The following is a 144,179-nucleotide window of genomic DNA, read 5'->3' on the forward strand; positions in this document are numbered from 1 at the left end:
ACAAAACACACGGGACTTGGGTAAAAACTTCCTAAGATCCTGTATCTCAATTGAAGGACGGCACCTTTAACAACGCAGCGCTCCCCCAGCCCTGCACTGGAGCATCAGTGTAGGTTATGAGTTCAAAATCCCTCCTCCACTTCCCTCCCCTGCCCCCACACATAAATCCCCCCACTCCTTGCTCCCCCCTTAAAAGGTTAAAGCTCAACATCTTGAGCTAGCTTTATTTAAACTACGGAAGGCAATAAAAGTCACCAGGCACCAAGGCTATAACAAAGTGAACTGTGTTAAGCAAAACAAGATTCAATGGAAAACTCCGCTGAGATTGGGGTCACACGGAAAGGTTCCACCTATCCTCCTCTTACACCAAAGGGACATCAAACGCTCAGCTACCACACCAACTCTGGTGTGTGTGTGCGGGGGTGGGGGGCGCTTGGTGGGGGGGGGGTTGTGGGGGAGAGAGAGGGGGAAACAAGACCTTTATTATATACAACGCCATTTCCAGGTCTGAAATTTCCATCCCAGTCTGAGCCTGTGAAACACTTTTTTTTCCTTAAAATATAAGCTGTAAAAACCCTCCAGTCTTTGGAAGCTTCATAATTTACAACAGCAGCAAATGGCACTTACACGGTGCCTCTCACGTCAGGAGGACATCCCAAGATGCTGGACAGTCAAGGGTGTGGACCCGAGCTGAGAGTTGGGATCAGGAGGGGTGGAGGGCAGGGAGGGTGGGTGGGGTGTAGGAGGGTGACTGAAGACGCGGGCAAAGGGAAGGGTCTTGAAAGGGCCTTGAAGGAGGCGAGAGAGGGGGCAAGGCAGAAGGACTGTGGGATGGAATTACAAAGGGTGGGGCCAGAGAGCCTGAAGGCCTAACCACTGAGCGGAGGGAGCAGACAGGTTGATATGGAATTAGCGGGTCACAGAGGTAGGGAGGATCGAGGCCGTGGAGGGCTTTGAAAGCGAGGACGAGGATTATGAAATTTAAGACTGGATTGAGGACTTTTCCACAAATTCTGCACCAATTTCAAGATTTAATTTAATTGCCGATTAGTGGATTGAGTGACCAAATTATTATGATTATTTTTATTTTGTGAAGGGATTGTTACCCCCAGACAAGCGATCCACCAATTGACTACCAACCGGATTCCTATTAACTGCAAGATAAACGGAGGTATGTGGAGTAAGGCAACTTGCCCAACAATTTTGCCCTGCCCAGGAATCAAACCCAGGTCTCTCACTTGCGAGGTGAGGGCTCTAACCAACTAAGCTACAGGACTACACTTTAGTGCAGTAAAATCAGGAGGAGTGACAAATACCTGATGTGCTACTGAATGTTGCTATTGTCCGATCCTTTGGACGAGATGTTAAACTGAGGTCCCGTCTGCCTGTTCAGGTGGATGTTAAAGATCCCGCGATGCTTTCAAAAAGCGAAGGGAGTTTCTGTCTCTCGTTGTCCTGGCCAACAATCCCCAAAGATAAAATCACTCATTCACTTCACGGCTGTTTGTGGGGTCGGTTCCTGTGCACAAATTGGCTTCCACTTTGGCCTACAAAACACACAGTCACCGCACTTTACAGCAAAATCCTGGTGAAGCCCTTTGAGACAGACGTCCTCTCTCACGTGAAAGGCGCTGTCTCAAATGCGAACATTGTTATCACAACAACAATAACATCAGAATGACATTTATACAGCGGCTTTCACGTCGGAAACATGTCCGAAGTCGCTGGACAAGTTAAGGGTTTGTACCTGCGCTGGGGTTTGGAATCGAGCATATTATAATAATATTAATAATAATAATCCTGGGATTTGATACAGCGCCTTATCACGTCTTCGAGGCATTTCAAAGCACTTCGCAGGATACAATGGACCTCACTCTGCGAACCAAAACACAGCAACCAATTGGGCACAGCAGCATCCACAAACAGTCGTGGATTGATAATACTAATTGATTAATAATATTAGTATTTACCCTTCCATGCGTCTGTGTTTTTTAGGTCTGAAAGGGTACAAGAGTGTGGGAGGGGAGTGTGACCGGACTTCAAAAGAGTTTCCTGGTAGGTACACAGGCAGTTACACTGTGCACTTTATTATGGCAGAGCCATGGTGTACAGTGCCTGGGTTTGTGTTCGATGCTGATCTTTGAGGTATTTTTGCAGATGGTCTTAACGATAAAAGGAGATGCCATCAAATGCTTTCCTGTTCCACGCTGGTCCCAGCTTTCCAAGCCATCTGATGTGAATTGAATCGGAAGTGGAACCAAACAGGGGGGAAGCAGCGAAGTCACGATAATAATTAATCCTCGCATTTGATGTAACGCCTTATCACGTGGTTGAGACGTTTCAAAGCCTTTTGCAGGATATACTGCAAAGGGAATTGATTGTATATTCTGTGGGTGAAATGTGGCACTCATTTGCGCACAGCAGTGTCCCCACAAACAGCCGTGGATTGAGTGATCAGTTTTTATTTGAGGGATTGTCGGCCAGGACACTGGGCGAGTGGGGGGGGGGATTGTCGGAAGTGCTATCCTTCGGATAAGATGTGAAACCCAGGTCCCGTCTGCCTGTTCAGGTGGAACTTAAAGATCCCGGGTCGCTATTTGAAAAGGAAAGGGAGTTTCTCTCTGCGGGTGTCCTGACCGACAATCCCCCAAATAAAATTGGTCACTCAATCCACGGCTGTTTGTGACTGTCCTCCTTGGGGGAGTAGGTACGCAGTGTCTCCTTGGAGCTGAACTGGCTCATGTTTGGCCTCGGAATATGAGAATCAAGCCAGCTCTCTGTGGCGGTCTCGGTAGTTGGATTCCTGGAAGGGCCGATCAGTCAGTGGGTCGGGGAATCCTCCCACTCAGCTCCTGGTAACCCTGCAGCCAAAGCCCTAACAGGTAGGGTGGTCCTAGCTGGACAAGCAGCGGGAAAGCTTGTCAGACAGAGATATCAATGGCCAAGCTCTGCAGTTTTAACTAGTTAGACTCCAGCAACAACAACAACAACAAGATTTCATTTATAGAGCGCCTTTCACATGGGGAGGATGTCCCAAGGCGCTGGATAGTTGGTTCAGGACCCAAGCAGGGGGGAAATGGTCAGGGTGAGGGGAGGGAAGGGAGGGAAGGGAAGGGCAGCAGTTACCCCAACACACACTCTGGGGTCTCCAAGGCTTGGTTCTCGCCAACCAACTCGCCATCGCTCCAGTGAGAGAGAGAGAGAGAGAGAGAGAGAGAGAGAGAGAGAGATTCCATTCCAGTTGAGGGGAATTTCCAAGTGTACATATGTGGAATTCTCAATCTGGTTTGGATACTCTTAACTGATGGGTTTCAGCATGTGCCAGACACTCGGCTGACCCCCCAAAAAAACCTACAGCTCTTTTAAGGACATCTTATTGTTCCGTCTCTGCAGCTTTCTGGGACAGAGCGCTGTACATCTTTCCAGCTCTCTAGCTGTGTGAGGAAACTCTTCCTCGTCTAACCCCAGGCTAATTACAGCCCCGGCACCTGCTCCCTGGGTGAGATCAGCTAAGTGCAGTGCTGGGCCTGACTGCCGGAAGGTTGTGAGTTGGAGTCCCAGCCTCTGCTGAGTTTATTACAGTTTAACAGCTGCAGCACTTAGCGACCTCACATCTGCCCGAGGTACAATTACAAATCTTCTCCTCAAGTCCTCCACAAGCTGTACAGTGCTCTAATCAGGCCACACCTTGATTACTGTCCCGTGGCACTAACCACTACTCTCGGGGAGTCCTGTAGCTCAGTGGTTAGAGCACTCGCCTCGCAAGCGAGAGGACCTGGGTTTGGTTCCGGACAGGGTGAGACCTTAAGCAAGTTTCCTTACTCCGCACACCTCTGTTTACCAGGGGTAAGTAGGAACCTGGTTGCTAGTCGATTGGCAGATCGCTTTTCGATAATCCCTCAAAGAAAATATGGTCACTCAATCCACAACTGTTTGTGGGACGCTGCTGTGTGCAATTGGCTGCCGTTTTATATATATCATATAAAAAGGTCATCTGAGGCTAATAAAATGGAGCTCTATCAACATGTATGTGCTTTGGCATTGAGCTATCGTATGGACTATGTGAGCGCATGAACTACAACCATCTCATCAGTGACCCCATCACTCGGATGCTCAGTGTGCTGCATGACGGGCTTAGGGAGTTGGTTGAGGGACCTGGTATTATGCGAGATTGGAAGCGATCAGATACCGCCCATCTATCCTGTCCCAAGGCTCCAACAACACTCTCATTCCTTAACACCCTCAGCCATTCCTAGCCAAGAATCTATCCACATCCCTCTTCCCGGTTAATTGACGGTTGCTGACTCTGGTAATAAAATATTCTATACAGCGGATTTTCTATTCCCTGCTGTAACCTGCTCTTAATAATAATAATCCCCCCCTTCTCTTTTACACCCGTCCCCCCTCTCCGCGCCCCCTAATAAACATTAATCACTGACTCCCAAGCCTGCTTTAGTAACAGTTTTAAATTACTTCCACAATGGAATGTGTCGATTATAATCATAAAATAATAATAATAGTAATAAACCTGGCATCTGGTACAGTGCTTTTCACATTGGGAGGACGTCTCAAAGCGCTTCATAGGAATTTACTGAAAAGTGGAGTGACTGTGTGTTTTGTAGGCAAACTCGGCAACCAATTTGCACACAAACAGCCATGGAGTGAATGAACGATGTTTATTTTGGGGGGAGGATTGTCGGGCAGACACCTGGAGAGAAACTCCCTTCTTCTCATTTAGAACAATGCAGCGAGAGATTTAACATCCATATAATATAATAATAATAATCCTTGCATTTCATACAATGCCTTATCATGTCGTTGATTGTGCACAGCAGCGTCCCCACAAACAGTCAAGAATTGAGTGGCTGCATTTTTTTAAGGGATGATTACCCCCAGAAAGCGATCCGCCAATTGACTAACCGGGTTCCTACTTTCTGCTAGTAAACAGAGATTTGCCTGAGGTTTCACCCTATCCGGGAATCGAACCCGGGTCCCTCTCGCTTGCGAGGCCTCTAACCACTATACTGTAGGACTCCACGGGTTTGAGCTCACAGTAGGGAAGGTTGGAGGTTTGAGCTTCTGACCCAGAGTGATGATGACTGAGCTAGACCGACGTGAAATCATAACCTCTTTGCATCATGTGTCACACGGGTTCTACTCGATGGAAACCATCCAAGCTGTGTGTGGGGCTGTGGGAGAGAGACGAGCGGGAATGGTGGTGAGAGAGGAGAACGGAGGAAGGCAATCTGTGAAGAGTGCTCCACTAAACCCAGACTGTGTTTTTCCCCCCAGCAAAGAAAAGAGGAACTTGGGAGGAAATTACTTGCAGCATCAATGAAATGGAAACATGCCACGTGAGGTAGTCATGGGATGTCTGGAGCAAGATGTTTATGATGCCCGCGCAGGGGATGGTGGCGGGGGGCCTTTGGGGGAAGGGTCGGTAGAAATTGTGAGACAACAACAAGAGGCCCATTAGAGCAAAGCAGATACAAACCTGATCATTGAGATCAGACTGGGGGCAAGGGGTCATCCTACTCAGCTCCTATTAACCCTGCAAACCAAAGCCCTAATGCGTAGGATAGTTCTACCTGGATAAGCAGCGGAAAAGCTTGCCAGACAGTGCTATCAATAGTAAAAATAATAATAATAATAGTAATCCTTGCATTTGACACAACACCTCATCATATCGTTTAGACGTCTCAAAGTGCTTCACAGAATATACTGAAAAGCGGAGTGACTGAGTCTTCTTTTTGGTGAAACGCGACAACCGATTGCGCACAGTAGTGTCACACAAACAGTGACCAAATCTGTTGAGGAATTAATACCTCCATCAAGCGATCTGACAATGACAATATGCAGTTTCCACAACTGTTCTAACCAATGACAGCAATAGGAAATAATAGAGAGGGTTTTGTTATTTGGCTGTTCTTTAGGTTAACGCCACATAAGGATTTGGAAAACCCCCAACAATAAGTACTTATATTTGTAGAGCTCTTTTCATGTACAATAAACGTCTTGAAGCACTTTAGAACATAAATTGGATTATTCTACGTTGGGTGTTAAAAATGCTGCGTTTTAGGGAGATCAATGTCTGTCACTCTCAAAATAAAATGTGGCCTTAGCTATGATTGACAATAAAAATTCCTGTATTTGGTACCATGCCTTTCACGTCAGGAGAACGTCTCAAGTGCTTCTCTTGATTTCAGTGTGAAGCGTAGTGACTGTGGAGGTGAATGAGGCAGCCAATTTGCACACAGCGATGTCCCACCAACAGACCTGAAGTGAGTGACCAATTTTATCAAGGGGATTGTTGGCCAGGATACCAGGGGATAGAGAGAGAGAGACCCTTCTCTTCGATTAGCGCCGCGGAATCTTTAACGTCCACCTGAACAGACTTCCACTGAGTACTGTGACTTGGACCAAATCGTCTAAGCTGACGCTCCAGTGCACCTCTGGGGGGTGTCACATTGTCAGAGGTGATTGATGTCCTTCGGATGAGACGTTAAACCGAGGTCCCTGCTGTACCGGTTCAGGTGGATGTTACAGATCCCGCGGGGCTACTGGGAAAGAGAAGGGAGCCTCTCTCTCCCGGTGTCCTGGACAACAATCCCCCGAATAAAAAAATTGTTACTCATTCCATGGCTGTTTGTGAGGATGTTGCTGTGCGCAAATTAGCCGCCCCGTTTTGCCTACAAAAACACCGTCACTCCACTATGTCCTCTTTGAAACATCCTCCTGACATGAACTGCGCTGTATCAAATGTAAGGACTATTATTATTATTATTATTATTATCCTCCCTCCTCCCCCACCAAACACCAACATCAAAACCACCGCTTGCAGGACCCGGAATTCCTTCCGAAGAATTCCAGTCAAGAAATGTTGCCAAAGTAGCTGTTGCCCAGCCTGGAGGAGAGGTAGACAGTGAGAACATTAAGCTTTTCTGTACAGTATTTCGTTTTGCTTCTGAAAGCTCCAGAGAGTATCGAGCCGAACGACTGTACTTTATTCCAGGTTAGAGCATCAGATGGAACTCATTTACCAGCTGGGTCAGGGCCAAGGAGACAGCGAAACCCGGTTTAGATGCAAGAAAAAATATCTGCGGCTACCAGTTACTGATACTTCTGTAGCTGGCTGGCGTTCAAGAGACCAAGGGTTATTATTTCTCGACTTGTCGGAACATTTACCGACCTTGGCACCGTGCGCCTGGAATGTTTCTGTGTGCTGCGTTCTCTCAGTAGTGCAGCTCAGATATTTCGACCTGACCATCTCGATCATCCTCCCCAAACCCTCCCCTTCCCCCCTCCCATCATCAGCGTGCATTTACAACAAGAGTATTTAATTGCAGCCTTCATGTGAGTGCTGTAGTTCAGTGGTTAGAGCACTCGTTTCGTAAGCGAGAGGATCCAGGTTTGATTCCCGGGCGGGGGCGAAACCTTAGGCAAGTTTCCTTACTCCACACGCCTCTGTTTACCGAGCAGTAAGTAGGAACCCAGTTGTTAGTCGATTGGTAGATCCCTCCAAAAAAAATTATTCACTCAATCCACCCCTGTTTGTGGGACATCACTGTCCTTGTGTGGAGCATAAACACCGGCACGGACTGGTCGGGCTAAATGGTCTGTTTCTGTGCTGTACCATCTGTGTAAACCTACTTAAGAATCTGCAATTTCTGTAATAATAATCATAATAATAATAATCCTTGCATTTGATATAGCGCCTTATATCTTCGAGACGTCACAGAGCACTTCACAGGATAAATTGAATTGATTGTGTATTTTGTGGGCGAAACGTAATGTAATGAAATTAGAAAACTGTAATGAAAAGGGAGTGGGTTCTATTATTTATTATATCTGTGCATATCATTGATAACTTATCATTTCAAATTGTATGGGAATAGTCCTGCCGACGTTTCGCCCACAAAATGCACACAGTGATATCGCTTTACAGTGAACCCTTTGTAACGTCTCGAAGACATGGGGAAGGGTTTAAACTAATTTTGAGGGGGGAAGGGAATCAGGCTGTAGCATTAAAGAGGACAAACAAGTTTCATAGAGGCTGGGAGAGACGAAGACCAATGTAATAAGGAGTAATCCAGAAAAAGGAGGGGATTAGACGGGGGAGAAATGCAGAGCAGACTAAGTCGGTCTTGGAGAGCATGTGTGTAAATGTACGGAGTGTGACAAATAAGATTGGTGATCTGCGGCTCAAGTTGCCACATGGGGTTATGATATAGTGGCAATAACGCAGACTTGGCTCAAACAAGGGCAGGGATGGGAGCTGAATATTCCTGGCTACAATGATTTCAGGAGGAATAGGGAAGGGAATAAAGGAGGGGAGGGGGGCTGGCAATATTGATTAAAGACACGGTTATGGCCCTGGAAAGGGACAATGGCTAAATGGTCCAAAAACAGAATTTATTTGGTTACAGTTAAGGAGCAGAAAAGGAGCTGTTACGCTGTATACTATAGACCACCAAATAGTGGGAAGAACAGAAATGAGCAAATCTGCAGCAGATTTCAGAAAGATGCAAAACCAATAGAGTAGTGATAACGGGGACTTCAATTATCCTGACATAGACTGGCAAAATAACAGCGTAAAGGGCAACAACAACATTAAGAGCGAAGCAGATAATTACTTGGGGAGGACAAGTTTGCAGGGCTATGGGAAGAGTGGGGGAGAGGGGTTGATCAGGGCTATGGGGAGAGAGTGGGGGAGTGGGGTTGATCAGGGCTGTGGGGAGAGCGGGGAGTGGGGTTGATCAGGGCTATGGGGAGAGAGCGGGGGAGTGGGGTTGATCAGGGCTACGGGGAGAGCGCGGGGGAGTGGGGTTGATTTGGAAAAGTACTTTTCAAAGAGCCGACACAGACACGATGGGCCGAATGGCCTCCTTCTGTGCTGTATAATTCTATGATTCAAATGCGAGAATTATTGAGAAAATACACGTCTGGTTGATGGGAAGTTTTGAAAAAAAACGTCTGATTATCCCTGGAATCCAATCGCTGTGCTCCAGAACACCAAACCTAAACGGCTGTGAATTCCACGTGTATTGTACATGGAAAATTATCCCTTGTCTGAAATGGAATGCATGCACTCTCTCTCCCTCCCTCTCTCTCTCTTCCTGGAAAGAACATTCAATGCTCACCTAAATTCCACGAAGTATTTGGCGCAGATTGGCAAGAGCCCAGGCTTAGGGGAATCGGGGGCGGTGGGTGGGTGGGGGGAGAGGGGGAGCATCATAGAGGTTGCATTGGTGTGTTTGTGTGCGTATAAGGAACACTGCAGACACAAACAGATAAAAGCACACAGCTTTCCATTGAGAGCACTGTCTGGCAAGCTTCCCCTTCGCTTGTCAAGCTAAGACTTCCCAATCCGTTAGGGCTTTGGCAGCGGGTAAAAGCCTAGCCTGCGGTGCCTCGTCTGCCCATGCAAGTCCTGCCGTCGAGCCAAGCATGGCTGGCTTGCCATCAGCAGCAGCTAGACTAGGAGCAAGGTTTTATTCTCAGAAAAGGAATGGATGGGCGTGGATTTAAGAGAGAGAGAAACCTCAATACAGTAGTGCGCATTGTTAGATTAATAATTCTTGTATTTGAACCATGCCTTACCATGTTTCCAAGACCTCTCAAAGTGCTTCAGTGGATATATTGTGAAGTGCAGTGAGTGTGTAATTTGTGGAAGAAACGCAGCAGCCAAATTGCATACTGCAGCGTCTCACATATTATCATTATTTTTATTTTTTTTGAGAATTATTACTTCCGGAAAAGCGATCCTCCAATCAACTAACAACTGGGTTCCTACCTACTTAGAAGCGTGTGGAGTAAGGAAACTTGCCTAAGGTTTCGTCCTGCCCAGGAATCGAACCCAGGTCCTCTCGCTTGCGAGGCAAGGACTCTAATCACTGAGCTAAGGACTCCACGAGAAAGTTGTTGAGTAAATTATGCACATATATTATAGATAACCTTGCTGCCAGAGACAGGGAAACAAACACTCTCAAAATCAAATAAGCTGAAGTCATTCACTACAGCACTTGTCCTCTCCCGCCCTCCCATCCACTCCCCCTCCCGCTGCTTAATCCTTACAGTGCCTTTGGGGATTACAAGGGGTTTAAGGAACAATTTGGGAAATGTTTGTTAATGGAGGGCAATGGGTGGGAGTTGGGAGGGGGGGTGGAAGAGACCCTGGAGATTGCCTTTGTGAGAGCGTAGCAAAACAGCTGCTTTTTTTATAATGAACGCTGATTCCAGGGGCTTATTAACGAACCTCTGCTCCCCGATGGCTACCTATCCCCGAGAGGATTGACTTCAAGATCCTCACCCTCGTATTCAAGTCCCTGCACTCCTCTGCACCCCCCGACCTCTCTGACCTCCTCTCTCCTCGAAACAGTACCCGTTGCCTCCGTTCTTCCGGGTCTGGGCTCCTCCTCGTACCCCGAGTCCTCCGCTCCACCCTCGGCCCCGTGCCTTCAGCCACTATGCCCCGAGGATCTGGAACTGCCTTCCTGCCTTCCCTTCTCCTCGCTCCTTCTCTTCCCATTTTCAGGTCTCTGCTGAAGACCTTTCTTTTCAACCGCACCTTTGGTCACCTTCCCCCCCTTACCCCCTCCCCCTCCTTCCCCCCTCCCCCTGGCTCGGCCCCGGGATCCGAAACTGTAAAGCTCTGAGATGCCATCCGGCGTGGAGAGCGCTATATAAATCCAAGTTGTTGTTGTTATTGTATTAGTGGATCGCACTAAAAAAATCCCTTCAAAAAAAATGTGGTCACTCAATCTCCAACAACAACAACATTCCATTTATAAAGCGCCTTTCACGTCAGGAGCTCCGGCTGTTTGTGGGACACTGTTGGGTGCAATTGGCTGCTGCGATTTGCCCACAAAATATAAAGTCACTACACTTTAAAATCATTCTGTGAGATGTTTCAACGAAGTGATAAGGTGCTATGTCAAATGCAAGGATTCGTATCATTATAAATCATATGAAGCGCTTTGAGATGTCCTCCGGTTGTGAAAGGCCCCGTATCAAATGCAAGGATTATTACTGTGCTTTTATTATAAACGCACAGTTATTACACTTCTCAGCAATCCCTTCTCTGAAGCACTTTGGGACATTTCGACGAGATGAGGATTAACATTAACATTATTATCATTATAGTAATAAAATAATAATTATGGTAAATAAGTCCAGACGCTGGCGATTGTAATTGTCCAACAAACCCAAGACTGAGGGGCAATCGAGCTGCCAGGTGCTATTAACTAATTTGTTCTTTGTTGGTTCCCCAGAGGTAAAATAATGGCTATAATTACAACAACGAATCCTGACTTGGCCCAAGTCTTTCCTGGACTCATTACCTTCCCTTTAATAAGTGACAATTAAACCCAGCCAGTCATGCAAGGTCATGAGTTGTCATTCCCCCCTTCCTATTAGCACTTGGGATAATATTGCCTGAGTGCATCAGAGGTGACCTTCCATCACCCACATTTAAACATGATTCCCGCTCCCACCTCTCTCTCTTCCCCCATTTCCCTCTCTGCCCCCCTTTCCCTCCCCCAAGCTCTCCCTCTCCCCCTACTGCTCCCCTCATCACCTCCGTCCTTCTCTCGATTGAAATTAGCTGCAATGTGAGTGATAAACAGCAAGGAGAAATAAAACAGATGTCTCTCTGCCTATTGGGACCCACGTCTTGTTGCTGCTTTCCACAAAAAGAAAGAGAGTGAGAATGCAAAAGAGAGAGAAAGAGAGAGAGAGAGAGAGCAAGAGAGAAAGTGAGAGCGAGAGGGAGAGGGAGAAGAAGAGAGCAACAGAGAGAGGACGAGAAAGAGTTAGAGCAAGAGAGAAAGCATGAGAGCACGAGTGAGTGAGTGAGTGAGGGAAGGAAGGAAGGAAGGAAGGAAGGAAGGAAGGAAGGAAGGAAGGAAGGAAGGAAGGAAGGAAGGAAGGAAGGAAGGAAGGAAGGAAGGAAGGAAGGAAGGAAAGAAAGAAAGAAAGAAAGAAAGAAAGAAAGAAAGAAAGAAAGAAAGAAAGAAAGAAAGAAAGAAAGAAAGAAAGAAAGAAAGAAAGAAAGAAAGAAAGAAAGGGGCTACAAGAGAGAAAGCGATAATGAGAGAGAGAGAGAGAAAGGGAGAGCAAAAGACTCCATCGCGCTATTTGAAAAAAGAGAAGAGTTTCTCTCTCCCAACAATCTGCCGAGATAAAAATCGGTGGTTCACTTCGCGGCTGTTTGTGGGTCACTGCTATACACAATTGGCTGCCGCGTTTCGGCCGTAAAATATACAGTCACTCCACTACACAATATATTCTGTGAAGCGCTTTGAGCCGTGATAAGGCGCTGCATCAAATGCAAGGATTATTATTATCAATGTGGAACTTTGACGTTAAGCCAAGGTCCCCACCTGCTGCAAATCAGGTTTATCCAAAGGGTGGCCACACAAATCCTAGTTCTTAATTAAGAAATCATGTTAAAAAACAGTGCAAACTTGACCCAATAATTGGTAAAACTGGTAACATTCTCTGTTTCTAGTAGTAAGTAGTCAATTAGAAGATCACTTATTATTATCGTATTCAGTTTGAACTCAGTGCCCAGGTGAATTAACGGAGGGAACTGAATAGGGACTTCTGCAGGACCATAGTCTGTTGCAACTAGTATCAAGGATTGAGTGAACATAAGAACATAATAATTGCTGGGCAAAAGAAGACCAAGGTCCATCCAGTTCGCCTTCCATCATCCTGGCAGTCGCTTGTCCCAAACTCTATACTGTCTCCCCCAGGTATTATTTCTTAACAGAAATCTATCTCGTTTTTGATTCTGAAAGCATCAACACTTTCTGCTTCCACTGTCTGTCTCCCCGGGGAGTCCTGGTCCATACGTTTACGACTCGCTCACTGAAGTAGTGTTTCCGCAGATTTGTTCTGAATTCACTCCCCATTCAATCGCAGGACATGTGCTCTGGTTTTACACCTCTGGACAAAATAAGGCAGTTTGTCCTGATCTCCATTATCCAGTCCCTTTAGAATCTTAATCCTATCGTAACCTCAACCTTCTCTTCTCCAGTGTGAAGAAGCCCCGTTTACCTAATCGTTCCTCATTATCCAGTCGCCCCACCCCTCCCCTATCATTTTGTTTGCCCTCTGAATCCTCTGAAACCTCCTTTTTGTACTGTGGTGACCAGAACCGCACACAGTATTCCAAGTGCGGTCACACCAGCGATGTACAAATCACTGTGAATTCACCTGTAATGACAGTGCTTCCATTGAAAACGATGGGCAAAAGGTTGTGGGTTCAAGCCCCCCCCCCCCCCCCTCCACACACACTGGGACTTTGAGCTCATAGTTAAGGCTTTCATTCCAGCGCAGTGCTGGAGGGGGGGTTGGGGGGGGGTTTGGGGGGAAACGCTGCAATATTGGAGATGATGTGCTCTCTTGAGAAGGGAGTTTCTCTCTCCCAGTGTCCTGGCTGACAATCCCCCGGATAAACTTGACCATCCTCTCCAACGCCATTTTAGGGACGTTGCTGTGCACAAAATTGGCCGCTTGCATTTGGCTACAAAACCTCAAACATCGGTTATAATGAGGGTCGCAACTTGGACCCTATTCCGACACGAGGGCGCTCTCCAGCCGATGTCCACATCATTGGATCGCGGTCGACATCACATCCTGCTTCGCTGCGAGTGCTGAGCAAACAGGAAGTGACGTCGGCGACGCTGATGACCCAGAAGTCGGCCATTTTGTTTCAGTGCAGGAAGTGACCTCCCGGCCGGATGGATGTGCACTCGCACTATAAAACCAGCCGTCATACCTCACTAGAGATTCAATGGGTTCCAACCACCGCGTTATAACAAGGCTCCACTGTACTAACTACAGCCAAATGGGGCTGTAATTTAACGGAGAGAACGCACGGCTGCTCGTCAATTTATTGTGGTTTGAATGGGGTGTTTGTCTAATTCTCCGCACCACATCTGGTTACAGCTGTGAGCTTCTTTCTCCCAAAGTTGCTTCAACAAAAATAAATGCAGCTCTGTCTACATACCTGAGGCCCTTTGAATAGCTCTTTGTTTCTCTTCCCTGTAACAGGAACAGATGTGGCTCCTTTGTGTCGGCCGGACCCGGTTCATATCGCTCTCTCTCTCTCTCTCTCTCTCTCTCTCTCTCGCCTCTGGGTCAAAAGGTTGTGGGTTCAAGCCCCACCACGTTGGGACTTTGAGCTCACAGTCCAGGCAATGTAGATCGTGGCTGATCCATTTCTTCACCTTTTCTCCATACCCCTTAGTAATAATAATAATATTCCTTGCATTTGATATAGTGCTTTATCATGTCATTGAGACGTCTCAAAGCGCTTCACAGAATATACTGTAAATTGCTTGTTTATTTTGCTAATAATAGTAATAATAGTAATAATCATCATCCTTACTTTTGATACAGCGCTGTGCACACCCCTCGGGAGGGCGTCTCAAAGCGTTTCACAGGATTTACAGGAAAGTGTAGTGACTGTGTGTTTTGTGGGCAAACGTGGCAGCCAAGTTGCGCAAAGCAGCGTCCCCACAAATAACCATGGAGTGAGTAACAGATTTTTTAGGGGATTGTTGTCCAGGTCACCAGGGGAGAGAGAGAAACTCCCTTCTCTTGCCCAATAGCCCCGCGGGGTCTTTAACATCCACAGGTACAGACGGGACCTCGGTTTAACATCTCATTCAAAGGACAGCACCTCCCACAATACAACCCCCCAGCGCTGCCCTGGACCCTCAGCCTGGACTCTGCGGGTTTGAATCCCAAAGTCGGGAAATAGGACGAGTCAATAATAATAACGATCATTGCATTTGATATAGCGCTTCATCATGTCGTTGAAACGTCTCAAAGCGCTTCACAAGATACACTGTCAAGTGGAGTGATGGTGATGGGTTTCTATGTGTGTCAGACACTTGGCTGATAACGGTGATGAGTTTCCACATGTGTCAGACACCCGGCTGACTGAATAAAAACAGTTATATTCCTCAGGAGTCCCAGAGCTTGTTTATTTTGGCAGTGGAAACCATGGTGACGTAGTATCCAGACTTCTTTGATTATGAAAGGATTTGATAAGGTGAATGTTAATAGCTTGTTTCCACTTGTGGTAAACCCGAAACCAGAGGGTATAAATATAAATTAGCCAATCGCGATCTAATAGAGAGTTAGGAGCAACTTCTTTACACAACATGTGGAACTCAGAAACTCTGGTTGAAGCTGAAAGCGTCAAAGTATTTAAGTAAAACATATAATCCTTGTAATAAACATTTGATATAGTGCCTTCGTACGTCGAACCATCTCAAAGCGCTTCACAGAAGATACTGTAAAGTGAATTGACTGGGTATTTTGTGGACGAAACGCGGCAGCCAATTGCGCACAGCAGCGTCACACAAACAGTCCCACAAGCCTTCCTTTTTGGAGGGATTTTTCCCCCCAGGAAAGCGATCCGCCAATTGACTAACAACCAGCTTCCTACTTACTGCTGGTAAGCAGAGGCGTGTGGAGTAAGGAAACTTGCCCAACGTTTTACTCTGCCCAGGAATCGAACACAAGTCCTCTCGCTTGTGAGGCGAATGCTCCAACCACTATACCACAGGACTCCGTGTCCTGGTGCAAACGTCAGGGAGAGAGGAGAGGGGAATAGGAGGGTTAGTTAGGAGCTCGTGTAGAGTATAAACACCGACTCAGACTAATTGGACCGAACTTCCTGTTTCTGTGTCATATTAAATCTGTTTAATTCTGGATGGACAAATAAATGAGAAACTTTTACATGAACGATGAGTCAGCCTGGCTCAGTCGGTAGCACTCGCACCTCTTCAAACCCCACATTGGGAGTTGGAACTCACATAGTTTGGGCTGACTCTCCAGTGCAGCGTTAGGAAAACACCTCATTGCTGTTTTCTGGATGAGATGTTAACCGAGGTCCGGCCTGTGCCTGTTTTTCAGCACAATTCGAAAAGTGCTGGGGTGCATTGTCAGAGGTGCCGTCCTTCAAACGAGACTTTAAGCTTTGTCTGCAAAGCACAACAACAGCAACAACAAATGACATTTACACGGCGCCTTTCACGTCGGGAGGATGTCCCAAGGCGCTGGACAGTCAGGGATTTGCATTTGAGCTGCGGGCTGGAGTCAAGAGAGGTTTAGAGCCAGGGGAGTGGTGGTGGGAAGATGCTCAAAGAATATCATAATATCATTTATTATATAATTATCATATTAAATTAAAGAATGGCAAAGAGGGGGGCCTTGAGATGTGCCTTGAAGGAGGTAAGTTGAAGGGGGTGCGGAATGGAGTTCCAGAGGGTGGGGCAGAAAGGCTGAAGACCCGACCACTGATGTGCTGCCAAGCAGAGAGAGACGACAGGTTGGTTGGGCTTTAGGAGAGCGAGGGAGGAGCAAGACCATGGAAGGCTTATAGTATATCCTGTGAAGTGCTTTTGAAGACATTCACCAAAGAGAGCAATCGCGCTGTAACTTAAGTTGCTCGTCCAACCCATCGAGACTTCACTCAGCTAATTCTGTTATTGTAACATCAAAGGTAACTGATGTAATGTGAAGATTGGACCCAGCTGCAGCTCGGATGGGTTCCAGGTCCTCAAATCAAATTATTTCCACGACTATGGTTCGGATTATCAATTACGCTATCTTTCCACAGGAATCCAGGAATGTGCAGAAGAGACAGCTGGGGACGGTCCCTGTTCACCCTCTCACTCACACCCTCCCATGTTCTTAGCCTGGCTCAGTTGATAGCTCTCTGGAGTCCCCTAGCGCACTGGTTAGAGCATGCGCCTCACAAGCAAGAGACCTGGGTTCAATTCCCAGGGAAGGCAAAACGTTGGGCAAGTTTCCTTACACCACGCGCCTCTGTTTCCGAGCAGAAGTAGGAACTCTGTTGTTTGTCGATTGGTGGATCGCTTTTCTGGGAGTTATAATCTTTCCAAAAAATAAAAAATTTGGTCACTCAATCCACCACTGCTTGTGGGACGCTGCTGTACGCAAATGGCTGCCTCGTTTCGCCCACAAAATACACAGTCACTACATTTTACAGTATATTCTGTGAAGTGTCTTGAATCATAGAATCATAGAATTATACAGTACAGAAGGAGGCCATTCAGACCATTGTGTTGGTGATGTTTTTTTGAAAAGAGATATCCAATTGAATCCCACTCCCCTGCGTTCTCCCCATAGCCCTGATCAACCCCACTCCCCCTCTCCTTTCAGGTAATGATTCCAGAACAACTCGCTGTGTGAAAACATTTCTCTTCCCCTCCCCTTTGCTTCTTTTAATAACTAATTTAAATCTGTGTCCTCGGGTTACCGACCCACCCACCAGTGGGAATAGTTTCTCCTTGTTCACCCTATCGAGTCCCCTCATCAATGGAGTCCTGTAGCTCAGTGATTAGAGCACTCTCTTTGCAAGTGAGAGACCTGAGTTCAATTCCAGGCAGAGGGCGAAACTTTGGGCAAGTTTCCTTACTCCACACAGAGCCTAATAATAGTCCCTCCAAAACCAAAAACAATAATAAATTGGTCATTTTTAATCTACGACTGTTTGTGGGACATTGCTGTGCGCAATTGGCTGCCGCGTTCGCCCACAAATATACAGTCAATTCACTTTACAGTGTGTTCTGTGAAGCGCTTTGGGACGTCCTCCCGACGGGAAAAGCGCTATATCAAATGCAAGGATTATTATATTATCATTTGAAAACGTCTATTAATTCTCCTCTTAACCTTCTCTGCTCCAAGGAGAATAATCCGAGCTTCTCTAACCTCTCCTGGTAACTGAACTCCCTCACTCCTGGTACCATCCTGATCAATCTCCTTTGGATAGCTCTCAACAACGTGGTAAGGCACTATATCAAATACACAAATCCCCCAGAAGATCCTTGTCTTCGCCTTTACCTCCGCAGTCTTGTTCCTCTCTACCTCTGTAACCTGCTAAACCTTTACCAACCTGTCCACTCTCTCCACTTAGTGGACACTGCTCCATGTTCCAGGCCCTGCCCACCCCAACATCGGCGGTCAGACTTTCAGCCTCTCTGCCCCCAAGCTCTGGAACTCCATCCCAGAGCCCCTCAGCGTTGCCCATCTTATGAGCTTCCTTTTCGAGCACACCTTTGATCATCTTCCCACCTTCACTCCCCGAGCTCAAACCTTTAGACGCCTTGGACACCTCCCAACATGAAAGATGTTATATACAAGGTGACCACAAAGTCTTATTTTACAGCTAACTTACTATCTAAAAAAATTTACATTTCTTTAAGACTTATTAGACATTGTAATTTGGGTCACCCTGTAAATGCAATTTGTTATTGTTGTGGGGATGGTTGAGTGAAAATAAAGTTGAGAGATTTGGGGAAAGAGCTGGAATATAGGGCTAGGGATAGGATCCAGGATGGACACTCACATGGGGTAGAAACACTAACATCTTATCATGTCTTTGAGACGTCTCAAAGTGCTTTACAGAATATGAAGGGCTGAATGCCCTGTTTCTGAGCTCAAATCCTGTCCCTATGTCTATAACCCAACATTCTATCTGCCTTATTTACTATGATCATCCTTGCATTTGGTACACCTTATCACATTGCTCAGATGTCTCAAAGTGTCTCGAAAGATTTACTGTAAAGCGTAGTAACTGTGTATTTCTATGGGTGAACGTGACAGGCAACCTTCTGACTCAGAGGCAAGAGCGCAATCACTGAGCCAAGCTGATTCCTTGCTCTAGGGCTTCTCTTTCTAATTCCTGTTAAGCACTTTATTTGCCTCTATGAGGTCCCACGAGATGTCTTTTTTNCCCAAGGATGAATCAAGTCCTGGAGGTGAGGGGTCTCTTCTATGGCTCGGGCGCATAAATCAATGGGCCCTAAGAATCTCTGGGGCATATTTGGAAGTGATGAGGGCAAATAGCAGCAACCCCTCTCCACCCCACACACACACCACAGGAGAGTGGAATTTATTGACTTCCTGTTGGTCTAAACTCCAACTCACTGTCAGATTCACTGGAGATCTGTGAACACCTGGAGCTAATAGCAACTCCACTGCTCAGACAGAGAGCAGTGGTCGCAAATACATCTTTTGTAACAGAAAAACTTATAACAATCCTTACATTTCATATAGCGCCTCATCATGTCGTCGAGACGTCTCAAAGCGCTTCACGGGATATCCTGTAAAGTGGAGGTACTGTGTATTTTGTGGGTGTCCCACAAACGGCCATGAGTTAGGGGATTTGTGGGCCAGAATATAAGAAGGAAATACCTTCTCTTTTCAAATAGCACCATGGAATTTTTAATACCGCTGCGTATTAAATCTGTGATGTCTTTTGAGATGTGTTGACTGATGCGATCAGAAGTTTTATCAAATGCAAAGCGTATTAATTTGGAGTCCTGTATCTCAGTGGTTAGAGCACTCGCCTCGCAAGCGAGAGGACCCGGGTTCGATTCCCGGACAGGGCGAAATGTTGGTCAAGTTTCCTTACTCCTTACTCTGGTTACCTAGCAGGAAGTAGGAATCCAGTTCTTAGTCGATTGGCGGATCACTTTTCCGGGCGTAATATCAAAGGCAAGGGTTATTAATGATAATTATTATTAATAATAAATTATGTATTCTGCCTCAACCATCGTATTTGTTCCACATCCCAATAAACCTCGGATAAAAAACGATTGTCTTTGCCTTTGTGGTGATGGTTATCAATTCCTCCTTGACCATCCCTCCCCTCTCTCCCCGGCTCGTGTCAAACTACACCACTGTTAGCGCTCCGAAATGTTGACGTCACATAGTCTAAGCTGACGGTCCTGTCCAGCGCTGGGTGTGTTTCTTTGTCGGAGATGCTGTTCTGCGGACAAAATGTTACACTCTCCAAGTTACCATGCAGCAATCTTCTCAATATGAGGAGCTAAAGTCAAGTCAACTTGGGTTCTATTTCTGGACAGAGAGGACTATTTATTTTGCACTTAACATTGCAACAGCCGCTGAAATGAAACATAGACAGACAGTGGGGAGGTTTCCTACTTGCCTTTGTGAGAAAGGTCAATCCTCACATTCCCAATCTGTTTGAAATACTGTTCTCAGACATTTTAAGGCAATTTCTCTCACTCCTCGCCCAAAGCTTTGGAACTCTCTACCCAATCCCTGCGCCTTGCCCACTCCTTTCCCTCTTTTATAATAATAATAATAATAATAATCCTTGCATTTGATATAGTGCTTTTCACGTCGGGAGGACGTCCCAAAGCTCTTTTAGATCAGGATTGAAGACCTTACTCTTCGACAGTGCTTACAGTCCCCTTCCCCCAACACTGTCAAGCGCTCCGAGACATTGCCCCGGATGAAGGGCGCTGTATAAATGCAAGTTGTTTTTGTTGTTAGTGAATGCCTTTGTAACTTGATGTTAGGTGTCCGCTCCAGTGCAGCGCCAGGGGTGAGCTGCATTGCCAGAGGTGCCGTCCTTCAGGTGAGATGTTAAATGTCATTGATTAAAATTAAGGCTCGTGAGATTGGAGGCAACCGGTTGGAATGGATGGGAAATTGCTTGAGAGATGGGAGACAGGGTTGGGATAAAGGGGACATTTTCTAACTGGTAAGCAGTAATGAATAGTGTTCTTCAGGAATCTGTGTTGGGGCCCCAGTTTTTCACTGTGTACATAATAAGGATCTGTTTCAGAGCGTAGAAGGGATTCTATCCAAGTTTGCAGCTGATGCTAAATTAGGAGGTGTGGTACATTGTGAGGATGGCATTGGAAAATTGCAGAGGAATATAATAATAATAATCCTTGCATTTGATATCGCGCCTTATCGCATCTTCGAGACGTCTCAAAGCGCTTCACATCATATACTGATAATTATATTGACTGTATATTTAGTTGGTAAAACGTGGCAGCCAATTACGCACAGCAGCTTCGGATAGTCGTAGATTAAGTGACCATATTTTTTTCGATCAGCAAAGGGGTCTCCGAGTTCAGATTCATAAATCTTCAAAAAGTAGTGCACAGCTGCAGAAAGTAATCATAAAGTCTAATGTAGTCTTGCTATTTATCACAAGGGGTTTGGAATAGAAGTGATGTTACAGTTGTATAAAGTATCAATGACAAGCTATGTGGTTTTAGTTAGTTAAATTACCGCAGTTACCCCAACACACACTCTGGGGGTACCCAAGTTTTGGCTCTTCCTGGAATTAGGTAAGCAGGATGTGACCCTCCAGGGAGAGAGAGAGAGCGCATTTCATTCCAACAATCTCTCTCTGGGATTTCCATGTGTGGGTGGGATGCAGGGAATTCTCAGCTCGGTTTGAGACTCTTAAGCAACAGTGATGGGTTTCCTTGTGTGTCTGATACCTGGCTGGGCATTTTTTTTAAAAAACAAAATTGTGCAAAATGGTCAGACCCTATTTGGGGTATTATGTGCAATTTGGAGAAGCAGATCTTGGGAGGGATATAATATTGGGCCATGGAGAGTGCGCAGTGTTGATCTATTTACATCCACGGGCTAAATAATGATGAAAGGATGGAAAAACTTGCATTGTATTCTCTCGAGTTCAGGAGGTTGACGGGTGATCTGATTGAGGTGTATAAAGCTCTAAAGGGATTTGACAGCCTGAACAGTGGACTAGAGGGCATAGTCATAACCTTGAGGCTAAACCGTTTCAGACTGAAATGAGGAAACATTTTCTCGCACAGCGTGTGGTGGGAGAGTGGAATTCACTCTCCTGAGAGGGCAGTGCAGGCGGACTCAATTGAAGAATTTAGAAGGCAACTAAATAAATACTTAATAGACAGAGGTATCGAGGGACATGGAACGGGAATTGAGTTCTCGGGAGGTGAAGTTGAGTTGCTGATCAACCATAATCTTTTACAGTCGTGGGACAGGCTGAATGGGAATGGACTATTCCTGTTCCTTTGTTCATAAACCCTCTCTGCTCTCTGCTGAAGACCTTTCTTTTCGACCACTTTGGTCACTTTCCTCCCCCTCCCCCGGCTGGGTCCCGAGATCCTAAACGGTAAAGCGCTCTGAGACGCCGTCCGGCGTGGAGGGCGCTATATAAATTCAAGTTGTTGTTGTTCATAGATTCATAGAATGTTACGGCACAGAAGGAGGCCATTCGGCCCATCGAGTCTGTGCGGCTCTTTGACAGAGCGTCACTTTCACTAAACCCCAATCACCAGCTTTCTCCCCATAACCCCCACAAACCCGTCTTCCCCATAACCCCACAAACCCGTCTTCCCCATAACCCCACAAACCCGTCTTCCCCATAACCCCACAAACCCGTCTTCCCCATAACCCCACAAACCCGTCTTCCCCATAACCCCCACAAACCCGTCTTCCCCCGATACCTGTCCAGTTCTCTCTTAAAAGCTGATATCGAATCGGACTTCACTGCCCTTTCGGGCGGATCATTCCAAATTCCAACAACTTTGTTGTTGTTCGACCCTGAGCTGTCCTTTCTCCCTCACATCCGCACCACAACTGGCACCGCCTTCCATCACCTCCGGAATATCGCCAGATTACGGCACTACCTCACCCCTCACGCCGCTGAAACCCTGGTTCACGCCTTTGTCACCTCAAGGCTGGACTATGGGAACTCTCTCCTCGCCGGCCTTCCCGCCACCTCCCTCCACACTGCAGGTCATTCAGAACTCTGCAGCTCGTGTACTGTCCCGCACCAGACACCGCGACCACATCACACCCACCCTCGCTCGCCTCCACTGGCTCCCCATCCCCAGAGGATTGATTTCAAGATCCTCATCCTCACCTACAAGGCCATTCACGGCCTTGCTCCCTCCTACCTCTCCAACCTACTATCCCCCTACCTACCTGCCCGTACCCTCCGTTCCTCTGGCTCCGGTCTGCTCCACATCCCCCGCACCAACCGCCCTACTATCGGTGGTCGGGCCTTCAGCCTCTCAGCCCCCAGGCTCTGGAACTCCATCCCCCAGTGCCTTCGCCGCTTCCTCCCTTTCCTCCTTCAAGGCCGGTCTCAAAACCTTTCTCTTTGACCGTGCCTTCAGCTCCCCTCTCGACTCTCTTCCTCCTCCTCGCTCCCTCCCTTCCCTCCCCTCACCCTGACCATTTCCCCCCTCCTCTCTCCCTCCCTTCCCTCCCCTCACCCTGACCATTTCCCCCCAATGCTCGGGTCATGACCCAACTGTGCAGCGCCTTGGGACGTCCTCCTGACGTGAAAGGCGCTCTATAAATGGAATCTTGTTGTTGTTGTTGTTGTTGTTGTTGTTGTAAACCCACAAAATAAACAGTCAATTCACTTTACAGTGTATTCTGTGAAGCGCTTTGAGAGGTCTCAAAGATGTGATAAGGCGCTGTATCAAATGCGAGGATTATTATTATCAGCTCCTCTCTGTGCCTGTACAGGTGGACATTAAAGTGGAGTCCTGTAGCTCAGTGGTTAGAGCACTCGCTTCGCAAACGAGAGGACTTGCGTTCAATTCCAGGTCAGGACGAAACCGTAGGCAAGTTTCCTTACTCCACACACCTCTGTTTTCCGAGCAGTAAGTAGGAACCCGGTTATTAGTCGAATGGCGAATCATTTTCCAGGGATAATAATCTCCCCCCTACCCCCCAAAAAAAATGTGGTCACTCACTTAGAGATGAGTCAGAGGATTAACATCTCCATCAGATCATCAAGGGACCTTCCCAGCCTTTGGTATTTCCTTTAAATGAATCTAATTAGATTATTTGGGTTTTCTTATCTTATTTCACCCCCATTCCCCTCCTAATGAAATATAATAATAATGATCCTTACATTTGATACAGTGCTTTATCACGTCTTTGGGACGTCTCAAAGGGCTTCGCAGGATATAATGTAAATTTAATTGACTGTATATTTCGTGGGTGAAACACGGCAGCCAATTGCGTACAGCAGTAAATATAAACATTGGAAAGAAATTAAAGTGCCTAAAGGATCAGATTAAACCAACAGATTAATTTTGCAGAGCGGGTTATTAACGCTTTCCTGTCTAATCTTATTTATACAATCTAATAAATTATATGAAAATGCGGAACAGGGGGAATAAACAGAACTTCCAGTTGTTGGTAAAAATTATGTCTCTTAAATTTTCGTCCGAAAATAAAAACAACTGTTTTTCTCAGGCAGCCGAGTGTCTGACACAAGCTGAAACAGTAACTTGCATTTATACAGCAATAATACAGCATTTATACAGCGTGCTTAAACCTATCTTGAAGGAGCATAAGGGTTACCAAAACAAACTGAGAGCTCAGAGCATGCTACCTACCTTTGCCTTCAAAGTCCTCCATGGCCTCGCTGCTACCTACCTCTGTGACCTGCTAACTCCATATCAACTTGTCCGCCCCACCATCAGCAGTTGGGCCTTCAGCGTCTCTGTCCCCACCGTTGGGAATTCATCATCAGAAGCGACTGTTGAGTCGATCAATTTGGTGCTGAGGCTCAGTCAGTAGCACTCTCACCACTTGGTCTGAAATTTTTGAGTTCAAGACCCCGCGTCGGAACTTGGAACTCATATGCTGTGCTAAGGGCGGGGACGTTGAGCACGCCAGGGCAAGCCAAGTAGAGAGTGCGGACAGATTGGTAAAGGTTTAGTAGGTCGCAGAGGTGAGGAGGAGCAAGACCGTGGAGGGCTTTAAAAGTGAGGACGAGGATCTTGAACTCAATCCTCAGGACGATTGGGAGCCAGTGAAGCCGGGCGAGGATGGAGGTGATTAACTCACAGAGTCAGGTGCAGAGGAGGACATGAGCTGCAGAGTTTTGAATAATCTGTAGCTTGTGGAGGGAAGAGCTAGGAAATCTCTAATAGTTCTGTAGCTCAGTGGTTAGAGCACTCGCAAGCGAGAGAATCCGGGATCGAACCCCGGGCAGGGCGAAACCATAGGCAAGTTTCCTTACTCCACACACCTCTGTTTACCCAGCAATAAGTGGGAACCCAGTTGGCAGATCACTTTTGTAGGTAATATTCCCTTCAAAAAATAAATAATAATTTAGTCACTCAATCTACGACTGTTTGTGGGACATTGCTGTGCGCAATTGGCTGCCGGGTTTCGCCCACAAAATGCAGTCAATTCACTTTACTGTATATTCTGTGAAGCGCTTTGGGACATCTCAAAGTCCTGTAGCTCAGTGGTTAGAGCACTCGCTTTGCAAGTGAGTTCAATTCCAGGCAGAGGGCGAAACCTTGGGCAAGTTTCCTTACTCCACACAGAGCCTAATAATAATCCCTCCAAAACCCAAAACAATAATAAATTGGTCATTTTCAATCCACGACTGTTTGTGCGACATTGCTGTGCGCAATTGGCTGCCGCGTTCGCCCACAAATATACAGTCAATTCACTTTACAGCATGTTCTGTGAAGTGCTTTGGGATGTCCTCCCGATGTGAAAAGCGTTATATTAAATGCAAGGATTATTATTATTATTGTCTCAACGACATGATAAGGCACTTTTCCAAATGCAATAATTATTATTATATTATGTATATGTATATATATCTTCCGAGCAGAGAGTTAGTGAAGTCAACCTTCTGGGCTCCTGTCCACACACAGCTCTTAATAGTCTTGCCACCTGGAGCACTGCCTCAAGAGTGCAGTTCAACATGCAGTTAACCATCACCTGTTGCCTCAGACCACCAGCTCTGTGTTAATCACTACAGGGAAGCCTGTCAGCTTGACCCTCTGTTAACCCAGGACAAATTATGAAGGACACCTCTGTGCTGTGGGATTGCGGAGATTAACTTCACGAGTTCTGCCCCACCATCAGCGGGTGGAATTTCAGCCTACCTGCCCCCAGTCTCCAGGAGAGCCTCTCCAACTCACTCCCTCATCTCCGCACTCATAAGGGAATGGATAACAATAACAACAACAACAAATGACATTTACACAGCACCTTTGACATCAGGAGGACGTCCCAAGACACTGGGCAACCAGGGATTTGGAGGTTTGCAACATAATAATAATAATCCTTGCATCTCAAAAAAGCCTTACCTCACTGAGTCATCTCAAAGCACTTCACAGGATAAACTGTAAAGTGGATTTACTACGTATTTTGTTGGAAAACGCGGAAGACAGTTGCGCACAGTAGCGTCCCACAAACAGTTGTGGAGTGATTAATTTTATTTGGGGAATTATTGTCCAGGACACCAGGGGAGAGAAATTCCCTTTTCTTTTCGAATATTGCCACCTGAACTGGCACAGACTTGATCTCGTTTAACATCTCATCCGAAGGACGGCGCCTTCGACAATGCAACACCCCACAGCACTGGAGCCTAAGCTTGATTCCAAGTCCTGACGTAGGGGCTTGAACCCACAACCTTCTGACTCAGAGATGAGAGAGCGAGCGTGAGAGTGAGAGAGCGAGAGCGATACCCACTGAGCCGGGCTGACACACATAACAATAATAATCCTTGCATTTGATACAGCGCCTTATCACGTCTTTGAGATGTCTCAAAGGGCTTCAAAGGATACACTGTAAATCCACTTGAATGATAAGGCAGACGGGAAACTTCGACTCAAGCGTGGAAAGTTTGGGGAACTTGTGCGAGGGAGGGCCCTTTTTTCAGGTGGGAAAGGGTTAAATGGGTACGGTGGCTCAGACTGGATTGGGGACCTCAAACTGCAGGGGCTCGGGGGGGAAATGGGGGAGGTGAGGGTGAACGAGCCGTGCTGCTGCAGCGACTAGTACAGGACAGAGCCTGTGCTGCTACATCTATTAAGTCAGCAGATTGAGCCACGGGGGCTGAGCAATTGCTTTACAACGTGTGGAGCGAAGTAACACAAACTCCAGCCGTTTCCACAGCAAAGCCTCAGCCCCCACACAGCTCGGCTCCCTCACACACTGACTGACTCAGTCCGATCAGCAGAGAAACTGTTTCCTCTGGTGGGGAATCCAGAACACGGGGCATCATCTTAAAATTAGAGCCGCGCCATTTAGGAGTGAAATCAGGGGCAGGTTTTCACCCAAAGGCCGGTGGGGATCTGGAACTCTCTCCCCCAAAAGGCTGTGGATTCTGTGTGGATCCATTCACATTGTCCAGACTGAGGGGGAGAGATGTTTGTCAGGTCAGGGGATCGGGGGATATGGGGCAAAGGCGGGTAATTGGGGTTGACGTACAGATCAGCCATGTTCTTATAGAATGGGGGAACAGGCTCAAGGGGCTGAATGGCCTCCTCCGGTTCCTATGTTTCTCTTTCTCCTACCCAGTTGACAAAACAACAAGATGAGGGAGGGAGCGAGTCCAGGATGGAGTTGTAGGTTCAAGCCCCAAGTTGGGACTTGGAATCACGTTGTCTGAACTGATGCTCCAATGCAGCACTGGTAGTGTGTTGCATTGTCTGAGGTGCCGTCCTCCGGATGGGACGTTGAAGATCCCTTGGAAAAGAGAAGGGAGTTTCTCTCTCTCCTGGTGTCCTGGCCAATAATCCCCCAAATAAAACTGGTCACTCACTCCACTGCTGCTTGTTGGATTATGCTGTGCTCAATTGTGCTGCCACGTTTCGCCCACAAACACACAGTCACTTCACTTTACAGTGCATCCTGTGAAGCGCTTTGAGACGTGTCGAAGACGTGATCAGGCGCTGTATCAAATGCCACGATTATTATTATTATAACCATCCTGTTATAAATGCACTGTATCCATTACTGAAATTGCGTCAAAGCCACTTATGGGAAATCTCCAAGGAATCTTCAGATTGAAGCTCGTCAAATCGCATGGGAGTAGTGGGCGGGTGGTGGAAGGGGAGGGAAGGTGTAGTAAGAGTTGGAAAAAATTCATTTGGTTCAAATTCTTAGCAGAAAAAAATCCCTTTACCTCTCCCCAGCCCCCACCCCCCCACCCCCATCCCTCACACACAACACACACACACAACACACACACACTTTGGGTCGAGTGCCAGAAAATTTTCTCCGCATTCTCCAACCACAGACAGTGATTTGAATCAAATTGCTTGTCTGCTTCAGGGGATACAAGCAGAGAGTTCGAGCAAACTCATTTTTTTTTTGGCCGGCCGGGTGTCTGTCACATGGGGAAATGCATCACCGTTGCTTACGAGTCTCCAAACAAAGCTGAGAATTCCCTGCGTCCCACCTACACATGGAAATTCCAGAGATAGATTGTTGGAATGGTAGATTGTCACACTCTCTCCCTAGAGGGATGCATCCTGTTTATCTAATTGCAGACAGTATTCGGCGCAGGTTGGCGAGAGCCAAGGCTTGGGAAACCCAGAGTGTGTGTTGGGGTAATTGCTGGGTCTAACCGGCTAAGCCCACACAGCTTGGCCATTGATATCACTGTCTGGCCAAGCTTTCCCACTACTTGTCCAGCAGGACCACCCTCCCCGTTAGGGCTTTGCTTTCTTGGTCAGCAAGTGACAGGATTTCCCTGGTCCAGTGGGAACAGTCCACCTAGACATGATCAGTTGTTGTTGGTTCTTGTTTTCCCGAATGTCTAGAGGTTGAAAGATTCTGGAGATACCATAGCAAAGACATCCAGACAATAGTAATAATAATCCTTGCATTTGATATAGCGGCTTATCACATCTCGAGACATCTCAAAACGCTTCACAGAATTCACTGTAAAGTGATTTGACTGTATATATTGTGGGTGAAATGCGGCAGCCAATTGCGCACAGCAGCGTCCCACAAACAGTCGTGGATTGAGTGACTAAATTATTATTATTTATTTTGAAGGAATTATTACCCCTGGAAAGTGATCCGCCAATTGACCAACAACCGGGTTCCTACTTCCTGCTGGTAAACAGAGGCGTGTGGAGTAAGGAAACTCTCCAACGTTTCGCCCTGCCCGGGAATTGAACCCAGGTCCTCTCGCTTGCGAAGCGAATGATGGGGAGCCCCTCACTGAGTCCCACTAACGTTGCATTGCCATAATGACCCTTAATCTGCTCAGTGTTTCCAACACTATAATTACACACAGCTGCAAGCTCACCATTGCTCTCTAGTAGAAGCTCCAGCTCAGGCAGGGCTTTGAAATGCCAGCTGAATCCTCCCTGTGACAGAGAGGAAAATTGCAAGGGGGATTTTTTATTTGGGATCAGCTCGTTTAGACGAGCTTCCCGGCCAAACCTTTGTGAAAATGTGAAATAAGGTTACGTTGAGGACAACAATAGGCAAGATATCAAAAAGGAAAGAACGAGAGAGAGAGAAAACAATGCTGTATTTGTTATGTGCAAATCATATAAAATCTGACTCATACATAACTTTATATAAGTCATACACACTACGACTTCACGTAACTCATACTTTGCATAGGTCATAATAAATGTATGGTCCCAACTGATACAACTTTACATAGGACCTTTCCGTTCTATTTGGTTATCCTAGTTTAGGAAGGTAAGAGAGGGGCTGCAGAGGAGATTTACCAGAATGTTGAGAGGAGGCGGAAGGAAATAGGACTGTTTTCCATTGGAATAAAGAAGGTTGAGGAGTGAATTACAGGGTCATTGGGGGAAAGGGCAGGTAAATGGGACTGAAATGATTGCTCTTAATAGAGCAGCACAGACACGATGGGCTGAATGGCCTTCTTCTATGCTGTCAATTTCTACGGTATCGTTCTATGGGAAGGCATCCCAAAGCGCTTGCTGTCCCAAACGTGAGAGAACAAGAGTGAGGAAGGAAGGAAGGAAGGAAGGAAAGGCACGAAAGAGAGCGCTCCACACGACTTACTGCAAAGTGTAGTGACTGTGTATGTTGTGTAGCGACTGTGTATTTTGTTTAGTGACTGTGTTTGTGGGATTATCCCGCCAACTGCCCAATTTTATTTGGAACGGACTGTAGGGCACATTGTTGGGCCCCATCGATGGCCCCATCGATTTGCCCCCGCTCTCTGTAGCTCCATTCCCGAAGTCTCCCCCATCACCTCCTCACCCGCTCCCTCCCTCCCTTCTTTCAAGGCACATCAAGACCTAACTCTTTGACTGCGCTTTCGGTCACCTTTTCCCATCCCACCTCCCTCGGCTCAGCTCCTGCCCACCCCACCCACCCCCAGCTCGGGTGCCCAGCCGGCAGTTCCCCTCGGCCCCTCCGTTCGACTATCGACAGTGTCGAGCACTTTTAGATGTCCTCCCTATGTGAAGAAGGCGTTGTGTAAATGTTGCTATCTTTCTGGAGGCTAAACACGAAAATATCGCTTAGGTGACCCACGGAGGTTTCTCAAATAGGGAATCCGAAGGGTTGGATCCTCCCCAGACTAGTTCTAAATCCTGATGTGGGAATCCTGAGGTGAGAGTACTAGTGACTGAGCCAGACTGACAGTGAAGCATGGCTTGTGTTGGCACACATCTCCAGGCCCTGGGTGGGCCGCTAGGAATACCTCAACTGCACTCTGTGTTCCTGCAGCATAATGAGAAACCTGAGCACTTCGCAAAATATTATTTTTGTATTAGTAACGAGAAATCCGAGGTGTAAGTGGAACAAGGCCCAGCAGCGGCTAACAGTTACATTGCTGCTTTGGTGTTCCCCCCGGTCCCTCCGTTCGACCGTCGACGGCTATGCTCTCAGCCACTAGGCCCCAACCCTTCACAACTCCCTGCCTCAATCCCCCCGCCTCCCCCCCCACCATTCGCCCGGCTTCAGATCACACCTGAAGACCTTCCTCTTCAACCAGGCCGACGGTCACCTCCTCCCTTTCTCTCCCCGGCTCAGCTTCAAGATGTGCCATTGTTAAACACTCTGAGACGCTACCCCACCTGCTGCACAAATGCAAGTTGTTGTTGAAAGAAGCTATTTTACAAAATCAGATTCATTAGAATTTATTTATGGTCAACTGGCGTCTGTCTGACACAGGAGGTAACCCAACACCGTGCTAAAGTGTATCCAAACCAGACAAAGTTCTACATATGTATACCACCTACACAGAACCCCCTGTGTTTGGAATACAATGTGTACTCTCTCTCTCTCCCTCTCTATGTGAAGGGATGCATCCTGCTTACCTAATTGCGGAGAGCATATGGCGCAGGTTGGCAATAGCCAACTCTGGGTCCCCCCAGAGTGTGCGTTGGGGTAACTGCTGGAATCTAAGCAGCTAAGACACATAGCTTGGCATTGAGAGCACTGTCTAGCAAACTTTCCGCTGCTTTTCCAGCGAGGACCAAAATTACCGTTTGGGCTTTGGCTTACAAGGCTACCAGGAGCTGAGGGGTAGGATTCGCTGCCCCCAGTGACTGGTCGGCCCTTCCAGGTCCTGCTGATGAGCCGGGCCGGGCTGTGCTGTCATCAGGAGTGCCCTCGGATCCTCCGTGTCCAGTGAATGAGTGAATATAATAATCCTTGCATTTGATATAGCGCCTTATCACGTCTTCAAGACGTCTCAAAGCGCCTCACAGGACACATTGTAAAGTCAATTGACTGGATATTTTTGTGGGCAAAACGCGGCAGCCAATTGCACACAGCAGCGTCCCACAAACAGTCGTGGACTGAGTGACCGAATTATTTTTATTATTAGTTAGTTTTTTTTAAGGAATTATTACCCCAAGAAAAGTGATCCGCATCCGCCCATTGACTAACAATTGGGTTTATACTCACCACTGGTAAACAGAGATGTGTGGAGTAAGGAAACTTGCCCAACAATTCACCCTGCCCAGGAATCGAACCAGGTCCTCTCGCTTGCGAGGCGAGAGCTCTAACCACTGAGGTACAGGACTCCAATGTGATGGGTTTTGGCGTGTGTCAGACACCCGGCTGACCAAAAATAAAATCTCTGGAGGGGAGGGTTTGGCTCACAGCTGCTCCGACCTGGGACAAGCTCTCCCAGAACACCTGTACATGTGTAACACCTGGCAATGGGGCTTTCAGAAGCAGCCTGGAGGGTGGTTTCATTGATGTGCTGTGAGGGTGGTCCCAGTGCCACGCTGGGCCTGAATTGTGTCAGACGTGATATAGTGATAGTATGTCCTCCTAACGCGAAGGGCGCTATACAGATGTAATTTCGTTGTTGATAGATTTGAGGGGGGAGGGGGGAATGATTGCGGACCCTAGCGTGTGGGGTATATTTGTGGCGTCCTGCAGAGTAGTGGTTAGAGCACTTGCCCTACAAGCGAGAGGACCAGGGCAGGGTGAAACCTTAGGGAAGTTTCCTTACTCCACACGCCTCTGTTTACCAGCAGTAAGTGAGAACCTGGTTGAAGTCGATTGGCTTTTCCCTTCAAAACAATAATAACAATAATTTGGTCACTCAATCCACGGCTGTTTGTGGGACGCTGCTGCGTGCAATTGGCTGCCACGTTTCACCCACAAAATATAGTCAATTCACTTTACAGGGTCTCCTGTGAAGTGCTTTGAGTCTCAAGAACGTGATAAGGCGCTGTATTAAACGCGAGGATTATTATTATATTCAGTCATTCTCTGAACTCGGGGGATCCGAACAAACCCAGCAATGACATTGGGCCTCACACTAACACAAGAGAGAGTACAGGATGAAGAAGGTCTTGTCTGCCCATTTAATCTCATCCCTTCCAGCGTCAAACTGTTTGTTAAATAAGTCTAACATTCCAAACTCAACCCCCCACACGGTGTAACAAGCTGTTATGACCTGGAACTCATGGCCTGATAGGCTGGTGGAAGCTGTACAACACAGATTGTATAATAACTTTCAAAAGGGAATTGGATATTTACTTGAATTTAGGGCTATGAGGTAAGAGCGGGGGAGTGGGACTGATTGGGAAGCTCTTTCAAAGAGCGGCACAGGCACGATGGGCCGAATGGCCTCCTTCTGTGCTGTAAAATTCTACGATTCTAGGTCTCTAACCCCACACCCGTTCTAGTCATTAAATTACCCTCTTGCTAAAGAAATACTTTGCTAATATTTACCCTTGTGTCCTTGGGAGGTAAAACCGATGAAATCCTGTTTTAGTTTAGTTTAGTGTTTCCCCCTCCCTCCCCTCCCTGTTATTTTCACGGTGCCTTATTTTACAGATGAACATGGTCGATAAACAAATACAGCCGCCCGCCAATGTGGTTATCATTACTGAGGACACCCAGTAATTGGTTGGTTGGGTCACGGCACCAGCGGCTCACTCCAGTAAGTGTATGTCAGCCTGGAGCAGTGCTAACGCTCTCGCTTTCGAGTCAAAGAGTTGTGCGTTCAAGCCCCCACGTCGCGACATGGAATTGCAGGAACTGCTACTGGGTGCAGGGAAGGCACAGGGGAACGGACCTGGAGTGGATAGCTCCAGTGAGCAGCTCGCACCAGCACAGACACAGCTCAGAATCCTGCAGGATACCAACTGTGATGGCCTGGGTCCCACGTAAAATCGGTCATTCGTTTCACGATGGTTTGTGGGGATGTCACTGTGGTCAAACCAGCCGACACATTCCCCAACAAATACAATCTTGCTCTTATATTGCGCCCCTCACACAGGGTAGAGTCGCAGAGCACTTGAGAGCAGTGGAGCACGACACCGAGCCCGGGGGAGGTAACCGAAGGCACGGTCGAAGAGGAAGGTTTTCAGGCGCAACCTGAAGATGGAGAAGGACAGGGCAAGACAGAGGGGGAGAGGGGGAGGGTTTCAGAGTATTGGGGCGTCATGGCTGAGTTTCTACAGTTTACAGTATATCCTGTGAAGCGCTTTGAGACGTCTCAGGGATGTGATAAGGTGCTATATGGAATTCTGTAGCTTAGTAGTTAGAGGGTTCACCTCAAGAGCGAGAGGACTGGGGTCGATTCCCAGGCAGGGTGAAACATTAGGCAAGTTTCCTTACTCCACACACCTCTGTCTATTAGCGCTAAGTGGGAACCCAGTTGTTAGTCGATTGGTGGATCAGGTTCCAGGGACAATAATCTCCAAAAAAAATTAGGTCACTTAATCCATGACTGTTGGTGGGGCACTGCTGTCTGAGTTTCACCCACAAAATATAGTCGATTCACTTTACAGTATATTGTGCGGAGCGCTTTGAGACGTCTCGGCGACGTGATCAGACGCTGTATCAAATCATATCAAATGCAAATTATTCTCATTATTATTTGCAGTAAAATCCTGCGAAGGGTTTGCAGACGTCTGGACGGCGTGCTGAGGTGCTGTATCAAACGCACGGATTATTATATTACTCGCTGAGAGATGTTTGGAAAGTGCTGAGTCTAGGTCTTGTCACTGCTGAAGAGAGAGGGACAGCAGGTCATGGCAGTGGGAAATGAGGAAAACATGTACATATGTAAAAAGAGGAAACTGTGCTGTTGGTACAGTTTGTTTAGATTTACAATTTTCCAGTGAATGGATCTGTCCCTCTCTCCACATTCCAGTTTTCCCCTATTAATGAAAATCATACTCCCAAAGGGAGCAGCCAATTCGAGCACCGCATATTTCATCAGATAAGGTAAGCGACTGAACAGAGCTGCCTGGTCCACAGCTCCCTCTGGTCAGGCTAACATGTAAATTCAATACAGCGTAATATAATACAAATAATTATCTGAAACCTAATATCTAATATAATACAAATAAAGAAAACTGACGTCTGAGGTGATCTAAATGATAAGGGGTTTTAATAGAGTAAATAAGGAGAAACTGCTTCCTTTGGCGGGCGGGCGGGTCAGTAACCAGGGACATAGATTTAAGATAATTGGGCAAAAGAAGCAGAGGAGAGACGAGGAGACTTTTTTTTTTACCCAGAGAGTTGTCACGGTCTGGAACGCACAGTCTGAAAAGGTGACGGACGCAGATTTGAGAGTAGGTTTCAGAAGAGAATTGGATAGGTACTTAAAAAGGAAACATTTGCAGGTTTGGGGAGAGAGAGCGGGGCAGTGGGACTGATTGGGAAGCTCTTTTAAAGAGCTGACTCAGACATGATGGGCCGAATGGCCTCCTTCTGTGCTGTAATATTCTACGATTCAATGAAGTCATATGGGGGGGAGGGGGGGATATGTTTTGGGATGGAGATTAAACAAAAGCAATTTTTTTTTGTAAAACTACGCTTTACAGTCACTTCGCCTACAGAATACACTGCACAATTGGCTGCCGCGTTTCGCCCAAATACAGTCAATTCACTTTACAGTATATCCTGTGAAGCGCTTTGAGACGTCTCAACGACGTGATAAGGCGCTGTATCAAATGCCGGGATTATTATTAATGTTATTAATTCCTGGAAAGCATTTTGAGATGTCCTTCTGACACAAAAGGGGCTACGTAAAATGTATGGGTTATTATGATTATTGGTGTTAATTTTCACACACAGTCACCCAACCTCTTCGGCTGTCGATTTTGAGATCCTCACACTCGTCTACAAATCCCTTAACTACGGCCTGAAACTCTGGAACTCTCAGGTTAAATCCCTCCCTCAATCCCTCCGCCTCCGCCCCCTCCATCAGGTCGTATCTGAATACCTCCCTCTTTAACTGTGCTTACAGTCACTTCCCCCTCCCCTCAGCTTGGCGTCAGGCTACAACAACAACAACTTGGATTTATATAGCGCCCTCCACACCGGATGGCATCTCAGAGCGCTTGAGGCTCTGCTACCGTTAAGTGCTCTGGGTCGCTGCCTGTGTGAGGGGCGTTATATAAATGCAAGTTGTTGTTTGTATCTCCGACGTGCAGACTTACACGAGGCTGGCCAACCGTCAGAAACCTTGTGGATTACTGCGGACTCGGCTGACTTAAAATACAACAAGAAATGCGTTAAGGAACACTGTTTAGCCATGAGCTCCCGCCCCCAGCTCAGGTGCCGAGCCATTATTGATAAGCATCTTGGATGCGAAAGGCGCCGTATTGAACGCAAATTAGTATTTGTTGGAAGTACAGAAAAATGGCTTTTTAGTTAATAATAATAATAATCCTTGTCACGCCGTCGAGGCGTTTCTAAGCGCTTCACAGAATATATTGTAAAGTGGATTTCGTTCAGCAATGTCCCACCAACAGTTGTGGATTCAGTGACCAAATTATTATTATTTTTTAAAAATGGATTGTTACCCCCCCACCAAAAGGCATATTTAAGGATGTGTCAAATTCAGGACACTCCGAAATAATAATAATAATCCTTTCCTTGCATTCGAGACGTCTCAAAGTGCTTCACAGGAAACACTGCAAAGTGAATTGGCTGCATATTTTGTGGGAGAAACAAAATGCTAAGCAACTGGAGCAAAATCAGTCCCACGTGGCCTTTCTCTCCTGGAATGTGTTTGGGAATGCCGCAGGTCTGAACTCCGATGATCCCACTGATCGGATCAACTCCGGAGTCTCTCCTCTCGGACCCCTGAGAGAGTTCAAAGAAAGAGCTCATCCGGTTCGGAGACGGGGGACACACTGGTCTGCTTCATGGCTTCTTGTTCCTTTTTTTACGCACAACGAGACAGGAACGAGACCAAAGAAGAATTTACTGCAGAGAATCCCGACTTTGAAGTTAGATCAGTAAAAGGGAAATGGGAAGTGAGTAAAAACGTTATAAGGCTGGAGTCAGAACACTGTAAAAACAAGTCACAAAGTCCTGAAGTCTCCTGAACGACTCTTCTTCTAAGGCTAATTTTTTAAAATGTAAAAAATACCTTAAAATCAAAATTGGTGAATGAATTCCACGCCCCCACCTCCCCACCACCGCCCCACCCCCCCACCCCCACCCCACCCCCCCACCATAATATAATAATAATCCTGGCATTTGATACAGCGTCTTATCATGTCTTCGAAGAATATATTGCAAGTGAATTGACTGTGTATTTTGTGGGCGAAATGCGGCAGCCAATTGCACACAGCAACGTCCCCACAAACAGCCGTGGATTGAGTGACCACATTATTATTATTTATTTATGTTTGAAGGGACCGGGCTCCTATTTGGCTGGAAGCTCGTCGCCAATGCGCTGGGATATGAAGCCGGCTGGCGTTTGCTGAGTTGGTAGTTGCAGTTGGTGGCAGAGGTGGTGTGGGGCAAGGCTGGTTCTGTAAGCACCTGTTCAGTATCCAGCACAGCGTTGTTCAATCTGATTTCAATCTGCTTTCCATTTTAATATTATTAAACCGTACATTTGTTATAGCGCCTTTCACGTCGGGACAACATCTCAAAGCGTTTCACAGGATTTACTATAATGCACTGACACAGCAGACAATTTGACCACAGTAATGTCCCCCCAAAACAGCCATGAAACAAATGACCAACTTTTACTTGGGGGGGAGGATTGCTGGCAGGTACACCGGGAGGAGCACTCCCTCTCCCACCTCTCAACGTGTTATGAATGTAAGCGTTATTATTATAGTTTGGAAAACACCACTGATACCGGCAGTGAGCAGAGCCAGTGAGGTGTCTCCACAGGAAATCCGATAGACGAGCACCCAGAACCATATGGCACCACAATGTTATTCCAGGCCACTTACTTCTGCCAACTTGAACATGGTCCAATATTGTGCTTGTTTAGCCCATTAACGGAGCAGACCAATAACTCACAAGCATTCACGACTAACGCCAGCAAAAATAAAATTCCCGCCCCCCAGAAAAACAGCCATCCCATACTCTCTCTGAACCTCCACTTGAATATACAGTGTAGTGTAAAACAATCCAGTCTTGTCTGTCGCTCAAGGACATAGTTTAGGGTTGAGGTAATCTTATACACTGGTGGGCTCATCGCAAACCTTCTCGCATGATTGCCTGTAACATAGCCGGCACTTAATGTATCCGTAATGTAATTGAGGGGTTTTGAATCACATTAAAAGGACAAGAAACTCTTCTTGTAGGAACTTATTATGGTACTTGTGAAATATGAGCTCTCATCAGTGACCAACTTGTGATTATCCTCAGGGGCAATGGTTCTGTGTGTGTATGTGTGTGTAGAGGATGTTAAGCAAAAGCAAGCTTGTCGTCTACACTGCCTTTACCAAGTGCCAATATTGCTCAAACTGCTTCACCAGTAATTACAACAAAACTTGCATTTTGAGGACAGCTCTGGATTTCAGGGGGAAAGAGAGTTAGTTTGGTGAAGGGTGCGGAGAGGTAACCTTTTAGCAGCTTGACGGCTGTGGGTTGACGGCCAGAGGGAGAAACGTTCAGAGGAAAAGTGGGTGTTTGTGAGGGAATCTGAGGGGAAGCTTTTACAAGGGCAGAAAAGAGAGGGGAGGGGGATGCGGACGCAGAGGGAGGTGATGAATAATAATTACTATGAGGCAGTGACATTGCTTTGTAATTAAATGCAGCAGCCATTTTATGCCAACAATTCCCAAGAGAAAAGTTTTCATATACTTATTGGTCATTATTGGTCCAGCGCCTTGGGACGTCCTCCCGACGTGAGGCGCTCAATAAATGGAATCTTGTTGTTGTTGTTGTTGTATTTGCGGGTCTTTGGTATATGCAAACTGGCTTGCTGCATTTGCCCACAAGGTACACAGTCCCTCCAGTCTACTGTGGAGTGGTTTGAGATGCTCTTCTGACGTGATAAGGCTCTCCATCAAATGCAAGGATTATTATTATAAATAATAATAATAACATTTTCATTTTTGTATAGCGCCTTTCACGTCGGGAGGACGTCCCAAGGCACTGGACAGACAGATATAGCGCCTTATCCTGTTTTCAAGACGTCTCAAAAAAGTGCTGTGATCTGCTTGTCCAGCTGCAACACACTATCCAATGACACATTATAATCCTAACATTTGATATAGCGCCTTATGTCATTGAGACGTCTCAAAGCACTTCACAGAATATACTGTAAAGTGTATATTTTTGGGGCGAAACTCGCTGGCAAACAGCAATGACTCAATAGCAAGAATGTCATCAACTGCACCGCTGACACTTGGTATGAACTCCCAGGACTTGGGTTGGATCCACAAACACACAATTGGTGAAGGGAAACGGAACAGTGTCAACACTATGGATCTCGTGATTGTGGTCTGACCCAAATGGCCTCACAGTAGTTGGTGATGAAGACTGAGCTGCCTGGAAGGGTAGACATGCCACTGGAATGAGCTTCCCTCTCAGCTCCTAATAACACTGCCGCCACTTGGGACACTGCTGTCTGCAATTGGCTGCTGTGTTTCGCCAACAAAATATACAGTCAATTCACTTTACAATATATACTGTGATGTCCAGCGCCTTGGGACGTCCTCCCGACCTGAAAGACGCTCTATAAATGAAATCTTGTTGTTGTTGTTGTTGTTGTGAAACGTTTTGAGACGTCTCAATGACAAAAGGCCCTATATCAAAGGTAAGGATTATAATGTGTCATTGGATAGCGTGTTGCAGCTGGACAAGCAGATCACAGCACTTTGTTGGGGGGGAAACAGATGCTATTCATTGGATAGGAATGAAAGGACCTTTGGGTTTAATAATCATCATCATCCTTACATATGGCATAGCGCGTTTCACATCTGAAGGACATGCCAAAGTACACCACAGAACATGCTATAAAGTTGAGTGCCTTTTGGGTGAATGTGGCAGCCAATTTGCGCACAGAATTGCCCCGTAAAACAGCTATGAAGTGAATGAACAATTTTATTTGGGGGATTGTTGGTCAGGATTTCAGGTGATTTTCACACCCCTTGTTTTTATACAAGCAAAGGACCCACTAAGGTTCGCTTGGCTGTCACAGTGAAATATTCTAATTATTTTAGTAGACTCGCCTCGCAAGCGAGAGGACTCAGGTTCGATTTCTGGGCAGGCCAAAACCTTAGGCATGTTTCCTTACTCCACACGTCTCTGTTTACCTATCAGCGAGTGGGAACCCAGTTGTTAGTCGATTGACGGATCGCTTTCCAGGAGTAATAATCCCTCCAAAAAAAAAAATACTTTGGGCACTCAATCCGCGATGGTTTGTGGAGCACAGTGACTGTTTAGCTGCTGTGTTTTGCCCACAAAATAGAGACAATTCACTCGACAATATATTCAGTGAAGCGCTTTGTGACTTCTTAACAACGTGATAAGGGTCTATATCAAATGCTAGGATTTATTCTTATTGGTTCGATGATCCCAGCAAAGAAATAAAGACGTCTTAAAGCAAACTCTGTAACTGCGCACTCTGCTGATAAATACTTCAACTGCCGAACATTCAAGCCAACCAACTCCGTGGCCACTAGAAGTGCCAACCACGATCTTGGTGTAAAGAATTTTTTTATATATATACCATCACACCTCAGAAAGCTTACCTCTCTGGTAGTATCTTGTATTTGTAGGAGTTGTTAGAGCACTCAACTCACTTGGACCCGGGTTCGATTCCCAGGTGGGGCGAAACCTTTGGCTTGTTTCCTTATTCCACACGCCTGTTTACAGCAGTCAGTAGGAACCCGGTTGTTAGTCAATTGGCGGATCGCTTTCCCTTCAAAAATAATAATAACTTGGTCACTCAATCCATGACTGTTTGTGAGACCTTGCTCCGTACAATTGGCTGCCGCATTTCGACTACAAAATATACAGTCACTACACTTCACAGTATATTCTGAGAAGAGCGATGAGACGTCTTAATGACGTGACAAGGCGCTATAGCAAAATGCAAAGATTATTATCATAGAATTATTATTATATGATATAATATCTACAATGTCAAGACATCTCAAAGTGCTTTGCTGCAAAGAAGGGTTTTGCGGTAAAGTGCAGTGATTATTTCTGAGGGAACACGCAGGCAATGTGCACACAAATAATATTAATAAGTCTTGCATTTGATACAGCGCCTTATCACGTCTTTGAGACGTCCCAAAGCGCTTCACAGAATAAAGTGTAAAGTGAATTGAATGTATATTTTGTGGGCGAAACGCGGCAGCCAATTGCACACAGCAGGGTCCCACAAACAGCCGTGGATTGAGTGACATTATAATTTTTTTAAAAGGTACTTAATTCCACAAACAGCCACAATGTGAGTGACCAATCTTATCTGGGGGTTGGGGTGGGCGGGAAATCTGCGACTGAACAATCTCACCCAAAGACAGAACTTCCGAGCGTCAGTCTAGTCTGAGCTCAAAGTCCCTGCCGTGGGACTTAACCACAACCTTCTGCCTCAGAAGTGAGAATGCTATTAACCAAGTCAGCCCAGTACTTATAGCCTCAAGAAGCCTTGATTAAGCAGCTATTAACATTTTAAACAGCTCTTAATGTTTTATTATACAATTAAAGCACAATTAAATTCTAAGAGACCAATTTCTTAAGGTCTAGCTTCGTTGATCGAGTGTACGGTGAATGTAAAACACACAGGCAGGGTTCCTCTTGGAACTCTTTTCCTGGCCTTGAGCGAGTTATTCAGGAAGCTATGCAGCCTGAAGGATGAAGGTTTTGGATCCAAAATGCTGTCAGCTTCAGTTTTTCTTCCAGAGCAGAGAGCCTCTGGGGAGCGAACGTTATGGCTATTTTACTGCGCCAGCACCTGCTTCTCTTAAGTTTTGAAGCAGTCCTTCCCATGTCCTGACTCAAGGCCTCAGTCATCTGCCATTTATGCCAATTTAGTGATTCACGTTGAGCTCAGTGCCAAGTTACTCAGTGCGCTCGCCCTTTCATACCCCGAACCTATACAGCAGTCAGACTTGTATTAAGAAATCACTGGAAGCACAGGATCAAGTATGTCCTTGAAATTTCCACACTGTCATTAGGTATAGAAATTCTCTTTCTGACATGTTCCATCCACACACGCACTCTCTCTCACACGCACTCTCTCTCTCATACGCACACACACTCTCTCTCTCACACACACACACTCTCTCTCTCACACTCACACTCTCTCTCATACGCACACACACACACTCTCACTCAATTTTCGATGCTGAATTTTGAAGAAAAGAAAATGTTACTTCCATTCAATCCAGATACACTAGCGAGCATCACTGTGTTTAAGCTATATTGCCCCACAGTGGCCACAATGATTTATTTTATCTCTGATAGATAAAATACTAAACACTACTTCTCACAGAACTATCAAAGAAACAGGAGGAGGCCATTCAGCCCCTCGAGTCTGTTCCCCCAATCTATAAGATCGTGGCTGATCTGTACCTCAACTTTAATTACCCGCCTTTGCCCCATATCCCCTGATCTAAGACATATCTATCCTTTTGCAAAGACGAGAAGTGGGTTGACAGAGGTAATTTCAGGACAAAACAGCTAATGCACTTACTACAGCTCTCACCTACAGTACACACACTCTGCTTCACAGTAAACTCTGTAAAACACTTTGAGACGTCCTCCTGACTTGAAAGGCACTGTTACCAGATGCAAGGATTATTATTACTGTGAACCCCTACGTTTGCATCCTCAGAATGAACATCAACAACAATTACTTGCATTTATATCATGGCCTTCACGTGGGGGAGCTTGATGCCGAGCCGGGGAGAGAGAGGGGAGGTGACCGTTGGCACGGTTGAAGAGGCAGATCTTCAGCTGTGATCTGAAGAGAGACAAGGAATGGGTGAGGCGGAGGGATTGAGGCTGGGAGTTCCAGACTTTCAGGGCATAGTGGCTGAATACACTGCTGCAGATGATGGAGCGGAGGGGCCGAGGGACATGTTGAAGGCCGGAGGGCGGAGGGAAAGGGTGGGGGAGTGGAGTGGAGTCTGAGCGGATCAGAGAGATCAGACCTTGCAATGATTCATACACAAATTGAACATCTTGAAATAGCTCCTTTCTTGCAATAGGGAGTTAGTGGAGCCTGGCACAAGCTGGAGCTTAGTATGGGTGAGGATACAGGTGACGGAATTTGGAATCAATTGGATTTAATGAAAGATGGAGCCCAGAGAGGAGGGCATTGGACAATCTGAGGCGGGAGGTGATGATTGCATAGGTATATTTTTCAGCTGCGTTAGTGTGAGGAAAAGATTAGCCATTTTTAATTCACTGACAGTTGGTTGTTATCTGGGAACACTAGGAAAGGAGGAGGCCGTTCAGCCCATTGAACCTGTTACACCATTTTTTAAAAAAAATCACAGATGATCTTTTCAACCCGTGCTGGGCAGGGAATCTCAACCACGTGAAGATTTTCTGATGAAACAGTCGCTGAGTTTGATGCAGTGCCTTATCACATCATCAAAATACCTAAAGCACTTCAGTGGATATTCACTTCACCCGGTACAGGCACGATGGGCCGAATGGCCTACTCCTGTGCTGTGATATTCCATGATATACTGTAACGCTCAGTGTACTGTTCATCTGTAGCAAATGCAGAGGCCAATTGCTCACTGCAATACCCCACAAACAGCTATGGGGAATGGTTGAGAAAGAAACCCCCATCTCTTTCAGAATAGAGTCATGGGATCTTTGTGGAGTCCTATAGCTCAGTGGTTAGAGCACTCGCTTTGCAAGTGAGAGACCTGAGTTCAATTCCAGGCAGAGGGTGAAACCTTGGGCAAGTTTCCTTACTCCACACAGAGCCTAATAGTAATCCCTCCAAAACCAAAAACAATAATAAATTGGTCATTTTCAATCCACGACTGTTTGTGAGACATTGCTGTGCACAATTGGCTGCCGCGTTCGCCCACAAATATACAGTCAATTCACTTTACAGTGTGTTCTGTGAAGCGCTTTGAGATGTCCTCCCGACGTGAAAAGCGCTATATCAAATGCAAGGATTATTATTATTATTTGTCTCCCAACTGAACAGGCAAACAGGACCTTGGTTTATTGTCTCATTTGAAGGATGGCCCTGATGATGCTTCGCTCCCCCAGCGCTGCACTGGAGTGTCAGCCTTGGCTATGTCAATGTGTTAGGACAGAACGAGTAGACACTAACCCAGTTGGGGAGTTTGACCGGCTCGGAGCATATAGCCTTGGCTGATATTCCATTGCTCAGCGGCTCCGGCATGTCCCCCACCCGCCCCACCATCAGCGGTCGGGGTCGGGCCTTCAGCCTCTCCGCCCCCACCCTAAGAACTCCAACCCAGTCCCTTCGCCTTGTTCCCGCCCTCACCTCCTTCAAGGACTGTCTCAAAAGCCTCCTCTTCGACGGTGCCTTCGGCCATCTTCCTACCGCCACCCAACGATCCCAACCCACAGCTCATCAGGTCCAAATCCCTGACTGTTCCAGTGTCTTGGGACGTCCTCCCGACATGAAAGGTGCTGTGTAATTTGTAATCTGTTGTTGTTGTCCTGCCCAACAAACCTTCCAATGAATTAGTTCATTCACCTAGTTTGCATTTGATGCCTTATCGAACCAGGATCTCTCAAAGTGCTTCACAGGATATACTGTGAAGTGTAGTGACTTTGTATTTTGCGGTTGAAGGTGTCAGCCAATTTGCATACAACCAACCATGAAGTGAATGACCAGTATTATGTGGAGGACTGTTGGCCAGGACTCTGGGAGAGTTTGCCTGCAAAAACAAGTAGCCTTGACAGCAAGGCATTTCAAAACAAAGCACTGTAAAAATATCAGTTCTTTCTAAAATAAGCGATTAAAAGTGCATTTCGCTTCCACCTCAACAAGTAGAGGAAAAGTGAAACGGACTCAACAAAATCAGCAGCTGACACCATTCAAACCATCAGACAGGAATCTGATTAAGGATATCAATGCAGTATGATAGTTGATACGCTTTGGGGAGAGAGGGGGTGAAGGGCAGAGGGCCAGTGTTGAATCATTCAGATTGGAGGGGTGAGAAGGAAAGTTACATTGTGCTATAGTTTTTGGACGCCAGGTATCTACTTAAGACTATCCAGCTGTAGAGAAGTCACAGAAACAATTTCCATTTGGAGTTTGCAACCTCTCCCACATGGTGAACACTCCCTACTCGTCTGTGCCCAGAAAAGAAAGACAGAAAAGGTTTGATTGAAGCCAAGGGATCAGGAGTTGTTTACTTAATTACCTCTCCACAGAATCAAGGGCTATTTCTAGGGACATTCCCTTCACTCAAGGACGAGGCAGAGTCCATTATATGGCCTGCTGAACACAATCTGCCACAACAATTTGTTTGATGGACTTTCTTTCAATAACAACTTGTGTCGAACAATTAGGAGTGTTGCTGATGTCATTCAAGGAGACGTCTGTTGTCCAGGAACGCTACGTGTTCCTGGCTGAGAAACGTGGGCAGAAAGAAGTGAGTGGATGGGCGGAGGGAGTACAGTGGAAGACAAAAAGGAATCAAATATTCAGTTAAAAAAGACCTTCAATTTGAAAAAAAGGGTTAATTTTATTCAATAATAATCCTCGCATTTGAAACAGCGCCTTATCACGTCTTCGAGACGTCTCAAAGCGCTTCACAGGATGTGTACTGTAAAGTGAATTGACTATATTTTGTGGGAGAAACGTGGCAGCCAATTGCGCACAGCAGCGTCCACGAACAGGCACGGATTGAAGTGACCAAATTATTATTAATTTTTTAAAGGTATTATTACCCCTGGAAAAGCGATCCGCCAATCAACTAACAACCAGGTTCCTATTTATTGTTAAGTGAACAGAGGCGTTTGGTGTAAGGAAACTTGCCTAAGGTTTCTCTCTGCCCGGGAATCAAACTCAGGTCCTCTCGTTTGTGAGGCGAGTGCTCTAACCACTGAGCTACAGGACTCCCAATTTTCTCAAACCTTGAATTCTATTGCTCCTGTAACAGAAAGCTACGTATATTCAAAAAAAGTTGTTTCAGCTATTTATTAGAAATAACACTCTCTGCATTGTAATCTCTGTGTTGAGGTATATAGAGAAAGCCATGTTATTAACTCAACGTTTTCCCTGTTTCACAAGCTTCCATGGAGTTCATCCGGGTCGGATAATTGGATTGGTTTTGATGTAGTCTTCACCGGTGGAATAACAATTTGCAGAAACCGTTGGTGCTCACCTAAAACTGATGTTTTGTACTGGTTAATATTCTAATTTTTATATTTAATCTATAGGGTTTATAGCACAGCTATCAATGTCAATTGCACATGTCCACCTGTCTAGATATAAAGGATTTTGCTAATAAATATTGCAATATTGCAAAATGCTGTGATTTATACTTACTGTAAAACATCTGGGTAAAGTTCCGTCAATAAGCAGTCAGAAACAGTAAAAAGAAGTTTCTTATATAATAATAGTCATCTTGCATTTGATACAGCGCCTCATCATGTCGTCGAGACGTCTCAAATCGCTTCACAGAATGTACTGTAAAGTGAATTGACTGTATATTTTGTGGGTGAAACGTGGCAGCCAATTGGGCACAGCAGCGTCTGTCCCACAAACAGTCTTCTCTCCCTCCATCGGGATCAGTGCTATATGTGGCATCATGTATGAGTAATTAATATTGGGAATGGTTACCAGGAAGGGGAGTTGAAGTCAGGAAAGTGGGACTCAATTAAACAGTTTTGATGGAAGGACAGTGAAATTATTTTGGAAGGAGATTAAATGGGCCAAACAGCTTTCTTCATCCACAACTCTTTGTAATTATGTACTGTATAAAGCACGTTTCCCTCATGACTCCTTGCCCTCAACAGTCTCATTTAACAAACATCACTCCACAGATAATGTGCCGCCCCAACCAAAACATCCATTTGCGTTATGGGTTCAACATTAGTCCAAATATCTGTATAACAATAATAAACCTTGCATTTGATACAGCATCTTATCACGTCATTGAGACATATAAAAAAAATTGTTGTGGGATTATTATTGCTGGAAACGATCAGACAATCAACTAACAACCGGGTTCCTACTTACTGCTGGTGAACAGTGTGGAGTAAGGAAACCCTTCCTGGGAATCAAACCCAGGTCCTCTCGCTTGCGAGGCGAGTGCTATAACCATTACTCTACAGGACTCCACATCTATGACTCAAGTTTGAGAAAATAACAATGATTAAAAGGCACGCATTAGTAAGTGAAAAAAACACAATTAGAAAGAATTGTTTATTAGATGCCACAAATATTTAACAATCCAAAAGGCAACCCAGTGGCTTGGCTATACAGATTCAAGAATAAACCACAATGATTGTACAATGCTGAGAAATCTATTTTGTAGTCATAATTTCAGTATTTAAACACAAATCAAGGGGGTGATAATTGTTCCTCTCCTTATAAAAATAATCCTTGCATTTGATTTAGCGTCTTATCACGTTGTTGAGACGTCTCAAAGCGTTTCACAGAATACACTGTAAAGTGAATTGACTATTTTGCGGGTGAAATGCGGCAGCCAATTGCGCACAGCAGCGTCCCACAAAGAGTCGTGGATTCAGTGATCAATTTAAAAAAAATTGGAGGGAATATTATCTCTCCTTCAAGATGTGTTCCAAAACTACAGCACCTCATTTGGGCAGGACATAAATAACTGAGGCTCCAAACTCCTTGTGGTCTTTATACAGTATATTTGAGGCCCACAATTCTCAAGGTTAAAGCATTATTCTAAAATTTAAGATCATGCAAAATTCAGATGATTTCTTCAATTTCAATCTCAATTTGAAAGCCTTTTGAACACTCTCTCCAAATTACTTTTGTGTAGTGTGTTTCACGTTGAGAGGACGTCCCAAGGCTCTGACTGAAATTGAGATTGAATTGAAGAATTTTCCCACATTTTACACCCTGGAATTTAAGATGATGACCTTAAGGATAAAACCACAAGGTTGTTTGGGTATTTGGTTTACAAACTGCCGTCCACAGGGCCGAGTAAATAGGAGGAAGAGAAACAAAATCAAAATACACATCTCTTTGTTTCAGCTGACACCAAACTGGGGGAAGGACGTCAGACTTCAGACAAATTTTGAGCAAACACAGTTGAGGCCTAATCAATTAACTCAATGAAAAATAAACTCTGACTGGAAGAGTAATGGAAGCTATTATAATTGGTAATATTCTATGATTGCAATTGGTACAGATGTGGTAATCAAACAGTCCACTCACAGGATGTGCTGCTGTGAGGTTTCTGTGTCGATTACCAAGCGAGGATTCATAGCGGAAATAAGATACAAAAACAGTCTGAAAGTTTTGCTCAAGAATCTTTGGGGGTTAGAATTTTCCCTGAGTATAATAATAATATTCCTTGCATTTGATTTAGCGCCTCATCACATCTTCGAGGCGTCTCAAAGCGCTTCACAGAAAATACTGTAAAGTGGAGTGACTGTATATTGTGGGCAGTCAATTGAGCACAGTGTATTAAACAGGCGGAGATGGAGTTCTCAATAGGGCAAATTTTATATGGATAATGACTTTTAATTTTGACCCTCAAACTCACCTAATTAATTGCACGAGCATATAAATAGCAAAGGCTACAGCATCACCTGTAGTCTTCCACCTGTTTTCTTAATTGGAGTTCGGACTGTGCAAGGCAGGAGGTTTGGAAGGGAAGATCAGAATCCCAAAATATACATTTTCTTTAGACCCGTGACAAATCCATCGAGTATGCAAATTTGACTGCATTGTTAATGCCTTTTGTTAATGCTTTTTATAAATACAAATGGAGCACCAGTAACTAAAGTAATAACCTGGTACCAGTTTCCATTAGTCTTAAAGAAAAACATTACTGCCTCTTGAAAAACAATTAGGAACTAGTACATTGGAATAAAACACATTGGTTTGTAAGCAAAAAACATTCAGATTTCTGTATGTACAGTTCAGATTATATTGCAAATACAGTATAAACAGCTCTAGAATGCGTACAACTCCTTAGACTGGAGGTTGTGAGTTGTCGAGTTGTACCAATAATCTTAAGTGTCCAAAAGTGTTCAAAACCTACATTTGCAATATATATTTTGAGCTTTGCACAATATGAAATGCTTATAAGTTAGATTGTGCATACTCAGTGATTGTAATAAATAGAATTTTGTCTCAAATTAACCACCCCTCTAATGTATAGTATTCTCCTGTTTTTTTACAATGTTTATACAAACCGGGGTCTGCAAACTTAACAATAGTCAATGTACAATGTTCTGCAGTACAGAAATCGATTTAGAAATGTATTTACAGTATCAGTACATGTTAAGCCTGTTTAGAGTGCAATACTTGCCATTAATAAAGAAATTTGAATTTGATACTGAAATTTGAAAGAGTGAAAAGAATTATTATACAGGATAGACTTTTACAGGAATTGTGCATAGCTTGCGATTGTAAAACATTACAAGTGGAGTTATTGCATTTATGAGTCATGAACTAAATGTTATTACTGTACAACGAAACAAAAAAATCTCTATTTAAGCTTGCAAGGTTTCTCGGCTTTCCTAGATATCATACACCACATAACAATGGGTCTCAATCACAATATTTGTAACAGGAAATTGTGAAACGCTCCTCTTGCCAGCAACAATAATTTGAAGAGCGCCTTTCAGGTCAGGAAGACGTCCCAAATGGCTGGACAGTCAAGGATGTGCACCTGAGCTGGGAGTTGGGATCAGGAAGGGTGAGGGTGGGAGAGTGAACAAACTGACTTGAGACGGGCCTTGAAAGACACGTCAGTTTAGTAATCACTCCAATTCAATCTGCCTCCGGGTGTTTTTGGAGTGTGGTTCTCTTTCGTCAGAGTGCAATCACTGTCAATCCTCACCAAATGCTGCAGAAAATCTGGATGGCGTTATGGTAAATCTTGGGTATATCAGCATGTTGGTAAAGGCTATGGTTTTTCACAGGGTGAGGAAGGAATATTCTCCATTCTAAGTAAGTGAGGGGGAAATTGCTTCTCTTCCGTCCCCCAAATTCCTGACCTCCAATACAGGCGCTCTTCCCAGACAAGGTAAAGACAAAAAGCTGACCCACAATATTAAAAACTCCAGAAGAGTCAGACAAGGAGGGATGTTGAGAGAGGTGTGGAGCAGGTCAACCAACTGCTCCTTGTCTGAGGAATGATATTATTGCACCAGGTGATCAAAACAGCAGGTGAGAAAATGTTTAGAATGCAGACAAAGGGAGAAATTAAGAATAAGAACATACCGAGTGCTAAAACAGCATTCTGTTAAAACCTCAAAATGGAAATCTCACACAAAAACGACAAGTTTAAGCGATTAACCTACCACCTACAAAGCAAACAGTGATGATCAAACATAACACCATAGTAACTCAAACTTATTACTGCCCTACCAGCCTTTTTAATCAACTCAACAGATGTTGGACATGTAAGTAGACCTATTGCAATAGCAGTTACTTCATGACACAGAAATCATGAAATAGAATTCTCTTCACTAACTGCTTCTACAACGACAAATAACCTTTGAGACATTTAATTTGTATTTCTACATTTTTTTTGTCTAAATTTGTACGAATTGGTTTGTTTCACCAATGAGTGAGGTCTCCAGCACTCACTCCAAAGCATCAATCCATTTTGTCAGGTTGTTTCATTCCTCTCCACCATCGCAGGTTCCCTACCCCACGTTTTGGCCAGGATATACATCTTTCTAAACCAGGGGTTCTCAAACTCTGTCATAGTGACCCTCTCCATATTGCATCTCCCCATAGTTTATAAAGACCACACAATGAACTGAAAATCCTCTACTTTGCAAGAATACGAGTAATACATTGGAGGGTTTTGATCAATATAGTTATAAGAGTATGAGGGTCAAAAGTACAAATTTTGTTTCCTGAAGCACCTTTTGTGTTATGGTAAGGATCTGCCCTCCCCCTCCCTCCTTGCAGTCTGACTGCTGGCCTGATTCAGACCTACAGTCCACTGTCAGCCAAACTGGATACCCTCCTCCCCCACAGTTGTCACAGGGATTGATTGTTCTTGTGGGACGTGTTGGCATGGGGTTTGGCTGTCGGGGGAATGGCTTTCCTAGTACATAGGGCCTTTCCTGTCAAGCCAGGGACAGTTGGGAGGTACACAACGGGCAGCCCCCCCAGGCCCAGCCCCATAGCTTCAGAACCTCTGGTCGAGAGTAACTGCCCAGATACGGGTCAGGAGAATTGATCCAATTCTAAAATGTTCTCTCCTTCAAGGGATTGGCATAAAGATGCACACAAACATAGGTGGAAATCCTGGTCATGGTAACTCTGCTAATGGGAAATATTACAATTTAGAGCAAGGACTTGAAAAACAAGAGGTCAACTCTTATGGCAAAGGAACCGTGACTCAAGGAGCAAGTGTGTTACTGAAGAGCATCTGAATTTTATCTCAACTGTAAAGACTTGATTAAATAAGTAAAAAAAGCAAGATGCTCGTATTTCAGATGATCCCTTTAAACAAAAACAATATTTTTCTGAACTAATCTCTACACTATTCAAAATAAAGATCAGCAAGACAATTCTGTATATGCACGGTCCATCATTTCACTGACATCAATATATACAAATAAAGTGACAGGATCTTATTTTTATGTCGTTCCTATATGGAACTTTTTTTTAAAAAAAATAATTCCTTGGGCTTTTACAATTCAAAGCCATTTGATATTAATAAAATAATCTGGATTCACCGCCCACTAAAAATAGGCTTCGGGATAAGCAAAATCTGATTCCAGTTATTAAAAATAGTTTTCATAATAGACATGCAATAATCTCTATAAACGATCAAGTCATTCATTTTACATCATGTGCACTGTGCCATTGATGTAAAAATAATCCAGTTGATAAATTTCTATGTAATCTTTCAGTCATAGCAAATGATTGTGAAGTCAAACGTTGTCAAGACCAAGGACCTTGAATGTGCTTTCTGAACGAGAGCGTCTAGGCAAAGGCCACGTAGAGAAAACAACAACGACTTGCATTTACATAGTGCTTCACGCTGTGTAACGTCCCGGAGCTCTTGACAGTGACACCAAGCCTGGGGAGAGCGAGGGGCGAGGTGACCGTAAGCACGATCAAAAACAAAGGTCTTTAAGCGGGATTTGAAGGTGGGGAGGCAGAGGGATTGAGGGACAGAGCTCCAGTTTCGGGGTGTAGAGGCTGAAGGTACTACGGCCGCCGATGGTGGAGCGGAGGGCACGAGGGACAAACAGAAGGCCAGAGTCAGCTGAGCGGACCAACACAAACAAACCCACGTCAGCTGGTCAATACTTCTTATGTAGCATCTCCCCCTTGGTCACATCCTTCACAGCAGTGTTGACATTTGACATCTACAAAAAGGAACACCAGAGATTAATTAATTAATCCATTTGCTAGTCAAAGCTTTGCTTTTTGCATTCAAACCAACTATTCAAGAAAATTAAAGCCCAGTCACACCCAATACTTACAATATCTTTTCACCACATCTACACATATATTCTGCAGTGTAATATATACAAGAGAATCAACATAGGGTTCCAACCAAACACAAGAGCTAAACTACGGGTCTGTATTAACAGCCGCGAATGTTTGTGGGACACTGCTGAGCGCAAAATACAGTCACTACAGTTTATAATATATTCTGTGAAGTGCTTTGTTAAGACGCTATATCAAGTGCAAGAATTAGTAGTTTTAGTAATAGTATATGAAAAAAAATTAAACATTTAAAAAAAAATTCTAAATCATCACCTTTCAGCGCAGCTTTTCTTTATTAGCCTCTTTAAATTCACCAATATCATAAGAACATAAGAATTTGCCAGACGAAAGAAGAGTAAGGTCCATCTAGTTACCTTCCACCATCCTGGCACTCGCTTGATATGTCATGTCCCAAACTATACACTGTATCCCCAGGTATAATTTTCTAGCAGAAATCTATCTAATTTGTTCTTGAAACATTTTCTGCTTTGATTGTCTCCCAAAGGAGCCTGTGTTCCATAAGTTTACTACTCGCTCACTGAAGTAGTGCTTCCGCAGATTTGTTCTGAATTTACCCCCTTCAATCACATATCCTTGGAAAGAAAGTGATTACTTTAAACTGAAATAACAGATGGTTCACACTGCCATCTATGTAACCACACTATCTTGGCTGAAACAGCAGTGAGATTGAGAAGTTTAACTTAAAGTAAGCTCGACTTTTAAAAACTCACAGATTGAAGGAGGAAAAGTTAAAGAAATAAGAAGTTAGAATAATAATGCTTACATATAGTACATCACATATGTTTTGCCCACAAATTATACAGTCAATTCACTTTACAATATATGCTGCGAAGCGCTTTAAGATGTCTCAACAACGTGATAAGGTGCTATATGAAATGCAAGGATTATTATGGTTATCTGTAGGTAGATGTGGCAACTGATTATACATACAGCAGTCCATAATTTTGATGTCCAGGGAAAGAATAGTAATAATCCTTGCATCTGATATAACTCTTTATCACGTCTTCTAGACGTCTCAAAAAGCTTATAATAATAATCCTTGCATTTGATATAGCGCTTTATCACGTCTTTGAGACATCTCAAAGCGCTTCACAGGATACTCTGTAAAGAGAATTGTGTATTTTGTGAGCGAAACGTGGCAGCCAATTGTGCCCAGCAGTAATAATAATAATGATAATACTGTGGTCACTCAATCCATGACTGTTTGTGGGAACATGTGGAGCAAGGAAGCTTCACCAACATTTTGCCCTGCCCAGGAATCGAACCCGGGTCCTCTCACCCGCGAGGCGAGTGCTCTAACCACTGAGCTACAGGACTCCACAATGTAATGGGGAAAAAGACGAAAGCTGAAAAGTACAATAACCTTAACGGCATTGGGAAAAACATGCACTTTACCTTGTCCAGGAGCAAACATTAAAAGTCATGAAAAATTTCAAGATCTTTGGCTGACACAGCTGGAATCTTTTTCCACTCGTTTTCTGGGTAGGATTCAAAGTTTGACGTATCACCATCATGGGACAACTTTGGTACTAACGGTGGCTGTAAAACAAAACTGTGCATTTTAGAATAGAAGTTCAATGTTCCTTTCTTCTGTAAGAATGTTCCTTAATGCAAGGATTGTTATTGTATTGAATTTTAAACGGTTGGATTCCCAGTCAGGGCAAAACCTTAGGCAAGTTTTCTTACTCCACAAGTCTCTGTTTACCTAGTATTAAGCAGGAAACCAGTTGTTATTCGATTGGCGGATAATAATTGGCGTAATAATCACTAATAATGTGGTCACACAATCCACGACTGTTTGTGGGACGCTGCTGTGCACAATTGGCTGCCGCGTTTTGCCCACAAAATATACAGTCAATTCACTTTACAGTGTATTCTGTGAAGCGCTTTGAGACGTCTTAAAGTCATGATAAGGCGCTGTATCAAATGCAAGGATTATTATTATTATTAATATGTAAATAAATGTGACCGGGGACTTAAGTGGTAGTGACATGTTTAGCTAGGGTTGAGTTATCTGGCATTTACTGGAGATTGCAAAATCACAGGAGAGATCAATTGGGCACCACTGAACATAACTGTTCCACAACAAAAACTTCGCCAGAAGCTCAGAGGATCTTGAGGAAAGATCCAATTAAAGAATCGAGAGAGATCTCTCTCTCAGTCAGTGCCATTTACCAGGCAATACTCAAGTGATAATTTCTCTCAAAAACAGAATGCAAGGCTGTTATCAAAATGCTCCTTATACCCTCTGCTCAGTTTCAGCTACAAAGACAGTTTAGGCTGATGTGAGCAGGAACTGGAGCAGGAACAATAGAGTTGTTGAAATTGAGCTCTTCTAATGTATCTTGGATCTGCCGTACAGACACTGAAGAGGGAGTTGACAGTGAGCTTTGATCAGCCACTAATCTAGATAGTATTTAGCATTCAACCACTGCATCCAAAAATAGACAGCCAACACGCACGAGAATTGTGCAAACAGCCTTGTGTAGTGAAAGGTTGAAGCGGGGCATTGTAGACTCGAGCTGTAACCTTGAAAGTTCAGAGATTCAATGAGACCATATCAACCTGTCCTCTCCCCCATATCAACCTGTCTGCTCCCTCTGCTGAGCGGGCTCTGGTCTGCTCCACGTCCCCGTCCAGCTCTCCCCACCATCTGCGGTCCGGCCTTCAGCCTCTCTGCCCCCATCCTCTGAAACTCCAACAGTCTCTCCGCCTCGCCCCCTCCCTTGCCTCCTTCAAGGCCCATCTCAAGACCCTCCTCTTCGACCGTGCCTTCAGCTACCCTCCTACCCCTACCTTTCCTGCCCACCATCCCTCCTGATTCCATCCACCAGCTCAGGTCCAAATCCCTGACTGTCCAGCGCCTTGGGACGTCCTCCTGACGTGATAGGCGCTGTGTAAATGGAATCCGTGGTTGTTGAGATCCAATGACAATATGAAAGCAGACATCCTTCTGGTTAAACATAATTAAATAATCTCTTGGATACAGTGATTGAATGAGCTGAGAGAAATTTGTCGTCTTGAATTTCTCTCATTTGAGAAACCCGTTGAGCGGTTTGAATTGCACAGTAATCTTTTGGACCTTTAGGTATCAAAGTACTCAAAATAAAACATGTCCTGTACTATTCCCCCCACACCCCAAAAAGATGATATCTGAAGCAAACTTGCTGTACAATAAATAAGTGTAGCAATTTTTTTTAGTAGGAAACCATGACAGCCATTTTGTACACTCCAAGGTCCCACAAACAGCCATTAAAGTGATTTACTGATTAACTGAGAGGTGCTGATCTTGGAATGAGATGTTAAACCAAGTCCCTGTCTGCCTGTTCAGGTGGATGTTAAAGATTCCACAGCACTATTCGAAAACAGAAACGAGTTTCTTCCAATATCCTGGCCAACAATCTCTGAAATAAAATTGGTCATTCACTTCATGGCTATTTGTGGGATATTGCTGAGTGCAACTGACTGCTGCGCTTTGCCCACAAAATACCCACAAAATACTACACTTTACATTATATTCTGTGAAATGCTTTGAGAACTCAACAACGTGATAAGTCATTGAGTCAAATGCAAAGTTTATTATTGTTCAATAATCCAGATGGAGGTCTGTTAGAATGATTGCCAAGGAAAATCAAGAAGTATTCGAAAGCAAGGCATGAAGTTCAACACAAAAAACAAGCAGTTCATGGAATAATTGAAAAGGGCAATTTCTCCATCTTTACCAGCTTTAAAGCCACTGAGTCAGTGTGAGAATTTCGGTGCTTTAAGCCTTTTCCACTTGTCCACTTGTTACCAATGAAAGCACGCAGGATTCCATGGTCCTCTCAAAGGAATGGGATATCCAAACCTCAAACGTAGGTGTTCATCACCTACACATGGAAATTCCTGTGTCTAGGATGAATACCAATGGTGGAAGCAACCTCCTTAACTAATTCCCGAGTTTACCCCAGAGTTCGGGTTCTGCTAGCATTAACCAGCTAAAACACAGCTTACCCCTCTGGGCTTTGGCTTACAGGAGCTAAGTGGGAATAATCTCTTTCCCAGTGACTGGTCTGCATCTCCAGGTCCTGCCAACGAGCCAGGCCGGGCTGTGCTGTCATCAGCAGTGAGTGCCCTGGAATACTGCAGACTCTCCTGGCTCAGGAATCATACTAGAGGCCACCACAGGGTTCTGAGATTCTGTTGCCAAGCATGTCACCTTGGAGCCAGAATGAAAACAACTTTATAGTGGGAAGCTTGGCCAGACACTGCTCAGAATGGCAAGACATGTGGTTTTAACTGGTTAACCTCCAGCAGCTACCCCAACGCACACTCTGGGGTCCCCCAAGCCTTGGCTCTTGTCAACCTGCGCCTAATACTCTTGGTAAGCGGGATGCATCCCTCCAGGATTGTTGGAATGGAATGGAGAGCGCATTCCATTCCAACAATCTTTCTCTGGAATCTCCGTGTGTAGACGGGATACATGGAATTCTCAGTTCGGTTTGGAGACTCTTTAGGGTGATGGGTTTCTGCATTTGTCAGATGCCCAACTGACCAAAAAAAACTAATTGAAAAGAAACAAGAGAAACAGAGACAAACTTGGTGGTATTGAGACCGAGTGTGAGAGAAAGGAAAGAAAGTCTGACAGTGTCGTAGTGTAGTATTCTAGTAATAGGGAAGGAATGTGCATTCCATTCCAGACACAGGAACATTTCCATGTGTAGACGGCCTATATCCGTGGAACCCAGTGTGGTTTGATACTGTTAAACATGGTCAAGAGTTTTTACATGTGTCAGAAACCCAACTGACAAAACAAAAAGCACAGGTATGTCACCTGTGACCTTCGGATCTGTATGGCTTAATGCTACACCACATCGAGGCATTTTATCCATTAGGCCACCCTGGAAGTGATCTCCAGAATCTAAAGCACTGCAGCGCCAATCAAATCAACTTACAATACAGAGCCACAAAGCATACTTAACACAAATGGGTCTCGGATGTTTGTGTGCATCATGCGTGAAACTGCTAGAAGCTCACCTTCAATTTCCTTTGAGGCACTGATTCCCAGTCTACAGATCTGAACCATCTGTGTCGTTTAATATCATCTGCTCCATTCTGAAAATTAATAGGGAGAAGTTTTACAATTCACACATAAGCAGCTGCATTTATCACCTCAAATTACCATAGTGGGATTTCAGTTAGATGATTCCAACCAATTAATCTAAACTAGAGAACCACCTTTCTCACACGTCCTCCCAATGTGAAAGGCGCTATATAAATTTAATTTGTTTTGTATGCCCAAAAAACACATGTCCACCTATTTGCATAAGGCTGTGACGTCTCAAAGTGCTTCACAGAATATACTATAAAGTCTAATGACTGTGTTTTGTGGGCGAAACGCAGCAGCCAATTGCGAACAGCAGTGTCCCACAAACAGTCGTGCATTGAGTGACCAAATTTCTTTTTCGTTTTGTCTGTTTTGAAGGGATCATTATCCCCAGATAGCGATCTGCCAATCAACTAACGACCGGGTTCCTACTTACTGGTAGGTAAACAGAGGCACATGGAGTAAGGAAACTTGACCATGGTTTCACCCAGTCCAGCAACGAACCTGGATAATAATCCTTACATTTGATACAGCGCCTATACGTCTTCGAGACGTCTCAAAGCGCTTTACAGAATATACTGTAAAGTGAATTGAATGTATATTTTGTGGGCAAAACGCGGTAGTCAATTGCGCACAGCAGCGTCCCACAAACAGTCGTGGATTGAGTGACCAAATTATTATTAATTTTTTGGAAGGGATTATTACCCCTGGAAAAGCGACTGAGAGAAATAAAAGAGACAGAGACAAACTTGGTGGGGGTGGGGTGGGGTGGGGAGAGAGAGAGGGACAGAGAGAGACTGTGAGAGAGGGCAAAAAAAAGAGAAGGGCTGACAGTATAGTTGTGATAGTATTATTATATTAATAATCATTGCATTTGATATAGCGCTTTCTCATGTCATCGAGACGTCTCAAAGTGTTTAGACACAAACATTCAAATACACATATTCTCTCAAATATACACATTCTCTCTACCCCCAGCATTGCAAGTCTCCATGGTTTTCTATACCTCTCTGGAATGACTTTAAGATCCTGGTTCTTATCCTCAAATCTTCCCACCATCTTGCTGCACCCAATCTCTAGGATCTCCTGCAGCCTCACTACCTTGCCAGCTCAGGCCTGCTTTATGACCCCATCCTTATGTCCCCTACCTCCCAGTGGGTACACTTTCTGCCACTCTTCCCCCACTCTCTGGAACTCTCCTAAATACCTCTACCTGGCTCCTTCCCTATTTCCAAAGGCTATCCAAAAACCTCTCTCTGTGACTGCATCTTCTGTCACCTCCCGCCTATTCCCCATCAGTCACACTGTTCGTGCTCGCACTCCGTCCTCGCAAAGCACTTTGAGATGTTCTCCTACGTGACAGCTGCTTTAAGTGCAAGTTGTTGTTGGAACAATTTTTAGCTCACAGCAACCAATTTATGTTTTGTATGACATCCAATTACCCACATTGTTTGTTTATCCACAATACAATTAAGGCAGAGAATCCAATCGCTACTAATCAAACAGTTTGACAAGATTTCTTGATGATGAGTCACTGAAGTGGCAATTAAAATAGGACAAGATATTTAAAAGGTATTTTCAAATCTCTTGATAACACACAGGATTGTGTTTCATTAAAACTAAATATTCCATTTTCCTCACATGTTCCACTAATTATCCAACACAGGATATCAGAATGGTACAATCCAATGTTATGCAAGTTGTACAAACCCTGCCGTTTTTTTCAGAGGTGACAATCCAACAGTGGAGCTGGAATTGACTGCTGAATGGTTGTTTCGATCAGCACTGAGGAAGGAAATTGCTCCTACTGCCTAACCTTTGTTGCCCCCTAACACCCCAAACTCAACTGAGGAAAAAAAGATCAAACTAGAGGACCTGGGTTTGATTCCCCGGTGAAAATTATTACCTCCCGGAAAGCGATCTGCTAGTCGACCAACAAACAGGTTCCTACTTAGTGCTAGGTAAACAGAGGTGTGTAGAGTAAGGAAACTTGGCCAACATTTTGCCCAGCCCAGCAATCCTGCTCGGGGCGAGTGCTCTAACCACTATGTTGCAGGACTCCACGAGTCGGGGCTACTTAATATGCTACATTTCCAGCTAATTTAGAAATAGTGCTTGAAAAAGATGTCTGAGTTTTGCAAACACTAAACTGAATGAATTAAGGAACACAGCTATGCACGAGTTAACTTTTTTTGCAGCTCTGGCCGAAGAGGACTGGTGCTGTGTAGTCAAAACACATCAGGAAAAATACAGACACAGGAAGCATTACTATTAATGTGAGAGCATCTTGAAGAGAGAACATTATTCAGGATTTCACCCCAGGAACATGGTGAATACAAGCCAGAATAGTCAACTGCTAGTCTGCGTGTGTGGGTGTGTGTTGGGGGTGGTTGGGCCGGGGGGACAAATGGACTAACAGTTGTAATGGGGAGTTTATTCTTATAGAAAGTGAAGATAAGATAGCACTTTTGAAAGACTAATTACTTCAAACAGGAAGGATTAAGAAACCCCCTCTAGCAGTTTTTTTTAATGATACAGTGAAATGTGTTTTACGTGCAATTATTTTAATTGCAAAGGGAATTATGGCAAGCTCAAAAAAAACTTACACGCAACCATGACATAAACCTGGCAATGAATCAATTTGTGCTGATTAAAGTACCTGCGGTGGATAGACACGAACACATCTGCCATAGTAACAAATCTACAGATCATTTTTGACCAGAGAATTTTCTTCTCCAGCCCAGATGAATTTAACTAAAAATAAAACTTCAAAAATATCCTTTTCTTCTGTGGAATCTAATGCACAAAGCAAGAAATACTGTACTTCCGCTGTTGAGGCTAAAACTATAGTCACTTGGGAGATGGGGAAAACGCTACCATCAAACCAGTTTCTCAATGGAAAATCAGTAGAGAACATAAAATGCCGTAGTATAACAAGAGGCCGTTCAGCCCAACAGCCTGCTCCACCAGTTTATTAGATTTTGACAAGTTTTTCTTAATTATAATGACCTGCCGATTTACCATACCACTTTATACCAACTAATATGAACTCAATATCAGCATTGGTTTTGCCCACAAAATACACAGTTAATTCACTTTACAGTAATAATAATAATCCTTGCATTTGATATAGCGCTTTTCACGTCGGGAGGACGTCCCAAAGCGCTTCACAGAACACACTGTAAAGCGAATTGACTGTATATTTGTGGGCGAACGCGGCAGCCAATTGCGCACAGCAATGTCCCACAAACAGTCGTAGATTGAAAATGACCAATTTATTATTGTTTTTGGTTTTTGAGGGATTATTATTAGGCTCTGTGTGGAGTAAGGAAACTTGCCCAAGGTTTCGCCCTCTGCCTGGAATTGAACTCAGGTCTCTCACTTGCAAAGCGAGTGCTCTAACCACTGAGCTACAGGACTCCACAGTATATTCTTTGAAGCATTTTGAGATGGTTCAAAGACGTGACAAGGCACTATATTAAATGCAAGGATTATTATTATTATTGGTCAACTATTTTAAAGATCTCTATTAATTCTGCCTCTACAGCTTTCTGGGGCAGAGCAACTTAACAACTCTGTGTGGGACGTCCTCCTGATGTGAAAGGCGCTATACAAATGTAATTTGTTGTTGTTATACATCAGTTTAGAAATCACAACTGATACCCAGTGGAAGAACAACAAATTGCATTTTGATAGTTGAATTCAGGAGGACGTCCTGTGGCACATGACGGTTAATGGTTTGCACCCGAGATGGAGGTTGGATTCAGGAGGGGTGAGGTCCAAGGGGATTGGGGGAAGATGACAAAAGGCACGACCAAAGGGGAACATCTTGAGATAGACCTTAAAGGAGGGGACGGAAGGGGTGAGGGAAAGAGACTCGGGAATGGGAGTTCCACAGAGTGGCTGAAGACAGTATAAAAGGTCAGGTAAGGTCACTAAATATGGATTTAAAACCTACCCACCATCTTTAAGGGCAATTAATGACAGTAAGAATGGCCCATTATTCCAACAGAGAGCCTCGATCAAATAAGAGGAGGAAAAAACTTCAATTTGTGATTCTGGTTTGAATGTTCTCGATGCATCAACTGATGATCCACAAGGGAAACTATTACAGTAATCCTTGCATTTGATACAGCGCCTAATCACATCGATGAGACGTCTCAAAGCGCTTCACAGAATATACTGTAAAGTGAATTGACTGTAAATTTTATGTGAAACTGATGAATTTTCTTATGATAAACTTTCCAATTGTGTCTTATTATTTTTTCTTAAATAAAACATACAAAATTCAGTTGTACACAATCTTGATTTGCACTCATTGTAACAAATCCACAGAACAGGAATCCACCATACAACATAAACAACTACTTCAAAATAAATTGTTTAAAATGTAATTTTGAATACATTTACCCAATCTCTCCAAACTGGTTCACATTTCTCAGTTATGTATTCCTATAATTTCCTCAAATTACAATTGTTATGAAATTTGTTGAATGGAGAAAAAAATGCTTTCAGAAACAAAAGACCCTTTAAGTCCCAGAAAACTGAAGAACAGAGCCTTGATCATTCATGACAGACCAATTACAATGACAAGAAGCAGATGGATTCTGAAGATTTCCTCAAGAACTTTTACTGCTGCAGTGCACACATTTTATGATTTGCCTAATTAAATGGATTCTACGAGTGTTCCACTGATAAGTCATGCAAACACTATTCAAAAATATTACAACAAATGACGTTTAAACAGCACCTTCCACGTCGGGAGGATGTCCCAAGGCACTGGACAGTCAAAGATTTGGACCCGAGCTGGGGGTTGGGATCAGGAGGGTTGAAGGGCAGGGAGGGTGTGGGTAAGAGGGTGGCAAAAGACGTGGTCAAAGAGGAGGGAGGGTCTTGAGAAAAAAATATCTAGTGGTGCGCAAGATTCCGAGGACCGTGACTTATTTACCCAAACAATACATTTACGGAGTTGGCAGCAGAACGATAAGTCAAAGAGATAGAAAACCATAAAGAGAGACACACACGCATACATACAAAAATGCATTGGGTCTATTATAATGTGATTGTTTGGGTGCATAAAATGCGAATGCGACCCGGTGTTGTTATAGAATATTACAGCACAGAAGGAGACCATTTGGTCCACCGTGCCTGTGCCAGCTCTTTGGAAGAGCTACCAACTAGTCCCACTCCCCTGCTCTCTCCCCATATCCTTGCAAAATTTTCCTCTCCAACTACCTATTCAAATTCCCTTTTGAAAGTTCTTATTGAATCTGTTTCCACCGACCCTGTCAGGCTGTGCATTCCAGACCGTAACAACTCTCTGTGTTAAAAAAAAGTCTCATCTGCCTCCTGGTTCGTTTGCCAATTATATTAAATCTATGTGCCCTGGTAACTGACCCACCTCCCAGTGGAAGGAGTTTCTCCTTATCTACTGTATCAAAACCCTCATAATTTTGAACAACTCTATTAAATCTCCCTCTAACATTCTTTGCTATAAAGGTTATATTGGGTTGTGCTATTGCACTTCAAGGTCATGATCACCAGAGACATCATTGAGCTGTGCATGCGCTCAGAAAGCTGGCCGGCTCAGTTGCTTGGGTGATTGCTGCTGCCGCACATCAAGGCACCCGATAATAATTACAAATAAATAATTATAAATAATTATATTATATATTATTTATAATAATTATAATAGTTTGAATGCTATAACTATAATAATACACTTATAAATATAATAATCCAATTATTATAATCCGCTTATTATAATAATTATAATAATACGCTAATTATAATCCAGTCAGTATCAGAAGAAACACTCCATACTGAAGGTCCGTGGAATACCCATTATACTTGTAGCTTTAAAGACGTTGGACTTCACAAAGTTTGAGAGATTCAAAAAGAGATAGCGAACAGCTGGCAAATAATAATAATCTTTGCATCTGATAGTGACTTACCACGTCATCGAGACATCTCAAAGAGCTTCACAGAATATACTGTAAAGTGAATTGACTGTATTTTTATGGACGAAACGCAACAGTCAATTACACACAGCAAATAGTGGTACCTGATAATAATCCTTCAAGAAAAATAATAATAACTTGGTCACTTCAATCCACAACTGTTTGTGCGACGCTGCTGTGTGCAATTGGCTGCCGCATTTCACCCACAAAAAATACAGTCAATTCACTTTACAGTATATTCTGTGAAGCGCTTTGGGACGTCTGGGAGTCGTGAAAAGCACTATATCAAATGCAAGGATTATTATTATTATTATTATAAAGATCATTATTATTACTACAGGACTAATACAATACTAATAAACTTCTAATGGAAGAGTTTTTTAGTTAGTTTGCAGTTTTTTGGGAGGGCTTTTCAAACTTGGGATTTGTCAGCTACAAATTTTGCAAACCAAAGTCATAAATCAGAAATTGAAATGTATATAAATTCTGCTTCCTTTTTAATATCTACTAATTACAGTAGAACCCTATTGCAAGGCAGTAGTTGGGATCTATAAAATAACAACCCACCTTACAATAAGCATAATCACCAGTTAACACTTGCAACAAATCATGATACTGACAACAAGACCAACGATTTCACTGCACATGTACACACACACACACTGTGTGCAATGTGTTTTGGGCCACATTGTACTTCACATATTGTACTTCTTGAGTTGTTGCGCTTCAAAACAATTCAGGATTATTTTTGAAGAAGAATTTTTGATAAATAAATCCTCACCCCCATATTATAAGGTTGCTCATTAAAATGGGATTGCGCTGTATGTATTCACTGTAGGATCAGAGAAACGTTTCAATTTAGAAATGTTAGCTGGAGTATGGTTCTTCCAATCTTCTGTGAACTAAGCAAATTCTAGGTCCCCAGCCAAATGGGGATAGTGATCAATGATTTGCCTCACCTCTGTCATAATAGTCCCATAACAACCCTTGTATTTGATATAGTGCCTGATTGCGTCATTCAGATGTCTCACGGAATATACTGTAAAGTGAATTGACTGTTTATTTTGTGGGCGAAACACGACAGCCAATTGCGCACAGCAGCGTCCCACAAATAGTCATGGACTGAGTGACTAAATTATTATTTATTTTTTGAAGGGATTATTATACCCAGAAGGCGATCCACCAATGGACTAACAACCGGGTTCCTACTTCTGCTAGGCAAACAGAAATTGTGGGAGTACGGGAACTCGCTTAAGGTTTCTCTCTGCCCGGGAATCAAACCAAGATCCTCTCACTTGTGAGGCGAGTGCTCTAACCACTGAGCTACAGCACTCCACTCGTGACATTTTTAAACCAGCCACAAGATGCATGTTAAAACAGACTAGAATAAACTTGGCTTTCAATTTTCCTCCCACCCTATGGGGAAGCCCTTGTTGAGCAGTTCATTATGAGGGAATAGAGTATACAGGATTAATTTACCTTGTTCTCTTAAAACTGACCACAAGCCAAAAAAAGATATTTGTGAGCACAATGAAACCTTTCAAATATACAACAAAGAAAACTTAGTCCAGGCAGACTCTTTTTATCAGGAACACCACATTTAAGATGGCTCCTAGAAGTGAAGCTTATTCACAAGATAATTTTTTTGTGTGTTAACACTTTACAATGTTATAGAGATCAGACAGACATCTGAGCTTCATGTAAATGATTGTTTTTGTTAGCAGTCTGGTGCTGTTGGCTTTGAACTTTTTTTAAAATTGGCATGGCTCTGGGGAAAGAGCGGGGGGAGTGCAACTAGTTGGTAGCTCTTTCAAAGACCTAATGGCCTCCTTCTGTAGCATTCTCTGTTTCTATGTCAAATGTTCATGTAAGATTCAGAAAATACTGTGCACTTAAGATTCCATGCTTTTTTTTGTAACCATTTCTTACAGTCAATTCACTTTACAGTATATTCTGTAAAGCGCTTTGAGAAGTCTCAAAGCTGTATCAAATGCAAGGGTTGTCATTATTACTACATTAGGGCAACATATTAATAATGAATTTTATAAACGGGAAGATATCAGGAACCCTTTGGCATTTTGTCTGTCTGGGTTAACCAGGTTTTGTCCAAATTAACAAGCATATTAAAAACAGGTAAGAATACAAATTAATCAAGGCTGGGCATTTTGTTCCATTTTATAATGTAATAATAATAATCCTGGCATTTGATATAGTGCTTTTCAAGTCTTTGAGACGTCTCAAATCACTTCACATAATATACTGTAAAGTGAATTGACTGTATATTTGTGGGCGAAACGCAACACCCAATTGCGCACAGCAGCGTCCCACAAACAGTCTTGGATTGAAGTAACCAATTTTACGATTTTTTTTTCTTGAGGGATTATTATCAGGCATGTGGAGTAAGGAAACTTGTCTAAGGTTTTGCCCTGCTTGGAATTAAACCCAGGTCTCTCACTTGTGAGGTGAGTGCTCTAACCACTGAGCTACAGGATGCCACATTGACTGCTCCCTACACTGCGGAGGGAGAAAGGGGCAGAGCAAAGAATTCACTGTTCATAGTACAAAGAACAAAAACATAGACATAAGTGTCTAAAGTTAACCAAAGGCCTAATTAGCATTGTTCTTCTAAACGATTTGAAACTTATTGATTTAACAAATTGAAATGGTAGTAAAATTTGTTCACACTCTTCTAGTATAGAATATCTATAGTAAATCTATTTTAATGGAATTAGTGTTAACATATGGTATATTTTTGCTTCATGGGAGTTTTAGAGGAATTATCCATTGTTCCTCTGAATCTTATAACTTGGTTGATTGTGGCAAGTTGCCACTTAAGTAAAAACAAATGTTATGCAGGGCTTTCCTGCTGATAAATATAGCTCTCAAGAGCTTTGTCATTCAGTCATTTGACCACTGAACTACTTTATCTGAAACTCTGCTTTCTCTCATTAATCTTTTTCACATGAAGGCTGAGTTATGTGTGGAAAGTATGGAGCCAGTAAATCAGTAATATCCCTATTGTTCATTCAATTCTAAATGATTTACAGCTGCGACATGAACTGCAAATCTCTAAGACATAACGTATCAGTTTATATCAAACCTACACCATAAAGAACTCTATAATTACGGAATAAACTGCTAGGTCAGCTATATTTGTGGAATTTTATGCAGACCATTATTTCGCCAAACTCATTAATTGTGATCTGTTTTGGTTTGCTTATCACTTCTTGTTTCCTTTTAATTCATCCCAATAGAGACGGCCACTGATCCCATAAAATTACAACTGCATATTGTTTACCTTCCCTGATGCAGTGAAGCCAACTGAATTTACCACTTATGTTGCTATTTTACCATTGCTCATAAAGCGAGTCAGACCTTGCTTTGGAAAGTTGCAATTATAATTAAATGCTATGAATGCAATTTCATTTTTGTTTTGAAAAAGCGAGGTGTCTGGCGCATGCAGAAACTCATCACCTTGATTAAGAAAGAGTATCCAAACCAGACAGGGTTCCACATTTGCATGACATCTACACAAGGAAACTTCTCCCGCACTAGGCTCCATGACCCTATCACCCCCATCCTCTCTCGACTCCATTGGCTTCCCATCACACAGAGGATACAGTTCAAGATCTTGGTCCTCAACTTCAAAGCTCTCCGTGGTCTTGCTCTCCCCTACCTCTGCGACCTTCTAACCCCCTACCATCCTGCTCGCTCCCTCCATTCAGCGGGCTCCGGCCTGCTTCACGTCCCCCGCCTCGCCCACCCCACCATTGGCGGGCAGGCCTTCTGCCATTCTGCCCCCACCCTCCGGAAATCCATCCCGCAGTACCTCCGTCTCATCCCCTCCCTTGCCATCTTCAAGACCCATCTCAAATCCCTCCTCTTTGACCGTGCTTTCAATCTCCCTGATTCCCCCCCTCCCTCCACCCTGCCCGACCACGACCCCCAACTCGGGTCCGAAATTCTGTCTGTCCAGCACCTTGGGACGTCCTCTCAACGTGAAAAGCGCTTTACACATGTAATTTTGTTGTGGTTGTTGTTGCGGTAACTGGTGGTGTCTAACCAGCTAAAACTGCATAGCTTGCCATTGAGAGCATGAGAGTCTGGCAAGCTTCCCGCTGCTTGTCCAGCTGGAACCACTCTACCCGTTAGGGTTTTGGCTTGCAGGATTAACAGGAGCTGAGTGAGAAGAATCCCTGCTCCGAGTAACTCATCTATCCCTCCAAGTCCTGGGGATAGGTTAGCTGGTCCATCATCAGTAGTTCCCTAGAGTACTGTGGATCCGCTTGGCTCAGGAACCAGATCACCAAGAACACCACAGAGGGTTGACTTGATGCTGATATTCCGTTGCCAAACGCACTACCTTGAATCCAGCTGAGCTCCAGCTACTCAAACTCTTCTTCATTACATATTAAGTGGAATCCTAGACCTCATCAATCATCATCAAAGAAACTGTACCCAGGTAGACCTCAAGATAGTCATCCCATCCAGAGCCCTTTCCATTGCTACAGGAAATTACCACGTCTGACAATTAGTTTTCAGAAATTCAAACACAACAAAAACAAAATACTATGTTATCAAAGATAAGCAGCAGCTTGGTGCTATTAATGACTGTGCATCCATAAATTTTTACAAAAAATGACAAAAAGTAGAGTCTTGCAGCTCAGTGGTTAGAGCAGTCCTGCTTGCTCTTCCCATAACCTTTCATATTCATCTTTTGCAAACATCTGTCTAATCATTTTAAAAGAATTTATGGACTGATTCAACTCCAGACTTTGTGACAGAGAATTCTAATATAAATGATATTGAAAATTGGCAAAAGTCAACTTTTCCAATAGCGTCATGGGCTCTTCAATGTCTCCTCTTTATCTCCCCCACCACCTCTCCGCCCCAAACAGGCAAATGTAACCTCAATTTGATGTCTGATCTGAAGGACAGGTAAATGAGTCACAAAGTTTTATAAAAACAAGGCATTTTTTTAAAAAAAAATCATTTTTGGGAATGTGTGAAGATGACAATGTTTGGATGAGTTATTTTATTGAAGTATTTGCTCTTCTACATCTTTAGTATTGTTAGGTAACATCTCAAACACAATTGGAAAACCACTCATTAACATCTGTTTCAGCACTCCTTCCTCACTTAGACATCCTACTCTGGCCAAGTTCCCATTTCACTAAGCAGATTGATGTTTTCCTCACACACCAGAAAGCAACTTACAATACAAATTTACATTTATACATTGCAAAATTTATATTCATACATCTCTTTCATGTCGGGTAGACTTCCTAAGGTCTTTGACGGTCTTGGCTTGGGCTCTGAGCTGGTAGTGGGAGCTGAGGGTGCGGTTAGGGAAAGGGAAAGGTGACCGAAGGTGCGGTCAAAGAGGAAGATCTTGAGACAGATCTGAAAAGAGGTGAGGGAGGGGTGCAGAGGAACTCCGAAATGGGAGTCTTTAGATATACATTAGTGGTGGTCAACCTTTATGGTCGCCTGACAAAATACATTTTCTTGATTGAATATTTCTGAATTTATGAGATAAATCAATCAGGATTTTTTTTCAGAAAAAAATTAAAACACACAATCGATCGAATACGGACTTCCCTATACTTGTGCGAATGGTCGGGGGCCACTTCCAGTCACAGTTTGGCCACCACTAATATATATATACACTTCAGTAATTCATTCCTAAGCACATAAAAAATGATTTGTGCAATTCGCTTTGACAATTTCAAAAGACTGTAAAAAAAAAGAAATTGGTTATCTACGTAGGTACAAATATCTTACAGCTTTCAGCAAACCATCACTTTTTATTTACCTTCATATTTCCTAATCGTCTTGTCCGGTCAATAACCAGAAGTTTCTTTATGAGGTCTCTGAAACAATGAAGAACAGTCACAGGTAAGATATACGTATCATTCAGGAAAGGTCTCTGGATAACCATTAGGAGCCGGAGTTTTCTCCTCTCTAATCACGTGACACTGAAACTACTAGTACTGTAGTATGTATCCTAATTGCTGCACTGGTTGAGATCAGCTTCCTCAGCATAACCTTTAAGTCTGTATGACTAAGTGCTACTATTAATATAATAATCTTAGCATATGATATAGAGCCTTATCATGTCATTGAGACTTCTCAAAGGGCTCCACAGAATATATTGTAAAGTGTAGTGACTATCTTTTGTAGGCAAAACCCAGAGTCAATTGCGCACAGCAGTGCCCCACAAACAGTCGTGGATTGAGTGACTACATTTTTTTCTTTTGGGGAAGGATTATTATCCCTGGAAACCAATTCTACTTACTGCTAGGTAAACAGAGGTGCTAGAGTAAGAAAATTTCCCTAAGGTTTCGCCCCACCCGGGAATCAAACCTGGGTCTTCTCACTTGTGAGGCGAGCTCTCTAACCATACACTACTAAATGGTGCCTTTACCCGCTTGGTCATTTGGGGAAACAAAGCTGCAATTTTAACGTTATGTCACTATGTTTTCGATTCTTCACGAGGTGAAAGTGTCGTTTCCTACCTCCTTTGTCAAAATTCTTGTTTTCATATCACTCAGTTTGTCTTATCAGATGTGGGAATATAACCTAAATTTATTTAGCATCTCAGCACAGATATCACCTTCATCCCAGCTATCACACTGGTGAATTGATGGTGAATTTCCTCCTTGGCCAACATAAGGCACCCAAGATTGAACATAAACCAGATGTTGTAATAGAGACATGCTTACTTTCTTTGATATTTTGGTTATTTTTATTACTATTCAGCCTCCAATTCAATTTCTGCCAACTAATTCCATTGGAACATAGAGATTTAAAAAAAACTTCACAGTATCAACTGTGTTTGCCAAGCAATTGGGCTACCTGGTAAATAAATTACAGAACAGGAACAAATAAAACAGCAGGCACACATTCTTCTATTTTCAAGACTTAGCCAGGGCCGAAGTCTTCCAGGGCACTCACTGCTGATGACAGCACAGCCCAGCCTGGCTCATTGACAGGACATGGAAGGGCAGACTAGCCACTGGGGGCAGGGAGTCATCCGACTCAGCTCTTGTTAACCCTGCAAGTCAAAGCCCTAATGGATAGGGTGGTCCCAGCTGGACAAGCAGTGGGAAAGCTTGTCAGGCAGCAATATCAATGGCAAACTATGTGGGTTTAGCTGGTTAAGACTCCAGCAGTTCCCCAATGCACACTCTGGGATACCCAAGCCTTGGCTCTTGCCAACCTGCGCCTAATATAGGTTTGGGGGAAAACAGTGCAAGCTAAGCCTCAATCGTGCTGAGTGAGAACATTCATTCCATGGGTTAGGTACAGGGAATAAGATCCGGTTATTTGACAGTCCCAGTCGCTGCATAGCAGTTGTCTGAAATACACTTTTTACAGATTCAGAAAAGAGTACTGTAAAGAGACATTGTACAACAACTTGCATTTATATAGCGCCCTTCACGCAGGGTAACGTACCAGAGCACTTGACAGTGGCCGAGTCTGATTCCGAGCCAGCGAGAGAGGGAAGGTGATGATCATAAAGGAAGGTCTTTAGGCAGGATTTAACAGTGGGGATGAAGTGGGCAAGGCGGAGGGATTGAGGGAAAGAATTCCAGAGTTTCGGTGAATAATGGCAAAAGACACGGCCACCGATGGTGGAGTGGAGGGGACGAGAGAACAAACAGGAGGCAGCGGGTGGTGGAGTGGGGGAATAAGGCGATTGAGAGGTAGGGAGGTGCAACGGTACCAACGGATTTGAAAACGAGTGAGAGGATCTTGAAATCCATTAATAATAATAAACCTGGCAGTTGATACAGCGTCTGATCACGTTTTCGAGACGTCTCAAAGTACTTCACAGAATACACTGTAAAGTGAATTGACTGTATATTTTGTGGGTGAAACGGGACAGCCAATTGCACACAGTAGCGTCCCACAAACAGCTGTGGACTGAAGTGACTAATTTATTATTATTTCTTTTTGATTTTAAGAACATAGCTTGCAAAAACAAAATCTAGGACTAACAAGGAACTGAAAGGACAAGTAAGCACATCTGCTGCACAACAAGTTTAAATTACATTCAAACCCCTTCTCCTGTTCGCAATGAATTAACATTAGATAGGTTTCTAACAGCAATAAACTTGATAGTTGAACATGCTATTCACATAAAATTGGTGAGGTAATTTGTGTTTTTTCTTAGATATAATCATACTTGGTTCGAAGTGCTGCAGGGAATACACAGAAAGTAAGTTGAAGAATAATATTCAATATATACATCTCCATCTCATCAACCATTTCAGTATAGTACAGAGCTTAATTGAAACTTACTTCACATAGAAATCAAGATGCTTTGGGAATTCCAACTTTCCAGCAAGGATCTTTTGATAAATTCCAAAGGGGTTGTCATCAAAAAATGGTGGGTACCTGTAGAGCAGTCAGAGAAACAATGAATACAAAATAATAATCCTTCCTTACATCAGATGTAGCACTGTATCACGTCATTGAGACATCTCATAGCGCTTCACACAATGTATTGCAAAGTGATTTGACTTGTCTTTTTGGGGGTGAAACGCGGCAGCCAATTACCCACAGCAATCTCCCACAGACGGTCATAGAGTGAGCGACCAATTTTTGGGGGTTGGTGGTGGGGTGGGGGCAGGAGGGGATTTTATTAACTCCGGAAATCAACCTGCGAATCGACAAACTGGGTTCCTACTTATTATTAGGTAATTAACAACTTAAAAATTATGAAACATTTTTAGTCAACAAATATACATCTACATAATTTTGTAAAAATTTGTTTGGAGTAACAAGCGTTCAATACCACACAGACTGGACTATTAAACTGGTTACCATAGAAATGTACAGCCCATCGGAAGCCAGTTGGCTTATCATGCCTTCCTGTTGCAGGTACCAGTAAATGAAAGCTATTAAAATTCACTTGTAAATTGAAACTGAACACAAAGAGGAGCATTTTGTCCACAAATTTACAACTTTGTAAATATCCTGCTACCTAGAACGATCTATAATTCTATATACCTTCTAATTACTGGAGAACATTCTCCAACCTTGTGACATGAAGTGTACTATAAACGGTTGGGATACGAAAAGTAAACTGAATTTTTGAGGATTGAATGACCAAAAGACTCATAAATATTAATGACCATACACTAAACAGCTCATGTGGCTCCAAACCAGTCTGCACCAATCTGTAAACCAAACCCATGATAGCATTCAAAAAGGGAATTGGATCAATATTTGAGAAGGGTATAGGGGAAGGCATAAATCTGGGACTAATCTGGTTTAGTGGTTAGAGCACTCGCCTCACAAAGCAGGAGGATCCGGGTTTGATTCCCGGGCAGGGAGAAATGTTAGGCAAGTTTCCTTACTCCTCACACCTCTGCGCCTTGGGATGTCCTCCTGATGTGAAAGGCACTATGCAAATGTAATTTTTCAGGGTAAGAATCCTCCCCCAAAAGAAACAAATATGCTCACTCAATCCACGACTGTTTTGTGGGGCACTGCTGTGCGCAATTGGCTCTGGGTTTTGCCTCCAAAAGAGAGTCACTACACTCTACAATACATTCAGTGAAGTGCTTTGAGACTCTGGTGGGACACTGCTGTGCGCAACTGGCTGCCGCATTTTGCCCACAAAATATACAGTCACTACACTTTACAGTATATTCGGTGAAGCGCTTTGAGATATCTCAACGATGTGATAAGGCGCTATATCAAATGCAAGGTTTATTATTATATTATTTCTAAAATTCAGACTTAATACGTAGCAATATTAGTCTTTACCTCCTATTTCACGTGTATTTGCAGTAAAAAAAATTATAGAAAGCTCACCCGAAATTTCAGTACAAAGATAATATGTAGAAAAATATAAAACAATGCGACACTGTGGAGGGGATTTTTTTTAATGTGTGAGTGTGTGTGGGTGGGTGTGGGGGGTGGGGGTGGTGGGAAGGGAGGGGGCAGAAAAGAAGCAATGCATCACATACTCACTAAAAGGGAGCTTCGATGCCAGACAGGAGAAAGGCCACAGGCAGAAGAAAAATTACTACACTGCAAATTGGCGAGGAACCAGCAGTCAATAGTGAAATGAAATTGCAGAGGTGAGTGGTTAAGTCTAGTCTGAATAGGATCAGCTGTTTCTACCCTTGAAAAAACAGTATTGTAATAAATCAAACTAGAAACTTCAATTCATTAGTTTCAGCATTGCAGTTCTGCAAAACAAAATGTACTAATACATTTAGGCAATATAGTAAAACTCGCATAAGTCTTATCTTAAGAAACAGAGCATCTCTCATCTTTTGGGACTAACACAAGCCTCCATTAGCTTTCAAAATTTAAATTATTTTACTTATTATTTTAATAATTTGGTCACTCAATCCTCGACTGTTTGTGGGACACCGCTGTGCACAATTGAAACGCAGGCAACGATGTCCTGACCCGTTAACATATGCGCCCTTACTGGCCGGCTGCATTGAATGGCGGGAAATGTAGTCTTGATCCATCGCCCCAACTGCAGAAAAGCTTAATTTCCTGCGATTCAATGCGATTCCAATGATGGTGAGTGCACAAGCGACGATGGGTCAAGATCTATTGAATCGCAGGAATCATAGTCTTGACCTGTCACCACATGCGCACTTACCAACTGCATTGAATTACAGATGCACAGTATAGATTATTGTTTAAATCAAATTTTATCCGATCTGTGCAAGTTTGCCTGTAACTCGGACTTCACGCCAGTCCATACTAAATGTTATTGCCCCGACTAATATGGTTTACTGTACAAGCAATGGGATTACTATGGTAACCGTAGCTCAATTCCCACTCAACGTTAAACAAATCTTTTTGTTTAAGATAAGCATGAGACTGAGGTTTTGTGCAAAAATTGTGCAGTATTTTTGATGGAGGCATGACTTACATACTAATCCAAGCAACTTTTACCACCTGTCCTAAGAGTCTTAATGATGCATTTTTAATAATAATCCTTGCATTTTATATATCGCTTTATCACGTCGCTGAGACGTCTCAAAGAACTTCACAGAATATACTGTAAAGTGAATTGATTATATATTTTTGTGGGCAAAACACGGCAGCCAATTGCATTAAGCAGTGATCCACAAACAGTCATGGATTGAGCGACCAAATTATTATTATTATTATTTTTTAAAGGGTTTATTACCCCTGGGATAATAGAAATTGTGTTGCGAATGTATTTCAAATTCAAAGATTATTTATCATACAACATATAATACAACATTACGCCCCTTCAAAAAAGATGCCTATACCAAAAAGGACACCTGCCATCAAAATTCCTCCAGCAGTTCACAGAGTACACATACCCTGCTGTAAACTTTTAAGCTTCAATAAAGGTTTTATAGGTGCAGTCTGGAAAAATTTACTACCAAAAGCATATTTTACATTTCCTTCAATTAACACGTGAGGGGAAATATCATTCTCAACTGAAAGCACCAGAGTACGTACACAAAGAATGTACATCAATCAACTTCAGTTTAACATCTGGTGATAATAATAATTCTTGTATTTGATATAGCACCTTTCGCACCACAAGGACGTCTCAAAGCGCTTCACAGGGTTGACTGTAAAGTCGAGTGACTGTGTACTGTGTAGCTGAACCTTCATAGCTTAATGCGCTCTTGACACATAAATCTTATCTTTTATCAAATAATGGGAAATGACAGCAATTACGGATGCAAATTAAATCAGTTATTTGTGAAGGTCACTTTGGATACCAAGTCTTGATTACATAGTCTCGAGCAGGAAAACAGATCATTTTGCCCCCACTCTCTGGAACTCAGTCTCTCCGAGACCACACTTTTGGTTATCTTTGCCCTCCCCCACCCCCAGCTCCCCAATATTGCCAAATGCTTTTAGATGTTCTGACGACATGAAAGGCACTACATAAAGACTACATTGAATGTATTCAGAGCAGTAGTCTGTGTTGACGTTTATACTTCACGAGCCTCCAACCCTCCTAGTCCCTCTCCCATTACCCTCTAGTCAAAGCTATAAAGGATCCTCATAGAATTTAAGAGTAGATTGTTATGTGATGTTCTGTTTGATGTTCTCAGCAAATCAGAAACACTGAAAACTAAATTTTCCTTTGTGACAACATCATATAACGGGCTATTTATATAATCCACTCCAAAATCCTGTAAAGGATCCTTTGATCAAGGGAAAAGTGAGACACATAAGAATTTCCTTTTCCAATAACAACTTGCATCTATATAGCGCTCCTCCTAATACAAAATTACATTTGTATAGCGCCTTTGCCGTAGGGAGGATGTCCCAAGGCGCTCACAGGATAGCATCCCAGAGCGCTTAACAGTAGTGGAGCATGATGCCAAGTCGTGGGGAGGGGGCACAGTCAAAGAGGAAGGTGTTCAGGCGCGACCTGAAGATGGGGAAGGAAGGGGCAAGGCGGAGGGATAGAGGGAGAGAGTTCCAGAGTTTCAGCATCGGGCTCCACCATTGTTAAGTGCTCTGGGACGCCCCCCGGCAAGGAGGGCTCTATATAAATGCAAGTTATTGTTGTTTCTGTCCACAGCTACCATCCAATAGCCTCTTGAACAAAACTCCAGCACTCGTGGTGTGAAAAGTGGGAATGGGAGCCATGATGACTGGCACCATTCAAATTAAAATGTTTTCACCCCACATGAATCCACTCAAATGACCAACTTGCCTATGGTCGAGCAAATCAATTTATTCTGCTCATTATTACACTACACCAAGCCAAAACATTTCCATATCTGATCTGCACTGGACCAAAGGGCAAAGAATCAGGCAACAAATTTGATGCGTCACTGCCATGTTATTTTTTAAAAAAATCTATGAGACATTTGTATGACATTAAATAATTCTAGACTGGGTGCAATTGGCTGCCGCGTTTCGCCCACAAAATACAGTCAAATCACTTTACAGTATATTTTGTGAATCGCTTTGAGACGTTTCAAAGATGTGATAAGGCGCTACATCAAATCCAACGATTATTATTATGGATTTGGATAACCTGAATACAGACTGTGTTCAAAACAATATAGGAGATCAATCTACCTTCTCCGTGAAAAGGCTAATCTTTTGTGCCATTTGTTAATTCAGAACTACACTAAATCGAAACGTCTCATCTTTGTTACCCTTTAGTAACATTTTCCAAATCCAATATTTTTCACTTTAATAGAAAGCCTACATTTTCCTGCCTAGTAATAACCGAGAAAGCTGCTCCAGACCACCGTGCCTCCTGCAGTGCCACCCAGGTCTGATTTATTGCTCTTGGCTGACAATCATATTACATTTATGAAAATGGAAACATTTTCTAGGATAACCATATCATTGAATTACGAGGTGTGAGTAAAATTTGAAGTGACAGCCAGGCTTTGAGTAGAGGGGGTCGGGAAATATCAGACTGACATTGACGAATAAATAAGAACATGAAAATGCAGTATTTTTCAAGATCCTCTTGAAAAAAAAATTAACTAATACACATTTCGTTTAGTGGTGAAAATTCATCCATGTTTATATGTTTAAATTAGATCAAATAAGTGGAATCCTTCTGTAGAAAAGGAATCCTTATGTTTTTTGGGAGTCAGCCGGGTGTCTGACACACGTGGAAACCCATCACTGTTGCTGAAGAGTCTCCAAACCAAACTGAGGATTCCATGCATCCCATCTGTGCGCAATTGGCTGCCGCGTTCGCCCACAAATATACAGTCAATTCACTTTACAGTATATTCTGTGAAGCGCTTTGGGATGTCTAGAAGACTTGAAAAGCACTATATCAAATGCAAGGATTATTATTATTATTATTATCTACACACAGAAATCCCAGAGATAGGATTGTTGGAATGGAATGCGCATTCCCTCTCTCTCTCTCCCTGGAGGGACACAACCTGCTTACCTAATTCTGGTAAGTATTAGGCGAAGGTTGGCGAGAGCCAAGGCTTAGGGACCCCGGACTGTGTGTTGAATTAATTAGGAATCCAGAGGTATGGTGGGTGGCGGAGAGAAACAAGGCACCAAGTACATAACAAGGAAGTGTCTGATAAAATTGGCCACATGGTGACCAGAATATTTAATTGAAAATCAGAGCGGTGTAGGAGTGCTTAGAGGCGGGGGAACGCTAACATCAATTGACAAAATGCAGCTAAATGATAACGGAAAGTACAAAGCTGTGAGATTATCTGTGGATTTACGAGACCTCTGTAAGGAATAATAAAAGCCACCAGAGAAAGTGAATAGGGCTTCCTTGAAGGGAGAGTAATCTATTGCAGTATTTTTTTTGAAGCAACAACAGAGCTTGGACAAAGTTTTAAATGGATGACCAGAATGTAGGGTGGAATGGCAATGGTAAAAGAGCATGTACAGTAAACCACCAGCTAAACAGACAAACAGGGGTAGATCCAGTCCAGTTAGCCAGACTTTCTGACTAGATATTAATCCTAATCCCTATTATTCAAAATAAATAAAATAGGTAAAAACTAAATCCTCCCTAACATGTAGAATGAATCAAATTAACTTTAAACAAATAGGCAAAAAATTGTTGTGTATATATTGTTTTAATGTATTACCTGATCATGTCGGAAACACATCTCAAAGCGCTTTACAGAATATATTGTAAAGTGAATTGACTGTATATTTTGTGGGTGAAACACGGCAGCCAATTGGGCACAGCAGCGTCCCATAAACAGTCGAGGATTGAGTGACCAAATTATTATTTTTAATATTATTTTTTTGAATGAATTATTACCCCCAGAAAGCGATCTGCAAATCCACTAACAACCGGGTTCCTACATACGGCTGGTAAACAGAGGAGCTGGAGTAAGGAATCTTGCCGAAGGTTTCGCCCTGCCTGGGAATTGAACCCCGATCCTCTCATTTACGAGGCGAGTGCTCTAAGCAATACGCTACAGGACTCCACAATGGTTATTACTCAATTCTCATTAATCTGACCCAAAACATTTTATACATAATTGGAATAATTTTTGCTTTCAAATATATATGTTTTCAAAATAATCGTAGCATCCTGTATTCTTAAACAACAAATTTAAATAAAAGGACGTCTCAATGCTACGAATGTTTAGGAACATTAATTCAAAAATTTCAAAACACACTTACCCTGATAGCATTTCAAACATGAGCACACCTAGCGCCCACCAGTCCACTGCCCTCCCGTGGCCTTTGCTCTGTATCACTTCTGGTGCAAGATATTCTGGGGTCCCACATAATGTCCATGTTCTGTGAAGAAAAAGGAATAGTTGCCAATTTTTTGCTGATTGATTAATGTCATTCGTGAAATTCATGAAAGAAATGCAATATACAATAATGATAATAGTCCTTGCATTTGATATAGCATCTTACCACATCTTCTCGATGTAAAGTGGATTGACTGTAAGTTTTCTTTTAATTTTAAGGAATTAATACCACCAGAAAAGCGATTCACCAAATGACTAACAACCAGGTTCCTTCTTACTGGTAGGTGAACAGAGGCGTGTGGAATAAGGAAACTTGCCCTTTCTTTCGCCCTGCCCGGGAATCAAACCCAAGTCCTCTCACTTGCGAGGCGAGTACTCTGACCACTAAGCTATAGGACTCCACAACAGATTAAACAGTTGGTTCAAAATTATGATGAGGTTTCAAAAATCTTCCATTCCTAAATGCAAAAAAAATCTACTAACAATAACAAGATGTTCTGTAAATGTTATGTTTGAATAACGGACTTCAACCTGTTTGACCACTATATACATGTTAGGCATTCATTACAATAACACTTCAATGTTGTTTCATTCAAACCCGCATTCAATATGAAACTTAGCCCATATCTCAATGGTATAAATAGCGCCAGCATAAAAGTTTAGTGGATGAGGAAAGCAATACTGTTATCTTCTTGGAACCAGCTTTGTTTACTGGACTTTGTTTCTTGGAAATACATTACACTAGCTTTGGATTTCTCACTTGCAACAGGCAAATGGCTAATTTTTCCATCTGTTAGGCTTAGGGAGGACTAACAACAGATTGTTAGTACGCAATCAATTCCAACAATCTATCTGTGGGATTTCCATGTGTAGGTGGTATACATGGAATTCTCAGTTTGAGTTTGGATAATCTTAACAATAATAATCCTTAAATTTAATATAGTGCTTTTCACGTCTCCTAGACGTATCAAAGCGCTTCACAGGATACACTGTAAAGTGAATTGACTATATTTATGGGCGAAACGTAACAGCCAATTGCGCACAGCAGCGTCCCACAAAGAAGTCGTGGATTGAGTGACCAAATTATTATTGTGTTTTTTCTTGAGGGATTATTATCAGGTGTGTGGAGTAAGGAAACTTGCCCAAGGTTTCGCCCTGAACTGCCGGGAATCGAACCCAAGTCTCTCGCTTGTAAGGCGATTGCTCTAACCACTGAGCACAGTGATGGGTTTCCACATGTGACAGACACCCAACTGACCCCCCCAAAATGGGGTAACAATATCTGAAAGAAATTTGCTCAAGCCCAGTCAGGTATTTTCCATATCTCTTTCTACAATATTGAATTCAAAATGTTTATAGTGAAGTGAATATTCTACCCTGGTCTAATTTGCTCTACTCCTATGTTGAGGAAGTAGCTTGTGTTTAAAATCACTAAACATTTTTAATCAAAAGCGACAATTCACACAGGTGAACTCCAGCATCCTACATCACAGAATAAATGCGGTTAGAGCACTCGCCTCACAAGCGAGGACCCGGGTTTGATTCCCTGGCAGGGCAAAACTTTAGTTTCATTACTCCACATGCCTTGGTTTACCTAGTAGTAAGTAGGAAACCTGTTGTTAGTCGAATGGTAGATTGCTTCTGAGGGTAATCCCTTAAAAAATTAAATGAAAAATTACTAATTTGGTCACTCAACCCACGGCTATTTGTCTCTTTCACATGTTATATGGTTATTGGGACACTGGTTCCTAAATGAATAGCTTTGAACTGTCTTGCTGGATAGCAGGAGAATGGCAACCATCACGGAATGCTCCAGCAGTATTCCTTACTTAACAGACTTAATCATAATTGGTGCAGTTGATACAGCATCCGACATCGAGAATGTCTCAAGTGCTTTAGAAAGTTTTCCGTAAAGTGAAGGGATTATTTGTTGGTAACCATGGCAGCCAATTTGTACACAACTTGGATTTATATAGCACCTTTCATACAGGATAATGCCCAAGTACTTCACAGGGATGGGCCCGGACACTGAGTGAGGGAGAACAGGGAGGGGGAAGAGAAGAAAGGGGAGGCAACTTTAAGAACGGTTAAAGAAGAAGGTGTTAGGTGAGATTTAAAGACAGATATACAGGGAGAAAGTTTCAAAGGTGAGCGTTGCAATAGCCGAAGGTTTGGTCACTGATAATGATGTGGATCGGGAAACCAAAATTATGGTTTGGGCAACTTTTAATAATACTACTAATTATTATTAATTATTAGCATTTGGTATAAGATAAGCATATAGGCAGACAACGTGGTGAAGGTGAACAAACACAGCCATAAAGTAACCAATTTTATCTGGAGAAACATAATGGTGCTAGTGTTAACCTTGATTATGAACTCAAAGTCCCAACAGAGGCTTGAACCCACAACTTCTGACAAAAAGGGAGGTACCTGGAATCTGAGCCAACTGGCACCTAAGTCGAAGAAGTGATCAGGCAGAATACTAAATCACTGTAAGCCAATCCATTCTTCCTCGAGGTGTGGTGACTAAATTCCTGAATATCCATTATTCTCTATATAATTAAATGGAAATATCAGACTTGCCCAAAAGCAACCCATATTTATAGAAAGTTTATGTGCACATGAGAATAATGCGATTAACAAAGTCTGCAACAAAGGTGGGATTCAGATGTTTTCCACTACTGCATTAGGCTACTAGCTCCAGGTTGCTCATAATCCTGATTAGGTTGGGCTGCCAATTACACATAATGGATTCCTGTAGCATATTGGTTAGAGCACTCGCCTCGCAAGCAAGAGGACCTGGGTTCGATTCCCGGGGACGACGAAACCTTAGGCAAGGTTTGTTATTCCACATGCCTATGTCTATCTAGCAGTAAAAAGGAACCTGGTTGTGAATCGATTGGCGGATTGCTTTCCTGGGGGGTAATAATCCCTTCAAAAAAAAAGTAAAAATATATTTAAAAAAATAATAATTTGGTCACCCAACTACGACTGTTTGTGGGACGCTGCTGTGCGCAATTGGCTGCCACATTTCATCCACAAAATATACAGGCAATTCACTTTACAGTATATTTTGTGAAGCGCTTTGAAATATCTGGAAGATGTGATAAGGTGCTGTGTCAAATTCAAGGATTATTATTAAATTTAAGTTTTCATGAATTTAAAAATAATTTTTTTGAACATAAGGCAACCTAAATTCAAAAATAATCCAGAAATAACCCTGTGTGCATGTATTGATTTATTATATTGCTCTGATTGCAACCCACTCAAAACTCCAACATGTTTCATGAATCTCTCAATTTTTTTAACGTCCAACAAATTGCATTTATGAAGCGCCTTTCATGTCACATCAGGAATTTGAACAATATTATTACTCACTAAAAGAGAATACGATGAAATTAAACCAGTTAAATACATCAAAAGTAGAAATAATAAGGGCATGGACATTTTCTCAATTATATTAAATATAAAACCCACATGTAAATGGGTAAATATACAGCCACAAAAATGAATATCTGAAATTTCACCCTTCATCACTGTAAATAGCTGTAGTTAAAAAAGAAGCTAATCATTATTTATAAGGCTTTTTCCATTAATCACAGAAAGTGCTGGTTAGATCAAAGAGGGAAACTGGCTGAGGAACACTTGTGTTTGACAAGATGAAGGAGCTAACTGCAGAGACTAAGTGCCCGGGTTAATGATCTCTTCACAGGATCGGATTCACTCTCTCACACCAATATCTCTTGGGTACTTCCCTGATGTTTTAAAATAGGAAAAAAGCATTCTCCCAGTTTTAAATCGAAGCACTGGAAAGAAAGCAGGAATGGACCGCCAGCCGCTTACTTTCTCCAGACTTTCGGACGCCACTTTCTTTTTGCAAATTATGTACTGCTCTTGTATGAACTGTCATTAGAATTTGTTTAATGATCTTCCATAGCCAAACAGTAAAGAAGGGAGAGGAGGGAGGGTGGAAACATCTGAATCCCACCTTTCCTGCAGCCAGTGTTTCATGATTTTGTTGTTACTGAGGTGGCGAGATCAATCAGAACATCTAACAGCAGTTTCCATGTGCACAGAAGCCAATACATATACCGGCTGTCAAGACATTCGGTGTCAGCCATGACCCAGCAACTCAACATCAGGTTGCGGGTTCAAGGTCACATTAGGATTTTGAGTTCACAGTCCAGGCTGTGGATAACACATTAAACCAATTGCCTGTTCAGGTGGATGTTAAAGATCTCATGCACTGCTCAAAAAAGATATGGGTTGTCCTGATATAAATTGGTCATTCACTTCATGGCTGATTGTTTGCCTACAAATACAATTCATAGTAAAATCCTGAGATGTCTCGAGAACAAGCTAAGGCGCTACCAAATGCAAGGATTATTATTATAATATTATGGGACATTGCTGTGCGCAAATTGACCACTGCGTTCGACTACAAGTACATAGTCACCATATATATTACAGTAAATTCCATGTAGCTCTTTGAAAGATTTTGATGATGTTATATATCATATATGTAGCGTTGAGAAAATTGAGAATATATAATAAAAATCTTTGAATTTGATTTAATAATACTTGCATTTGATATTGCGCCTAATCACACCTTTGAGACGTCTCAAAGTGCTTCACAGAGTATACTGTAAAGTGAATTGACATTAGGACTCACCTCCAGATAAAACACTCAAATGTAAAAGCAATACCACTTTACATCTTTTTATCTGCCCCTCACTGTGAGCTGGTGCTCATGGCATTACAATGCACAGAAACAATGGGGTTATTGAGTAAACCAGTTTGACATTAGGTACACTAAAAATGCACGTCTGGTGACTGCTCCTACATTTCCTCCCAGGTACACAGGAAATGATAACATTAATTCTTAAAGAATACTCCCAAGTCTTTTATGTCACAATTAAGTGGATTTGATATAGCCGTATTGCGTTGTTGAGACATCTCAAATCGCTTCACTGGATATATTGGAAAGTGGACTGTGTATTTTGTGGGCGAAACACGGCTGCCAATTGTGCACAGCACTGTCCTACTTGCGTGACCAACTTTTTCGGGGGAGGGATTATTATCCCCAGAAAGCAATCTGTCAATTGACTGACAACCGTTAAGACAAAAAGAATAGCTTTAAGTCAAAATCTACTGTAGTTGTGTTTATAAAAATGTTGATCTATGGCTTGAACTCGCATCAATTATTTACATGGTAGGTATTTTCTGTGAAGACAATGAATGGTCTGTGGCTTCACTCTTCAATGGGGAACGAGTGTGTGAAACCCTGCAAAAATTTATCAACTTCAAGGTCCATGTAATTATATAAAACCATCAGTAGGTGGTGTCCACGTCCCAGAAAGAGCAACGAATTGTTAAATGCATTCCTGAAATTGCTTTATAGAATAGGTTCGGTTGTGGTTTATAGATCCCTTTAAAATAGTATTATTACAGTAGATGAAGGAACGAAAGATAAGAGGCATTTCAGGATAAACATTAAATGAAGTAACCACATCAATAAAAGGATTTACACTAGTGATTCTCAAACAATTTATTTTGGCACCTCGGTCGGTGTGCGGTCATCAAAAAGTGCTAGCTTTTCCTTTCGTTACTATACCAATCATGTGAAAAATAAAAGAAATGTCGACATATACACATCTCAAATAGTTTTCACTTATTAGTGTTTCCTTACTTCACGCACCGCTGTTTACCCAGCAGTAAGTAGGAACCCAGTTGTTAGTCGATGGTGGATCACTTTTCAGGGGGTAATAATCCCTTCAAAATAAATTTTAAAAATTTAAATAATAATAATTTGGTCACTCGATCACAACAGTTTGTGGGACCTTGCTGTGCACAAATGGCTGCTACATTTCACTCACAAAATTCACTTCCCGTACATTCTGTGAAGTGTTTTGAGACGTCTCAAACTCGCGATAAGGTGCTATATCAAAAAGGATTCTTATTATTATTTCTGTACATTGACAAACCACATTTGAGGTAAAGAAAATCATGTATCCTTTCTCGACACACGGAAGAGATGTAATAAGTTGACTGTTTTTTGAAGGCAGAGGGCAAGACTGAGGGACTCTGGGATGGAGTTTCACAGTGGGTCTCAGGGGCGAAGGCTCGAGAAACGAGGTTGGGGCTAGATGGGGACATGAAGCAACACAACAACAACATTACATTTATAGAGCGCCTTTCACGTCGGGAGGACATCCCAAGCAGGATACTGAGCAGAAGGAGCAGCCAGGGTAGTAGAGTATTGAGGAACTCGGTCATGTGAGAACAGTCACTGTGGCTGATCGTCCAACTCTCATCAGTCAAGGCTCAGACACTTCACCTACTATTGGAGTCCTGTAGCATAGTGAGACCCTAATAATAATAATAATGAAGTGGTCACTCAATCCACAACTATTTGTGAGACACTGCTGTGCACAATCGGCTGCCGCATTTTACCCACAAAATATACAGTCAATTCACTTTACGGTATATCTTGTGATATCAAATGCAAGGATTATTATTATATTATTATAATAATAGAGTCAGAGGAGGTGACAGAGGTAGTGTGGGGCAAGGTCATGGAGGTGTTTGAAAGCGAAAACAAGTGAGAAACATTCTAGTCTCTTTCATGCCCCCAAACCAGTGACTCCCCTACTCTTCCAGGATCTGCAGGCTGGCTGGTCAGTCATCAACAGTACCTTGGCTATTGTCAAACCTGTCTAAGGTAGCAAACTACTGAGACCACCTAAGAATCTACTCAATTACCATCTTCCACTGCTGGAGGTGTCACATTGGTGACAATTCAGCCTCAAAGCCCCTGCTTACCTCTCTTCCCTTCCCCACGTAGAACCAGTTCCGTCTGACCCAGAGACGAGAATGCTACTACCGGAGTCTAGCTGCTACGACAAGAGCAGAAGGAAGTTCCAAGATATCGGTGACAAACTGCAATCATTTAGAAGGCAATTACAGACTAAGTAGGAGAAATTGACAGAAACTGAGATTTGCACACACAATATTCACAAAGGGTGTGACTCACTTGAGCTCACTCCTCTGTAGTAATAATAATAATGCTTGCATCTGATATTTTCACGTTGTTGAGACGTCTCAAAGTGTTTCCTAGAATATACTGTAAAGTGAATTGACTGCGCACAGCGTTGTGGATTGAGTGACCAAATTATTATTTTTAAAAGGCATTATAAACCCTGGAAAGCGACTAACAATCAGGTTCCTCTTCAAAATATTCTGTTCAAAGCTTCCAAAAGACACCCAGAAACGAGAAACACTTAATTTATTAATTAAAAATTGCAGTTTTTAAATGAAATATTTTTACATTTGAAGCACTTGACATAATATAGCACTAATAATACTTTCATTTGATGCAGCGCCATATCACATCGTTGAGACGTCTCAAAGCGCTTCACAGAATATATTTTAAAGCGGTGTGACTGGGTATTTGTGGGCGAATGTATACCCATGAATTGGCCTCATAATAAGTAACAAAGGAACATAGGAATTGTTAGACATAAAAAGACCCAGGTCCACTTTGTTTGCATTCTAACCTCCTGGTAATCGCCTGCTACAATAGTGGAGATGTTGATGACAATTTATTCTGTATGGATTAGTCTACAGTGGAAAGCTTTGGGAATCTTGGATCCGAAGTTGCCTGGTCCTTCCAAGTCGTACTATACTTGTCTTGTCTCAAATTACTCATATACTGTACCACAAAATATTATTTTCCAAAAGAAATCGATCGAATTTGCAATTGAATGAATTAAGATTATCTGCTTCCACCATCTCCCGTGGGAACCTGCTCCTATAACAAAACTAACGCTTTTCAGTAAGCGTTGAAATGACAAACATTCACCATAACGCAGAATTCGGAGCCATTATGCAAACACGGCTTTCCCTTAAGCCAACCAGGGTTTATACTATTGATTTCTATATTCATAGTGTTTTTGAGGGACAGCATAATATGCTGGAACCATTTATTTTTTGGTCAGCTGGCTGTGTCATACATGTTGAAACCAATCTCCATGCTTATGAGAACCCAACCACTGAGTTTCACAGATGCAAACCACCTGCATTTTCCTTTGTCTGGAATGGTGTTTCCTTTCCCCAGAGCAATGTGCCCTGCTTACTGAAATCCTGAGCATCAGGTGCAGGTTGGCAAGAGCCAGGACTTATGGAACCCAGGATGTGCAATGGGGTACTGCTGGAGACCAACCAGCTATAAACGTGTCACTTGCTAATGCAGATACCATCTGTCAAATTTTCTGATTCTTGTCCAACTAGAGCCACTCTAGCTAGCTGTAAGGCTTTGTTTTGCAGAGTGAAAGAATTCCTGATACCAATTCCTGACTGGTCTACCCCTCGAAGCCCTGCAGATGAACCTTAAAGTGGGAGGATGAAATTTTAAGCATCCGTTTCACTAAGGCACTGAGCAGTGGGCGAGCATCTATCTCCATGCACAGTGGGGGGTGGGGGGGAATTAGATGGGGGGAAAAAAATGTAATGGGCAACTTACCAGCCCACTCCTGCATACTTCATGGGAGTCGACCAAGAATGATATTGACAGTGGCCAGGAAAGAAGACCGGCTCTGCCACCCTCTCGGCTGCAAGAGATGCATGGGCCAAGAGGGATCTGTGAGGAGAGGAAAACATGGGCAATTTTGTTCATTCATTTGAAGAGAAACCCTTAAAAAAATAGACATTTTTAACATTCTCCAAATTAATTCAATCTGCATGTTCAAATTTGTACCAATTATGGGGTTTGGTGCTCTGAGACTCTGCCCCATGTAAAGGGTGCTATATAAATGGTGGCTATTCAATCGAGCATTATTGCTTGAACCAATATCCCACCTTATTTTGTCATCATAAGAACTTGCTGGCGAAATAAGACCCAAGTCCATCTACTTCGTCTTCCACCATCCTGGCTGTCGCTTGACATGTCATGTTCCAACCTATATACCGTAACCCAGATATTATTTTCTAGGAGAAATCTAGCTATTTACTCTTGAAACAAACAACATTTTCTGCTTCCACCGTCTGTCTGCTTATGGAGCCTTTTCACTAAGTAGTGCTTCTGATGATTTGTTCTGAATTTACCCCCTTCAATCACAGGCCGTGTCCTCAAGTTCTACTGCTCAGCACAAGATAAAACTCCTTATCATGGTCTATATTACCTATTCCCTTCAGAATCTTAAAGATTAATCACTGTAAACAGTGTAAAATATTGGAACACCAATGTACAATGCCATAGCAAAACGTAGGTGTGCAGTACATCACTTTGAGTTGGTATGTGTTTCATTAGAAAAGGAATGACCAGAGCAGCAGCTGAATAAAAAAGAAAAGGAACAAGTGTCACTGGGTCCTATAATAATAATAATCCTTGCATTTGATATAGCGCTTTTCACGTCGGGAGGACGTCCCAAAGCGCTTCACAGAACACACTGTAAAGTGAATTGACTGTATATTTGTGGGCGAACGCGGCAGCCAATTGCGCACAGCAATGTCCCACAAACAGTCGTAGATTGAAAATGACCAATTTATTATTGTTTTTGGTTTTGGAGGATTATTATTAGGCTCTGTGTGGAGTAAGGAAACTTGCCCAAGGTTTCGCCCTCTGCCTGGAATTGAACTCAGGTCTCTCACTTGCAAAGCGAGTGCTCTAACCACTGAGATACAGGACTCCACCTGAGCTACAGGACTCCTATGTCACTCATACACTAACAAACCATTCAATACTGCTTCTGAGCTGACAAGTAGTTCACTCATGACGATGGTACATGACAATCTAATGCAGACAATAGGCCGAATAGTCTCCTTCCTCTGTCACATTTGTGGAATCCCATAGCGTAGTAGTTAGAGCACTCAGCTCGCAAGTGAGAGGACCGGGTTCGATTCCCGTGCAGGGCAAAACCTTAGGCAAGTTTCTTTACTCCAAACACCTCTGTTTACCTAGCGTTAAGTAGGAACCCAGTTGTTAAGTTGATTGGCAGATCGCTTTCGGTGGATAATAATCCCTCAAAAAAATATATTATTATATTATATAATCATAGAATTTTGTAGCAAGACCTGAACAAAGAGAGTTACACACAAAAATATCCTCTGTGCAAGGCTTCATCCAACCTTTTCCTTCCTTGTGATCTGGGTTCCACATCCTCCCCTATCTGGTGACTTGAAATATCTGTGCTCGTCCCTTCCACCGGCAAGTCAGGCGATCCTAAGTGACGTCTAAATTTTGAACCTGGTGTTTTCTAACTTGCACACAAAAAAANTCAGTTGCACAAACTGAAATGCCTTTCTGCTCACTCTCTCCCTGAGAGGCACACGAGGTAAACTATGATCATTTTAGTATGGTAGTTTGGAAGTTGCGCCACATGCAAAAGAATGAATCGTATATTACAGCCCATCGTGCCTGTGCCGTCTCCTTGGAAGAGCTACCTAATCGGTCCCACTCCCCCGCTCTTTCCCCGTACCCCAGCAATTTTTTCCTTTTCAAGTATCTATCAATTCCCTTTTGAAAGTTGTTATTAAATCTGTTTCCACCGATCCTTTCAGGCCATGCGTTCCAGACCATAACAGCTCTCTGTGTAAAAAAAATGTCTCTGGTTCTTTTGCCAATTATCGTAAATCTATGTCCCCCGTTCACTGACGCAGCGGAAGCAGTTTCTCCCTATCTACTCTATCAAAAGCCCTCATAATTGTGAACACCTCTAATAAATCTCCGCTTAAACTTCTCTGCTCTAAGGAGACCAATCCCAACTTCTGTTGTCTCACTTCATAACGTTTAACCATCTAAACTCACATCGGCAAAGGTCGATACCAGTTAACCCTTTCGAGATTGAAATGAAAATCAACATATTACTTTTAACTTACCACAAAAGTACAATTCAACAGATCCCACAGGGTATAGCCTATTTGCGTGCACTTTTACAAATATGATACAGTATGAATTTGACCCATCGATTTAGTTTTTACAGCACAGAAGGCTATCTATTCTCTCTCTCCCATTTGGGATTTCTTCATCAATGTCAAACTCTATTCGTCTGTCATTTTGGGGCGTTAGATGGCAGTATTGTGCTTGTGTTTGGCAACAACGTGTGTGTGTGTGTGTGTATACAGTACAAGTAGAACAATTATGTGCCAGAAAACTCTTTAAGAATTGCCAAAAAACTGTTTATAAAGACTGAATTTAAAAATGTTCCTCAGTTCTGCACAAACTTAAAGTCAAAATGGTCTTACAATGTGAATTTATTTTTTTCTTTTGCGGATTAAAAAACATTCACCTCGTATTCTATTCTATTCAATACTCAGTAGGCAACAGTTACAACAGGGTTACAGTTACAGTAAAGCATAAACCGATATTGTCAGGGCCCGAGCATGGGGAAGGGGTGGTGTAGGGGTGAGGGAAGGCAGAGAGGTGGGAGGGAGACAGGGGAAGAGAAGGGTCTTGAGAACGGCCTTGAAGGAGGCGAGGGAGGAAGCGAGGGGAGGGGACCGTGGGATGGAGTTCCAGAGTGTGGGGGCAGAGAGGCTGAAAGCTCGGCCACCGATGGTAGGGCGGGTCGGGCGGGAGACATGGAGCAGCCGGAGCCCGATGAACGGAGGGAGCGGGCAGGTTGGTAGGGAGTCAGCAGGTCAGAGAGGTAGGAGGGGGCGAGGCCAGGGATGGCCTTAAAGGTGAGGACGAGGATCTTGAACTCAATCCTCTGATGGGTGGGGAGCCAGTGGAGGCGAGCGAGGGTGGGGGTGATGGGGTCGGGCGAGGGTTGGGGTGTTTTGGATGATCTGCAGCTTGTGAAGGGAAGAATTGGGAAGGCCGATGAGGAGGGAGTTCCCGTAATCAAGCCTTGAGGTGACGAATGCGAGTAGGGGAAATAGTAAGAAGTCAAAATTAAAGGCGCTATATCTGAATGCACGAAGCATTCGTAACAAGATATTCAAATGGAGTGCACTAAGAGATAAATGGGTACAATCTAGTGGCTATTACTGAGACGTGGTTACAGGGAGACCAAGGGTGGGAGCTAAACATTCCGGGTTATTCAATGTATAGGAAAGATAGGCAATGTGGGAAACGAGGTGGGGGGGGGGGGGGCTTGCTAATAAAAGATGAGATAAAAACAGTAGAGGAAGGATTTTAAATCAGAAAATCAGGATGTAGTGTCAGTCTGGGTGGAGGTAAGAAACAACAAGGGGCAGAAAACACCAGTGGGAGTAGTTTATAGACCCCAAACAGCAGTTACAGCATTGCACAGAGTATTAACCAGGAAATTAGAGGAGCATGTAACAAGGGGAATACACTAGTGAGTGATTTCAATCTTCACATAGACTGGGAAAACCAAATTGGCAAAGGTAAATTAGAGGATGAGGTTATAGAATGCATTAGAGATAGTTTTCTAGATCAGTTTGCTGAGGAACCAACCAGGGGACAGGCGATCCTAGATCTTGTTTTGTGTAACGAAATAGGGCTAATCAGCAATCTGAAACTTAAGGCTTCTCTAGGGCAGAGTGACCATAACATGATGGAATTTAACATTAAGTTAGAGAGTCATATAGTTGAATCCGAAGCAGGGGATTTGCTTAAATTTGAATAAAGCCAACTTTGCAGGTAAGAGAGAAGATTTGGCTAACATAGATTGGGTAATTAAATTTATAAATGACGGTAGACCAGCAATGGCAAACGTTTAATGATATAATACATAATTCCCAATGATCACCTATGACCTTAAAAAATAAAAATACCACTTGGTTAACTAGAGAAGTTAGGGAAAGTATAAAATTAAAAGAAGAGGCCAATAATACTGCAAAAAGAGCAGTAAACCTGAGGATTAGGAGGGCTTTAGAGAACATCAAAGGAAAAACAAGAAACTGATTAAAAGGAGAAAATGGAATACTAGCTAGGAACATAACGACACACTGTAAGAGTTTTTACAAGTACATAAAGAGGAAGAGACTATCAAAAGTGAATGTGGGTCCATTGCAGGCAGAGACAGGAGAAATTATAATGGGGAATGAAGAAATGGCAGTCATTAAACAAATATTTTGCTTCTGCCTTCAGTATTAGAGGACACTGAAAACTTACCGAAAATTGAGGGAAACCTGGAGGCTAATGTTAGTAAGGAACTTAAAGAAATGAACATCAGTAATCAAATATGAGTAATCAAACAGAACATACAAACTACAGAGGAGAAGCGAAAAGGGAAATAAGATGGGCGAAGAGATTGTACGAGAAAAGATTAGCAGGAAATATAAAAGGGAACCCTAAGGTGTTTTGTAAGCATATCAAGAATAAAAGGTTAGTCAAAGGTAGGGTGGGTCCAATTAGGGACACAAGTGGAAATCTTCTTGTTGAGGGAGAGGGCATTGGCTGATGTACTTTGCAACTGTCTTCACAAAAGAAGACGATGCAACCAATGCCACAATATAACAGGAGTGTGAACAGAAATTGGATATCATAAAAATCAGTGGAGAGGAGGTATTAAAAAGCCTGTCGGTGCTCAACATAGATAAGTCCCCTGGTCCGGACGGGATGCAGTCTAGGTTACTGAGGGAAGCGAGGGTGGAAATAGCGGAGGCTCTGGCCACAATCTTTCAAACCTCTTTGGACACTGGAGTGGTGCCAGAGGACTGGAAGGTTACAAATGTGACTCCCTGTAGAAAAAGGGGCAGAAGGATAAAGCTGAGAAATACAGGTGAATCAGCCTAACATCAGCAGTAGGGAAACTTCTGGAGACTATAACCCGGGACAATATAAACTCTCACTTGGAAAGATATGGTTTAATAAATGACAGTCAACACAGATTCGTTAAAGGCAGATCGTGTCTGACAAACCTAATAGAATGTTTTGGTAGGAAGAATGAGGAGAGGCGATACAAACTGATGGTACAATCTTAAAAGGGGCAAATGAACAGAGAGACCTTGGGGTCCACATGAACCAATCTCTGAAGGTGGCAGGACAGGTAGATAAAGCTGTTAAAAAAAGTACACGGGATACTCGGCTTTATAAATAGGGGCATAGAATACAAAAGTCTGGAGGTGATGTTGAATATTTATAAAATACTGTTAGACCTCAGTTGGAGACTGAGTTCAGTTCTGGGCACTGCACTTTAGGAAAGATGTTCGGGCATTGGAGAGGGTGCAAAGGAGGTTTACCAGGATGGTACCAGGTTTGAAGGACCTTAATTATATAATAATAATCCTTGCATTTGATATAGCGCTTATCATGTCTTCTCGACGTCTCAAATATACTGTAAAGTGAACTGACCGTATATTTGTGGGCGAAACGCAGCAGCCAATTGCGCACAGCAGCGTCTGTCCCACAAACAGTCGTAGATTGAAAATGACCAATTTATTATTGTTTTGTTTTGGAGGGATTATTATTATGAGGAGAGATTAGAGAAACTAGGATTATTCTCCCTAGAGCAGAGAAGATTAAGAGAGGATTTAACAGAGGTTTTCAAGATCATGAGAGGATTGATAGGTTGAACCAAGAAAAAATGTTCCCACTGGCCTGTGGGTCAGTAACCCGAGGACACCGATTTAAGTTAGTTGTTAAAAGGAACAGAGGGGAGGTTAGGAAAATTGTTTTCACACAGCGAGTTCTTGGGATCTGGAATGCATTATCTGAAAGGGTAGTGGAAGCTGATTCAATAACAACTTTAAGAGAGAAGTAGATGGGTATTTGGGGAGGACAGGATTGCAGGGCTATGGAGAGAAAGCGGACCAGTGGGATTGAGTTCAATTGCTCTTTTCGGAGCCGGCTCAGACGCAATGGGCTGAATGGCCTCTCTCTCTGCTGTATGATTCTATGATTCTAAAGCAATAGTACTAGAGAAATTGATAGGATTAAAAAACAACAAATCCCCTGGACCTGATGGCTGGCATCCTAGGGTTTTAACAACAACAACAAGATTCCATTTATTGAGCGCCTTTCACGTCGGGAGGACGTCCCAAGGCGCTGTACAGTTGGGTCAGGACCCGAGCATTGGGGAAATGGTCAGGGGGAGGAAAGGGAGTGAGGGAGCGAGGAGGGGGTAGAGAGTCGAGAGTGGAGCTGAAGGCTGAAGGTCAAAGAGAAAGGTCTTGAGACCGGCCTTGAAGGAGGAAAGGGAGGAAGCGGCGAAGGCACTGGGGGATAGAGTTCCAGAGCCTCGGGGCTGAAGGCCACCGATAGTAGGGCGGTTGGGGCGGGGGATGTGGAGCAGACCGGAGCCAGAGGAACGGAGGGTACGGGCAGGTAGGTAGGGGGACAGTAGGTCGGAGAGGTCGGCGGGAGCGAGGCCATGAATGGCCTTGTAGGTGAGGATGAGGATCTTGAATTCGAAAATTTAAAAGAGGTGACTGCAGAGATAGTGGATGCTTTGTTTTTGATCTTCCAAAATTCTCCGGATTCTGGAATGGTTCCCATTGATTGGAAGGTCACAAACGTAACAATGCTATGAAGGGTGGGAGCCAAAAAAAGGGAACTATTGACATCGGTTAGTTTGACTTCGGTGGTAGGGAAAATTCTAGAGTCCTTAATTAGGGACATCGTAGTGTGGTACTTAGAAAATCATAACATGATTAGGCAGAATCAACATGGCTTTACGAAAGGGAAATCATGTTTAACAAATCTTTTAGAATTTTTTGAGATGTAACTAGCAGGTTAGATAGGGGGGAACCAGTAGATGTGGTGTATTTGGATTTCCAGAAGGCATTCAACAAGGTGCCACATAAAAGGCTGTTGCATAAGATTAGAGCCGATGGAATTAAAGGTAACATATTAGCATGGATTGGAGAGTGGCTAACAGGAAGAAAACCGAGAGTAGGGATAAAACGGGTCCTTCTCAGATTGGCAGGATGTGTCTAGTGGAGTGCCACAAGGATTTACAGACTATAACAATGATTTAGATGAGGAAAAGAACTTAACATATATAAATTTGCGGACGATACGAAAATAGGTGGGAGAGTAAGCTGTGAGAATGACACACAAAGAATGCAAAGGAAAATAGACAGGCGAGGTGAGTGGGCAAGAAGGTGGCAGATGGAGTATAATGTGGGGAAGTGTGAAGTTATTCACCTAGGTAATAAAAATAGAAATGCAGATTATTTTCTAGAGGGAGAAAAACTAGGTAGTGTTAGTGTTCAGAGGGATTTCGGTGTCCTTGTACACCAGTCACAAAAGGTTAGTATGGAGGTACAACAAGATTTAATTTATAGAGCGCCTTTCACGTCGGGAGGACATCCCAAGGCGCTGGACAGTTGGGTCAGGACCCGAGCAGGGGGGAAATGGTGAGGGGAGGGAAGGGAGGGAGCGAGGAGGGGGTAGAGAGTCGAGAGGGGAGCCGAATGTCCAGCAAGCAACTAGGAAGGCTAATGACACGTTGGCGTCCATTGCAAAAGGGTTGAAGTACAAGAGTAGGGAAGTCTTGCTGCAGTTGAATAAGGCCTCAGTGAGACCGCACCTAGAATATTGTGTGCCGTTTTGGTCTCCTTATTTAAGAAAGGACATACTCGCCTGAGAGGGGGTGCAGTGTAATTTACTCAGTTGGTTCCTGGGATGAGGGGGTTGATCTATGAGAGGTTGAGTAAACTAGATCTATATTCTCTAGAATATAGAAGAATTAGAGGTGATCTGATAGAAACCTATAAGATTCTTAAGGGTCTTGACAGGGTAGATGCCGTGACACTGTTTCCCCAGGTTGGACTATCTAAAACTAGGGGTCACAGTCTCAAGATTAAGGGTCAGCCTTTTCAAAGTAGTTGAGGAAAAATTTCTTCACTCAGAAGGTAGTGAATTTGTGGAATTCTCTACCCCAGAAAGCTGTGGATGCTCAGTCCTTGAACATATTCAAGACTGAGGTTGATAGTTTTCTAAAAGATAGAGGGATTAAGGGATAATAATAATATAATAAGCCTTATATTTGATATAGCGCTTTTCACGTTTTCTAGACGTCTCAAAGCGCTTCACAGAATATAGTGTAAAGTGAATTGACTGTATATTTGTAAGCGAAATGCAGCAGCCAAATTGCGCACAGCAGTGTCTCACAAATAGTCATGGATTGAAGTGACCAAGCCTTCAGCTCCCCTCTCGACTCTCTTCCCCCTCCTCGCTCCCTCCCCTCACCATTTGCCCCCTCCTCGCTCCCTCCTTTCCCTCCCCTCACCATTTCCCCCCCTCCTCGCTCCCTCCCTTCCCTCCCCTCACCCTGACCATTTCCCCCCTCCTCGCTCCCTCCCTTCCCTCCCCTCACCCTGACCATTTCCCCCCCTCCTCGCTCCCTCCCTTCGCTCCCCTCACCCTGACCATTCCCCCCCTCCTCGCTCCATCCCTTCCCTCCCCTCACCCTGACCATCTCCCCCCTGCTCGGGTCCTGACCCAACTGTGCAGCGCCTTGGGACGTCCTCCTGGCGTGAAAGGCGCTTTATAAATGGAATCTTGTTGTTGTTGTTGTGACCAATTTATTATTGTTTTTTTTTCTTGAGGGGTTATTATTAAGCATGTGGAGTAAGGAAACTTGCCCATAGTGCCTAGGACATTCCTCTCTTTGATGATTACAAAAAAGCACCAAAAATATACATATGTATAAATAAAGCAGGTAAATGGAATTAGGTTAGAAGATCAGCCATGATCTTATTAAATGGCGGGGCAGGCTCGAGGGGCCGAATGGCCTACTCCTGCTCCTACATCTTATGGTCGTATCATATAATAAGTCAATTCTTGTGTGAGCAGTGAGAAGCTTAGATTTGCAACTTTCTTTGGTATCAATACGAGGTCCTAGTTAATCTTTTCTTGACTGTCCTCAAAAGAATCATGTCCGTTTCAGCACTAGGGTACCCAAAAATATAATCCATGCAAGACCTTTTAAATCTGTATGAGATGAAATAGCCCTCAATATATAGCTAAATATGTTATGACTTCACATTGGATTGGGACCTTTTAATTTATTGTCAATGATAAATAATCTTTGCATTTGAAATACAATCACAACACGATTTACATTTATCCCGGGAGTAATAAACCATTGAAGAAAATAGTAATAATTTGGCATGTGGGACACTTCTGTCCACAATTGGCTGCCACGTTTCACCCACAAAATATACAGTTAATTCACTTTACAGTATATTCTGTGAAGCGCTTTGAGACATCTCGAAAACGTGATAAGACTATCAAATGCAAGGATTCTTATTGTTAATTATTTCTCCAACCATCTTTGTAGCCATGTAGATTCTTGATACGCTTGCACGATCATTGTGAACCATCATTTTTAAAACCCATTAACTTTTATCAGAAAAATAGTATTAATCAGTGAAAACTGCTGAAAAGAATTTAATGGTCTTTAATCATTTTTCACGGGTTTTATTTCAATGTGGTGATTATATCTGCATTCGCATAGAAAAATAATCTGCAGTGCCTTTTAAATCGATCCAGCTTGCTTTAGAAACCCATAAATCATACCACCAATTAGTTGACTTTATAGATTGGTGTCATTGGTAACTTATGATACACAATAATAATAATAGTCCTTGAATTTGATAGAGCGCCTTTTCACATCTTCTACACGTCTCAAAGCACTTCACAGAATATACTTTAAAGTGAATTGACTGTATATTTTTGTGGGCGAAGCGAGGCAGTCAACGACGCACAGCAGAGTCCCACAAACAGTCATGGATTGAATGACCAAATTATTATTTTTTTAATGGCATTTTTATCCCCGGAAAAGCGATCTGCCAATCGACTAACAACTGGGTTCCTACTTACTCGGTAAACAGAAGTGTGTAGAGAAAAGAAATTTGCCCAACATTTCGCCCTGCCCGGGAATCAAACCCAGGCCTCTCGCTTGCGAGGTGAGTGCTCTAACCAGTGAGCTACGGGACTCCACAAATCATATGATCCCCTGTATTATTTATTAACTGTAATTAACAGCAAATAACCAAAGCAGAATTGAGTAGAACTCAAATACTGCGATCGTGCTCTTTCCCTCCAGGCCCATTTATCATCACTTTTTGCTTTCAATTTATAAACCACTTTGAGTGAATTGGTGAATAATTGTTATTCAATGGCCTTATCTTTCTCCATGTAGTGGATCTGATCCAAATTCTTATTCCTTTTAGTGCCTCATTTAATCTCAATACGGCTGATTTTTAATAATTAATTATGGTGTAGTATAACTTGCCATCCTGACAAATCGTATTGTAAAGATTTTAAAACAACTCAATTTACTGCATTGAATGAACATCAGAGTCGCTCTTTTTATCAATTCAAAAGCAATGATCCTGCATATTTCATCAAATTACTTCCTCAGATTGGCTACAAATGACATTTTGGTCTTACAATCTTACATTTCGAAAATCAAAAAAACATGGCATTTCCCTGGAAACTCTCGTCAAGTATATGAAAGGCGCTAAATTAAGTATTTATACAACAATAATAATCCTTGCCTTTGGTATAGTGCCTTATCACATCTTCGAGCTATTTCAAAGCGCTCCACAGGAAATATTGTAAAGTGAATCGACTGTATATTTTGTGAACGAAACTCAGCAACCAAATTGCGCACAGCAGTGTCCCACAAATAGTCGTGGATTGAGTGACCAAATTATTTTTTTGAAAGGGATTATTACCCCTGGGAATATTTAAAGAGATTAATGTGTAAAATCACTTTCTGAGATTACACCAATTCTTGACCCAACTGCATGGGCTTTGTAGAACAAGTTTCACTGATTGCACATCATCAGTATGGGGTTGCTGTCCAAGTCTGTATTACATAAGTGATCAAGCTCATTTTGCAAGTAGATACAGTAATACCTCAGAGTGCTACCTTCTCAATATTTATTCAGTTACAGGAAACAAGCAGAGGAAGACACCATGGAAGCACCGATTGGTGACTGCGAGGCGATGCTGGACTTCCTCCAATCCAAAGTTGAGGGAATCCGCTCATCTGCCTCTGCAACTACCCCCGCATCTCCTCCTCCCACCCCAGTCCCTACCTACCACTCCCGCCACACCTCTGCACCGTCTCCCCCTCCTCTCTCATCACCACCAAAACCCGTGAAAACCACCTCCTGTTCCGTTGACCCCATCCCTACACACCTCCTTACCTTCCAGCTCCACCTCCTTGTCTCTCTACTCACTGACATTGTTAACCACTCCCTGTCCTCTGGTACTGTTCCCAGCCCTTTAAAAAACACTGTCATCATTCCTATGCCTGGACCCTTCTTATCCCCAAACCTCCGCCATCTCCAACCTCGCCTCCCTGGACCCTTCTCTACTCCCAAACTACTGCCCCATCTCCAACTTCACCTTCCTCTCCAAGGTCTTGAAACGAGTTGTTGCTTCCCAGCTTCGCTCCTTCCTCTCCCACCACTCCCTTCTTGAACCCCTCCAATCGGGCTTCCGTACCGCCCACAGCACAGAAACTGTGCTGTGACCAATGACATTCTGTCCATCTGCGACCAGGGCTCCCTCTGCCTCCTCGTCCTCCTTGACCTCTTTGCTGCTTTCGACAACGTCGACCACTCTATCCTCCTCCACCGCCTCTCCTTTCACCATCAACCTCCACAGCGCTGTCTTTCATTAGTTCAGATCGTACCTCTCACACCACTTGCACTTCATCTCCACAAGCGGCTTCTCCTCTCGCCCCCGGACCGTCTCGTGCGGCATCCCTCAGGACTCTGTCCTTGGTCCCTCCTCTTCAATATCTATATCTCCCTCTTGGTGACATCATCCGCAGACATGGGGTCAACTTCCACATGACACCCAACTCTATCTCTCTGCCTCCAGCCTTGACTCCAGGACTCACTGCTGTCCTGACAGAATGTCTGTCAGACATCAAGTCCTGGATGAGAAGTAACTTTCTTCAGTTGAACATCAACAAGACCGAGGCTCTCCTGATTGGCTCCCGTCAGCGCCTCCTCACCTCAGGCGCTGACAGCATCACCGTCCATGGGGCTCACTCCCCCTCACTGAGCCAGTCCGGAACCTTGGGGTCTTGTTTGACCCTCAACTATCCTTTCCACCCCAAATCTGTACCATGACCCACTGTCTCACACCACAGGCCGCCAAAACCCTCATACACGCCTTCATTACATCGAGGCTCGACTATGCAAACTCATTGCTTGTCGGCCTCCCCAACTCCTCCCTCCACAGGCTGCAGATCATCCAGAACTAACTCTGCAGCCCGTGTCCTCTCCCGCACCAGGCTCCGCGACCCTATCACCCCCATCCTCACCCAACTCCGCTGGCTTCCCATCACACAGGGGATACAGTTCAAGATCCTGGTCCTCACCTTCAAAGCCCTCCACGGTCTTGCTCCCCCACCTCTGTGACCTCCTAACCCCCTTCCACCCTATTCACTCCCTCCACTCAGCGGGTTGCTGCTTCACATCCCCAGCCTTGCTTGTCCCACTATCAGCGGGTGGAATTTTCCGCCACTCTGCACCCACCCTCTGGAACTCCATCCGCAGTCCCTCTGTCTCACCCCATCCCTCGCCACCTTCAAGACCCACCTCAAGTCCCTCCTCTTCGACCCTGCTTTCGATCTCCCAGCTTTCAACTCTGCCCCCCGCACCCTCAGCTTGGGTCCGTAATCTGTCTGTCCAGCGCCTTGGGACATCCTCCCGATGTGAAAGGCGCTATACAAATGTAATTTTGTTGTTGTTGCTCTATAATGCAATTCTTGGGACATCCTCCTGACGTTAAAGGTGCAATATAAATGTTAATTTGTATTGCATTATAACATGGCATCTAAATTAATGAATCAAATCCTACATTACAATGTGGTGCATCAGTACTGTTTTGGTTTAACTTTCTCAATTCCATTTTGAATCGTACACATTTCTTTGAGAAATCGATTTTAAAGACTGAAGAGCCCTATCGTGTCTGAACATTCTAAACAGCTCATTCTTCCAACACTGAGGATCATCCACACTGATTTGGTCTGAACTGTTTCCAGTGCTTAGGAAGCAGCTTAATGTCATTGGGGGCAGGAAATCTGCAGTACTCCAGGTGAGGGCTGACCAGAGCATTACACAGCGTGAGCATTATTGCGGGGTATCTGAGCTCAGCCGATTTGGCAATATACCCCAGATCCAGTTTGTCTCCTTTATAGTTGTCATTGTTCTGACAGTGAGCAACGAATAAACTTACATCCCTAGGTCTCTATTCACTTCCTAATGTGAAGTTTCAGGGCGAAACGTCGGGCAAGTTTCCTTACTACACACGCCTCTGTTTACCTAGCAATAAGTAGGAACCGGTTGTTAGCCAATTGGCGGATCACTTTCCAGGGTAATAATGCCCACCCCCTGCCCTCCCACCATAAAAAAAGCTGGTCACACAATCCACGACTGTTTGTGGGACACTGTTGTGCATAATTGGCTGCCGCATTTCGCCCACAGAATACACTTTATGCAATTAATATACAATTGACTTTACAATATATTCTTGAAGCTTTGAATCGTCTCAACAATGTGATAAAGTTCTATATCAAATGCAAGGATTATTAAGGATTATTATTTATTATTAAATACAATCTATTTATAACATTGATGCTCATTTGCTTTTCACTTTTTCCCATTTAAACTCCAACTAAACACTTCCAGGTTTGTAATTGTTATCCTTCTCTGATTTTCAATTCACATTGCTGAAGCTTATTCTAGTCGATTATAGTTTATTCTAGTAAACTGTGATTAAACAATAATTCGAATACTTCTGAAATAAACTGACCTTTGTCTTAACAAATCTCTTGTAATAATCCAGAGTAGTCGATAGAATTTAGTAAAATGAATTAGTTTGTCCACTCCTTCAATTTTCTCTTCTGAAGGTAGCAATGCAAATGAAAGCAAAATTCTACGAGAAACAGTTGCCCTCCAGGATTTTTATTCAGTGGCATACCTTAATCTCCCAACATTAATAGTAATAATCATCCTTGCATTGAATGTAGCGCTTTATCAAGTCGTTGAAATGCCTCAAAGCGCTTCACAGCATATTTTGTGGGCGAATCACGGCAGCCAATTGTGCATAGCAGTGTCCCACAAACTGTCATGGACTGAGTGAAATTATTCATTTAGTTGGTGGGATTATTACTTTTCAAAAGCAATTAACAACCAGATTTCTACTTACTGGTAAACAGAGGCGTGTGGTTCCACCCTGCCCAGGAATTGAACCCAACCTTCACTTGTGAGTGAGTAACAATGGCCATTAATCAAACACGAGTTACAAGTGTTTGAAGCATGCACTTCATATTTTCTATGTCATTATTTCCGCTTAAAATGATCTTATCTTTCCTTTTATAAAAAGGATTTGATGGAGGTTATGTTGATACCAGGCTATCTAAACAGTAGTGAAGAAAGACTGGTAGAACTTACCGATCAATGAGTTTCTTTGCAAATCCAAAATCTGTAAGCTTAATATGACCTTCTCTGTCCAGTAGAATATTCTCAGGCTTTAAGTCTCTGTAAACGACGTCTTTGGCATGTAGATATTCTATTGCACACACAATCTCCGCAGAGTAAAAAAGTCCAGTACTATTGTTGAATCGTCCCATGTTACGTAAGAAAGAAAATAGTTCTCCTCCGGGTACATATTCCATTAACATATATAGAAAGCGATCATCGTGATGTGTCCAGTACCTGTTATCAAACATTAATAGAGATTACTATGTGCAAGAATTGACAAGAGTTCAAGCTACCTTTAAATTATTTAGCTATAAATGTATTTAAATATGTAAATTTGGAAGCAACCTTGCCTGTGAACAAGAAGATTTAAGCGCAGGAAATTATTTGACCCAGTACAGTCTCAGTGCAGGTGCTAAATCCCACATTAGAGCCATCTTCTTTACGAATGATAATAATTATCCTTGCACATGATATAGCAACTTATGTCGTTGCTCAAAACGCTTCACAAAATATACTGTAAAGTGGAATTCCATTCCCATAGTCCCTCCCTATGCCCAATAGCAGTTTTCCGTAAACTATCATTCTACAAGAACAACAACTTGCATTTATATAGCGCCCTTCACACAGAGTAGCGTCCCGGAGCTTGACATTGGCAAAGTCTGCCTTTTAAATGGTATTATAAACTCTGCTTATTTGGTAGCACTCTTGCCTCAGACTCCTGGTCAATAATCTCCCCAAATAAAATGGGTCATTCAATTCTTGAGTGCTTGTGGGATATTGCCATATGCAAATCATCTGCCGTGTACCCCTACCAAAATACAGTTACTACACTTTACAATGTACTACAAGTGCTTTGAGACGTCAATGACACACTATATCAAATGCAAGTCCGATCAGTATAATTATAAATATTATTGAATCAGTTTAAAAACTTCCATCACTTCAAATGTTAGAGGAAAAACATGTCATCAAATGAAAAGTTTAACGCACAAACTACTGTATTACTAGTGATTTTCCCATTAAAACAGGAAGTGGAAAAACGACTCCAAATGACTCCTGCCCCCAATTTAATGCAAGGCAATTCAATGTAAACACATATCCACAACCATCATTAAATGCTTGTATTTTTGCAACCAGCACAACCTAAAACAAATATGGATATTCTCAATTGAAGGCAAAAGTTGATCAAGATACCAAATGACTTCCTGTTTCCATAAATCCTATTGGAACTCACAATTAGTGTTCTAAAGTTTATCATCTTGTAATGAGTCAGGGCCAGTTATTCTAAAATTGTTTGGCTTGTAACTTGGACTACATTTTTGCACATTGTTATAATCCAACTAAGTCGTGAGTATGAAAGATTTATTTGCATAGCCAAGCATTGCTTGGGTGTAGTTGTTCTCCAGTGAGGGACATTATAGTGCTGGTTATAAGCAAATATTTTCACATTTTATTTATTTCTAAGAATTACAATATTCAGGGATAACTAACAAAACCCCCATGAGTGGCTGGAACTTTGGGAAGGCAAGAGAAGGACTGGTATTATAGAGAGAAAAGGAGAGGGTAACTACTACTACAACAACAACAAAATTTATATAGTGCCCCTCCCAGAGCGTAGCATTCCAATATCTCAGTGGCACTGCACTTGAATGAGCAGTTAAACTATACCTGTATGACCAATTACTAGAGTGACTGAGCAGAAGGAGTAAAATCTACTTCAATATACTATATTTGGTGCAAAATTGTACCAAGAAATCTAAATCAACATTAAATTGTGATTTTAAAATCAACATTAAATTTTGCAAATGCAAAATGTAAGTAAAATGTTTTGATTCAACAAATCATCTAGATTTTCACACAAGTAAAAATATCCTAATACCATTATTTAGGCAATGGAGCAAAACAATCACAAAAACTTGAACAATGACGACAACAGCTAAGAAACATTTCAAGCTCAATTCAATCAACACGCCGGTGAGTTTAAAATTCTATTTCAATCAAGAATTGATGAATAATTCAGCACACTGAAGGTAAATTATTCAAGAATGCAATATTCATAGGTGTCTATCCACTATAATTTACATTGCTTTCAATGTGATATAGCACCTTGTCGCGTCTTTGAGGTGTCTCAAAGTGCTTCACAGGCTGTATGTAAAGTGAATTGACTGTATATTTTGTGGGCGAAACGCTGCAGCCAATTGCGTCAGCAGCGTCCCACAAACAGTTGTGGATTGAGTGGCCAATATTGTTATTTTCATTTTAAAAATATATAATTTTTAATATATAAGGAATTATTACAACAACAACAACAAGATTCCATTTATAAAGCGCCTTTCACGTCAGGAGGACGTCCCAAGGCGCTGCACAGTTGGGTCATGACCTGAGCAGGGGGGAAATGGTCAGGGAAGGGGAGGGAGCGAGGAGGGGGGAAATGGTCAGGGTGAGGGGAGGGATGGGAGGGAGCGAGAAGGGGGAAGAGAGTCGAGAGGGGAGCTGAAGGCTATTACCCCAGGAACAGCGATACGCTAATCGACTAACAACCAGGTTCCTGCTTACTGCCAGGTAAACGGAGGTGTGTGGAGTAAGGAAACTTGCCTAACAGCTCGCCCTGCATTTTATATCATTTTATGATAACTTCTAAAAGCATTTCATAGGCAATTGCTGCAAGTATATTGATTGAAGGGCAATCAAGGCAACCGCGTATGCCAGCAATGTCCTACAACCAACCATAAAGTGAATAACCAATCTATCTGAAGGATTATTGAACTTACTTCTCTTTTTGAACAGTGTTATGGGATCTTCAAAGACCACCTATGTACAACTCATTCTTTTCTAATCTGAAAAACGAAGCAGTCCTTTCAGTACTGTGCTGGAGTGTCATCGGAGTCTACAAGCTCAAGTCTCAACAAATATCATGGATCCGCAACATCTAGCAGTAAGTAGGAACCTGTTGTTAGTCGAATGATGGAACGCTTTACGGCGGAATATTCCCTTAAAAAAATAATAATAATTTGGTCACTCAAACCACGGCTGTTTGTGGGACACTACTGTGCACAATTGGTTGCCATGTTTCGCCCACAAAATACAGAGTCAATTCACTTTTACAGTGTAACCTGTGAAGCGCTTTGAGACATCTCGAAGACGTGATAAGGCGCTACATCAAATGCAAGGATTATTATTATCCTCAACAATCTGATCCAGAGGTGAATGTGCTGCAAACTGAGCTAAACTGACATGCACTGCTATCCATAGCCCTTAGTCGAACAAAACCTCCACTTACAGGGATATGAGAAATGGGTGATTGGTTTCTTTTAAGATGCTTTTCTCATTGTGAACATGCTGTTCCTGCTTCAGTCTAATCACATCAGGAATGCTCATCACCTTCAAGGCTCGGTATTCTTTTGTCATCTTGTCCTTAACAAGGAGAACTCGCCCAAAGGTACCAGTCCCTGAAAAACAAGTTAAGTAGCAATCATTGGAAATCCTTTATTCACAAATAATAGCATTTAATATAATGCCTTATCATGTCTTCGAGACGTCTCAAAGCGCTTCACGGAATATACTGTAAAGTGAATCGACTGTATATTTTGTTGGTGGAACTCGGGGGCCAATTGCGCACTGCAGCGTCCCACAAACAGTTATGGATTGCGTGACCACATTATCTTTTTTCAAAGGGATCACAATTTGATCACAAAATCCAATTTATTTATTCCTAGATTTTATTCAGACAATTTACTGTATAGAAACATGTTCGATTACATCTCAGTTTTAATACAATCAACATAGAACCAGAGTAGTTAGGAATGAACTGCTGGGAGCAGTAGTTGGGGACGAATACAGATTAGCTTTTAAAAAGGAAATTGGTAAAATACAGTAAAATATAAGTCATATCAGTTGGAACCATAATATTTAATATGGTTTTCGTGAAATCTGAGTTGCACGCACACTGTATAAAAGATATAAAATCTGATTTAATCAATAATCTACACTGCACGTGCGTAATCAGTGCAGCCAGTGAGTGTACATGAGGTTGATGGGTTAAGACTACATTTCCCACAGTTCAATGGGTCCTGACCCCCCCCCACATGTGCACTCACTGGCAAGCGTTGGGATTGCAATGGATTGTTCCTCTGCACCTCCACCTGCAGATCAAGACGGCGTTTCCTGTGTTTGGAAGCAGCAGCCGGTCAATGCGCTTGCGTCGACGGGTCAGGGCATCATTTCCCACGATTCAATGCATTCGCTAAGTGCAGGCGTAATGGAGGCCAGGAGAGCGGCGTTACGAGTTAGGTGGGGAATTAATACGAATTGTGCAAAGAAATCTAAATGGTTTTGATTGGAAACTGAATGGGACTCGGATGAATGACGAATGAGGTATTTATACGATTTATAAAGATAAGAATTATACAAGTTTTACTGTACTTCCTTGTGCGCAATCCCATTATATAGGTGATACAGAGGGTATCTCTTTTCAGAGTTGAAGAGCCCTGATTTATCTGCAGAGCTCATTCATCCAACACTGAAGGTCATACTCTTTGCTTTCGCTGCCGGTCTCCAAGGCCTGGACAATATCTTTAGGTCATGATGACCAGGATTGAATGCAGGTGTGGCCTGATCACAGTACTGTACTACTCAACCATGACCTCTGAAGGATCTGAACTTAACTGATTTGGCAATGGAGCCCAGCGTTAAAATTATTACCCGTCTGAAGACAAAATCTTCAACTTAAGGGAAATTGTAGAGTCCTGTAGCTCCAATGATTGCTACTTAACTTGTTTTTCAGGGTTAGAGCCCTCGCCTCGCAAGCAAGAGGACCTGGGTTCGATTCCCGGGTAGGGTGAAATGTTGGGCATGTTTCTTTGCTCCTTTTTGACATCCAGGTTTGACTATGTCAACACTCTGCTCGCCAGTCTCCTCAGCTGTTTCCTATGACAGCTACAGACTATCCAGAACTCTACAGCCGTGTCTTCTTCCACACCATACTCTGTGAGCCCATCACCACTATCCTCGCTCGGCTCTATTTGCTCCACAGTCCTCACCAGTTGCGCATGGGGTCCTTCAGCATTACAGCCAGTAAGGGCTTGGGTCCCCACAAATGTTTCACATGGAGCACCGCGCATGACAGGATAGAATGCATTCATTCATATAGTGCCTTTCACGCTGCGGAGCGTCCTGGAGCGCTGTTTTTACCTAAATATAAACAGACAAATTGCTCTTTTAAAAAAACAAGCTCGGTCATATATACTGAGCTTAGGGGGTTTGTGCAAATATTCCCTCAATGCTCACTGCTAGCAGCAGCTTCAGTAATAGTTTAAAGCCACAGATCAGACTTATATAAGTTTTACTGTACATAAGCCATTCATTACAGTATACTTATTCAAATACCATGGTGTATATTTAAATGGTCGCTTTGAGCCAGTCTCTCAGATAGATTACTAAACTCCAAGTCAGCAGTTTCTCATCTTTGACTCGGATCTTGAAGCCTCATTAACCAATGCCCATGTGATATCAATGGAAAACTACAATCCATGATTGTTTGTGGGGGACGCTGCTGTGCGCAATTGGCTGCCGCGTTTCACCCACAAAATACGCAGTCAATTCACTTTACAGTGTATCCTGTGAAGTGCTTTGAGATGTTTAGAAGACGTGAAAAGCGCTATATCAAATGTAAGGATTATTATATTATTACTAACTATGCGGTTTTAGCTGGGTAGACTCCAGCAGTTACCCCAATGCACACACTGGGGTCCCCAAGCCTTGAAAACCTGCGCCTAATACTTTCCAGAATTAGGTAAGCAGGAGATGTCCCTCCAGAGAGACCGAGAGAGAGCGCATTCGATTCCAACAATCTATCTCTGAAATTCCCGTGTGTAGATGGGATGCATGGAATTCTCAGTTTGGTTTCGAGACTCTTAAGCAACAGTGATGGGTTTCCACGTGTCCCCCCAGCTGACCAAAAAAATGACATCACAAAAAGTCTGCTTGGCTAGTTGACTATTACTCATAATTAATTGGTCAGGGAATGTGTGGCACATGTGGAACCTATTGCGATGTTTTAAAGTATCCCAATAAGACAGAGTTGCGCATAATCCTGTTAATCTATAATAAAATCTTTGCTGAAATGGAGGTCATAAATTTTCAAGATTACAGAGATGACATTGTACAGAAACGCATTCAGTTTCATTTTAAAATAATCTATTCATAAATTGTATAAATAACAATATATGATGGAACTCCTCCCCATTCCTCTGAATGATACAAAACTGCAGGTTGTGTCCTCATCCGCACGAGGCTTCGCCCCATCACCCCAATTCCTGGCGCCCCACTGGCTCCCAGTTGCAGAATGGATCAATCTCAAAATCCTCACTCTCAAATCTCCGAAACTCCCTGCCTCAATCTGTCCATCTTCCAATCACACCTGAAGACTTTGCTCTTCGACCATGCCTTCAGTCGCCTCCCATCTCTTCCCAGCTCTGTGTCAAACCGCACCGCTGCTAAGTGCTTTGAAGGGCACTACATAAATGCAAGCTGTTATTATCCCTATACCCAACCTATCCCACTGCAATTCTGGATATGATTTCTAGAGCTCAGCAATTAGTTTAAATCCCACTAAGTAATCATACGGCACAATCAATTATACATGACAAAAAGGGATGCAAGGGTCTAATTACCAACCTTTATTTCTGGAACGTTCATGTATACATCAGAAGATATTGTTACTGCAGCAAAAGTACCTCCCTAAGCTCTGGAACTCCCTGCCTCAATCTGGCCATCTCTCCCCACTCTTTATCTTTAACTCACAGAAATATAAAGGAAACTGTACTAATAGTGTAAAGCAGCACAGATTATCAATAATTAAAATGCACAAAGACAACACATTCAGTCAGTGTTACTCACTTCCTGTCGAGGAGTCCACAGCCTAATGTCCTGCTCAAACTCAAATTTATTATAATGCTACAATAGGGTACAGTTTTGTGAGTATCTGTGATTTTCCTTACATTGATCTACAGTTTCAAAACTCTGGTACCTTGCTTGTGGATAATGACTGGATGAAGGTGAGGTTTACATGAAGGGAAAACTACTGTGGGACTAAACAGTCACATTAGATTGAGATTAGACAGAAAATCTGAATATAATAATAATAATCCTTGCATTTGATATAGCACCTTATGACGTCTTTAAGACGTCTCAAAGCGCTCCACAGAATATACTGTAAAGTGAATTGACTATATTTTGTGGGTGAAACTCGGCAGCCAATTGCGCACAGCAGCGTCCCACAAATAATCGGGCTTTGAGTGACCAAATTATTATAGGAAGGGATTATTACCCCAGGAAAAGAATGGTTCCAAGAAACAAGCTAAAAGACAGAAATAATGCTTGTCCAGCTAGGACCAACCTTCCCATTAGGGCTTTGGTTTGCAGGGTTAACGGGAGCTGAGTGGGATGATTCCCTGCCCCCATTGTAACAGATCATTAAATGCTGAGGAAGTACAAAACAAAAGTAGGCAAGTCACCAGTAAGAATGTATGAAATTCCAGTACAGCTCAGTGCAGTATATATAGAGAAAAAAAGCACGCAGGTGACTGCATCATCTGCTGTCACCCATGCGTGTGATGTTCTGAACCCATGCCCAATGTTTTTTTTCCTCAGCAAATTACAACTTTGTCCAATTATATCCTGTGTAGGAACTTTCTCAGTTCAATGAAGGATTGAACTCCAAATCACTGAACAACCATTCTATTCAGATACAGATTAAAGTATTATTTTAATAGGGCCTGGTCTGTTCTATGAAAGCTTAGATAGCTCTGTCTCTAACACGTTTTCTTTGCTTTGTTATAATATTACACAGGAAACTCATGCTGCCACGATCTGTTTTATATGGGCTTTCTGCGACTCTTAACCCAGTTGAATAATAGGATGGTTACTAATTTAATAATGTACATCATCTGTCAAATTGCTCCATGTTTTAATCATGATAATCGTTGATTCGACATAAGGTGTTAGCACTTTGTTGAACATCTTAAAGGTGAAACTTTGGGCAAGTTTCCTTACTCCACATCTATTAATAATCCCTCAAGAAAAAAAATAATAAATTGGTCACTTCAATCCACGATTGTTTGTGGGACGCTGCTGTGCGCAATTTGGCTGCTGCGTTCGCCCACAAATATAGTCAATGCACTTTCCAGTATATTCTGTAAAGTGCTTTGAGACGTCTGGAAGACGTGAAAAGCGCTATATCAAAAGCAAGGATTATTATTATTATACTGAAAGGCTTCACAGGATTTACTGTGAAGTGTAGTAATTGTATTATGGTGGGTTTAAGGAAGTGGTAAATATAATGATCCTTGCAAATGCTAGTTATATACATATTATATGTATACACCATTGTCAAAACATCAAAGTGCTTCACGAATCGACTGTAAAATGTTGCAGAGCTACTCATTTCTCTATGACGTGGGCTATCAAATTTTGGATGAAATTCTGACGAAGAGTCGTGGACCCGAACGTTGACTCACTTTTCTTTCTCCTTAGACGCTGCCTGACCTGCTGAGTATTCCCGGCCACTTCTGTTTTTGTTTTCAGATTTCCAGCATCTGCAGTGCTTTGCGTTTGTTTTCTGTATGGCACTGACAAGTTAACAATACATCAATTTCAAGTTGATTCAACCTACTACGCCTGTAATCTCCTTCCAACTTGGCCACTCCCTTCGCTCAGCAAGCACCACTATGCTTCCTGGTCCCTCACCCTATCCACCCACACCCTTCACCCTCCAGCCGTCCCATCCTAATTTCTTTGCCCCCCTCACCCCTCTTGAATCCAACCCCCAGCTACGTGCAAACCCTCAACGTGTCTAGTGCCTTCAGACTTCTATATCTATAGAAGATATATAATATATATATATATATATATGCCATTCTTATAAATGCAATGTGTTGCTGTTGGGCGAGCTGTCAGCCAGTCTGCTCCTGGTCTCTGGAACTCTATCCCTCTGATTCCATCACCTCAGTCAAGATCTTTTTTCAAGATCTATCTCTTTGACCGTGTTTTCCATCATCTTTCTCCTCCCTACACCCTAGGCTCCCATCCCGAGCCAGGAGTGTCGAACAACCTGAAAAGCACTACAGAAATGTAAATTTGTACTGTTTTACACTATTGGTGGCCAACTATACTTAACACCTGTCAATTCCACTTTATTAATGGAATTGGCAGTTTTAGTTCAAATATTCATAATAACCCTTGCCTTTGATATAGTGCCTTATTACATTAATAATAATCCTTGATTTGATATAGCGCTTTTCATGTCAGGAGGACGTCCCAAAGCGCTTCACAGAACACACTGTAACGTGAATTGACTGTATATTTGTGGGCGAACGTGGCAGCCAATGGCGCACAGCAATGTCCCACAAACAGTCGTTGATTGAAAATGACCAATTTATTATTGTTTTGTTTTGGAGGGATTATTATTGTCACATTGTTAAGATATCTCAAATCGCTTCACAGAATATATTGTAAAGTGGATCGATGTGTATTTTGTGGGTGATATGAAAAATAAGAGCAAGAACCACATAATATTAAACAGTATCTAACCGGCACTGATCAAATGCTTTGATCTTTCTGGCTGTTCACGTTTGACAAATCCTTCTATGTTGTACACAGTTATACTGTGGCTCTCAAATAAATGTGTTTCATTTTTAACGTATTTGTCACTTTGTTGAATCAACCTCAAAACAATCCATCATACAAAGGCATAGAAGGTAGAATGGTTTCTTATTAAAAAGATCTCCACTCCAAGTACCTATACGATAATTGTTTGTAGCGATAGATGCATTTTGTCAGTGCACATTTTGAACGCATGCAAAATCTGCACCATCCAACATTACAACATGAATAGGAAGTCAGAGACAGCACATTTTACTGGTAATTCGGAACTGCCTCTGGCAGTTTCTCCCCTCTCCCCCCCACCCCGACAATGAGAACAAGAACCAAATGAATGAAATGAATGAGCAGATTGAGGAAAACAAGGTTGGATGATGAGGGCATTACACTGACCAAGCGCACAAAGTCATAGCAATCATCTCTTAAGTGGAAAATTATGTCAGAAAACCAGGGAGCACAAGACAATCAGATTAGATGCAAAAATAATATTCAAAAATCAGATGCAAAAAATCAGGAGCAAAACACCAACATAGACTCGATGTGCTGTAACATTTGAAATACCCCTCTGAGTAATGGCCTCTGTGAAGAGAAAGAGACATCAGCTTTCTCATCAGGACCCAGGTCTTTAGGAAGTTGACGAACAGGTTCCTGGATCTAACAGGGTTTAACCCTTAACTAAGATGAAACCAAGCACTTTGGCAATACAAAGTCGGGTATCTTTTAAGTTATTTTATTCATGTAAAGTTATGGAAGTGTTAAATAAATGGTCACACAGCTTATAGCGGAGCTCAAATTAATTCAAAGAAATAAAGACTTCAGTTAAAAGTTAAATTCTTTACATCAGGATAACGAAAGCTTGGAACAATCTGACATGTTATTGTTAAAATTAGATAAATTTCTGTTAGGAAATATTATCTCAGGATACATGATATACTCTGGGACACGACATGTGCAAGCGACTGCCAGGATGGTGGAAGGAGAACTGGGTGGACATTGGTCTTCTTTCGCCAGCAAATTCTTGTGTTAACTTCCCTTTATGTCTTCACCAGCATGATTTCTTGCATCATCCTTTGACCGTAAATGTGCCTCGTTGTGGCTGGGTCATCCTGCCCAGTCACTGCTCTTTATGGGTTGATGGTAACATGACTTTTGGTAACAGAGTATATAGCCTATATTCTGTTTAATAAACTTCTTCAAAAAATTTCTTTCTTCCTCTTAGCAGGAATGCTACAGAGGAGATTTTGTCAATCTATAGTTTCTTTGATTCTCAACCTTCAAATCCCGGAATCTGAACTTCGAATCTGCCACTCCGGTTTTATTTAATATCTATTTCTAATCAAATCTATGTTCCTAAACAGAAATCCCCATTAATAATAATCCTTGCATTTAATACCTTATCACATCTTTGTGACGTCTCAAAGCGTCTCATGGGATATATACTGTAAAGTGTAGTTAGGGACTTTATATTTTGGGGCAAAACACGGCAGCTAATTGTGCACAGTATTAATAGGTAAATAGGATGCAAACCTCCAGAGACAGAATGTACATCCTGTTCCAATATCAGGGGATTTCCATGTATAGATGAATGCGTAGAACTCTTATCTGACTTGGATACAATTTCCATCTGTATCAAACACCTACGTACCCCCAAATACATTGTGATTGTGCTGACTATGAATGTTATCCACTTAGTCCCATTCCTCACACCCCCTTTTAAAGTTGCAAGTTCCTTAAATTATACCTTATTTGTTTAAAACAAGTTAGTTTGACAGCCTCAGCGTTATATTATTATAAGTTTTACCAATGTGTAGCAACCTTCCACTGTACCGAGGCAAACACCTTCATCCTCAAAGACTGAGACATTGGCAACAATAAATGATTCTTACATTTGATATAGTGTACTTCACTTTGGGCAAATGTCTCAACGCTCTTCATAAAATTTATAAAGAATTACAAGATATAAAAAGAATATACAGCATGAAAACAGGCCACTCAATCCAACTAGTCTGTGCCTGTGTTATACGCCTCACCATCTCCACCCATTCCTTACTCCCTCCTATATCCTTCTATTGCCCTCTCCCTCGTGTAGTTTTAGCTTCCTCTTGAATGCAATACTATCCAATTCAACCACCACTTCAGGCAGTGAGTTCCGCAATCCACTGTCTATGCTGTACAGTGGAATGACTAACTTGTAGGTTAACCTGGCAGCCAATTTTACACACTCCAATGCCTCACAAACAGCCATGATGTGAATGAACAATTTGTTGGAATGTTGGCCTGAACACCAGGAAAAATTCTCCTCTGTTCAAATAGTGTCATGGAATCTCACATCCACACGAACAGGCAGACAGACAGCGCCTTGGTTTAACATAGGAAATGCTAGATGAAAAGAAGACCAAGGTCCATGTACTTTGCCTTCCACATTCCTGGCAGTCGCCTGCACATATATCCGAAACTCCCTAAGTACTGTATTCTATCATGTTATTTCCTAAAGGAAAACTATCTAATCTGTGTTTGAAAGAATCAACATTTGCTGCTTCAGCCTCTCCCCAGGGAGCCCGGTCCACAGGTTCACCATTCGCTCAATGAAATAGTGTTGGCGTAGATTTGTTCTGAATTTACCCCCTTTGAATTGCAGATTTAACATCTCATCCGAAGGACAGCACTTCAACCAATACAGCGTCTCCCCAGCACTGCCTTGGAGTGTCAGGTTAGGCGAGTTCCAAATCCTGATGTGGGGCTTGAACCCTCAAACTTTTGTCTTTCTGATCATCGGGTCAATGCTGATGACACTTTCTGACACTAATGGCACTTCCTACACCCAGTAGACAATCTAGCCGCTGAGACACTAATAATAAATAATAGTAATCCTTGCACTTAATATAGCACCTTATCAAGTCATGGAGACGTCACAGAGCGCTTCACAGACTATACTGGAAAATGAATTGATTGTGCATTGTGTGGATCCTCACTAGACCCAGACAACTGCATTATAATGAGGTTACCTGCATATCTGCCCATTGGGTGGTCCCAAAGCACCTGGAGACGAAGCAGATTCTCACTTTGATTCTTTGTCAACAAGTGACAACCTCCACAAGGACAATAAAACATCTTTTCTGCCCCAGTGAATATCCCCAATGACAGTGACACCAGTCAACAACAATTTTCATGTGGAAAAATACCTTGCAACTGTAAAACTATATCAGTTTCGACAACAGTAGGACAGGGAGTTGGTTTTCTGAGAGGTTTTCAATGCTAACTACTCGTGAGCGAACTTGGCAGCCAAATTTTTACACTGCAATGCCCCACAAATAGCCATGAAGTGAATGAGCAATTCTATTTGTAGGAATGTCGGCCAGGACACCAGGAGAAACGCTCCTCTCCCATGTAAAGGATTCGCTGGCACTTCACTTTCACAAGCAGCTGCAATTTGCAAAACCTCTCCCGGAAAAAGTGAAGCTAACCACGTGTGCGGATGCAACGGAAGATCAAAATATTGAAAATTCCAAAGGGATCAAGTGAACCCTATTTTCCCATCACTTCCCCCACTATCAAAACAGTACATTGGCCCTGACAAGTATCAGTGAAAACTAAAATGTTAAAAAGAGCATAAGATCATTAATATGAAATAATAGTTCTCTTTCATATTCAAAAATGTACGTTCACACAAATGTGAAGACGTGGGTACGTGGATTTGTTTACAGTGAGAAGCAGCTGCACAGAAAACACACACACAAGCGAGCAGTGTTACCTGGTGTCAAGGAATATCTGAGAAGATCAGACCACTTGCTTACCACATTGGCAGAAACCAATCCACTAACTTGGTTCCTACTCACTGCTTGATAAACAGATATGTGGAGTGAGGTTTTGCACCGCCCGGGAATCGAACCCGGTCCTCTCGCAGGCGAGGTGAGTGCGATAACCACTATGCTACGATACTCCTCTTTATATGAAATATACCACTGTATCACCAATTTGGAGTCAATTGCACTCATTAAAACTTAAAAGAGCTCACCTTTACCACTAATAATCATAGGACTATCTGCATTTGATGTAATGTCATATACCATGCTGAAATATCTCCGTGTTTCATCCAAAAGCAGAAGTAAGCAGATAGGGCAGCTAACTGTTGGCAATATTATCTCATAAACAACAGTGACGAAATTAGTCTGGAACTTTGAGATTTGTTTTCACAAGTGAAACCAGGACACGATTACTCTCAGAAACACAGTGGTGCCTCGGGATCTTTTAACATCCACTCAAACTGGAGGCCGGGACAGCGTCTGCAACAGTCCAGCGCTGCTTTGGTAATGTGCTGGATCGCAAATTTGAATTGTGGAGCAACTCAAGTCCGGAAACTACTCCACTAAAAAGCTATATTGACACATGACCCAAATGAAGAGCCAGAACATGACACCCAGAGAAGATAGAGGCTCCGGACATCAATGCAGGCAAAATAAAGGACGGTAGAGGAAGGGACGCTTTAAAACTATAACAAGCAGAGCTGTGGGAATAATACTGAAACGTTTTGAAACAAGAATTAGGTGCAATGTTTAGAGATTTATTTCACCCACAAAATAGTCAATTCACTTTACAGTATATTCTTTGAAACGCTGAGACATCGCGAAGACATGATAAGTCGCTATATCCAATGCAAGGATTATTCTTATTATAAATAACCCATCTCCTGTCCCTGAGCAACATTGCTAGATTGGCTGCACTTTATTTAAATTTGAACTATTTCCCCCCGTCCCCCGAATACCTTTTGTGACAGTTTCAAAAGCACTACATCTAAATTAGGGTATTCTGCTACGCATCACAGTAGGTGAAGACTACTTCTTGTTGGAGGGGGGCAAAGTATTTGGTGACTTTTGGGCTACAAACTGCCGTTCGATTTCTGGCAAACCACTAAATGGAAGAAACTCATCTCTGTCTCTCACTCGTTCCCCAGGGGCTGAAAACGACGCACAAGAACTCTATATTCCAATATGGAGCAATATTTAGTCAGTAAATCAGGCCACAAAGTGACTGAGCTGTCTCCAGGCAAACGCCGGGCAGATCACGCCTTGCTGCATGGATCACAAATCTTAGTAATAATAATCGTTGCATTTTATACAACACATTACCACGTTGTTGAGACGTCTCACAATACACTGTAAAGTGAATTGACTATATTTTTGCGGGTGAAACGCGGCAGCCAATTGCGCACAGAAGCCTCCCACAAACAGTCATGGATTGAATGACAAAATGAATTTAATTTTTTTAAAGGGATTATTACCCTCAGAAAGCGATCCTCCAATCGACGAACGAGCCGGTTCCTACTTACTGCTGGAACAGTTTCGTAACTCCCCACGTAGGCATGTGGAGTAAGGAAACTTGCCTCAGGTTTCACCCCGCCCAGGAACCAGTTACTGAGAAATCAGACCACAAAGTGACTTGAGCTGTCTGCAGACACACACTACACACCAGGACGCTACCCTACGTGAGGGGCGCTGTGTAAATGCAAGTTATTGTTGTAACTCAGGTAAACAGAGTTCGTGCAGAGGTAAAATGCCCAACATGTTATACTCGCCAACAGCATTTTAGGTATAATTAAACGTGTTATATACAATTATATACAATTTGACCAAAAAGCCGTGATACCAATAAGTCTTAAAGAAAGTTTTTTTTAAGATAACAGGGTGGTTAGTGCTTGAAGCACCCTCGGACATTACCCCGCACCAAGGGGGCCAGTTGTTACTGTTGTTAGTGTTCCCGAATTGTTGGTCACCCTGTATGCCCCCCACCCCGCCTGAGTGCAAGCAGCTGCTCGCCAGGCTCGGTGGCACTTCAATACTAATCCCGGCATTTGATACAGCGCCTCGTCACGTCTTCAAAGACGTCTCAAAGCGCTTCACAGGATACACTGTCATGTGAACTGACTGTGTACTTTGTGGATAAAACCCCGGCCATGGCTCCTCGTCTCCCCTTCACTGTCACCTAATGACAACTGCTCTGTCTGTCTCTCTGTGTCTCTCACTAACAGCCCTGTCTGTCTGCCTCTGTGTCTCTGTCTTCACTCTATATCTGTGTCTCTGTGTCTCTCTCTCTGTGTCTCTCTGTCTCTCTCTCTCTGTCTCTCTCTCTTGTCTTCACTCTATATCTCTGTGTCTCTCTCTCTCTGTGTGTGTCTCTCTCTCTGTGTGTGTGTCTCTCTGTGGGTCTGTGTGTGTCTCTCTGTGTGTGTCTCTCTCTCTGTGGGTCTGTGTGTGTGTCTCTCTGTGTCTCTCTCTCTGTGTCTCTCTCTGTGTTTCTCTCTCTGTGTTTCTCTCTCTGGGTCTCTCTCTCTGTGGGTCTCTCTCTCTGTGGGTCTCTCTCTCTGTGGGTCTCTCTCTCTGTGGGTCTGTGTGTGTGTCTCTCTCTCTCTGTGTCTCTCTCTCTCTGTGTCTCTCTCTCTCTGTGTCTCTCTCTCTCTGTGGGTCTGTGTGTCTGTGTGTGTGTCTGTGTGTGTGTCTGTGTGTGTGTCTGTCTCTCTGTATCTCTCTCTGTGTGTCTCTGTGTCTCTCTCTCTGTGTCTCTGTCTCTATGTCTCTGTGTGTGTCTCTCTCTCTCTCTGTGTGTCACGGTCACATACCCACGGTGGTCAGGGTGTCTGTGTCTCTGTGTGTGTGTGTGTGTGTGTGTCTCTGTGTGTGTGTGTCTGTGTGTGTGTGTCTCTGTGTGTGTGTGTGTGTGTGTGTGTCTCTGTGTGTGTGTGTCTCTGTGTGTGTGTGTGTCTCTGTGTGTGTGTGTGTCTCTGTGTGTGTGTGTGTGTGTGTGTGTGTCTCTCTGTGTGTGTCTCTGTGTGTGTGTCTCTGTGTGTGTGTGTCACGGTACATACCCTCGGTGGTCAGGGTGTCTCTGTGTGTGTGTGTGTGTGTGTCTCTGTGTGTGTCTGTGTGTCTGTGTGTGTGTGTCTCTGTGTGTCTGTGTCACATACCCACGGTGGTCAGGGTGTCTGTGTCTCTCTCTGTGTGTCTCTCTGTGTGTGTGTCACATACCCACGGTGGTCAGGGTGTGTGTGTGTGTGTGTGTGTGTCACATACCCACGGTGGTCAGGGTGTCTGTGTGTGTGTGTGTGTGTCTGTGTCACATACCCACGGTGGTCAGGGTGTCGAGGTGCTCAAGGCTGTGGCGCCTGTGCGGCTGCAGCTCCTCTGAGGGCAGTTCCCGCGGCTGTTCCTCGCCCTCCGGCCCCGCGGACACCTTCTCCCCCGGACCAGCGGCAGCCTTCACCCCGGTGGCCGCCATTCTCCCCCCGTCTGTCTGTCTGTCTGTCTGTCTCCCTCAGTCAGTCTCCCTCAGTCTCTCTCTCTCTCTCCTCCTCTCTGTCCTCCCTCCTCCCCCCTCCCTCCCTCTCTCACATGGCTGTCACTGTCGCACACGCACAGTAAAGTAGCCCAAACTCCACCAACAGGTAGCCCAATATCACGTGGTCTGCCAGCGCTGATCCACGACGAAACCAGCCCCACTTGGGCGTGAAAGCCGCCCAATCGGGCGGGCGGGGGCGGGCGGGCGGGGACGCGGGGGCGGCACGAATTGAGGGCGGCGGTTATGACCGTTATTCAAATGAGGACTCCCCCACGTGACCCTTCGACGCCCCGCCCCCCCACCGCCCCGCCCCCCCCCACCGCCCCGCCCTCCCTCCGCTTTGAGGTCACGTGGAGGCATTCCTGCTTGGCTCAGGGGTAGCGCGCTCGCCTCTGGGTCAGAAGGTTGTGGGTTCAACCCCCAACCCCCCACGCAGGGACTTGGCATCACATAGTCTAGAGTAACATTCCAGTGTTGCATTAATAATAATAATTAACAATAATAATCCTGGCATTTGATATAGCACCTTATCACATTGAGACGGCTCAAAGCGCTTCACAGAATATACTGGAAAGTGCAGTGACTGTACGTTTTGTGGGCGAAACGCGGCAGCCGATTGCACACAACGGTGTCCCCACAAACAGTCGGGGATTGAGCGCCGCATTTTTTTTTTTGAAGGAATTGTGCCAAACAGAACCAGAGCGCACGGCCTGCGACCGAAGGGAAAAAATACAGAATAAAACTGCGGGAACACTACTTCAGTGAGCGAGTCGTAAACGTGTGGAATACGATTCCCGGGGAGACGGGCAGACAGTGGAAGCAGAAAGTGTGGATTCTTTCAAGAGCAAATGAGATAGATTTCTGATGGAAAATAATATCTGAGGGAGACAGTGTATAGTTTGGAACACGACAGGTCAAACGACTGCCTGGATGGTGAAAAGTGAACTGGATGGATCTAAGTCTTCTTTCGCCAGCAAATTCTTATATTCTTATGATTATTATCCCCGAAAACGTGGTCCGCCAATCGACTAACAACCGGGTTCCTACTTCCTGCTGATAAACAGAGGCGTGTGGAGTAAGGAAACTTGCCTAAGTGGAGCGGGAGATTCACACTGGCACAGTCATAATAATAATCTCACATTTAATGCACCGCCTATTAATGCAACAGTTCTAGTACTCACCACAGGTATTTGCTGTAAGTGTCAAATGTAGTGACTGTTTCCTCTTTCTCACAGGACAGGGCAGCCAATTTACGAACAGCAAGTCCCAAATTGGCCCTGAAAGTGAATGACCGATTTTATCAGGCGGGGTGGGGGGGGGTGACGATCGTTTGTGTCAGCCTGGCTCAGTTGGTTGCACTCTCACCTTCCAGTCAGAACATGATGACATGGAAGGTGCTGTATGTCAAGTGGAAAGGATTATTATAGTTATTGTGGTTGTGGGCTCAAGTCCCACTGTCAAGGACTTTGAGGTCCAGTGCAGTGCTGGGGAGCACAACATAAAGCGCTCTGGGACACTACCCTGCATGAGGGGTGCTATATATCACGTTGTTTTTGTTGCTCTCCGTCTCCACTCTTTAGAACTCCATCCCACGTTCCCTTCGCCTCACTCCCTTGCCTCCTCTTCAAGTGTGCCTTTGGCCATCCTCCTACCCGTATCCTCCCTGCCCTCGATCCTCCCTATCCCAATCCCCCCTCCCCCCGCTCTCGGGTCCAAATCCCTAACTGTCCAGCACCTTGAGATGTCCACCCGATGTGAAAGGCGCTATGCAAGTGGAATTTTTATAGAATCGTAGAATTATACAGCACAGAAGGAGGCCATTCGGCCCATCGTGTCTGTGCCACCTCTTTGAAAAGAGCTTCCAAATCAACCCCACTCCCCCCCTCTCTCCCCATAGCCCTTCAAACTTGTCCTCCCCAAATAATTACCGACTTCTCTCTTGAAAGTTGTTATTGAATCGGCTTCCACCCCCTTTCAGGCATTTTGCATTGTTGCTGTTACATTGCTGTCCTTTGGGTGAAACATTAAACTGAAGTTTAAAGTTGAACGTTACAGTTTACCAAGAATCACATATCCGATATGTGTAGTGATATTGACTTACAAGCCTCCGCAAGTGAAGTGTCCCCTTTAATTCCCATGCTGTAAATCAGATGAGATTGGGTTACTTTGGGGAATAAATCTCTCCTGTCCATTTATCTCCACCCTTACAAATGAGGGCAGCAGGAGCCATTTCAAGTTCAATTAAAGCTTTATTGGGCCAAAGAGGCAGCTCACAGGGGATTTACCCAACTGGTGTCAATTCAGTAAAACATGATCCTTGAGTTAAATCTCCTCTGACGTCTGGCGTCTGTCTTCCCGACAATTCCTCACGACCCAAAGATTTGACTTGCACCGTGTGCATTGGATCGCGGAGGAAATAGCCAGTCGTGTGAACTGCTTCCCTACATGGATATATTTCAAATGGAAAAAATAACGAATAATAATAATCCTTGGGTGCGATGCAGAACCTTTGATGTCAAGGATGTCTCAAATTGCATCACAAAGTGAATGACTGGTCGACAATGGGACGTGCAGAAGGCTGGAGCCAGCTGAGCAAAGGGGGGGCGGGGAGAGGAATGGGGTGTGAGCAGGTTGGTGAGTCGGGAGCTGTCATGGAATGAAGTGATTCGTGTGTGAGTGTGAGGTTCTTGGAATCTCAGTCACAACAAATATTAGAGCAGGGAGTTTCTCTCCCAGTGCCCTGCTCAACAATCCTTATCCAGATAAAAAAAAAATCAGTCATGGATGTTATTGTGAACAAATTGTCCCACAAACAGGAATGAAGCGAATTGGCTTCTTTGTTGTTGTTGTTGTTCCTCATTTGCCCACAAAATACATACACTCAGCACCGTTTATAGCACATCCTGTGAAGCGCTTTGAGACGTCCTCCTGATGTGAAAGGCGCTGTGTTCAAAGGGCAGGGATTAATACTGAGGGTTATTCCAATCCAATTTCAGGGAAAAACAAACTCGGAAAGCGTAGCGTGATGCCAGGGAATTTCACAAGAAGTTGGAAGTGTAATTTTAGAACCATCTTCTCCGGTCAGCTGCTCTTTACACAATGATCGTTTTCAACAACTTCTTATGACTGTCTATTGCTTTTCAGCCCTCATTAGAGGGTTTCTGTTATTGGAGCAATTTATTTGCATCGGAAAAACAACCTCAACATGAGTCATATGAGGAACCAACAAGTGGAGTCTGGGCATGAATGGTAAACAGTTGGACTCATATTTTACGTAACACTTTGCTTAAACATTTGGATTTTATCACAAAAATTAAAATAAAAACAGGGATCTGTCATTTGCTTATGACGGAACACAGGGTCCATGTGTCACTCGTTCCCAACAAATAATAATTGTGCAGTCCTGTAGCTCAGCGTTAGAGCACTCGCCTCGCGAGCAAGAGGACCTGGGTTCAATTCCCAGACAGAGCGAAATGTTGGACAAGTTTCCTTACTCCACACACCTCTGTTTACCTAGCAATAAGTAGACCACATCGCGACCACATCACTCCCACCCTCGCTCGCCTCCACTGGCTCCCCATCCCCCAGAGGATCGAATTCAAGATCCTCATCCTCACCTACAAGGCCATTCCCGGCCTCGCTCCTTCCTACCTCTCCAACCTACTATCCCCCTACCTACCCGCCCGTACCCTCCATTCCTCTGGCTCCGGTCTGCTCCACATCCCCCACCCCAACCGCCCTACCATCGGTGGCCTTCAGCCTCTCAGCCCCGAGGCTCTGGAACTCCATCCCCAGTGCCTTCACCGCTTCCTCCCTTTCCTCCTTCAGGGCCGGTCTCAAGACCTTTCTCTTTGACCGTGCCTTCAGCTCCCCTCTCGACTCTTTACCCCCTCCTCGCTCCTTCCCTCGCCTCACCCTGACCATTTCCCCCCTCCTCGCTCCCTCCCTTCCCTCCACTCACCCTGACCATTTCCCCCTTCCTCGCTCCCTCCCTTCCCTCACCCTGACCATTTCCCCCCTCCTCGCTCCCTCCCTTCCCTCCCCTCACCCTGACCATTTCCCATCTGCTCGGGTCCTGACGCAACTGTCCAGCGCCTTGGGACGTCCTCCCGACGTGAAAGGCGCTCTATAAATGAAATCTTGTTGTTGTTATAGGAACCTAGTTGTTAGTTAATTGGCGGATCGCTTTTCCGGGGATATAAATCCCTCAAAAAAATAATAATTTGGTCACTCAATCCACTTTTTTTGGGAGGGGGCACTGCTGTGCGCAATTGGCTGTAGTGTTTTGCGCACAAAATATACAGTCAATTCACTGAGACACTGACAGTACCACCCTCCATGGATGCACTCTATATCTCATGGAGCCAGTATGGAACTTCGACGTCCTGTTCGATTCTCAATTACCCTTCATACCCCACATCTGCACCATATCCTGCTCTGCCTTTCCCCACCTCCGCAACATTGCTCAGCTCCGCCAATACCCTTATACATTCATAACATAACATCCAGGCTCGACTATGCAAACTCCCTGCCTGTCAGCCTCCCAACTCCACCCTCCATAGGCTGCAGATCATCCAGAACTCTGCAACCCATGTCTTCTCCCGTACCAGGCACCGTAACCCTATCACCCCTATCCTCGCCCAGCTCCACTGGCTTCCCATCCCACAGGATACAGTTCAATATTTTTATTATCAAGATTCAATATCCTAGTCCTCGCTTTCAAAGCTCTCCATGGCCTTGCTTCCCACTACCTCTGTGACCTTCTAACCCCTACGAACTTCCCCACTCCCGTCGCTTAGTGGGCTGGCCTCCTTCACGTCCCCCGCCTCGCTCGCCCCACCATTGGCGGGTGGGCCTTCAGCCACTCTTCCCCCACCCTCTGGAACTCCATCCCACAGTCCCTCTGCCTCACCCCCTCCTTCAAGACCCATCTCAAGACCTCCCTCTTGGACTGTGCCTTCAGTCATCCTGCTTCCCCACCTGCTCTCCACCCTCACAATCCGGAGCTCAGGTCCGAAACTCTGTCTATCCAGCACCTTGGGACGTGCCACCAACGTGAAAGGCACTGTACAAATATAATTTTGTTGTTGTTGTTGTTGTTAAGCCTATTAAGTGGTCAACGCCGTACTGAGGTGTTGTATCAAATTCAAGGATTATTATTAAATAAATCCAGTGTTGCAGACTCTTCCCACAAATCCTGGCAACCACAAATATTTGACTATTTTACTTCCTGGTAACCAGGAAGAGTACTGCAGCTGGAATTCCACTGAGTACAAAGATACTGCCCAAAAAAATCACAAGATCGGTTCAGATCAAGACCCTTTGTAAATTGGATTGATTGTGTATTTTGTACATGAAACTCAGCAGCCAATTGCACACAGCAGTGTCCCACAAACAGTCATTGATTGAGTGACCAAATTATTATTATTTTTTTGGAGGGTTTATTACTCCCGGAAAAGCGATCCGCCAATCGACTAACAAACAGGTTCCACCCGGGAATCAGAAATCAGACCGAGGTCCTCTCGCTTGCGAGGCTTGTAACCACTGGACTACAGGACCCTAACCCCCCCCCCCCCCCCCCCCCCCCCGGCAGTGAGCTGGGCTGTTAGCCCATAGTAGATAATTTAGGTGTCCACATACATAAACCACTCAAACCTAGTTCACAGGTACGTAAAGCTATCAAACAGCTAATGAGATGTTGGTCTTTATCTCAAGGGGCTAGAATTTCAAGGAGAGGAAATGATGTTTCAACTATATAGGACCGTGGTCAGATCCCATCTGGAGACTGCGTTCAGTTTTGGGCTCCGCACCTCAGGAAGGATATATTGACCCAGGAGGGGATGCAGCTCAGATTGACCAGAATGATACCAGGGCTTCAAAGGTTAAATTACGAGGACAACTTGCATCAACTTGGTCTGTCTTCCCTCGAGTTGAGAAGGTTGACGGTGATCTGATTGAGGTGTTTAACATAATAAAGGGATTGGATAGAGCAGCTACAGAGAAACTGTTTCCTCTGGTGGGGAATCCAGAACACGGGGATCATCTTAAAATTAGAGCCGCGCCATTTAGGAGTGAAATCAGGGGCAGGTTTTCACCCAAAGGCCGGTGGGGATCTGGAACTCTCTCCCCCAAAAGGCTGTGGATTCTGTGTGGATCCATTCACATTGTCCAGACTGAGGGGGAGAGATGTTTGTCAGGTCAGGGGATCAGGGGATATGGGGCAAAGGCGGGTAATTGGGGTGGAGGTACAGATCAGCCGTGATCTTATAGAATGGGGGAACAGGCTCAAGGGGCTGAATGGCCTCCTCCTGTTCCCATGCTCGCATGTGTAACTGAGCAGAAAATGAGTTGCTAACTAGAAAAACTATTTCTTGATATTGTCTGAGCGGGAGGAAGAAAAGAGAAAGAAGACATAAACAAAGGAATTAATTCATTCCCTGGGCCCATAACTGACCTCGAAATCACCAGCCTGCTTCTAATTTTAGCTAATGGCCTCCTTCTTTGCTGTGTATTCATCCTTAGAGGCTGAGTTTTCATTTCAAAGCTCCAAAAATAGTTGATTCACAAAAAATACAACCCAAAGCAACTCGCAATCCAATTTATGACTTAATAGTTGGCCAGGACGCAGGGCATTCCGCACGTAAACTTAAGGAATGCTTTCAGGAAACCGCACGGCCAACAGAATAGTCAAACGATGGGAGAGCTGTGGATTGGGCCTTTTAATTTGAGAGTCCTGTAGCTCAGTGGTTAGAGCACTCACCTCACAAGCGCGAGGACCCGGATTCGATTCCCGGGCAGAGAGAAACCTTAGACAAGTTTCCTTACTCCACATGTTTCTGTTTACCAGCAGTGAGTAGGAACCTGGTTGTTAGTTGATTGGCGGATTGCTTTTCCGTAGTAATAATTCCTTCAGAATAATTTGTAAAAATAATAATAATTTGGTCATTCTATCCACGACTGTGTATAGGACACTACTGTGTGGCTGCTGCTTTTTGCCCACAAAATAAACAATCACTACACTTTACAATAAATTGTCACCCCGGCACTACACTAGAGTGTCATCCTTGACTGTGAGTTCAAAGTCCCAACGTGGGTCTGAAAGGATAAATCAATCAATAAATCAACATATTAATAAATCAATAAATAAACAAATAAACCAACTGGGCAGGTTCACACTGGTAAAGAGAAGGTTGATGGGTGATATGATTGCGGTCATTAGGACTCTAAAGGGATTAGATAATGTAGATCATGATACGCTGTTGTGTATTGAACTGAACAGTAGAACCAGAGGTCACGGCCTGCGATTGAATGGAGGGCAAATTCAGAACAAACCTGTGGAAACACTACTTCTGAGGGTCATAAAATTATAGAACAGGTTCCCCAGACAGACAGACAGACAGACAGACAGCAGAAGCAGAAAATGTTGTTTGTTTCAAGAACAAATCAGTTAGATTTCTGCTAGAAAATAATATCTGGGGAAAACAGGGTATAGTTTGGGGACACGACATGTCAGAGACTGCCAGGATGGTGGAAGGTGAACTGAATGAACGCCTTCTGCCGAGCGAGTTCCTGTGCTCGGATTCAGTAGGTGAGAATGCATTGATTAATCCGGGCCGTCGCACCGCCACTGAGCTGTGGTGTGTTTGTCTGAGATGTGTGTGTGCTCTGCGGGGGGTGGTGTGGAGGGTGGGGGTATCAAAAGGTCTCAGGTTGCCGTGCGATACAGGATGTCACCTGCTATGTAAATACAATACGTTGCTGTGGCAATAGCTAAATAAAGAATTGGACGGTGGGATCAGGGAGCTGCGATCCTGCTCCAGAGACAACAACACAGCACTGAACCAGCAAATCAGGTTTCGATACAGCCCCGGGTCGAGACAAATCTCCAGGATTTTCTGTTCAAAATCCTCCTCCTCACCTTCAAGGCCCTCCACGGCTTTCCCCCTTCCTACCTCTGTGACCTATAACCCCATGTCAACCTGTCCGCTCCCTCCCTCCGCTCAGCAGCCTCCGCCCTGCGCCATGTCCCCCGCCTCACCATCAGCGGTCAGGCCTTCTGCCTCTCTGCCCCCACCCTATGGAATTCCATCCCACATTCCCTTTACCTCACTCCCTCCGGAGTGTTGTTCAAGGCCCATCTCAGGACCTCCACTTACACTGTGCCTTCAGCCACTCTCCCAACCCCACCTTCCGTGGTTCACTTCACGGCTGTTTTGGGAACGTCGCTGTGCGCACATTGGCTGCTGTGTTCGCCTTTGCAATGCACAGTCACTACACTCTACAGTAAAATCGATAATTCCAATAACGCTTGCGTTTGACACAGTGCCTTATCACGTCGACGAGACGACTCACAGAGCTTCGCAGGATATGCTGTAAAGTGAATAATTTGCGGGTGAAACGGGGCAGCAAGTGGTGCACAGCAGCGTCCCACAAACAGCCACGACGTGAGGAACCAATTTTATTTGGGGGATTGTTGGCCAGGACCCCAAGTCCTGACGTGGGGGTTTGAACCCACAACCTTCTGACTCAAAGGTGAGAGCGCTGCCACTGAGCCAGGCTGGCACAGTTGAGACAGAACTTGAATGGGGTGAGGGAGAGCACGAGAACTAATAATAATAACCCTTGAATTTGATACAGCGCCTTATTATTATGATATCAAATGCAAGGATTAATTATTTAAGGTATTTATTAATCTTTCCAGAACACACACCCAGCCTACTGTCCTCTCATCGTGCGGTTGGGTTTGTTTCTTGAAACAAGTTCTTGAACAGCTAGAAGTGTAAGTGATACGTGACTGCAGGTTTCACTTTACTCTGATAGAAAACCACAGCCCTCTCTATATTTAGACTTCACACAAATAATTTGACCCAACAACCCAACATGTTCAAACATGCTGAGCTCCTACTACATATTTGAGCTACGAATGTGCTCCTCTGATTCCAGTCAGACTCTCACAGTTCCTCCTACCCAAGCTGCAGGCAGTGTCCTCTCCCGCAACAGATACCGTTGGCCTTTCACCCATCTCCAACACCCCCCGCCCCACCCACCCACCCGCACATACGCTGGCTCTCCATCGCATAGCTTAGTTGTTAGAGCGCTCGCCTCGCATGCCAGAGGCCGTGGGTTCGATTCCCGGGCAGGGCAAAACTTTAGGCAACTTTCCTTACCTCGGGTTTACCAGCAGTGAGTAGGAACCCGGTTGTTAATCGATTGGCGGATCACTTTTCAAGGGTAATAATGCCTTAAAAAACTAATAATAATGTGGTCACTCAATCCGTGACTGTGTGTGGGACGCTGCTGTGCGCAATTGGCTGCTGTGTTTCACCCACAAAATATACAGTCACCTCACTTTACAGTATATCCTGTGAAGCGCTTTGAGACGTCTTGAAGAGACGCTGTATCAAATGCAAGGATTGTTATCATTATTATTATGAAACTCAGTCCGTAACTAAGTGGAGCAAAATTGTCAGCATGATGTGCTGTGACTCATAGCACGTTCTGAAGACTTGCTGAGCTCCCTGTGACTCACCCTGGAACACCTTATTTTTCATTGCTATTTGTTGATGCTGTGACAGTCTGACTTGTGTCTCTAAGTCATACACTGCGAGAGCTTTAAACTCATCTGCCTCCCGTTGTGCTGCCCATTCCTGAGACTGAAAGGATCCCTCTTTTAAAGAGCCAGCTAGCATTCGATGGGCTAAATGGCCTTCTTCTGTGCTTTAATAATAATAATAATAATAATAAAAATGATAATAATAATCCTGGCATTTGATACAGTGCCTTATCACGTCTTCAAGACGTCTCAGAGCGCTTCAAAGGATACACTGTAAATTGAATTGACTGTATATTTTGTGGGCAAAATGCAGCAGCCGATTGCTCACAGCAGCGTCACACAAACAGTGAATGATCGTTTTTTATCTGGGGGATTGTCGGCCAAGACGCGGGGAGGGGCTTCAGATGTCCTGCTGTTTTGAAAACCGCTGTATCAAAGACCCACAACCTGTTGAAACAAGGGCTACCAATTGAGCCAGGCTGACACGCATTGGCCGTCCTCCTCCAGATTACTACAATTGGTGAATATTAACATGCTGGGAAGCAACAACAACTTGCATTTATATAGTGGCCTTCACACTGGACGATCTTTCATGGCGCTTGATAGTGGCGGAGCCTGATGCCGAGCCAGGGGGAGGGGGAAGGTGACCGTACGCACGGTCGAAGAGGAAGGTCTTCAGCACAAAGTGAAAATGAGAGAGGGATGGGCAAAGCGGAGGGAGAGGGAGCGAGTTCAACAGCTTCAGGGCGTAGTGGCTCAAAGCACGGCCACCGATGGTGGGGTGGAAGGTCAGGGAGATAAGGAGGAGGCCGGAGCCAGTCCAGTGGAGTCAATGGGTACCTTGCTAGGATTTACCATCAAGGGCATGAAGATGTTTGCTTTCACCGTAGAACACCGAGCATGTTCAAGCCTATAAAGTAAAGGTGTAGTGTTGCCTGTCAGCACCAGAATACAGGGTGTGTTGGTTTTAACAGGACGTCCTGTATCTTAGTGGTTAGAGAACTCGCCTCCCAAGCCAGAGGATTCAGGTTTTATTCCTGGCCAAGGCAACACTACTTCAGTGAGCGAGTAGTAAACTTATACAGCAGGTTCCCTAGCGAGACAGACAGATGGTGGAAGCAGAAAATATCATTTGTTTCAAGAACAAATTAGATAGATTTCTGCTAGAAAATAATATCTGCCGTGTATAGTTTGGGACACGACGTGTCAAGCGAGTGCCAGGATGGTGGAAGGCAAACTAGATGGACCTTAGTCTTCTTTTGCCAGAAAATTCTTCTGTTCTCATGTTCTCTCTTCTTAAGAGTACTGCCAGCTCCTTGGGGTTGAACTGGCTCCAAAGGTGACATACTCGGCAATGGAATGTTGGAATTGAGTCAACTCTCAGTGATGGCCTTGGTCCAATTCCTGAGCCAGGCAAGTCTGCGCTACTCCAGGGCACTGCTGATGACACCAGTCCAGTCATTGACTGGCAAGCTTTCCTGCTGCTTGTCCAGCTAGGACCACCCTACCCATTCGGGCTTTGGCTTACAGGGTTAACAGGAGCTGAGTGGAATGAGTCCCTGACCCCAGTGACTGGTCTGCCCTTCAAGTCTGCCGATCAGCAGTGCCCTGGAACGCTGTGGACCCGCCTGGCTCAGGAACTGGACTAATGAGACCCCCACTGAGGGTGGGCTTCATTCTGGCATTCCATTGCCAAGTGACCTTGGAGCCAGGAGACAGTGTCAAGGAGGAGACCCTGCGTGCCCCACCCCAAGGAGGAATAATCTTAAACACGTTGATGAGTTTCCACATGTGCCAGACACTTGGCTGACCACAAAACATTTACTTTGGGGACAGATGGAGTGAGTGATCCTTTCTGCTGCTCCTGTGGGTTCCGGTGTTCCATTTAATCAACACCTTCTGCTTGCTGGTTGCTGAGCCAATTTTCAATCCAATTAGCTAGCTTGCCATTAATTCCATTAGCTTTAAATCTTCTCTAAGAACTGTCGGCATTTTCCACATTTTGGAGCCGTTTAGCTACTGATGCTTAGGCTTACCGTGTGCGGAAAGTTAAGGTGGCGTTAGGTTTTAAAACCGATTGCTCAAGGAATGCTGTTGGCAGATTGTGTTGTTTTTTTCACCCCCCACTGTTGACTTTGCATCTCACCCAAAACAACAACAACAACAATTTACTTGAATTTATTTGGTACCCCTCACGCAGGGCAGTGTCTCAGAGCACTTAATAATAATAATAATAATCCTTGCATTTGATATAGCGCTTTTCACGTCGGGAGGACGTCCCAAAGCGCTTCACAGAACACACTGTAAAGTGAATTGACTGTATATTTGTGGGCGAACGCGGCAGCCAATTGCGCACAGCAATGTCCCACAAACAGCCGTGGATTGAGTGAGTGGCCACATAATTTTTTTTGTTGGAGGGATTAGTACCCCCGGAAAGTGATCCACCAGTCGACTAACAACCAGGCTCCTACTTACCGTAGGAAAACAGGCAGCACGGCCCGGCCCATCGACAGGACTTGGAAGGGCAGACCACAGCGCACAAGACACTGGGAGTAAGCGGGTGTCTGTGTAGGGCTGCCGAGGCTAGGGGCACAGTTCTTGAGAGCGAAATTCAGCCCCCATCCCCCTGTATAAAACAGTCTGGCGTTAGCAAAGCAGAGAGAGTGGCCAGGAATGTAGGTACGGGAACCAGAAGACCTCAGATACCAACTTGACTATGGGTTACCATTAGTTGCCATGTTTTGGTTGAGTTCAGGTTTTTTTGCTCAGCCGGGCGGGCGACTGACACACGCGGAAACCCATCACCATTCTTTAGAGCAGTTGTGGTCAACCTGTCGTGAGCTTGTCAAGAAACAGCGCCCCCCCCAAAACATTCGCATGAGTCTAGTGTAAGTTTGTGCTCGAGCGGGAGTGTGTTTCCAGGTTTTTCTTGATTGAATATTTATTGATTTATGGTGTAAATGATTTATTGTGGCATAAATCAAGAAATATTCAATCAACAATGTTTATTTTGTTGGCCGACCAAAAAAGATTGGCCACCGCTGCTTTAGACTATTCAAACCAAACTGAGAGTCATGTGGACCCACCTACACAGAGACACGTGTCACTGTCTGGAACAGAATGCGCATTCTCTCTCCCCCAGAGGGTACCCCGGAGGGTTATAAGGGGCAGATCGATGAGGGTTGAAACTTGGGAGGACCCCAGAGTATGTATCAGGGGTATGGCAACCAACCCAAATCGCACAGCTTGCCATTAATATTGCTGTCTGGCAAGCTTTCCTGCTGTTTGTCCAGCTAGGACCACCCTCCCTGTTGGTTAGGGCATTGGCTGCAGGATTACCAGGAGCTGAGTGGGAGGATTCCCTGCCCCCAGTCACTATCCAGGTCCTGCCGATGAGCCAGGCAGGGCTTTGTTGTTGCCATCAGTGCCCTAGAATATTGTGGACCGGCCTGGCTCAGGATCTGGACTTCCAAAAGACGGTTGAGTTGATTCTGATAGTCCATTGCTAGGCATAGCACCGGGGAGCCAGCTCAGCTCCATGGAGACACTGCGCACCCCTCCCACCCCCCCCGAGGATAGTCACTTGGTGGACATTAAGAGCATTAATAATCCCTCCAAAAAAAAAAACAATAATAAATTGGTCATTTTCAATCTACACAAAATACGCAGTCAATTCACTTTACAGGGTATCCTGGGAAGCGCTTTGAGACGTCTCAACGATGTGATAAAGATCTGTTGTGCCATTTCAAAGTGTATTAAGCGCTCTGAGACTCTACCCTGCGTGGAGGGGGCTGTATAAGTACAGTTTGTTGTTGTCGTATCAAATGCAAGGATTATTATTATTATTATAATAGCCCCCATGCCTCACCATCAGTGGGCAGGCCTTCAGCCACTTTGCCAGCCTCCTATTCCGAATTCCCTCCACCTCACCCCAACCTTCATTGCTTCCCATCAAATCAGTTTCCCCACTGCACTAACCACACTTCCAGTTTGCAAACACTGCAATTTCAGGCCACGGTATAAGACACACCTTGAGCCGCATTTCCTCCCTCTGGGCATCAGATTCTTTCACACAATGTGCAAAGTCTCTCCACGCGCCTCACAGACAATAGCCGGCAGTGCGCACACGGCAAGGTAGTAATCCTCACTTTCAATACAGCGCCCGCTCACCTTGCTGAGCCACCTCACAGTGTAGTGACTGTGTGTATTTTGTAGAACAGCAGCTAATGCACGCACAGCATTTATGTGGCGCCATTCACACAGGGCAGAGCCTCAGAACGCTTGACAGTGGTGGAGACTGACTCCGAGCCGGGGTGGGGAGGAGGTGACCTTAAGCACGGTCGAATGCGCTAAAGTGTCTGTCTAGACTGCGAGGAGGTGGAGAGGTCACGTGGAGCAGGGGAAGCGGGGGGGAGTTGTTAGAGACTGGGGGTTAAAAAGTTAAAAATTAAATGGCAGAATATTGGCAGAGTATATAAAAATAACAAACCCAACCCAGCAGATGGAGGTTTTCTGTTACTAATACCAGAAGCTTTGCAGCTGTCTACAGCGAAGGAACATCTGTGGTTTCAATTGCCGTAACCTAAGCACCGAGCAAACTGATCCCTTCTCATCCCTCCCTCCTTCCTCTCCACCCATCTAATGGGAGTCTTGGCTCCACTGCCAAGAGCCAAGCCTCTCTCTCTCTCTCTCTCTCTCCCCCTCAATCCTTCCGCCTTGCCCCCTCCCTCCCTCCCTCCCCACTTTCAAATCCCACCTAAAGACCTTCCTTTTTGATGGTGCTCCCCCATCCCTCTCCCCCCGACTCAGGGTCAGACTCAAATCCCTTCATGCCCTCGCACCTCCCTCCCTCTCCCACCTGCTCACTCCCCAATCCACCACCCGCTGCCTCCGCTCGGCAGCCTCCGGCCTCCTGTTTGTCCCTCGTCCCCTCCGTTCCATCATCGGTGGCCATGCCTTCAGCCACTAAGCTCCAAAACTCTGGAACTCTCTCCCTCAACCCTTGCCTTGCCCCCTTCCTCCTCATCTTCAGGTCATGCCTGAAGACCTTGTTCTTCGGCTGTGCCTACGGTCACCTCCCTCCTCCCCCCTGGCTCGGTGTCGTGCTCAGCCACTGTCAAGCGCTCTGGGACGCTGCCCTGGGTGAGTGGGCGTTGTAAATGCAAAGTTGTTGTTGTCTCAATGATGTGATGAAGCACAAATGCAAGGATTATTATTATTATTATTATCTGCTAGAGCAGCCAGGTGGGAGACTTTAATCCTCGGAGCGGATTGCCCGGGAAGTTAATTAGCAAAGGAGGAAATTAAAGCTCTCGTTGTCTGGCAACCCGTAAGGTGACCTCGAGCAAATGCCAGTCGTCAAGGGAGCTGCTCTGAGGAGGGCAGGGTGTCTCCCAACCCACTTATCCCAATCGCAGTCATTTAACCACAAAATATAATAATAATCCTTGTATTTAATGCAGCGCCTTATCATGTCTCCGAGACGTCTCAAAGCACTTCACAGAATATACTGTAAAGTGTAGTGACTGTATATTTTGTGGGCGAAACACGGCAGCCAATTGCGCACAGCAGCGTCCCCGCAAACTGTCATGGATTGAGTGACCACATTTATTTAAAACATTTTTTTGAAGGGATTAGTACCTCCAGAAAGTGATCCGCCAATTGACTTACAACCGGGTTCCTACTCACTGCTGGTGAACAGAGGCGTGTGGGGTAAGGACACTTGCCTGAGGTGTCGCCCGGCCGAGAAATCGAACCCAGGTCCTCTCATTTGTGAGGCCTTCAAAAAACAATAATAATTTGGTCACTTCAATCCACGACTGTTTGTGCAATTGGCTGCCGCATTTCACCCACAAAGTTACTCCACTTTACAGTATATTCTGTGAAGCGCTTTGAGACGTCTCAAAGATGTCATAACATGATATATCCATGGAAGGATTATTATTATCTATTATGAACTCCGTACCTCATCACAGAATGGATTGATTACAGGATCCTCACACTTGTGTGCAGAGCACCTCAATACCTCTCCAACCCACTCACCACCCACTCCACTGTCCATCCCCTCCGCTCGGCTGTCTCTGACCTCCTGTACCTCCCTCATCCTCTCCGCTCCACCATCGGCGGGCGCACTTTCAGCCACTTTTCCCTGAAACTCTGGAACTCTCTGCCTCAATCCCTATGTCTTGCTCCTGTTTGCTTATCTTTAGATCAAATCTGGATACAACAACAACAACTCGCATTTACACCGCGCCCGTCATGTGGGGTAGTGTCCCGGAGCGCTTGTCAGTAACGGAGTCTGACCCCAGCCGGGGGGAGAGGGAGGGGGGAGGAGACTGTAAATACCATCAAAATGGAAGGTCTTTTGGTGGGATTTGAAGGTGGGGAGGGAGGGGGAGGGCGGAGGGATTGAAGGAGAGGGTTCCAGAGTGCAGTGGCTGAAGGCACGGCCGCCGATGGTGGAGTGGAGGGGACAAGGGACAAACAGGAAGCTGGAGCGGAGGCAGCGGGTGGGGGAGTGGGGGGGGTGGGGGAGCGGGGGGGTGGGGGGTGGGGGGTAGGGTAAATCAGATGGGAGAGGTAGGGTGGTGCCAGGATATGAAGGGATTTGAAGATGAGTGAGAAGAGCTTGAAATCGATCCGCCCTTCCTCCTGCTCTGTGCCTGTGGTCACCTCCCTCCTCTTTGAGGTCCCCCTGAAGAGCAGACAGACAGCCTGGGCTCGGACTGTAAGGTCTTGGCGAGCTTGAATGATAAGCGAATGCTTGGATCTAATCTTATCTGTGCTAATCAAGGTTGAAATGTTGGTGTTAATCTCTTGTTGATATTCTTTAATGAGTCTCTCAACCAGCTGCTCAATTCAATTAAAATGATCTCATTTGCTTCTGCGGACTTTGTCGGGTACGCAAAGTGTTTTTTATATAATAAAATAATAATAATCCTTGCATTTGGCGAAGCGCCTTATCACGTCGTCGAGACACCTCAAAGCGCTTCACTGAATATGCTGTAAAGTGCAGTGACTGCGTATTTTGTGGGCGAAACGCGGCAGCCAATTGCGCACGGCAGCGTCACACAAACAGTGGTGGATTGAGCGACCCAATCGACCCGAGGTCCTCTCGCTTGCGAGGCGAGTGCTCTAACCATATGACATGGTTTCTACTATTCCCCCTCTCACCCCCACTTCCCCTCCCTCCTCCCTCCCGCACTGCTCATCATAACTCATTTCACTACTGACGAGCTGGGAGTCCTTTGATCAGAAAGCAATCAGTCAGACTGCTCTCTCTCTCTCTCTCTCTCTCTCTCTCATCTCTCGTAGCGCAGTGGTTAGAGCACTCGCCTCACAAGCAATCGAGAGGCCTCCGATTACCCAGCAGTAAGTAGGAACCCAGTTGTTAGTCGGTCGACTGGGAGATCATTTTTCCAGGGGTAATAATCCCTCCGCAACAATAATAATGTCACTTCGATCCACGGCTGTTTGTGGGACGCTGCTGTGCACAATTGGCTGCCGCGCTTCGCCCACAAAGTCACTCCACTTTACACTGTGTTCTCTAAAGCGCTTTGAGACGTCTCTCAGCGATGTGATAAGATGCTGTATCAAAAACAAGGATTATTATTATTATTAATCACAGCGGCTCAGTGCAGACAGATAGCGACCGTCATTCGATCCGTGGCTGTGGACGGTGATCGATCGTTCCTGGTGTTGTCAGTGACAAACGGTGACGTAGTAGGATCTCACCGGCTCCGGTTTCCGTGCCGGGAAATGCCTCCTGGATAAACGCTGCCCTAACGAACTTTGAACCACTGGTCTCCTTGGCGTGTGGCGTGTTGGGTGGCTGCGGGCAGGAGGCCTGATGTACTCTATGCGTAAGGCGATCAGCCCGATCGGGTTTAACCTGCTCCACCACACCAACTCCCTGCTTGTCGGCTTCCCAACCCTTCCCTCCACACGCTGCAGATCATCCAGAACTCTGCAGCTCGTGGCCTCTCACGCACCAGACTCCGCGACCCCATCACCCGCACCCTCGCCCGGCTCCACTGGCTCCCCATCCCCCAGAGGATAGAGTTAAAGATCCTCGCCATCAACTTCCTTATTATATCTCCGACCTGGTAACTCTTTATCAACCTGGCCACTCACTCCGCTCAGCAGCCTCCGGCCTAAGTATTGTCCCCCGCCTGACCTGACCCACCACCGGCGGGCGGGCGGGCCTTTAGTCTCTCTGCGCCCACCCTCTTGAACTCCATCCCACAGTTCCTCACCCTCGCCATCACTCGCCTCCTTCAAGGCCCGTCTCAAGATCTTCCTCTTCAACTGCCCCTTCGTGGGGCAGCCACGATGCCCATATTTTGTGGGCAAAGTGTGGCAGCCAATTGCGCACAGCAGCGTCCCACAAACAGTCGTGGATTGAGTGACCAAATATTTTTTTTGAAGGATTTTTAACCCCTGGAAAAGCGATCCGCCAATCGACTAACAACCGGGTTTCTACTGACTGCTGGTAAACAGGGGAGTGTGGAGTGAGGAAACTTGCCTAAGGTTTCATGATAGTCGGCGAGGACACTGGGAGAGAGAAACTCCCTGCTCTTTCTGAACAGGGTGGTCTGGGCAGGGAGGGAGGGCGAAGTCCTCCGCCAAGGTTGCACCAGAAGCCCTGTGGGAGGAGCGAGGCTTACACTTTGGATTAGAGCAAGTTTTTTAAGATAATTGGCGAAAGAACCAGAGGAGGAGAAATTATTTTACACAGAGAATTGTTACGGCCTGGAATGCCCAGCCTGAAAGGCTGGTGGAAACAGACACAATAATAGCTTTCAAAAGGGTAATAGATAGGCCCTTGAAAAGGAAAAACTACAGGGCTTTGGGGAAAGTCATATGATCGTGGGTTCAATCCCTATATCAATCTCAGCCCACATTAGAATCAGCTGATGCTCCAGTGCAGTCCTGGGGGGAGAGGGGGGAAAGGGGGAGGGAGTTTGGGGGGTAATGGGCGCTGCATTGTCAGAGGTGCCATCCTCCGGAAGGAACATTAAACCAAGCTCTTCAGGTGGACGTTAAAGATCCCGCGGCCCTATTGGAAAAGAGAAGGGAGTTTCTCTCTCTCTCCCGGTGTCCTGGCCAACAATCCCCCAAATAAAATTGATTATTCTACCAATGCTGTGGGACGTCGCTGTGCACAAATTGGCAGGCGTTTGCCTACAAAGTCCTGTAGCTCAGTGGTTAGAGCACTCGCTTTGCAAGTGAGAGACCTGAGTTCAATTCCAGGCAGAGGGCCAAACCTTGGGCAAGTTTCCTTACTCCACACAGAGCCTAATAATAATCCTCCAAAACAAAACAATAATAAATTGGTCATTTTCAATCTACGACTGTTTGTGGGACATTGCTGTGCGCAATTGGCTGCCGCGTTCGCCCACAAATATACAGTCAATTCACTTTACAGTGTGTTCTGTGAAGCGCTTTGGGACGTCCTCCTGACGTGAAAAGCGCTATATCAAATGCAAGGATTATTATTATTATTATATTATAAAATACACAGTCACTACACTTCGTGTGAACAATGTGGTAAGTCTACAGTGAGCTACCATAAGGAGAGGGTGTTCTGCCCCCTGGTGGTGGTCATTGAAATGCCAACCAAGATGGATTGGTCAGGGGTTGTCTGGTAATAAAAATAATCCTTGCACTTGCCATAGCTGCCTTCAACACAACAACTTGCAGATACACAGCACCGCTCTCACAGGGCAGCGTCCCAGAGCACTTTAGAGTGGAGCCCGACACCGAGCCGGGGGGAGGGGAAAGTCACAACAGGCACAATTGAAGAGGAAGGTCTTCAGGTACGACCTGAAGATGAGGAAGGAAGGAGCAAAGTGGAGGGGTTGAGGGACAGTGCGCATGTATCCTCCTGCACTGCGTGCAATAATAATAATAATAATGCTTGGATTTGAGGGAGTTATTTATTTTTTGGATTATTGTATTTATTTTTTGAAGGGGTTATTACACCGTAAAAACAATCCTCCAATCAACTAATGAATGGGTTCCTACTTACTCCTACGTACACAGAGGTGTGTGCAGTAAGGAAACTTGCCCAACGTTCCCCCCTGCCCGGGAATCAAACCCAAGTCTTCAGGCTTCTGAGACGAGTGCTCTAACCACTGAGCTACAGGACTGCAAGGATGGCTCTGATGAAGAAGACCCCTCAGTCTGATCTCTTCCCTCCTGAACTCCCACCCTCCCGTCCCCCAGCACAGTATTGAGATGCTTTTTAAATGAGTCCCAGTGTCCTGGCCTCAACCCCCCTTCCTGGTAACCTGCTCCACTCGTTAATTACCCTCTGGGTAAAGAAACACTTCCTGGTGTCTGTCCTGAAATGCTGAGATGCCCCTTTACACTGAACTCGAAACCTGTGTCCTCTGCATCAGACACTGTTGTTCTGCGTTTACTTTTTCAATACAAATTGACATTTATATAGTTAGTGCTTTTCATGTCAGGAGGTCGTGCTTGACAGACACACATAGGTACAAACAGACACACACAGGCACACACATGTTAGACATACACACGTACAAACAGACACACACAGACACCCACGCACGTTAGATATACACACGTACAAACAGACACACACGGACACACACACACAAGTACAAACAGACACACACAGACAAGCACACACGTTAGATATACACACGTACAAACAGACACACACAGACACACACACACACAAGTACAAACAGACACACACAGACACGCACACACGTTAGATATACACACGTACAAACAGACACACACAGACACACACACACACAAGTACAAACAGACACACACAGACAGCACACACGTTAGATATACACACGTACAAACAGACACACACAGACACACACACACACAAGTACAAACAGACACACACAGACACGCACACACGTTAGATATACACACGTACAAACAGACACACACAGACACACACACACACAAGTACAAACAGACACGCACGGACACACAGACAGACACACGTTACAGGATAAATATGTACATATATGTACATATGTGCATACACACACTGAGCAGCAGAACCAGAGGACAGGGGCTGCGATTGAAAGGGGAGCAAATTCAGAACAAATCTGTTGAAACATGACTTGAGTAAATGAGTAGCAAACGAATGGTACAGACTCCCTCGGGTTAGAGACAGACGGCGGGAGCAGAAAGTGTCATTTGTTTCAAAAACAAATGAGATAGATTTCTGCTAGAAAATTAAATCTGGGGGTTAAATTGTATAGTTTGGGGCACGACACGTCAAGCGATGGCCAGGATGGTGGAAGGTGAACTGGATGGACTTGGGTTTTGTTTCGCCAGAAAATTCCTATGTTCTTATGTTCTTTCACACACAAAGTGAGCAGCGCTGTGTCTGAAGCTCTCAGCGGCTGTATTGAGCCTTTAAAAATACAAGGAGAGGTTTCGAGTGCACGAGTTTCCTCTTGATCTCTTCAGGTTAATTTTGTTTCTGGAGGAAGCAGCAAATTGTGCAATTGAACGGAGCAGTGGGTCGATGACTGAGAAAGAAAGAGAGACTGAGAAACAAAGCAAAGAATCCGGCGTGCTGTGCAAACACAGAGTTTATGCCCATTAGCTCCTCCACACCCCCAAGCTTCATGACCAGAATTTTGTATGTTTGATCCAGGACTGTGGAGTACTGATTTATTGATGAATAAATACCAATCAATAAGAATAATAATAATAATTTGCTCACTCAATCCTTGACTGCTTGTGCAATTGGACACTGCTCGGTGCAATTGGCCACAAAATAAAAATATAGTCAATCCACTTCACAATATATTCTGCAAAGGCGCTTTGAGACGTCCCAAAGGAGTTATTATTATTATTATTATTATTATTATTATTATTATTATTATTATTATTATTATTATTATTATTATTTTTGGCTCCTCCTCTCCCCTAACCCTCTAGACCAGAATTTACTCTGTTGTAGATTTCTAATAACTGCTGAGCAAAGAGTGAGGAGCTTCACTTCCCAGATGACAAGTGTGTGAGTTTCCAATGGTGTCAATGTGTTAGCTTTGGGACTGCAGTACACTGACCCTTACATTGGAGTCCTGTAGCTCAGTGGTTAGAGCACTCGCCTCGCCAGCGAGAGGACCCGGGTTCGATTCCCGGGCAGCGCGAAACGTGGGGCAAGTTTCCTTACTCCACACACCTCTGTTTACCAGCAGTAACAACAGCAACAATTTTCATTTATATAGCGCCTTTCAGGCCGAGTAGCGTCCCAGAGTAAATAGGAATCCGGTTGTTAGTTGATTGGAGGATCGCTTTCCGGGGGCAATAATAAAAGAAACAAGAATGTCCCACAAACAGTCACGGATCGAATGATCATATTTGTTTTGGGATGAGATTATTACCTCCGAAAAGCGATCCGCTAATCGACTAACAACCGGGTTCCTACTCACTGCTGGTGAACAGAGGTGTGTGGAGTAAGGAGCCGTGACCAATGTTTCTCTCTGCCCGGGAATCAAACCCGGGTCCTCTCGCTTGTGAGGTGAGAGCTCTAACTGCTGAGCTCCAATATGCAATCGACTGCCATGTTTTGCCCCCAAAATGCACAGTCAATTCACTTTACAGCATATCTTGTGAAGCGCTTTGAGACGTCTCGAAGACGTGATAAGGCGCTGTATCAAATGCAGGGATTATTATTATTATTACACACAGGCAAATATACCATGTACACACCTGCACAGACAGACACATATAGAGAAACAGGCAGCATGTATGCTGGACACAAACATGCAGTACTACACGCAGACAAACATATAAAACACACGCACAGACACTGGTTTAAATCCCTTCCACGTCAGCCGAGGAGACTTCACATGGATGAGGAAGAGCAAACGTTCCCTGAGTCGGAGGAACTTTTACATTAGATTTAATATTAAACGCGATGTAAATGTATATCTGAACAAGATAGCAGAATACATCACCCTCACTCCGCCTGACCTCTGGGGGTCGCTGTTACACCACTCACAATCCCCCACAACAGAGAAGAGATTTGTACGGTCAGCCGGGTGTCTGCCACACACGGAAACCCGTCACCGTGACCGGCCGAGTGTCTGACACACACGGAAACCCGTCACCGTGACCGGTCGGGTGTCTGACACACACGGAAACCCGTCACCGTGACCGGCCGAGTGTCTGACACACACGGAAACCCGTCACCGTGACCGGCCGCGTGTCTGACACACACGGAAACCCGTCACCGTGACCGGTCGGGTGTCTGACACACACGGAAACCCGTCACCGTGACCGGCCGGGTGTCTGACACACACGGAAACCCATCACCGTGACCGGCCGGGTGTCTAACACACATGGAAACCCGTCACCGTGACCGGCCGAGTGTCTGCCACACACGGAAACCCGTCACCGTGACCGGCCGGGTGTCTGACCACACGGAAACCCGTCACCGTGACCGGTCGGGTGTCTGACACACACGGAAACCCGTCACCGTGACCGGCCGGGTGTCTGACACACACGGAAACCCATCACCGTGACCGGTCGGGTGTCTAACACACATGGAAACCCGTCACCGTGACCGGCCGAGTGTCTGCCACACACGGAAACCCGTCACCGTGACCGGCCGAGTGTCTGCCACACACGGAAACCCGTCACCGTGACCGGTCGGGTGTCTAACACACACGGAAACCCGTCACCGTGACCGGCCGGGTGTCTGTCACACACACACGGAAACCCGTCACCGTGACCCGCCGGGTGTCTGTCACCCACACACGGAAACCCGTCACCGCGACCGCCCGGTGTCTGTCACACACGGAAACCCGTCACCGTGACCGGCCGGGTGTCTGACACACACACACGGAAACCCGTCACCGTTGCTCAAGAGTATCCAAACCAAGTGAGAATTCCCTGTATCCCCCCCACAACTGGAAACCCCAGAGAGAGATTGTCGGGATGGGACGCTCTCTCTCTCTCTCTCTCTCTCCCTGGAGCGACGCCCCCTGTTTACCTAATTCTGGAGAGTATTAGGCGCAGGTTGGCGAGAGCCAAGGCTCTGGGGGGGCCCAGAGAAGCTATTTTCACATTCTGCCTCTCTTCATATAATATAATATAATTTAATATAATATTATAATATAATAATATAATGTAATAATTTGTTCTCAGAGGAAGCAATTAAAAGAGATGCAGAGAAGATGGAGAATTGGATTAAATGATAGATGTTGGCGGATGCACACACATACATACACACATATACACTCACACTCACGCACACACTCACATACACACACATGCACTCACATACACTCACACTCACATACACACACATGCACTCACATACACTCACACTCACATACACACACATGCACTCACATACGCGTACACTCACGTACACACACATGCACTCACACTCACATATGTGCAGATGCACAACACACACACACACACTAATGTAATATATCATAATTTGTAATTTGATAATATAAAGAATTGTTATGGAAACGCACGGCCTGAGAGGCTGTTGGAAATTAGATAGTAACTTGAAGAGGAAAATTTTGTAAGGATACGGGGTAAGAGTGGGGGAGTGGGACTAGTTGGTGGCTCTTCTAAAGACCCAGGCACAGGCACGATGGGCCGAATGGCCTCCCTCTGTGCTGTGATGTTCTATGATTCTGTGATTCTATGAATAATAACAATAATAACTCTTGCACTTGATTTAGCCCCCGAACAAAACACTTCTCAAGGTTTTTAATTGAGGAGTTTACAATTTACAAAACTCTGTCTGTCCAGGGCCTTGGGACGTCCTCCTGACATGTCATTTTTTGTTGTTGTTGTTGTTGAGTGACTGACTGCATTCTCTAGGTGAGCTTGGCAGCTGACTTTGGGCGCAGAAACATCCCTACAAAGAGCCGTGAAGTGAGTGACTGAATTTACGAAAACCATGGAAATTTACAGCACAGATCAAGACCATTCGGCCGAATTTCTGTGTCTGTGCCGCTCCTTTAAGAGCAATCCTTTCAATACCATTTACCCTCTTCCGTTCCCCCTCAGTCCCCCACAACCCCAGCACCCCCCCTGCCCCCCTGGTCTTCCACATACCCCAGTAAAATAGAACAGTAGAACCGTAACTGAGGATATTGCTGACCAGGACACCAGGAGAGAGAAACTCCCATTTCCTCTTGAATAGCGCCATCAGATCTTTAACGGGCACAGACGGGACCTCGGTTTAACTTCTCATCCGAATGACGACACCTCCAGCAATGAGGCGCTCCCTGCACTGTACTGGAGCGTCAGCCCAGACTATATGGTTTCACAGTCCTGAGGGGGAGCTTTGAACCTACAATCTGGTGTTTAACAGTATCCAAACCAGATGGAGAGTGCGATATATGTATGTCACCAACACACGGAAATTTCTCCGTGTCTGGCATGGAATGTGCACTCTCTCTCTCTATCTCTCTCTCTCTCTTTCTCTTGAGAGACGCAGCCTGCTTACCTAATTGCAGAGGGTATGAGGCACAGGTTGGTGAGAGCCAAGGCTTGTGGGACCACAGATTGCAGGTTGGGATGTGATTGTCTGGTTAAGTTTCTTGCTCAATATACACGCAATTAGCTGCTGTTGTCGCGTGTCCAGCGAAGACTGTACTCTCTGTTTGGGCTTTGGCTTTGCAGGGTTAACAGTAGCTGAGTGGGAGCAACAACAACAACATGCAGTTACACAGCGTCCTTCACGTGCGGCAGTCCCTCGGAGGCTTATCAGTGGCAGTCTGATTCCGAGCCGCTGATGATGGAGCGGAGGGACGAGGGACAAGCAGGAGGTCGGAGCCAGCCGAGCGGAGGCAACGGGTGGTGGAGTGGGGGTGTAAGCAGGTCAGAGGGGTGGGGAGAAGCCAGGGCATAAAGTTTATTTGCAGGCAAGGATCTTGAAATCAAGCCATAATAACAATAATAATCCTGGCATTTGATACAGCGCATTATCACGTCTTCGAGGCGTCTCAAAGCGCTTCACAGGATACACTGTCAAGTGAATTGACTGTGTATTTTGTGGGCGAAAGGCGGCAGCCAATTGGGCACAGTAGCGTCTGTCCGACAAACAGCCGTGGGCTGAGTGACCAAATTA

At 44.2% G+C, this 144,179-nt stretch overlaps 1 protein-coding gene across 1 annotated transcript; it reads right to left on the bottom strand.

Moving 5' to 3' along the window:
• Window positions 1-51,517: 51,517 nt before the first annotated feature.
• On the bottom strand, window positions 51,518-118,455 carry prkx (protein kinase X-linked). Its single transcript, XM_042334289.1, has 9 exons — window positions 118,299-118,455; window positions 104,807-104,975; window positions 101,497-101,760; window positions 78,077-78,196; window positions 71,261-71,356; window positions 68,769-68,826; window positions 56,924-57,001; window positions 53,303-53,446; window positions 51,518-51,762 (listed from the first exon to the last, which is right to left on the bottom strand). The coding sequence occupies exons 1-8, from the start codon at window positions 118,450-118,452 to the stop codon at window positions 53,321-53,323; spliced, it is 1,065 nt and encodes a 354-aa protein (XP_042190223.1). The 5' UTR covers window positions 118,453-118,455; the 3' UTR covers window positions 51,518-51,762; window positions 53,303-53,320.
• Window positions 118,456-144,179: the final 25,724 nt, after the last annotated feature.

Source organism: Callorhinchus milii, unplaced genomic scaffold, assembly GCF_018977255.1.
Source record: "Callorhinchus milii isolate IMCB2004 unplaced genomic scaffold, IMCB_Cmil_1.0 Scaffold4, whole genome shotgun sequence".
Classification (NCBI taxonomy): Eukaryota; Metazoa; Chordata; class Chondrichthyes; order Chimaeriformes; family Callorhinchidae; genus Callorhinchus; species Callorhinchus milii.

Excerpts from the sequence above, each read along its gene's own strand:
- prkx (XM_042334289.1), bottom strand. The coding sequence starts at position 118,452 with ATGGCGGCCACCGGGGTGAAGGCTGCCGCTGGTCCGGGGGAGAAGGTG. Across the intron at positions 101,761-104,806 it reads CACCCATTTCTCATATCCCT|GTACTGGACACATCACGATG; the intron begins GTAAGTGGAGGT and ends GTTTGATAACAG. Across the intron at positions 53,447-56,923 it reads TGCCTCAAAGGAAATTGAAG|CCACCGTTAGTACCAAAGTT; the intron begins GTGAGCTTCTAG and ends TTTGTTTTACAG.